The following is a 144179-nucleotide window of genomic DNA, read 5'->3' on the forward strand; positions in this document are numbered from 1 at the left end:
ACAAGTAGATAATTAAGTTCTCTGCCTGTAAGGTGAGAGGACGCTTCAAAAGAAAAGCCTGGCTAGAAAGCACAACCTACCCAGTTCTGAGATAGATGCACTCAGTAAGGTAATATGCTTTTCAGTTCAGTGCCCACTAATTGTATCTATTTCAGATTTCTAGTTATCTTCCCCCCTCCAGTGGTTAACTAGCCTATTTTAATGGACTAAGTTTATCGTTGTTTTCATTCTACTTATCTCATTTTCACGGGGCGGGGCGGGGCGGGGCGGGGCAGAGGAAGCTGCTCTAGGGAAGTAAAGAAAGTAACGATATTATAAAACTGGTTAGGGTAAAAAGATAATTAGGTTATTGACAGAGTATCACTGCTGGGCTAGTGGACATTTGCATACTAGGAGGCAGAGTATTGCCAATGTGACTATTGCCAATCAAATGGCTACAGACTCATGCTATTTGTAATAATTGGGTAGTAATGAGTAATAGTAAATTGTGGTAGAAAAAACCCACACATATAAAAGGAATTAGCATTCAAGATGTCTTAATTTTGTGAAGAAAGTTCTGCTTTGAACACATTTCTGTTCCTAAATGTGATTTTCATGTACTATCAGCCATATTCTACAATGACTCTCACTTATTACAAAATATTTACTCTGATCATCAGCCAAAGAATAATACCCTACATTTAATGTCCTGGGAACACATTTAATTAAATATTCCCACCAGTTTATTATGACTACATTGACCATCTGGGGTGCTAAATATGCACACAGAGGAAAAATAGAGGAACCTTAAGACATGATCTTTAATTTGATCATCATTTGTTATGCTAGTACCGAGTGATTTATCTTCTCCACTATCTTCTGTTTAAGCCAAATGAGTATTACTTACAAGGCCCAAAGCATCTGAATTCTAAATCAAGCCAATTAGTTCAGCCAAATTATTTTTGTGACAAACATAAGAATTTGGCAGAAAGAGCTGTGTTATTTCCATAACTTCTCTAAATTGTAGTCTTCACAACCAGTTGCAGTGACTCAGGCAGGATTTCTGTTAGTCAGGAAAGTAACACAAGGCAGGATTCCTTTTCTGAAATATCAACACTACAGATTTTTTTAGATCCTTTTTTCCCCTTGCTGTCATCTTTTGCAAAGGTTGTGGCTTAAGATAAAGTCAGCACAGTGCAGGGATACCGATTCATGTGTTAACATGTGACGACACTTTGCAGAGTAGTCTATGGATCTGTTTGAAGGATGATTAAGGGTTAGACGACTTGAGGTGTTACAGTGTACACATTTCATGTTCACAAATCAAAAACTCAGAACTACACTATAGAAGACAACCATCTAACATACGCTACAGTTAAGTGATGACCTATCCAAAAAAAAAAGCACCTGCACATATAAACTAATTCTACCATGTCTTTAGATCCCAGTTGACCAGTCTCACCTTCACATTTAACTGGACAAAAGAAAGGTCTAACAAAAATGTATGGAACAAATGAAGCAGACAACCAAGTAGACAGTCGCCATTATAACCTGTAACCTATCTGATCCACTTAAAAGAGTTCAGTCTGCTACTTAAACCGCAGTTAGGAATTGTGTTGACCCAGACTAGACTAATGAAATCTGGGCTCTAACACACTGTGATACAGGTTTTAATTTTTACACCATAGCACTTGCCTCTCCAAAAGCAGTGACAGTGATGAGAGTTCCCCATCTCTTCCCAGAGAGGCAGAGCAGCAAATTAGGTCTCTCAGGGAACAACTGCAAGAGGGAAGGAAGAAGCCCATATTACTGAGCACCCAATGGAGCTGCTTAGCTTGTGAGGCAGTCTCACTGCACCTCATTGCATGTAGGACCGCTGCTCGCCTACTGCCAAGCAAGGCATGCCGCAGCGGGGAACCTCCACTCCCTGCTCAGATCAGCAGGGGACTTTGCCCCTAACAAACCACTGCATTAGACTAGCTACACATCTGGGTAATCGCTGCCTTTTTTTTCTTCTTAATTTTTTTGGTGTTTCTCAATCTGTTAACCTTGAGTGTCCAGGTTATGACAAAGGCTAAGGGCAATAAAGCTGGCACAAAGACATGTTCTGTGATCTGATTTTGTCACAAAACAGTATTCCAAGTTAGTTAAATACAGATTAAATCTAGCACTCACCATGGGTTGCTAATTTCAAATAAACTCAAAGGTGTAAGTAAATGAACAATGTTACAAAAAATAACAGAATTTTGTTTTAAAAAAGTTCCTTATGCTCCATCAGCCCCATATGTTTTTCTCTTAATCTAGCCCATTTGAGCTGATGTGGTCTTCAACTCCATCCCTGAGTGCTCTTGACTTCGCAAGATGCATTGGTAGCAGCCTTTCTGCAGTTCCTACAGTTCTGTCTTTCACACTGAGGTTACCTTACTCACCTGGAAAAATAACACAAAGCCTTTACTTTTCTTGTGCTGAATTACTGATCTGAAAGTAGGGAAAGAGAAAACTGATTGCAAACTGAAACAACACTGGATTAATGCAGAAAATTGCCAAAACATACCAGCCGGTGGGAGAGAGGAAGCCTTACAGAACAAAGCTTCACTCAGTGCCTTAGTAAGGTATGGCTGAAACAACTCAAGAATAAAGCAATAAATACAGTGAAATGCAGTCAGTATTGTTGCTGCCATTTTCCTCTGCATATTAGAAGACAAAGAAGAAACACAATCTGTCTTGGAAACTATGGGTGAAAGATATAAATACCACATAAGTGCTAGAGAAATGTTTCAAAAATTCAGTACTCCAAAGCCAGAGTATATCTGAACAAGTCAATGATGTTAAACATCCCAGTCTGCCAGATATTCCAGATTCACAAACCTGTATTTTCAAACTCTAGAGCAATCACTAAGGACAGAGGTCAGTGGAAATGGTCAGCTTTCAGCAAAGTCCCAAGTCCTATTTCTGAACAGGAGCAGATGTACCTGAAGTTCATGCTGACATAGAACGTTATGGTTAGACTTCACCTATGTTTTTCATGCAGAGGAGTAAAAGCATCCACTATTTCTAACTTTCTGTGTAGGCTTCCAAGATTATGGGCTATACCCAAAGGAGTAAACAGCAGCAGCTGGGCAGGGAGTGGGAGGGAAGGATCAGAGTAGAGTTTGATTCAGCCATCCCCTACTCACTGACTCATGTACTGGTGCAGAAGAAACTGCTGTAATTTATTGCTGGTTGCAGTCAGTTAAAAGTTAACTCTGACACAGAAGAGCAAGAAAGACTCTCAAAGGAATGGTAAGACTGATATGCTTTCCCTGCTTTTAAGCAATATTTTTTGGATCAAGTATGTTTTCTGTGCCTGTCTTTTGAGACACCTAAATGAAAACTTAGGAGGCTTGGGGGCTTTCCATTTGCCTGTAAATTACTTCCCAGCATTCTTGTTGCACTTTAGAAGGAAATCAACTATTAACGTGCTGCTTTTTTTAATTAAAAAAGGCCCAGCAACAATAAAACAGCTGAAAGTCACATTTCCATCAGCAGTGACATGTTCTTGTAGCCTTGCTATATACATCTATTCAGTGGCAGTTTCATCACAACTGAACTTTATAGGGTAATTACCATCCCTATATTAGAGCTTAATTATCAGGAGGCTTATTAAGCTTAAATTTTCTCTAACTATTTGGCCAAAAGAACTACAGTGAACATTTTATTCCACCTATTCATTACTTAAACAGCAGTCACACAGTATGTGCAAGTGCTAAGAGAGAATAGCAGAAGTATCTGTACAGAAAACCAAATTTCATCCTTATTTCTCACAATATATCATGTTCAGTTCTTGAAAAGCTTCCATGAAACATAGCTACCATTTGCAAGTGACCATGTCCTTATTACAGGTGCTGTGATATTATTTTACAACTTTCCCACAGTGTTATGATTCATATGCAATGTATTTTCTCCCCAGTTTCAACATCCATCAATTACTGAAACTAGATTCCGTTTAACCAATCAAATATATTAAAGCAATAAAAGGAAACTTCTCATTTCAAACTCTTATTGAATGAAAAAAAAACCCAACCCCAGAACATTCTGAATATGACAAACCCAAAGTTTTAAAGACCTTTTAAAAAAGATTGTTAAGACTACTTTGCAAAAGAAATCATTTGGCAAACTAATGTGAATTCATTAAATACTGCCTACCAAAATTATTCAAACCATATTGAAACATGTTTTGAGTACTTTAAATGTGTAAAAGAAGATTTGTGTATATCATAACAGCCATCTTCTAAACTCTTCATACTCCCCATCCTCATGGGATCACTGAGAGCCTTGTAGTTTCCCCTTAGACTATGCTCCCGTCTTTATCTTACCATCTATCTTTCTCTCAAAACACTGATTTTTTTTAATGCCCATCCATGCTTTACATGAAGACCTATGTTTAAATCATGTTTCCAGAACCCCTAGTGTGATTTCAAAAGCTTACAGACATACTCTGTGGGTCAATGCTGAGGCTGAGATGTGACATCTGATTTTCTAATTTAATTGGAGTATTTAAATCAACGTTGTGCACATCTATACATTCACAAATTGCTATAGTCCAGAAACTGAACTTCAATTTTGCTTTCTTTTCCCCAAATAAATCCATAAACTTCTACTAATTCAGTAAAGACCAGTTTATCTTGGTTCTATCTTTTAGTCTTGTCACACTCAAGAGACTGCCTTTTGCTATTTGTTAAAACGTTTAGACATTTTGCTGAAAATCTGTTGTGAGCTGCATCACTACAAGCAGCCCTTGGGGTTCTCTAGATAAATGGAAACACTCTCCTCCATGTCTGCTGAGTGAGTATTGCTATTTTGCTTAGCATTCATCTGAAACTTGGAAGTTAATTATTTTTACAATACTTCAAAAGTAATCACTTGTTCCTAATCGCCTTTTTTTTTGAAAACAAAAAAGTCATTAGAATTGAGGAAAAATGTTTGATATTAAACCTGTTATGCTTTAAAAGTCAGAAACTGAATAAAAGTTTGAACTGTCCCTACACTATTCAAGTGAGAAGAAGAAATTGGTGAGAATCATATTGGAGGCAAAGCAATCCATTTACAATCAACCACAAAGTCCTGTTTATATTAACAAAGAAAAAGTCAGATCACTGAAGCATTCCCATAGCTAACATTTCCTGCCCTCAAAGATACCCTTCAAGCTCACTCATTCTTTCCATCTGTGTTACATCCTTTGAAGGGCAAAGTATTACCTCTTGCTATTGTGACTGGGGTACAGATACACACTTAGAAGCAAATGTTATTCATGCATTTGTTTCTATAAAAAAACTAAGTAACTTCCTACAGCTATCCCAACTAAATATTGGCAATTAAATCCACCTGTCCACAACAAATTCAGCCTACCTACAGCAAAATTCAATTCATTGATACAGGTGTTACTTTTTTTTTTCTCCTTTCATTCCTCTGGCTCCTGTATCCTTTTTAATTTGAGCCATCATGCTGGTGCCAGTGCTGCAAAGCAGGCCTGGCACAACAAGTTTCAGATGTACAGTTCTTCAAACACTATATGGCATACGGGAGCATGACGATGCAGCAGAGGAAGAACTGTGCAGGGCTGTAACCAGGTCCCTAGGTAATAAAGAGATACTATTACCAGAGAAAGTGGTCCCACGGTGGTAAATAAATAAATGCACACAATAAAGGCCCACAAGCATGACTAACTTTCGTATTTACTGCAGAGAACAGAGAGGGGCAGAGCATGTAAATTCATGCACCTTTTATCTGTTGAAGAAACAGAAAACATCCTCACCAGTCAGAAGGTCAAATAATATCCTCATTCCCAATTTCCTTTCAGGCAGCCAGGATCACTCTGCCTCCCAGCCCTTTTCCTCTTACCTCACCACTACTTTCCCAACTCTCTTTCACATTACAAACAGCTACTAAGCAACAGGAGGTTTGCAGAGAATGAGTCATTCTCATGTGGCTGATAGGCTGAGTGCTGGATGGAGATTCAGTAACCGGACAATGCACAGCCCCAGAATCATTTTGCTTCCAGATAACCAACATGATCACTCAATGCAGCAGAATTTAATAAACGATAAGTGCTTTAAAAGGATACAGTTATAAGTCATGCCTTGTAATTCTCACAGATAGATGGGTTAGCCTAGAAAGATGACTGCTATATGTTAGATGCACACTTGACACATGGCATTAAGCATTCCATATCAATAAGGTTATTCTCTTAACTAGCTAATAATTAAATTACATTTTATGTAAATGGTAATATGAAATCCTTGGGCTTTGGACTGACAGTGAAAATTCTGGGAACTAAGAAAAAGGGAAGCAGGGCATAATGATGCAGGGTCAGTCAATTCCCAATGTAAGCAACAGATTTTGACATAACTGGGAGTGTTTCTGGCAGGAGACATCCTTTTAACTGAGGCTCTACTTTTTTATTTTTTTCCCCTAACAAAATAATGGAAAAAAAAAATTTATCTGCAAGAGGCCTCAGGAGTTCATCTTGACCATTCCCTTATCTCCAGGCACGACTGACTGCTACTTCAGATGAGAAACAGGTTTGTCAGCCTCAGCCTTGTCTGGTTTTTCCTCCAACGATACTTGTATCAGACATTTTGATGGTTCATTTAGCACTTCTAACTCAAGCAAAGCTCCAAGGGCACTAGACATAGACATTAATCCTTATAAGTGTGCTTTGCAATATTTAGTCTTAGGGTCCCTAAGTGAGGACTGGCCAAAGCATATCTGTAGCATAGGTCCCTCAATCATGAATCAGCTGAGGGACTAGAATATCTAGAAAAGAAAGAGTTGTGAATATGAGGAAACTTGATGCCTGCACGAAAACCTTAACAGCAAGCTCTATGTTTTATCCATGAAGTCCTAGAGTGGCTGAACATCTATAGATCAATTCAGTACAGGAAATGAACAGAAATTATTTTCCTTGCTAAGTTTGGTAGAAAACACACTGACTCTGGAGGAAATGTCTATGAAATCTTTTGCAAAATAAATTTTAACCTGTGAAGGGACCAGTTCAAATCAAAGTGGAGTTCTCTCATTTCCTGTTCTCTTTAAAACCAGGTTGATTCTGTTTCCTAGTCTTAATTAGAACTGGCTAACTTCCTAAAAAAATTAATAATATAAAAACATTAAAATTTGCAGTACCTGCTGTCTGTGAATATTTAAATTAATTAACTGAGACAAATATTATCAGAAATATAAACTACAGTGTTATTGGGAAAACAGATTTTGAAGCCAAATTCCAGTGTTCAAACTGAGGAGAAAATTACAGAATTAATCCAGCCTAAATGAACATTTCAGATTTTTCCATCAGATTTCAAGTAAAAACTACTAACAGCTTGTGAGTAATCCACTGAATAACAATTCTCAGAGATTAGTTTTGATCAATTTTTCAAAAAAATTTGTTATATGCTCGGACTTCTCATAGGCATTTCCAAATTGAAAAGTCAAAGAAATAATAAAGTCTGAATTATAGATTCACTGCAAAATCATAAAAGTTACTAGTGCAAGACTTTGTTATGCAGGTTATCTAAGAGAGAATGAAGTAATTCCACATACATGTATGCATGAATATATCTGTGTGTGCATCTGTGTGTGTGCATGTGTGTTATGTATGTATCTCAAAACCTCAAAACCAGTGACCATTAGAGCTCAGGGACAAGATGCTAGTGATTAGATTATTCTCCAATCTAGCAAACAAAACCTTAATGTCTTAAGATCAGTAGGTTATCAATTCAAATGTTTAAATGAAGGCTAGATTCCAAATAAAAAACCTGAACAACAAACCAATCCTTACTGTAATTCAAACAAACTTGTAATGGCTTAAAAAAGTAAACTGTGAAATAATATAGCTACACGACACAAGAATTCAGAATTTAATGGTGTTTGGCCTTAGTCTGTGTTTCAAGCTGCAGTTCATTTGAAAAAAAAACCCAACCTCTATTTGAATTAATTCAATTTTTATCTGTAACTGCTCAATCAAATTTAGGATCAAGTATACGTTTGGCAGTTACGCTAATCTCGCCACACTGCTACATCCATGCTACTCTGAGCTTCTCTTACTGACTTTTCCTCAGCTGGCAACAATCATTTGGGCCTCATCTCTTCCTAGCTGCTAATTTCCCAACAGCTTTTAAGAATTTGTGTGGATGAGGTCTTTACAGCTATATCAAGTTTAGCAGAACAGTAGAGAGGCAATCACAGACTGCATTTCCTTAGAAAGGCAGGCCAAAGTCTGTACCATTTAAAAGCCTTGCATGTAGACACCTCTCTTTAGCCTCTACTTTCGCTACTGTTATTCAAACATGCTATGCCTCAGTCATGTCAGTGGCTCTCCAGTAGAGGAACACATTGTTCATTTTACGTAGAAGTGGTATAACAAATGAGCAGGCAATCATTCAGCTTTCAAAGGACGTTGCTGCTTTTCTTCTTTTCTTCTGCTTTCAGTCACTCAACTGCCCTGAATGAAATAAGAACATGAAAAACATAGGGTGTTTTGAAAGTACAAATAAAAGCATCCACCACAAATATTCTATTGATTTCAGTTCAGAATAAAATTTAAAATACTTTTTGCCTGAAAATCCACATATATGGCCAGTGAATAATAACATGTAGGCCAAACCGATTGCCATTAAGAAAAATTCTGCTGGAACAGCATGACAGAACAGTTCCATTCTAAATACTCAAAGTACTTTGAATCTTCTTATAAAAGTCAATTCCAACAGGCTTCTGTCTCTACCACAGACTTATATTGCAAAACAGTAGTTGAAGAATGTTTTATTGTACTCACCTACATTACTTATTAACCATTCTCATGCGATCAGTTTGATGATAGATTTTAACGGTCATTTGGGATTTATTTTCTAACATCTCTTTCAAAAGTGTACACATGGGGGTACAAATAAAGACATGTACTTACACCAACTGGTTAACACAATCTATATTTAGTTTCTGTAACTTAGCATTTAACAAGCCACCATAACTTACTGTCTCTCAACTTTATGCATATCATTCACTATTCTACTTTTTTTTCCTTTTGTTTTTAAAATATTTCAAGCATTTTTTAAATCCTAGGGAAAAAAGTGGATAGCTATTAGAAAGCTGAAAAAGAGATATTGTGGCTTCAGAGTTACTTTTCTTTGTGGCAGCTGAAGACCTGCCTCAGAATTTATACAGCAAACATACCAACATTCAAGCAGTATTATGAAGAGCTTTGTAATTTCTTAAGTCAGAGTAACTGATGTGAGAAAAAAGAATCTGACAGAACAGAAAGAAACTGGGGAGAGCAAAAGAACCCTGAGCAATAAATTACTTGTAACATCATTTCTCCAGTTGCATCCTCCACAAACTCTCCAGTGGAAAACAGAGGGGGAGAACTAGTGAGGCTTCATTTCATTGTTACCTATATGCAGCACCCCAAAATTATAATTTCTTTAGACAGTAGTTCAAAGTTAACCTAGCCGCAGGTCCACACTAACTTAACTGCACAACAGACTTCCCAGCAAGGCAAATGCAGAAGCTACAGATGGATAGCTGTACTACCTGGTATGTGCTGTGCAGTGAGATACAGGCTCCTTAATGAAGAAACCTACACATAACTGAAACAAATAGCCTCTGGAGGTAGACCTCTACAGAAAACCCATAGCAGAAGAAAAACCTACGTAGATGTTTAAGAGCTTCTAATTGGGTGAAAGACTCTTAATAGGTAACACAGGCCTTTTGTGACAAGTTAAGAGGTTTATAGAAGAGTAAGTTAATTAAAAAAATCAGTTCAAGATTTCCTTTAAATTTTATGTGTTACTGCCTGCTGGAGACTGATCTCTAAATTGAACAAATCTTTCTAAATTATTTATTACAATGAGTATTGGCTACGAAATCCACACCTTATTCAGTGCTTGAGTATTTTACTGCATTTCTCCTATTACATTCATGATACAGACAGCCCACATGCATTTCGACCCATGGTTCATTTACTATTAGGGGCAAACCCTGATCCTCAGGCTTGGCTGTTATTTTTTGTAACTTGTGAATGTCTAACCAAAACCTCTTAAAATAGCTATTGCAGGATGAACAGTTCTCTACAGTAAGATTCCTAGTATTGTTTCCATTTGTAATCTTTGCAAATATTTACCTCCCATTCAATTAGGCACGAATTCTGAACAGTGAGACACCCTGACTCACAGCATCTACAATGCGGATACCTCCCTTATCTTTCTTGTTTGTTTAGCTTGCTAGCTTATAGGAACAGGGAGCATCTCTTGCAATATTTGTACAGAATCAAGTAGAGCAGAGACTCTGAACTCTACTGTAATACCAAACACTAACAGTTTTAATGTGGATCTGTTGTTCCTTTCAAGCAAACATGGAAATTAAAGTAACACCCAAAGCTCTATCTCAGCCACACTAATCCTGTGAAAGCAATGACTCACCTAGTAATGGCTTTCCATAAATTAGGCAGTTAAAAATGGGTAGGAAGCATGAAACCATTAACACCTCCTGTAGTGTAAATTCTCTCACTGCATGTGAAGAAAATCCATGGCAGTAAAAACAAGAGATGAAGGTGTCAGCACCCATCCTGTTCAGATATGTTCTTATTAATTCAAATTTTCCTCCTTTGGAATGTATGGTTTTAGAATGAATCATTCTCTATTTCCTTTTTCAAATGAAAACTGAAGTTTTGTGCCTCACTAATTCCATATGTTTTCTTCCCAGCTATTAAAAGAGAAGAAATTAATATGGCTAATTGCACATGCTGCCAGCATCATCACATAGTAGTACCCTACTGTAGCAGTGTTTTGCATGTTACCATCTTCCATACATCAGCACTGAAATGGGAATGATTGGTGGTAAAATTCGTGATGTCAAAAGAAAAGCCATGCATAGCTTTGAGAAACAGAAAGAGATGGACGAGAAGGAGACACTGCACTTTTGTACCCATGAATGGTCTTTGGGAGTAGCACTCCCTTTTACTGCACTGAGCAGGCCGATTGCTCTGGACCTGACAGAACAGCATGTACCAAAAGGGCACCACTGTGATTACCTCTCTGTAGACATGGAACATGATAAAATAAAGGTTGAAAACTTAAATTTCAGGACCAGTATCTAAACGTGGCTGCTGAACTAAGATGGGTGGTAAAACCAAACCAAACCAAACACCAAACAAAACTCCTTTTTTCAGCATCCTGATTTATTGCTTTTGAACGAATTAAGGCATTTGCTAATTATGAGGTTCTAGGCTACTAGCCCTTATATACACAAATCTGTATAGGCCCAGAATGTAACTGGTAAGCAGCAATTGCTGCAGAGTTTGGTTAAGCTCCACAACTCCAAATATCTGTTTTAGATACTAAAAACAAAAGATAGAACTGTGGTGCTAGACATGACATAAAGTGTACAATGTTCTCATGACACAGAAAGGACTGTAACAGACCCCTTCTCCTAGAAAAGGTGGGAGAAGCATGAGCCTCATACTCAGAGATGACAAAGACCTCACAGTATAACAGTTCTTGGCATATTGCGTAAGTCACACAATGGCAGCTGTCTTTTGATTACTGCTTCTAAATTTTGTTGGCATCCTATTGTCAAGAATTCTGAATGTCAAATATTCAGGTCAAGGTCTCCTATCTTCTCATTTCTAGATAGGTGCAGTAATAACATTTCTGATCAAAACCATTTGTTCTATCCAACGCAGTCTTGCTGCATCTATTTCTCATCAATTTTTGTTTCTCTGGTCTGTACCTCACCAAACTGAATAAGATCTTAAGAGAATAGAGAACAGAAGTGTTTTGGTATTAATTTTGTACTCATGTTACTCTACTCCTTCTGGACTATGCACCCACTGGAATCTATTCCTTTACATAACTTTCTCGTCATGGGGACAGACAAGAGAGACTACTGCTCTTGCAGCTGCTGTAAAACAAGGGGGAAAAAATTCTAGTTTAAAGTGAAGTTTTAACAAAAAGAAAGGCTTACAATTTTATTTTTAATCAAGTTAAATATATTTAACTTGAAGTTGCCTGTGAGCTGGAAGCAACACAGTTCCTGTATCAGTTCAGCCACTTCTGAAGTTAAAAAAAAAATAAATCACACAATAGAGGAGCACACACAAAGCACAGGCAATATTATTAACAAGGAGAGAGGTCTGGGAGACTAGGAACTAGCAGGGCCTTAATTGCTCCCTCACCCCATCTGGTAGCAACACCTCTCTCATAGCATAGTCCCAGGCAAGACACTGCACTTCTAAATACACTCCAGTATTGATCATCAGATCATCAATACAAAGGTGTCCCACATACGCAAACTTTCCTTGCCTCCAGTCACTATACAAATTATCTGCCTTTTTCAAAATAAACTTCTGTAGACAGAAAGACAAGAGGGGCTGGTTGTTTCTTAAGAACTGTGAAAAGGCAAATGAGAAACTGACCCAAGATAGAGGGCGAGCGGGTGCTGCTAAGAAGGGCAGGCAACAAACACTGGGTTCTCACTCAATGTAGACATCACTGTCAATCCAGGAAATAACCAGCAGGTTTGTAAAGATGCAACTGCTCAAGCATATAGAGAAATAAACCAGAGGGGCAAACAACAACACCTGCAGATAGTTCTGGGTGGCTGAGTGTCTCTCAGCAGATCCAACACTTACTTTGTAATTAGTGCAGATGAACCTCCTGGTGCATGTAAAGCACTGGCACAAGTTCCCTGGACTTCAGCTTTGTGGTAAGACTCGAGGAAGGACGGGTGACTCAATGGAGAAGTGAGGTGTGGCTTCTGCTCTGCCACCGAAACCCAGCACAGCCTTGGACAAAGTCACCTGATCCCAGCTTCTTGAGAGGCATTTCAAATGTCTGATTCTCACTGATATGTATGCCACTGAGAGCGAGATCTTCAAGGATCTTTGTGCCTTAGCTGTAGTTCTCTGTTTCTATTTCTGCACGATTGTGAGGCATCAAACACTGCAGCAATGAAGAAGGCACACAGATACCTATAGCAGTACAGGTGACCTTTGTTAACAATAATCTGAACAAAAATTTTTCCAGAGTTCTTCACCCATGAGCATCTCCTAGCTCACCAAAAGGGTTTCTGCCTCTTTTTTCTTTGACAAACTCCAGATATTTTTGACCCCAGCAAGACCTAATCAGACTATTAAAGTGACTTTAAGAGTTATTACATCAGTCTTGGCATCAGTCTGAGAGGGTCTGGTTCCACTACACAGTACATTAGGCTGTAGTCACCAGCACAGAGCACTGCAATAGAGCAGGAATTCAGGACTGCAACTCCAAGGCTACCTCGACACTGCATAAGTGGAGGCTGTGCCAGGCATGAGGAAAGAAATCCCTATTACAGCTAATAGCCCTTTAGCTACCACATCTAATCTCAAGTACTTAGCTAAGCCATCTAACTACCCTTTACCTCCAACAAAAAACCCACTCCTTCCTATTTCCCTCTTTTATGTTTGAACCTACTATTTTCTCCAAGTATTTTTTTTTTTATCTTGTCATAATCCATTAACTTCATGTGCTTTGATCTTTCCATAGGGAATTTATTTTTCTCTCTTCAAAGATCTTTTCTAGTGAGAATATATTTTCCCCGGTCTGTAGCTTCTGTTCCCTTCACATACCACAGCATGACTGCCTTTTTTTTTTTTTTTTTTTTTTTTTTTAAATTTATGAACATTTAAGAAATCAAATTAGAAGCAAGCCAGGAACAAGATGTGGCCTTTGATGAAAAATCTAAAAGACAGACATTGTGCACACACTGCTGGAGCAAATTCACTCCACAAAAGGTTTTGCAACGCAGAGTAGTTAAGAGGAGTGCAAAGATAGTCAAAAGTAGTCAGAGTTAGTCATGGGTGAGTCAAAGGCGAGAAAAGAGGCAAAAAAGAAAGAGCAAGGCAGAGATCGTTATGTTTTACCCCAGTAAAAGATTTTACGTGAGCCTCACTGGACCAGAACATCTTTCCTTCTACCAGCATCATGCTATTACAACCTGTTGCTCCTCTATTTCGCTCACCACTTAACTGGTACTTACTATCATATGTATGACCAAACATCAGGCACACTTGCAGGGGCTACAGACAGCCATGACTAGTAGAAGCCACCACTCTGAAGCCACCTTCCCAGCCAAACAGTGAGTAAGGACTGTTGAAGCCTGTTTTATTTCCTAGTACTTTGAGACAAGAAACGTTCAGAAGAAGACAGAAATCTTAACTTCTTTTAAAATGTCAATTTCTGGAGCACTGTGATGCAGACAATCCCACACTAACTTGATTCTGTGAAACAAATTTGGAAGACATTAGCAAAGGGAAGACATTCATTAAAGCTCTAGGACAATCATAAGTATGTAAGAGAACTATGTAAATCATTTTTACTCACTTATGCTACTCAATTTAAACCAGGATGTTCCATCTTCTCTCTTAATTCCCATTAACAGTTGCTAATTCTGAAGGAAAAGAAAAAATCCATAAAATATGGCTATAGCTGTCTCAGTTTTCTAAGAAGATTTTAATTCTTCTTTGGTTCATTTGTTAATGTTTATATGGTGTGAATGTGTGCAGTGCTGAGGTTGCCAGTACTACTGTCTTTGAGACCCAGAGTGGTATTTTCATAGAATCATAGAATAGTTTGGGTTGGATGTGACCTTTAAAGGTCACCTAGTCCAACTCCCCTGCAGTGAGCAGGGTCATCTTTAGCTAGATCAGGTTGCTCAGAGTCCCATCCAGCCTGACCCAGGCATGGGGCTTCTACCACTTGGTTTTAGCCTATTAAAACCATTATCCTAATTAAAATTCACCATTTGTTCCCCCACTTAAAAAAGCTCTGTCTTACAGACAGGTGTTTCTGGAGGGAAATCTCTCACCCCTCTCTCGAAGGGTTTTCAACCTTATGCATTCCCTTGAACTTTCAAATCGCTGCCTGCTTCTCTGATCCATGTTGCCCTGTCCTGGTGTACCAGATGTGAGAGACCAAGGTCTACAGGCCACTTACACATTTCTCTTGATTTCAGCCAATTGTATGTGACTAATACAGGACTACTACTGTACTCCAAGAATCAGTCTTCTTTACTTACATGTATACTAGAGACTGGGCACAAGAAGGAATGAGAAAGATGCTGGATGCATCCTCTTCTAGCTAGAATGCTATTATATACAGTCCACAACGTTCAGCTTTTATGAACAGGGCTAGTTCCTGTGCAGTCAATAGCCACACACTGTCCTCTACAGACACTTGACTTAAAATAGTTACTATTTTGTTGTCATTAAACTTGCTATAAAGGATACCTCCACGTTGAGAAGATAAGCATCAACAACACATCCTGTGTAAAGCCAAGTACTGCTGGGAAGAAAGGACTACTCTTCAAAGCTAGATTGCCTAAACAGGGACAACAGCCCATCTCAGTGGACTGGAGATGAGGCCCCAAAAATGAGAGGCTGAATTCCAACATTTTATTTTGTCAAACAATTCCATTTTTAGATAGTCAAAAATAAACAAAACAAATTGCCTATCCTAAAACAAAGTATCTAATGCACACACATGCAAAAAATACCAGCCTCTCAGGATTTTATTTCTGAAGACACAGCAAAACACTGAGTTGTCAAATAGAACACGCTTTGCATCATAACACTCATATGCAGAATAGCTCTTGCACAGCATCATGGAACCATCTAAATTGGGCATTTGCACAAAGTGGCTGTCATTAAAAACACTGGCAATTTGAAAAAAAATCTGCATCCTCCTAGGCAGAGGTGTTTGTTCCTGTGCTGAAGATCTTCTCACCTAGAAATCTCACACTTCTCATGGAGTATGAATACCTTCTCTCATACTGTTTGTAAGGTCAGCTTACTTGTCTTTTCGATCTCTGAGTTAAGCATCCTGAACATTTATCTGAATATGCCCAATAGCAAGTTCTATAAAAAACCTATTTTACTCTGAAATACAAAATACACTACTGGGAAAGTAAAGGCTTCTCAAGAACAACCCTATTTCAGTTATGGCAGTAACTACAAGGTATTCCCAGTTCAAATTACTTGTGCAGAGGTTTAGTAATTAAACTAAAAGTCCTTGAGTCTTTTTCTTTTCTTTTCTTTTTTTTAAGGGGAAGGAGAGCCAACTACAATATCTTCCCTTTGTTCCACTTTGAAGACAGGAGGACAGAGACAGCACTAATTTTCTTCTCTGTGCAGTAGCAAGGCGGTATGATGTCTAACGTAGCAGCAGGTTGTGCATCCCAGTCTACCCTTGTGTCCTCTTCATTCAGTCTCCCTGTAGCTACAGTAAAAACTAAGCAGAAGCAATCACTTCCACCCCAAAGATATGAGATCCCCGATTCAGCCCTGCCATAGGGCTCACTGACAGACATGGATCAGCAGTAGAAGCAATGGTATTGCCCAAGTAATAATTCCTGCATGAATACTACATGGGGAGATTTATCATGCTGCTTCATTTTTAGCAGGGCAGAGTATTTCTTCTTCAGTGCACTCCCAGTGTACATGTTCAGTATAAAGCCAGTCAGCCTTTGTCCAAAAAGCTCTTTAACTGGAAACAGGGAAAAGATGGCTTACCATGACCATCCCTCTACCTCTGCATGTACATAGCAAGAATACCTAGAGTTCTACTAGCTAATTTGGGAGTTTGGGAGGGAGAAAGCTTTGCTTAAAATTTCAAGTCTCCATCACGAGGCACGATTGGGCTGTTCAGTCTGTTCAGAGGTCGCACCATCTCTCACGTGCCTAGTTTTTTTGCAAATGTGGAGGCATCCATGATGCTGCTGTTTGAGATGTGAGATTAAAGTAAAAGAAGCCTTCTTCATCCTGACAGTTCTCATTTTTCTGTACTGCTCCTGAGAGGGATTTACAAGGTTGGAGCTTGGCAGGACAGAAAATGCACAGGCATTTTGGAAATTAAAAAGTTCTATTTGACATTAGAAAGAGTCAAGGCCCTCACCTTAACTACTCACATATTCTAAACTATTTTTCTTCTGACCTCAGCCTACAACCAGTCTTTTGTTATGAAAGAATGAAGCTGAGTTTGCCTAATTTATTCTCTCAAAGTGACAGCCAAGAAGAATAAACACAGATTATTCTACTTTGACTAAATTAAAGGAAATTGTAGCTCAGAGCAGAGGGATTCCCAATACAAGGGAATTACTGCAATCCTGTCTCCTGTCACAACTGAGAGCCTGTTTGATATGTTTCTGCTGTTAGAGCCCCAAAGCACAGGCTACTATCCCAGTACAGATTACAAGGAAGGCCATTTCCACGGGAAGTTAAGCTAGGAGCCCTCTGTCATTTCGAGCTATAGTTGATGCTTGCTGGCTGGTGAATCTATGATCAATCTGTAATCAAGCAACTTCAGGAAGGGAAAAGTCTCAAATACAGGTGGACAAGTCACATTCACCAGTGGGAAGCTGTGGGAAAAAGCAGATTTCAAGATAGACCATCTGCAGGTTAACAAGAGACCACAGTGAAAACAACAGAAAATGGTATTCAGTATATGAGTCACTGATGAATACACCTGGCTGCCGGAGAACGTTATGTGACTGTGCTGTCAAGAGACTGGATGTTGGCTTGGTGCAGCAAGCTGCAAGTGTAAACACCTATATTTGTCTCCTCTTTCTCATACACTCACCAGGTTGCTATCTCCTACCTGTTACTCACAATACTTCCCTGCCACCCTTCAAATAACAGGGATTTCTCATTTTTTATCTAAATCCCAGATGACAATTTTTTTAGAGACGTGAAGAAATCTTTATCAAGTACCTTCCTCTGCTACTTACATGCATAATGCCACAAGCAACCTGCACAATCAGTTTCAAAGTAAAACAAAGATTATAGAAATATACATAAGCCTTTGAGAAAAACCCTTTCAGCTAGAGGGGTTTCACAAATGGCTGCATATATCCAAACACTGAAGCACAACTGCTCTGGTCCAGGCTGGGGCAACAGCTGCTTTCGCTGTAAACCAGATTCAGTCCTACAGAAAAAGCAACGCTAGAACAAACCCAGAGACAAGCAGCATCACCAAAGTAGTAAAAAAAAATTTTAAAAAAGGGCATTTTAAAATGAAATTAACATTTGGCTACTCACTGGTTATGTTTTTTAAGTTTTTTCAAGTGTTTTACAATATTTGAGGAAGTATGTTATGTAATGCTTAATTTGCTGAGAGTTACCTTCTGAACTATATTTTTGCCACTTCAGTGTTTTCCTTCTAGTTATGCAACACTACTGCAGCATCCTAGAGTGAAAGTACCTTCCTTGTACAGAATGATTTAGCTCTGACCTGAGCCTGATCTAGAGCCAGTAGCCATGTTGCCTCTGAGGATGTTGGATTTAACTTCCTAAACACATATGACCTCTTGGACTTCCCTTTGCTGAGCAGCACCTAATCTTCTAAGGGACTTCAATACTAGAACCATTCAGTGCAATCAAACTTAAAAGTTTCTGGAGTTCTTTTACTTGCTCCGAAAACTACAGATTCCTCCAAGGCTACAGCAAGCTACTTGGAAATCTTGGTACCTCTTGTTCACGGACAGTGCACAGGAACGAATGTGTTTGAGAGAACAACTCTGGTCTTCTCTCTGGGTACAATGCTCCCTTCCCCAGGCTGCAGGTTCCCTCTTAATTTACACTAGCTGATTTGTTAAGCTCTTTCCTCAGCCCAAATATAGAGACTGTTTGTTTCTATAATTGTCATGTTTTAGTCTAAGTCAAAGTGCCCTGTTTCTGTATGTCAAGTTTCACCATCCAGACTGCTCATGAAATAGGAAGGGCTGGGAGAGGGCGCTCAGGACTGAAAACAGGCTTTCTTTCTATGAACAACTAACAACTATGTAGGAGTCAGCCACAAGAAAAATATCAACTTGCATAGTTCGTAACTGGCTTTGCCAGGTGGGGGTTAAGCAAGAAAAGAACCTGTCAGCTGTGACTTCTGTTAGGAGATCATTCTACTGCTAAAATATTTGTTTCTGCACAGAATTTAAAATCAAATCCACTCATTCTCCCATGGAGTTAACTGCATAAAACTGATTGTCACAACAAGGGCAATGAACATGCTAATGCAACAGTCTTTGCTTTAACATTGCTGCTGCAGCCATACATCAGTTATGAAGATGGACTACAAGAGACCATGTTGCTTCATATACATGAAGCAATTGAGAACTGACGTGAAAAAATGCGCAGGTCAATGTCAACATGCCAAGACACACGGGGCATATTCTGCCTTTCCATTCCCTTCTAGTCTCCCTAAAACATTCAATGCGAGGAGAAAAGCACCAAAATGTTAAGTGGCTTGAACTATTTTTATATTTATATCATCTAGTAAACAAAGTTGCTGAAAAATGTCACTGTGTGATCTTCATGTATGTGTGGGAGACAATATCAAAGCTGTCACAGAATGACTGTACAGCTCCTTGCTGGAAAGAACGAGGAAAACATTTCAGAAGCAGACTTATAGCCTGGTGGGATCTCTGCTAAACACTTGGGATATCCAGACTGTCAATTGCTTCCAGGAAGATAACTGCTGATTCATCCTGGCAGTACCCACTCTCAAGCTGAGGTCTCCCCGGATCCCAATCAGCAGAAAGGCTCTCAACCACAGCATGGACACCAGCTCAGAGGATTCTGCCTTGAAATTCTCAGGTAAGCTGATGGGCTATAGGTCATCATCAAATCTCAGTCAGCTTTTTAAGTGTAGGAAACAACCAGATACCCAAAAACTTCTGGAAGGACTGTTTTGTCACTCAGTGTACTTGTGACAGAAAACGAACAAAGCTGTATTTGTACACAACTGTCCCTTGCAAATATGAGTACCCAGCCAGAACCAGTCCTAGCAAATCAGGCTTGCAGCATCCATCACTCTCACCCTATACAAGGGATGCATTCTGCCAGAGAGTTGTTGGTGCTCAATCTGATGCCTATTCAGGAATTTTTTGCATTTTCACCAATAGACAAGTCCAATTATCTTGTGGTAACTGTTTTGCAAGATTTGATCCCACTCAGGATGTTCGGCAGCACAAAGTGCCATGCCAATCAGTTTAGTGGCTCAGCGACAGCGCGAAGCGCTCCATGCCTTTCAGGGTTAGACGACAACTTTGGTTTTGCTGCTACTGATTAAAGATCTTTGTTTCTTAGCTTCCCTTCCCCTTTCCCCATCTGAATTGTCATCATGGGTGACAGCTGTTGCATGTGGCTATTGTCCCTGAATATACTGGACACACATAAAGGAAAAAGAAGGGGGAACCATTCTCTATCAGAGCTGAAGTTTAGGAAGCTTTCCCACAGATCAACCTAAAAGAGTATGTGAGAGAGAGAAGGAGGAAGAGAAATTTGTGTGCCTCTTTCAGTGTTGTTCAGGATCACTGAGAGCAATAAGAAATGCCTGGTTTTAGAATTCCCCTCTAAACTCCAAAACAGCATACAAAACACTATCCCATGTGACAGTCTGTGCCAACAGCTGGTGGATAACAGATCAGGTTTATGCTTTCAAGCAGCAGTGCCCTCTGCCTTACTGCAGCGCACTATAATTAAGGCCCTGAGTAGGGCCAGATTCACTAGCATGATACAGAGGAGCTATTTTTGTATGTGAATTCAAATGAACAAATGTAATTTCTAACCATTAACCTGCTGAAGTAGATAACAAGTGGGTTTAGGGATAATTAATGCTTTTCATAGTTTCTAGGAAAGCTTTACCAGGACCCATATATTTCTAAAATGCTGGCAAATTGCCTGAGTCAGGACCTCAGTTTCTAAAAGGGCAGCTAGTGCATTATAACACCCGCCGCCTCCCAGAGCCAGCACCCCAGCATCTCTGTGAGTGCAGAGGAGACGCAGAGAGGCCTGTGGAGCCAATTCCCAAGTCCTTTCCTTCACAGATCCACACTTGCTCTTGTATAGGCAACCATGTTTCAGTAGAGCCGAGTACTTTGGGTGCATTGCTCACTTGGAAAGTTCAGAGATTGATTCCAGCAAGAACTGCAGTCCACAAGGCTCACTGGGAAAGATAGCTCCTTGCCTTCTCCAGAGGTACATGAAATCTAGACTGAAGAAGGAGATCTGGAGAGGCAGGGAAGATGCTGGGCTAAGGATCTGTCCTGCTTCTGATAGCCCAAAAGCAACAGGTCCTGATACCAGCATGGATATAAGGAGTGCTCTCTGCCTAGCATGCCCAAAGAGCTCCTGTACAGCTCCACAGATGGAAGCAGCTATGCCCGAAAGCAACACAGTCCTTTGTGCCAATTCAAAGCCACCATCTTACTAGATAAACCAGGGATTAAACCCACCACTTCCAGAAGTTACGAACTGAGCGGCAAAAGCTACAGCTCTGTAGCAGTGGCTCAACTCCTGTCTTCTTGGTCAGCACATCACTCCTTGGCAACCTTGCCTACTACCTTCCTTTCTCTTCCAGTCAGCTGCATGTGACAGGGAGATATGCTTCTCCTCTGTTATGGATCTGGACACCCTAACTTGATATAAGCACATATGATTTTATTATAATAAGGGGGGTTTTATTTTAAAATAAAATAAAAACTGAACCACTGAGACAGCATTTACAGGGGAACAGAATGATAGCTTTTTCCAAACTACCAAGCTATTGCAAGACATGGTGTAGAGAGATGGGAGCAAACACCAAGCTGGAGAAGATTGCACTGAATATGAAAGATGAGAAAACTCACTTGCAGAGAACCTGGGTTTTGTTCTGTGGGAGGAATATGAACTTTTGCATTCGAGCCAAATTTAATAATGCATTCCAGTAATCTGCCTTTTCTTTTTTTTTCTTCTCTCTGAACTCCCACATTTCCTCCCTTCCTGAATATCGTGAAAATAATACCAAGCTATTGCAGATGAAAAGTCAAAATCTTGAATGTTTGGGAAACAGCCAAATACTAGTTTAATTAACTTGAACATACTTCATTTTGACTGACCTTTTCAAACAGAATCACAGAAGTGCTGAGCTTGGAAGGAACCTCTGGAAATCATCTAGTCAAATCCTCTGCTCAAAGCAGGGCCCACTAGATAAAGCTGCTTAGGACACCATCCAGTCAGATTTTTTAAGACCTTCAAAAGCATCTCTCCTGAACTCATGCACTACTGTCCTTTAAGAAGTTATTTAAAAACAAATTTTGCAACTTTATTTCAAAGAATGCAAAGAAGTCTTTTGATAATTTTGTAACATAACCCATTTTCCCACAATTGGAATGGGAAATAAGAAAACCCTTTTCCCTCCAATGACTGCATTTTTAATACTGTTCAATTTTTCAATTTAATTTTCCAACTAAAATTTTTAAAGTTCAATATAAAATTCCCATCTGGATCTGGTGTGAGCATCTTGAAAGAAAAATCAGCATCTATCCAGTACCAGGCACTAACGACAGTTCAGTACAACACTTATCACTGTGTATTTCCTCTCTTCAACTCTTTTGTAGACCACATAAGGAGTTTTGTAAACTCTGTGGACACTTCCTTTCCTACTTAGACTCCAGCATAAGGACTGAAAGAGTTAAACCCCTGACAATCCCTAAGACCTCACTGTGATACATAAAAGCTTTGCTTGCATTTTTCCTGAGTTTTTCTTCCCCTGCAAGGATGGTTTTAGCTATTTGCTTAGCAGAGTTGATAAATACATAACATCTCCCCTGACATCAAAAAGACAAAGCTCCAGATACCAAGGAGACATTAAGGAGTCATGAAGGAGACAAAGCTATCTACACATGCCAGATGTTCAGGAGAGCCTAGCAAACATCTACACGACTGCTTGTTACAAGAGGTTGCATCAGAAAAAGGGCCCTGGCTTGTGCTCAAGGAGGATTCAACTAGAGGACAGTGTGAGGAAGACTGTGAAGGATCACCGGAGGGTAAAAAGACTCTAACCCGAAATTTACTGCACATGCTTGGACTATGTAAATGAATTCCGGGAACTCGTCACCATAAGACTGCCCTTCTCAGGAAATCTGATGAATATGTATGATTTTTTTGGAATATAAACTGATGTGTTTTGCTAGCCCGTTGGAGCACTCATGGTGGAAGTATTCCCAGTGCTGCCCAGCACTGCAGTAAAGAATGCCTGCTTAATAAAATCCTGTTGTTATTTAGTTTTCATCTCGGAATCCTTACCCAGCCACACCTAGCCTCCCACCTCAGTGAAGAGTGTTAGAAAGCAAAGGGGTTTGGAAACTCCAAATTTTGTATCGGGATACCATTCGATGAAGTGGGACATGTCACAACCTCTGGTGTATTCCCACCACTCATCAGTTCTGTTTCAGTCTCCAGCTTCTTGCAAAGGCTCTCTCAATTCTGCATGGTATTAACATGTTTCATAACAATAAAAATTCCAGCGAAGTTCACAGTACTGACTCCTCACAAACTGTCAGCTATTTGGTGCTTCCAAAACACAAGGATACTACAGGTCTGATGTATAAATACATGGTGACAGCACTTGATTCCAATACATTTACCGGTTTATATTTAGAGAACACGGCAACAGTTGAGAATGTACTTTTAAAAACAAAGCAAAACAAACAAAAAACCCAACATTGTCCCCACAATTCCTGAAACAATGTGGTTTTGATCTTCTAAAAGGTCATCACATGAGAATCTCTATTTTCTAGAAGGGCTCTCCTTCGACCCTGTGATACTGAGTCCAGCAGGTGTAAGTTAATACCTGATAAATTACAATTTCCTTCTCATTTACTCTGAAATAGAAATACTTTCATTTTTCTGCATATTTCTCATTATTTTTTGCATCTGAAGAGATCAAGGAACTTGATGGGGTAATTCCGATCATTTGGTCAGGAACTTCCATTCTAATTATTTCAACCAGTACAGAAGCTACAATATAATTGCAACTGACAAAACACTTACTTGCAAAGTACAGACAGATCTATTTCAATGAGTTACTACTTCACACAGAAAAACATAAGGTTGTTGTAACTGAGTAGATAAAAAAAAAAAAAAACCCACAAAACACCTTGCAATCATTTGCTGGTTGTTCAGTGGATAATGGAACAGAGTTTAGAGGACTCAAGTACAGACATCAGGAAAAAAGGAATTGCATCATTAAAAAACACCAGTCTAGTTAATTGCTGGTAATGGCTACAAATAATGACAGTAGAGAGTACTGATTGACGTAGGTAAGAGGATATTCTCTAAGTCAGAATTGCCTAAAATAAGCAGTTCAGTCAATTCGTACTTATTTGAGACAATTTGTACTGCCGCTTCTCGGCACAGTAAACATCTGGCTAAAGCTGTCAGTGAGACTCTTCCATGCATTCTGCATCCCGCAAACGGTGGCAGAAGGGCAGCAGAAGGAAGGGGAGAAGGCGGTTCGTACATTGCTCTCCTTTCTTCAGCCAGGCCTGTTCACCCTGGGAGCATTCTGTACACACACACACATGCACACTAACATGGGTTTGCCTGGTGCTTCGCAGCCTAATTATTGTTTTTTTCAGGAAGACATTAATTATGTAAATAGCATCTAAAAAGGGGAAATGCTCCTTTGGCAGACCCTTTCAGCTTCCACTACAGCCACTTACAGTGTCCTGTAAGTCACTGCACAGCTGCAACTATCTATGCAAAATGCCTGGAAGTCAACAGGAACAAGTTATGGCCGATGCATTATAGAATGAAAAACTGCTAAGCCACAAGGAAAGGTACCACCGAACTAAATATGTTTGGGTTTCATCTACCTCATATTAGCCTGTTTTGAAGTATCTTCATTCACTTTGTGCTTGTCACATATAATTCCCAGTTGCTCCCATTCTAGGATTATTTTCTTCACTGAGGGTCCTCAACACAGCATTCAGTTTGATCTCTACACTTTCAAACATGATGCCACAAAACTGCAACTCACAGGAAGCAAACAATTAACAGAACACATCTGTCGATGTCTCAAAGCAGCAGACTAAACAACAGTTCCTATTCATAAAGCCCTCACTTCAAGGCTTTCACTCAGAGCTGTGAGCCTTAGAACCAGCAAACAAGGGTCAGAATAGAACCATGCTGAAAATGGGGTCCTTTCCCCTTCTCGGAATCCCCTTCTCATGTACACAGTCCCACTCCACTGAGTATAGCCTGGTTATTTTCACTATACGCTCCATTACACCCCTTAAATGAGAGGAACAACCCACTCCTTCATAGCTATGCTTGTGTGAACCAATACTACAAGACCCTCAAACCATTGGTCCCTCTGGCTGACTAGGCAGGCGAAAAATTTCAGAAAATGCAAAGACTGAATCTAGCTTCTCGGGGTCTGAGGCAACTGGCCACCAGGTGGAAAACCCTGGAGAGCTCCAATGGACTCCAATCTTCCTGCCACCTTCAGAGCTCTTTTGGAACATATTTCTAAGCGAACTCAGACACTTACCAGCATGAAACAGCTGCACCACTGTTTACCCCCCCACTTCATGCTGGTTATGCTTTCCTAGGACATGCACTAGCTGCATGTGCTTCTGTAAGCCACTAAACTCCCTAAAAGCAGTGTGGATCAGTATTGTGTAGAGAACAGTACTAAACCAGTTTGTCTCTGCTGATCAGTACACGAGAAGGGCAGGGTAGGGAGATTTTGCAGAGTTTCATAAAATCATGCCCACAAAAGGAGGGCCAAGTATGGCCCTACTAACAGCAGGAGACCATAGCCATGCCATTCTTTTCAGAGAAACTGAACAGACATTCAACCAGAACAGAATCCTGACAATGGGTAGAACCACTTTAATCCCATCCGTCCCCTCCAGGATGTACTCCTTGCTGTTCCAAAACAGGCAGAAGGATTTTATTTTCTTTTAGAAAGCTCTAACTGCTACCCAAGGAATGAGACACAGGGCAGCAATTCTGCCCCAGGGAGAGCCAGGTGCTTGGCTTTCCTGCTTGTCTCACAAAAGTTGCACCCTGCAATAGAGCACATTTGTACTGTGTTAATGCAATCAAAGGCACCCTGCTGTCTGGTCACTGACCTATCTGTAAACAACAGATGGCATGATGCCATGAGCTTCTATTATATATAATTACCTATTGAGATGTGACCATTGTAAAAGAAACAAAGCTGTTTTCTTCACCTGCTGTTGTCGTCTATTTTCCAGAGAGAAACAAAGCCTATAAGCGCCACAGCTTTGAGTGTCACCTTCTTCTCATCTCCCTTCACTGCTCCTCATGTCTCCTCCAAACAAGTGTGTTCTCCCTTACACCTGGAACAATCTTCCCAGCTGCACTGGCATGGTCCAACCCTCCTCTGTTCTTGCTTTAGATCTTTTTATACCCTTCTCCTTTCATTCAACCTTTTTATGTCACAGGTTCCTCTCCTCTGCCTGCACAAAGGTGAAAGATGTCTGTTACCTGAATATATCTTATCTGCCCTGGATTGTACTCACTGCGATAGAGACAGATTCCTACCTGATGTAAATCAGTGCAGCTCTGCTGGGGTGACACACAAGCATGGATCACAGAGAAATGGTGAATAAGGAACATTGTTCTCTGATTCACAATACAAGAGTAAGATCAGACAGAACCTGGTATCTGCTAGCTCAAAACCAACAGGAAGCAGCTTTCACACCCTGCCTGGTCCAGCTGTGGAGCCCCTTGCCACAGGACACTGCAAATGGAGCAGCTGAACACCTTCTTGAAAGGACAACAAAACCCACAGGCAGTCACAAAATACAAAGAACTCTCCTCAGGTTCAGACACTCTCTGAGCCTTAGATCGCTAAAAAACTTGGAGAATGCCTGGGAATACCACTGCATACCCACTGTTTTCTCGTACTCTTCCCTGAGCACTCCCTGCAAGCTGCTTTAGGGGACAGCACACCAGGCTAGATGGAGCTGCCGTTTGACCCAGTGAAGGAGCTCTTTATTGACAGTAGTTCACACCAGCTGAAGATGACAGAGCATCACGTCTCACACGCATGTCTATCGAGGCACATGAGAAGAGACCATGTTTGCAATATGCTGCAGGTGTATCAGCAGAAGTCACCTCTACAGAGTATTTGGTACTTACTAGCAATTACCTTTTATAGCCCAGTGAACTACAACTCTAGCTGCTGCTACAAGCCAGCAGCTAATACACATTTATCTCTGTTGTTCATCAGTAATTCAGAAGCTACTGGGACATGATATTCAAGCACATGTTAAAAAAAAAAAGTCTTCATTACAATATCTAGCAATGAAACAGAAGCCAACTGACACTGCCAGTGACAAGCTGTTTATTTGTCTTGGCTTTGTTTTGATTATCAAACTGAAAGTCTATATTGCCAAAATTCACAAAAACGGTTTTCCCTCTTTCTTCTGTCAGAAGTCTGATGCAAGTTCCCTACTGAAAACATATGACTGAGTTATATTATCATCACCCTTTCTGTTTTATTTACAAATGCTCTCATGAACACCTATACACACCAAGACTGAAATATATACAGGTTAAGTTAAATGTTATCCGAGTTATTGCTTTGTGTCTGAACAGCTTAGTATAATACTGCAGCACCAAACTCTTGGATTAATCACTGAAGAACAGCTCACATCAAATACTTATATTTGTATGTCATCATCTGGCTCTTGACATAAACACAACTAGGGAACAGACACAACGAACTCGCTTTCGCTAGATGGAGTTCAGTGTTTACGTAAGGAATCTTCTTTCAGATAGCAATTTTTTTGAGTTCCAAAGAGTTCCTTGCTTTGGAAACATTTTAAACAACACAGACAAAAGCTAATTGTCCAAGATATCATACAGGAAACTGCACAAAAGAAAAAAGCCAACATTTTAAAATGTGTGACTGTAGACTCTATTCTGAAAACCCCTCATGAACAACTGGTTATTGGAAATGTTTTAAAAGCAATTTAATCACAAATTGCCAGGACTATTTCCACTCCTCATCTTGTCTGAATCAATCAAGTTCCAGTTCCTCCAAGACCACCCAATACCAGCAGGTATTTAGTCCCATACACCACATATGAGTAACAGGTTGTTCTAGACATCTTCTCTGGCTGTCCCTTAGGCGTCACTGGGAATGGGCAATGAACCAAGACGATAGTAAAATGATGCATATAGCTACCTGAATTCTTTTGTGAATGAACAGAGTCTGATCAATTCCTACTTACCTCAGCACACCTCTGGTTTCAGAACTGACTTTGGGGGTTTCATCGCTGACTAGCAGAGAATGTTAATGCTTTCATTAATGCTGAGTGTAAAGACTTGGAAGAGATATTTGAAGAGATGCAAACATGAAAGAACAGATTATTATCAAGTGCTGCTGACAGGAAGCCGTTAGTACCAGAGATGGTGAGGCTGAACTGATCAGACAGCTAGTATCTGAGAGAGAACATTTCATTGAACAGTGACAATACAGTGACAATACACAGGACCCATTGGTTGTGGATCAGCAGCAGAGTGACTCAGGCTATCGAACAATCCTGACTTGAACCTGTTGAGGATCTTGGCCCAGCGTTTCCTTTTGAGTATTATTCCGAGTTAGAAACGTGTCAATAATCTTCTCCACTGCTGCCTGGCAGCTGGATAAACAGCACTGAGAACCCCATCTAAGGTTAATACTGCCACAGGTTAATGGCAGTAGCAGATAGATAAGACTTTGATGCTGCTTGCTACAGACCGGCTGGCTGAATGGCACATGCCGAGCCCCATGCCCTGGAAATCCTTCACCAGAGCCTGCAACTGCACGGGTGCCATCCACAGGGGCTACGGCGGCTTCAGACATTTTATTGCCGTTTCCATCCTCCACCCCGCTCACCATGCTGCACAGCGCCCGGACACCAAACCGACGCCGGGTCGCAAAAGTTAATCCCCCCTCGGCTGCCGAAGCAACAGGGTAACACCCAGCTCCTTCTCCTAAATCTGCCGAGCATCTCTCCTGCCCCCACGGCGCTGCCAACTTCCCGAGCGCCCTCCTCTGAGGGGCAGGGGCAGCGTGCGGGGACAGGGGCGGGCGGCCCCGGCTGCGGGGCTGGGCCGGGCCGGGCGCCCCGGTACTCACATGGCGCAGCCGCGCGGGTGCCGAGGGGCTCGGGGTCCACCGCCTCCCTCTCCGGCAAAGATGGCTTTCTGGCTCCGCTCCTGCTGCAAGCAGTCTCCTACTGTTGTAGGCACTGTTGCTGAGATAGGAGGGGTCGGCACCGGCTACTGAGCATGCCTGTGCCTCACATCACGGCGTAGGAGGTAGAGGCAAGGCACAGAGGTACCCCTCCCCACCCCCTGGCCAGGCAGGAGAAAGTCCTAGAGCGACTAACGCAAAGGGAGCCTCCCGCTCCTGCTCGCATCCCGCCCCCTCCCCGTGCTGAGCAGGAAAGGTCTCGCTGGGGTGTGGCTACCAGAGCTGGGCTCATTGCAGCCAGGAGGCCTGGGGGTTATTCGGATGAAAACCTTTGTGTGCTTCTTTAACCACCTTCTTTCTCCCTCTCCTCCCTAGAAAGAAAAAAGGCAGGCAAAACAAAGAAGAAAATCACGAGAGGCATTGCAGTTCAGTCTGTGGTCATGGGTGAGTACCTGCAAACGACAAAAAGCAGGTCGTCAAGATTGTAATTCCCACCCATAGAGCAAAACCAGAGGCAGGTAAGCCACTAAATCAACCATTGCTTCTTAAATGATTGTATCTCTCAGATGAATTACAGCATTACCAAGTCTCTATGCTGCTGGCTTTGACTTCTTGCACCCTTCACCCCGCACTCAACCTAGGTCCAGGCATCCAATCTCTGCCTCAAATCCCCTTAATTAACATTCTTGTGCACACCCCCCACACCTGTACAGAACAAAACTTCTGAAGCAGAACATGCTCCTTTGCCCTTAACCAAGGCCATTACATACTCTAAACAGAGACGAAGGAAGAACAAAGTCCACACAGTCAGTTTTTCAAGAAGTGGGAACTTAACATTGCTGTCCCTAATGATACCCTGTTCCATTTTACTTATAAAAAGTTACTCCACCAGTCACTACCTTCACTGACCTTCCATCAATTTCAGTGACAGCTAGCACAAACCTTTAAAACCAGGTGTCTACCCAAGTAAGGCAAGGGCTTAACCAGAACACAAGAGGAGCTTTTTGTAAGTATCTAGACCTCAGATCTTAGGGTGCCTGTTGCAGATAAAGTACATCAGTGTCATCAGATCAAATCTGTATTTTCTGTATATGCAAGCCAAAGAAAAGGCAAGTTGTTCCTCAAAGCAACAGGCAAAGGTACAGGGCCTAGGGGTGAGCAACACCTGAGTCCCCATTTCTACACTTGATCTCAATCAGCTGAGTATTTTCACAAAGAAAGTAACCAGGGAATGTGACCACACCCACAGCAGTGGTACACAGCCCAGACATTAGGACACTTATTTCATAAATCCAGGCTCAGATACTATCACAGCCTGATTCAGATGCAGGCCATGGCTATCAGCTCTGAAGGGTAACCAGCCCCTTGGGAACACCTCAGAGCAACTTAGTCACAGGAACCTCTCTTCGCTGCCTGAGAGATTCGCTGTGTTAAAGACTCGTCATATGTACTGCCACTGGAGGGCGATTCTGTCTCTTCTACTGAAGGTAATTATTTGCATGAATAAATAAGTATCACTTAGAGCAGCGCTTTGAGCCTTAGTTTTCTACAGTTGACCACATCACTAAGGGCTTGCTCACATATTGCACTCATAACAGCCTGGCCTTGGGAAACTTTTCCTGGTGGAAGTAAAAAACACTTCAAACTGGATTTTCCCTATGAAAAGCTGGAGTTTCAACCAATTGTCATGCCCTGATGACAATCTAAGATTCCTGACTAGCTTTAAGCTTCATCCATCCACAGACCACTTAGCTCAGCGCTTCTCATGTGGAATTCCTCCATAACTCTTTCCTCCCGAGGACAGTTTATTTTTCAGATATCCTAGACAAAAACATGTTTATATTATACCCCACAGCATACAGCCACACGAACACCCACATGTCAACTTAAGCCCAATATTGGGACCACCTGCTACCAGGTAGATTATCATCTTAGTCCTCAAATCCAAACCACATTTGAACACTGAGGAAGTGAAGAGTCATGCATGGCTAGGGTGGCCAGGAGCTCCTGGGACAGAAGAACCCACTACCTAAACCTTCCTGCCCTTGCTATGCTGTTACTTCATGTCCTTAGTACGTGGAGGGTGGAACTATTGATGCTAGACCAAAGCTCATAACTCAAAAAAATTCCTGTAAAACCCCAAATTCCACGTGAAACAGTTTTAATACACAAACTATCCAGAGCACATAATACAGTGTTTATGCTGACTTCATGACAGCTTTATCCTGATTGAAAGAGAACAGAAAATACCCACACAAGCATAAAGACAGACAGACACTGCCTGCTTTAGCAAAATTGTGTCAGTACAGGGATAATGCTTCAGTCATCGTGAACATAGTGCAGAATGAGCTTAAGCTACATCGGTGCACCACACCGTATGGCCACAGCTTTGATCTGATACGGGAGAGCTCTCAAAACTAAATAAAACAACATCACTGGACTATGGCCTTACTTGCTAAAGAAGAATTTCCTACCAGCTGATGAAGGCATCACCATTCAAATCCAAGAAGGCTTATGATCCTGAAGAAAATCCACAGCTAAACTGGGGGACGTTTTCCTTTAGCCCTACATTCCCTTGAGACTGCAGCTTGCCATTAAAGAGTACCGAAGCCTTTGGTGTAAGAAGAGATGCAGAGACACCCTGTGGTGGCAAAAATAAAATAACATGATCAGAATTAGTTAACTTAAATTTCATAATTAAGACACAGAACTGGATCAGAAAAGCTGCATGCTGGGGACACAGGGAAATCCTTCCCAAGAAATCATGTAATTTCCTCTCTCCAGACCTCCTTTCCTGCCTGGCATCTTTTGCGCTGTGTATTTGCATGACAGCCCCTGCCACAAAGATTTTACCTCTTGTTCTGTTTGGTTCTTTTACCCCAGGGGACACAGCTGGGTCAGGACTGCCGTGTAGTGATGCAATTGGAGGAATGGCTGCGGAAATGCTCCATTTCTGGAAAACAGTTTCCTGCATCTTTAGCCTGCCAGACGTGGGTAGAGAAAACCATCAGTTTCATTTGTAAATTGTTGTGGTGGGTTTTGTTTGTTTATTTGTTTGGATTTTTACCCCATCCATAATCACACTTTGTACTGAAATCGTATTTATAGATGTAAAGGCAGTTACAGAGGCACCAATAGACTGCTCAGGTAGTCCAGGAATGAAAGCAGTCAACAGCAAGCATGAGTGCAAATCAGTTTTGACATCTGAAATCTTGCAGGTACTAGACCTTGCTTATAATTAACTAGAGACAACCTACAGGTACAATACTGAGGTTCCTGAAAATGCTATCCACTGCTGTTACATGATCTTCATCTGAAGCAAACATATTTTCTCCCACATCTACAAGTAGGATTCCCGTTTTAAAGAGTCACTATGTCATTTACAGGTTTACGGACTATATCACATAATAAAGTAAATCTCAGGACTAGCCACAGTAACACTATTATTGGTTGCTTTGGCTCATGAAACAAAAACCCCCTATTGCTGCTGCTAAATAAGAAAGGTGATGGCAATTAATCGATATAATCAAATTATATTGAAAGCCATAGCAGTCAAGTTTCACAAGATTTAAGCAGAGTAGAAAAGCAAGACGAAAAAATAAATTATTTAAGTACTGGGTTTTCAAATCTTCTGATCTGGCAACGCATTTAAACATAGTTAAAGTATAAGAGGAATTCCTCCCACATCATTAGAATTAATTACACCAGAAACCAAACATAGCCAGACAACTTCAGCTTTAAGAGAAGAGAAATTAAATACCATACAACATACATCAAAAGTACATTAAAAAAAAAAAAGTAACTAAAGGCTTTAGAAAAGACCCCTTCTGTGTTTGTCACCTATTTCCACATACTTACATCTGTACTTTCAATATTACGTTTTCCTCTCGATCTTTTAGACAAGTGGAATTAGTACTGAAAGATCCTGCTGTGAGAAGCCTTTGAAGCTCACTTCTCAGAGGTAACAGACTCCTGCCTCCCCAGTTGATGATTTTATTAGCCATAGATTGGCCTGTTCTGCAGAGCTTCACCTCAGCACCACTGTATGCCTAAAATGGGCCTTCAACTTGCAGATTGTTTTGTCATAAATTAAAACTGAAGGGAAGTCTATAATTAATTATGAGGTGTATCATTGTTTCATTCACAATTTTTATTCATTCCTTAATAGCATAATAATTCTTTAGTGACCGATTCCTTTTACAGGTCAATGAACTGTTTGTAATTTTCTTTCATAAACAGTATTTTCTGTCATTTCTGTGGGAGAACCAGGTCCAACTTACCTAGGTTCTGTCAAAAAACTGTGTCTCAATCAATACCAAACATGAGCAGTGTCACTCTTTGTTCCTTCAAGGTATTCATAGTTTCTTGCTAACGTATGTCAGCATGTAATTTTGGTAAATAATTATAACACAATGAAAAACTGTTTCAGAGTGTGATCCTGCAAAGCATTTGCACAGCAAGTCCCTACTACCTGTGTACATCCTCCTGTAAGAACTGCCTGAGGATGACTGTCCTTAAAAGGCTGGTTTGGTGGGGAGGGGGGACACACAGCAGGGGAAGAGATGAACAGTTGAATTCAGAAAGGTGCATAGTTCAAAATGGTTGTCAGTCTTGTTTTTAAGACTACAAACTTTGTGTGACTTGTTTTAGATGATTTGTGGAAAATATTTTGAACAGGTAGGAACAGACAAGCGCTTCCAGTCATTAGGAAGGGGGTGAACGTGACCCTCCAAGTCAACAACCAAACGTTAATGTAATTACAAAGTATCAAATGTAGAGCAGAGAGACTAATTCAATCAGAGAGGCCAAAGGGATAATTCTCGGGCACAAAGCAACACAGTGCGGAAATGCAGACTAATCAACTGCTTTATCAAAAGAAAAAGGAAACAATTCCCAAGTCTTAACTAAAATCCCCAGTTGGTTCTTCATCTTTTCAGGGTTCTGGTTTTTGCTTTACAGCGTTTGTTCCATCTCACATTTGTTTCTCTGCTTCTGTTCTCTGTGCAAAACTGTCTCACTGGCTCCTGGTTCTTTGCTTGTATCAAACGAGCCGCCTCCTCTCTTGGTTTTCAGCAACTAGCCCAATTATGAGAGAGCGCATGTAGAGGGAAATATTCATTATATTTAATGTCCAAGCCCAGTTTCCATAATTAAGTGGAATAGCGGTTGAGTAAGAATATCCAGAGTCGCCTTGTGTCTGCAGGATTTTTCAAAGCAGGTATTTGCTCCGTCTGACGGAAAGCAGCTGCTCGCTGATCTCAACTAAGCCTTCTGTGTAACCAGGACACTTACGGGTTTGTAGAGTAAAAGACCCAGACTTCACCAGGTGCAACACAGTACAGGAGAGACTTTCGAAAAGCTACTCAGACCTCTGCTTTCATCTAAGCAGGTGCTGTTGTTATGACAGATAAAATGAGCTGGCACAAAGGAAAGAAGGAACTCATGGAAGAAGGCATAGGAGATGGGAAGCACAGCCGAAAAAAGCGAGAGCGACTATTTAAGAAGAGATTTTCTGGATTGAGCCTCTTTGGGTCTCCTAAGAATAAACTGTAAGTACACCCAAGGTTATATTTTCTATATATTTTTAACTGAGAAATTTTCTAAGTATTTCCACAGCACGTTTCAAAGAGCCACAGAGACCTTTGTAACCACTGCTGTTTTAACTATTTCACAAACAAGGAAACAGTCACAGGCTAATCAAACAACCTTAAAACTAGCAAGTCACTGGCAGGAAGCAGGTATGAAATTAAGGTCTCCAAACCTTGTGTGTCTGCACGTTTATCTTCTAACCATTTCCCTATGCTTCCTCCGACCCAGCAAGAGAGATCTGGAGGGGCAGCACCTCTATTCCTCTGTGTACATACAAGCACTGCCAGTTGCAGCAACCCAGAACATTGTTTCTAGGACTAACATTGCTGCACCAATATCCCCAGCTCCAGAGTGTAACAGACAGCGGTGAAGTATGGGCAGCAGCCAAAATCACTGCTCAAAGTCAGTGCTACTGAGTTTCTTGTATCAGAGCATAATAATGGCTTATGTTCCTATAATAGTGCCTTTCTGCTTAGTACTATTCAGATAGAAAGAAGGAAAAAAAAAACAACAAACCAGACAAGCAATGTAAAACTATTCCTTTTTTAACTAGAGTAAGCAAAGAGGCAAAAATGAGTCTGAGCTTACTGCTTTGTGCATGTATTAGCTTTGAGTTATCATCATCATTCTTACAGGATTTGGAATTCTCTTCTTGGGTCTTTGTACTTGATACTGTTCTTCCTTAACATGCAGTAAACTTAGCATATGCATCACGCTAAAAATCGGGGCAGTTTCCAAAAAGTGTCTTTTCTCATCCATTACAAGAGCTGTTTTCTATACAGATCTCCTAAAAAGAGTCTGTCTTTGATAATTATCATGAAATTACCGTCTTAGCAGGAAGTGCATGCAAGTCTCAGCAATTACTCAGCTAACTACATTAAGCTTGATAGCCACAGCAACTGGTTACAAGCTCAACATAAGACTAAAATACACTAGCCAGAAATGATTCTGAGAGCCAGATTCTTCTCTTGGACTGATCCAGTTCCAGAACCACTAATACCAAGGGCTTTGCGATTTATCTTGCTGCACTGCTGAGCAACTGGACTGGAAACACAGTCAAACATCCAAGGAGTTAGCGAATTACAGCTGTGAATTTTCTTCATTGTCCATAATTTCACCGAAGCATGCATTCAGGAGGCAGACAAGTGCAATTCAAGCAGTAAAATTGTGCTTTCCAGGCCTCAACCTCTACTTTTAAGTGATGAATACAGATATTCCCCAGCTGGACTTAAAAAAACCCCTGAAACAGTAACATAACATCCTCCTCCCATGGTACCCTCACATTAATGGAGACTATTCAGATTTCACTGGATGTATTTCTACAGACACATTGCAGGGCAGTGGTTTTTTAAAAATATTCAAGTCATCAGGGCCTACAGAATCTTCACAGTGGTGTAGCCAAATCAGGTCATCTCTACAGTTCAGCACCAATTTGTGAGCTCCTGTAAGGAATTATGTAGGTTGGCATCTTGATTTCGAAGTACTATTTTATATAAAATATAATGGTATGTAATTCAATCAAGAGTGCTTTTCTTTCAGCCCTTCCATCTCTATTCAAGGACAGTGCAATCTATTATCTACCAGCCAGCATAACTGTTAGTGCATGCAAGTGGAAAAAAAAGTAGGCATAGGTGATACCTACTAGGTCAGAAGCCTGTAATTTATAGAGCTGTATGAAATTTGTCTTCGTGCAACACAAGGCTCGTGCCACTATCACCCACAGGAAAGCTGCGTATTAAAGAACTGAGTAGCAAGCTACTACCTAGTTAGTTGGCTTATGATTTTTTTTTTTATGTTTTGGTTTAAACGGTGACAATCCTTTTACTAATTCTACATTCTAAAACTAATGACTTGTCACTGCCATCACAGCACCAGAGCTAGACTCTCCTTTTTCTGTCCATTCCTGTTTTCTGCAGGTGACCACACATTGCACCTGCTCCTGGCATGCCACAGGAAGGGCTCATAAATCACACACTAATTGCTTCTGCTGGTCTCATTCATCTAGGAAGTGTACAGGTAAACATGTCACCTTTCTTTCCAACTGTTCTAGCCCTCAGGGAAGAAATCAGCCTTTTGAAGACAAGAGGAGAGGTTTACACAGGAAAGGTTCCAAAAAGCTGAAGCCAGCACGGGAAGAAGTATGTTCTTTAAGGCAGCCGCATTCTGGGAAAATGTGTCCGAGATGCGAGATCCTCGTCTGCCAGAAGTGTGAGACCCTGCATTCAGCAAGCAGCTTCATTGCCCACAGCCTGCTCGATCACTACGACAGAGGAGGAGACACTGGCTCTAGTACATTGATTGCAGAAAGGCAAATACGTAGATGTGCCTTGTTGGTACCTGACGACATCCAAAACGCTAACACTTGGGTCCATTCAGGCTGACCGGACCTTTGGTCTGTGCAATCTGCATGCGGCATCAGCAGTCACAATCACACTGTAGTTCATGCTTACTGTATGTAGCAGATGCACATTCTCTAATTTAAGCAGCATAAACTCTGCAAACAAAGACTTGTAAGTAGGAGCTTAAAGTTTCTCAGCTATTAAGAACAGGGAATCATTTCAGAATTTCAAAGAGTTTTCTTTTTCCTCTCAAGGAAACAAGACTATCCCATTGAGCTGCAAAAGAGAAAGTGAATATTAAATGCAGAACCACTGGGTGCATTATACTTCTTTGTGATGCCTAGGTATGTTTCAGTGTTGTTTGTCATCTGGAATATTAAACTCTTTATTTATTTCTAAATTAACTAGCATGGGTGTGCAATTTGATGGGGGAAGGAGGCTTCTAAAGGCTATCCCGGCCACAAAAAATTGCAGATCACATTCAAACTCTCTTCTAGAAGTTCTGAACTTTTACAGACTTTCAACTCCTAACTTATGACCCAGCACCTCTCCTTAAAAGGAGCAATGATTATTGCAACTCACGAAGTGTTTAAGCCTTCTTTCAATTTACAATCTGTGTAGCACAGCACCAAATAAAACCGTATTCAAAGCTTAAGCATACCAGCGGAACCCACACCTCAAGGTGTCCGTCCCCATTCCCTTCACAGTGCATGGAAGGACTTGCCCAGCAACGATCAGGAGAGCAGCACGGTGACTAGCCAACACACAGTGGCAGGTGGTGGGTGGCATGAAGGTCCAGGCATGCACGAGAGTATCTACCTTTATGGAATTCATAAACACAGGCTAAGAGCAGAAGCAGCCTCTGGAGCAGGCTAGCCCCAGCATAGCAGCAGGCACCTTTTCCTCTCATGCCAGCTGGCACAACTCTATAGCCAGGGTGAATTCCATTGCCATTTAGCCTGCCTAAACAGACTTCACCTCACGCAGCCATTAAGGGTTCTTTTATTTAGCCAAGCAGACAGAACACAGGCTGGGAAGTTTGGCCCATCACTCCTCTTCCTAAGTTCCCAAGCCACTAGTCCACAGGGGAAAGGAGATTCTGTCCTTCCAGCTCCCCTTTTGGAGCTGTTCCATTTTTGTTCCAATGAATGTTTGGTAAGGGGACTGGAATCCAGATTTCTTTTCCTGTCCCTTGGGAGTACTTCAGCTGAGCTATGTCATCCATTTTTGTGTGGTTTTTATTTTTTTTTTGCCTCCTATGGAAAACAGTTTCAACAGGAGGAATTCAGAGCCATGTACACAACATTCCCACACTCCAGAGCACCCTGATCAATACTGCTCAGCTCCCTTTGTGAAATGTCAAACGAACACTCAGTCTTTACAGAACGAGTTGCTTTGCCCGCATTGTACAGGCAGTCAGATCACAAACGCACGTCCAGAGAATGCTCACAGGGCAAAGCCCATGAGGCAAGATATGCAGCAGGAAACCTTAGGCAGGAATCACAAATAGGAATGAACCACTATTGGGTTCCACACCTCTGCCCAGACTTTAGTGGTTCTGGGCATTCCCAGCAAGTGCCCAGACTTCCTGCCCAAATGTAGGCTGCAAAAGCCAAATCTTAGACCTTACGAACATCCTCACACTACAAGGACTGTAATCCCTCAGAAACCACGTTTCCATGGTGCTTAATTGTCGCTTCCCCTCATGTGCTTCATAAAAGCCAAAAGCTGCCTGGCAAATCAGAATTAACATTTTACATTTCTCTGACTGCTATTCTTAAACTGTAATCCTTCACAGGTTTCCCAAGAATAAGCCATGCCATTACTGAAGAAATACGTATTCATCCCCATCCCTCTTCATCAAGCAATCCTAGGGGAAACTTCTCCAGATCATCACATGACAAAAAGCAAGGTGAGAGAGCAAAAGAAAGGGTGAAGTTCTAGCTCACTGCTCACAGCTGCATTACTTTAAACCTGACAGTCCAATACAGTAAAACCTGTTAAAATAGGTAACATAGTTGAGCCAGCTTGGAAAGGCATCCAAGTAACAGTAGCATGCAAACCCAGCTCATTAATGGAAAAAGCTTTCTCTTCTCTTCACTTCACCAGCAGTTAATGCTATTTTGCTATGCCGTTTGAAAAACAGCTAGTAATATGAGCAGGGTAAATAAATTTCCTGGTCAGGAGTGGCAGAAGCACATACCCTCTTCTTGAGCAGTCATGAAGTCACGCTTGGAAAGACTAACTCCCAAGATTTTTATTATGCATTGAGGTAGCACAAGCAGCATGGTACTCAAGTTTCTCGGTAGCACTAGCTGTTAAAATGAGCGCATCCTTCTGATATTTGCTACTGAAATCTGCTTCAGAGATATGCCTGGTACTGCGCATTCCTGAGACACCATTTGTTCCTTCTGCGCGCTCAGGTGTATATGAAAAAGTCCCTGATGTCCCCATGGAAACATCAGAAAATACAGCTCTGGTGATTCCCCAGCCCCTAAACTAACAGATATTTAGCTGTGCTCCCCGAGTGAGTGACCCATGTGGGCATGAGGCTACGCATCCTGTTCCCACAGGAGATGTCAGAGGAAGCTTCCACATCCACGCCATCTACCTAAGTTTGCTAAGGAAAGGCAAAGCTAGTGTTCTGAACCAACATGCTAAAATATGAAAGACCAGCAGTTCCTATGTCCATTTAATCACGTGAGCTTTCATGATTGTGAACTTACTATGGCTGATTTGCAAAGATATTCCAGTTACAGGGATAACTTCACTATTAACTGTATGCCCAGACTGTATCAACCAGCAGTCAGTGGCAGACAGATGTGCCTCAAACAGAACAGTTTTGCACTGGAAACAGTCAGTGTGGAACTGCAGTCAGGCAATAAACCCCTGCCTTGGGCTTAGTCTGACTTTCATCTCATGAGCCGAGCCAGAATGAGGGACATTTCTCTATTAAAAAAAACCCACAGCCACACATAAACTGTGAGGTCCAACGGCAATGCAGCACTGCCATCTCCTATGGCAGCACCCACAAAAACTTCCTTTCCACTAAGACAGCTCTGCTCCCTCACCTCTCTGCATTATGCCAGACAAGTCATTTTAAAAATTATTTTAAGAAAGCTTGTGAAAAACTGGAATGCATTACATGAGGATTTCAGTTTTAGATTTTAAAGCCAGCTAAAACACATAATTATATTAATACAACATATTGTGAAAGAATAGTAATAGAAATACTGATTACACACTTAAGATTTAGGCTTGAAATAATTCCTAAAGAATAAAGCTGTGATCATAGCCTCACATATCAATTATTAAGAGTCTGTACTATTTCATTATCTGATTTCAATAGCTCTAGGAAATTAAAGAGGACTATTGGACTCTCTTATACTAAATATACAAATAGGTTCTATCAAAGGCATCCGCTAGAATATGAGTGACTTATCAACACACCACTGTCAATAAAACCAATACAAGCATGAAAGGGGAAGGTGAGGGCCAAATCCACGGGAGCTCCTTCCTTGGAAATCAAATACAGGACCAGTAGGAGTATAAAAGCAGCAGTTGTCACTATTTGTCACAATCAAATGACACAAGGGAAAGAAAGCAAACCCACCAAGCAATCATGCAGTCAAAAGAAAAGCGCAACAAATTTGTGCAATATACACACTACAAATACCCAATTTCACCTGCTGTTTTTAAACCAGTCTAGTTATCTTTCACTCCTGTCAGATACAACAAAGGCCTGGAGAAGCACAGTTAAAGAAAAGTCATTTTTCCAGTGGAAACGTGCAGACCAGCTTAGAAGTAGACTTGGAGAAAAGTAATTAACATGAGACCATCTGAACTGAAGGTGTTTCACTCCAAAGTCATAGCTTACATTTCTTTTCTCTACAGCTGCATAAAGCTACATCCTTTCCAAAGCTTCAATGTTTGAAAATGTTATCTTTCTACTCACTATTACAAACAAAATCTTTAAACTTTCATATTATAATCTGATCATTTGATGACTTCTGAATTCTGCAAATGGTCTAAAACAATATATCAGAAGAAAAAAAAAAAAGGCAATCCCACTCAGCCCAAAATCACCCTACCATTTTAAACAGTATAGCTGGATATTGGGAGGCAAGTACCGAAACAATCAATGGACTGATCTGACAACTCCAGTATTCTCCTCTCTTGGATCACAAAATATGGAAGACAGATTGTTTCTCTCCTACTTTTCACAAAGCAGATCATTTATTTATTTATTTTCTGAATGAAAATCCGTATGCCACAAGCTGTAGCATGGATGATGGACACCCAGGGAAAGTGGTGATCTAGTTACTAATACAGTTCAGCAAACCAGTACTCCACTCAAAACGTCACATGAAAGTATCACAACGTTAACCGTGGTGACCTTATAAACACTGCTTCGTGTCAGGTTCCTCCCCCGAGAGGTCAACCTGGAAAAGCACTCTTGCGAGATGCGCTTATCTTCTCAGCTATCTGAAGACCAAGTAAGTTCAATTTAGATGAGGAAAATGCATCGGTTTCTTTTGCTGCCAAACGTGAAAATACACCATTTAACAAGTCTCTAATTTTCCCTGTTCTTGCTAATAAATTGCCAAGAGTAGACGTAGCAAAGGTAGTCAACCGAACCTCGTACACCCTATTCAAGGGCTGTTAACTGATACAAATACTGAGCAGAAACAGTATTTTCTAATCATCTGTAAATACTTGCCACCTCGAAGATGATCATGGGGAGATCACATCGCCTATCTCAAGCACTTTTATAATCTGCATTAAAGTCACATCCAAAGAAATAAATCTCAAAACACAGAACATCTTTACCCCATGCAGCGTCCCTGTGGCAAGACAGGGAAGGTGTTTCTGCCATCTAGAAGTCAACACTACTTCTTCCACTGTTGCAGATGGGAACCTACAGCACAGATTCGAATGACTTGTTCAAAGTCTCACAAGTCTGGGGTGGAACATGGAACTGACCTGCTGCCTTAGCTACGGATATAGAGAGGCCCTCACGCTCCCTCTATGACACACCTTGCACCCAGCCCCAAGCAGGCACAGTGAACTTACCAACTGAACCTTTCCCAGAACTCAATGACTCCCTCAACAAGACGGCATACCAGAGATGTCTGAGCGCTCTGTCTCACAGAAAAACATAACGTGCCAAGAATGGTTACTTATGCAAATTTATATGCTATGAATTAGCTGAGGATGAAATTACTTTCAGAGTTGCCACCTGCAAAGTAGTTTCTTTTTACCCTTCCATCTGCTTTAAAAATAAATACAATTTCAAAAGGAGGACATGGTACACTTTAAATGCTACTGTTATTAAAAGAACAAAACAGAAAAAACCCTCTACAAACCACTTGTTACATTTACAATATTCTAGAAACAGAAGTCTTCGCAGGCAAATTAGCCCAAAAGGTGATGACAAGAGAATCAAACCAATACCTAAAACGCTATCCTGGCTCCAGATAAGTTCTTGACCTTTAGAAGGAACAACAAAACCCAAAACAAAACCAACAAAAAATAAATCACTCTCAACAAAGTAAAACCACCTTTAATTAAATTCCTACATAAAACAACATTTCTACGCAAAACAACTGTTTAGTCAGAAAGTAAATATAAATGCTTAATTCTCTTTCAAATGTCAACCAGAATTGAGAGCTACCAGTGTTCCTTGGAGAACAAGCAGTAGTTAAATTCTATCTTGCCAACTTTCAGAAACAGTATGTAACATCTTTTAACCAGCAGTTCCCTATTGCACGTAACAAAGTTGCTCTCCATTTAAGCACCTAAAAGCCTGGTACCTCACTAAATAAATTAAAACAAATCCAGTTTCTTCAGCGACCATCTTCAATGTATAGATCTTGGCAAAGCAACATTACTGCAAGTTTGTAATAAATACAGGAAGAAAAAATTAATGACTTCTCATTTTATGGAATGATCTTTTCCCATAAACACTTGTTTTTCCAAACATTTGGGGTTTTTGGTATGTATGCTCTAAAGTCACTATATGCATTCTATTTAATGAAAATTTTCCATACGTAAGTCAGTACATCCACATGGCACAACTAATCAGCAACAAGAATTTCAATGCAAGCCTGTAAGGAGCTTCTTACTGAACCTGAAATAAATGTGCCCCTTCAGGAGTTGAAAACAAAGCCCCAGAGGGCAAATGGGAGACCATTACCAAGGAGGGGTTCTCAGACACGTTTGGAATCACCTAACTTTCCTCTTACTGAGGGGCTTTTTTCGTGTGTGTTATGTCCGAGGAACAAAACTGTGCAACCCTGAACATCTGGACGCTGCATCACTTTCAAAGGTCTCTCCCCCCCACCCCCCACCCCTTGCCCCTCCCCATCTTACAAGTATCTACTCTTCTTTGGGCAGCAGTAGAAGATATTAAGCAGCTCCCTGTTGTACGATACTGTGGTTGCTATTTACAGCAGAATTAATGCATCTGTGTCAGTAGGGCAGAGTTCATACAAAAAATATACACAGTACGGTCATTTTTAGCCAGATTAGGATATAAAAAAAGAGATTTACTCTTCAAGTCCCAACTTTAAACAAAGAACTGTTCTGTCAGAGGTCTTCAAACCTCCTGAGTATATTAGAGTACATCACCCTAACGTATAAAAACAAATATTTACACTTCCATAAAGTACCAAAGAATTTTTAAAAATGCCTAGTAGCTCTCAGCGTGCAAAGTCAGCAGGAACTGATTATCCACAATGTTCACTATTTGTAGAGACAGTCTTGGAATCAAGCGTTCAGAAGCAGAGTGCAAAAGACTCAGGAATTATTTCAGCCCATTTCTTTTTGTTGTTGGTTTGTTTCTTTCTTACTTAGAATAAGTTCTGTTGGTCCATGCTACAGATCCCCTTTGAAAACACTTTTCAAGATAACATCCAGCTTAGTGCAAACGCAAAAATCTTCTAGGATCTGTAATCTTTTCGAACAGTGTGTGCCATCCAGTTCACTTTAGTAGTCCAACTCTCCCGGAGAGCTTCATCAAACTTTTGCTTAAATTGTTTTAGTGCTTCTTCCTCACTCTTCCCTAAGGCGAGAGAGTCCTAAGAGGACAGGAAAACAAGTACTGTTAGGAGTTTTAAAAAACACAGTTAAAGGCCTCCTTCACCTTTCAATAAAAACCACATTCTGGTTTTTTCTGTTTTGACACTTTTTCACCTATTATTCATCGAGCAATGTATCAGTGGTATTTTCTGGGTTTAAAGAGAAAGCTAAAGAAGAATTAAGCAAATAACTTCCACCTTTACAGGTCTATGGCTTGTGCATGAGCCAAGACATAAAAGATCCCTGAAACAGCTGCATTTAAGATGCAGGGATGCTGACCCCATCACAGAATGGTCGAGAGGAACATATATTCACAGTTTCCTTTGACTGCTAGGACTGACCACAGACCTTGTTCTATAGAGCTGAAAAAGAAAGCTTTGAGAACTACATGGAAACCTTGAGAGAAACATAGTCATCTTGGAATCAAAATTCACATACTGGAAAAATGCCAAGTCCTGCTGAGCTGTAAATCTTATGTTACCTTGAGATACTGGATGTCCTTGACAGAGGTTAGCTCTGGAAGCCCTGCAGTTAACATCAGTGCAAAGAGTGTAATAAATAGGTTTCCGTGTTTTCGCAGAATCAAGTATGCTTCTTCACAATACTGGCGGAACCTTCGTGTTCAAGCACAAAGCACATGCAACAAAGACAACACAGGAGAACTTACACAGTTGACAAATATATGTAACTATTTCCAAAAGTTATTATCTGGTCTAATACATATAGCGTAGGAACACAGTAACAGAAAGGACAGAGACATCTACAGAACCTCCAATGCATTCCCACAAAAATATGCCGTGCCTCTCCAACAAGCCCCTAAAACATCGGTGCAAAAGACCAAAAGCTTTAAAAAACCCCCACTGTTCTTGAGAAAGAGCAATAAAAATGCCAAAGGTAATGCCAGTGTCTCACCTCCCCGAGAATGCGTTAGGTGAAACGTCCTGATGACCCTATATAGTGGAGCTACAGTGGAAAAACAAAAGCTCTGTAGCAGTCCTACCAATCCAGCCTGTCTCTGGAAGGCAATTCCTTCCTGAAAACATGGTCACAACTGAACCGACTGCCAGATCTGGCACAAAGAACCCTCATGCAGACACTTTAGAGCTTGCTCAATGTCCCCAAATGCGCCACTGCCCAGTGCCTCATCTGTGAATTTGCACAGGAAAGGGAAGAACCTTTCAGACTAAGACGACAAGTTATACCTCAAAGAATAAATTCTCTTGAGGCATTTTTCCAGTGAAAGTGGAATCCTACTGCTGTTCAAAGGACTCCATATTCCACAGCTCTTGCAACGGCAGTCACTTAATAGCCTTTACTTCATCATGGTTTTAAAAATGGAGCTACAGGGTGATTTCCTTACTCTCCAGGAGAGACACGGATCACTGGCAGTTGTTTTCTGTCCTCCAAAGACACATTACAAATACATGCACAGCTTCTACCAGAAGCAGACATAAGACTTATCAAGCCATACCTCAGTACTTAATTTCGTATCTCTGTCAGTAAGTTCTTCCTGTGAAAACTGACAGCAAAGTGAGAGCAAAGCATTCAGAATGCCCCGCCTGTCAACTGGCGAGAATGATACAGAAGGGAAAAGAAAAAAAACGCCTCAACAGGTAGGATCGCAGAGGGTAGTCTCCCCTTGTCATGTGCTTTCATGTCCCATTGTAGCTCTCTAATCCAAGATGGTAAGGGGCATGCAAAAGTGTTGGATTAAGAGCACGTGGCTCTACATGCCTAAGCATCTCAGTAAGGCCAGGAGTGATTAGCACACTGAATGTCCACTGACGGACAGAAAGGGCAGAAGGGAGCCTGCTTCTAAGTCTAGGGCTTCATCTCGCTTGACCAATAGTCTGGACTCCCCCTCTAGTGCCCAGTGGTGCTGACGGTAAAAAAAAAGAAAAAAAAAAAAAAGAAAAAAAAAAAAGATGAGCCCAGAAGAATCTACCATCTCCTGCTGGAGAAAACAAAAAGGAACTTGTGTCTTTCCACTGCAGAGCTGCAGTTTCTGACGCATAAAGTAACTTGCATATGTATTCTAGCTCAGGTAGAGGAGTAGATAGTATTGTAAATGCATGTTAGCACACTTCCACACAAGTACAAATGAGCAAACCAAACCCAGATAGGTTCCTGGTGTGCTGGAAATTATCACCAGAGATCATCTCAGTTACAAAAGGAAGAGATGAAAATAATACTCACCGACCAAATTTTTCAGTGTTCCCTGTTTTTCCTTGTTGAATAACATGAATGAAATCATAGGTGAGTATGAAAGGTACCCGTTCCCTTTTAATTCCAAACTTGGACTTGAAGTTCCCAAGAATATGGCCAAAATCTATATGAAAGAGCTAAAAAAAACAGAAGTGAGAATTCATTTCTCCAGTGAAGTATTTAACTTTTCTAGCATCTCTACAGGATGCTGGTATCAAGAACAGTTAACTCCTAATGCTGCTCTCCACAGCCCATGGTTTCAAGACTTTGGGAGTACTTAGTTTTAAAACGTTTCAAGATTTATTCATAGCAATAATACACACGCTCTTATGAGCTACCACCACTTACAAGTCAGCGTGCAAAAGATTATCTCAGGTTTAAGCTTCTGATGTCTGCCAACAGACATCTTGTTAGTAATATCAGATAGAAAAATGAGCCTGTGAGGAGCCCATGAGGCTCAACATCATCATACGCAAGGGCTTCCTACACAGGCAGGAGCAAAGCTAGTAGAACTTAATGTCAAGGAAACTGTGGCAGTTCTTCCATTTTAGAACCAAAGATGAGGGCATTTCAGATTTCTTCTAGTAGGTAAAAGCTTAAAAGAATACTGCAAAAGTCTACAAAACTCCCACTTTTATAATCCTTGCTAGTTTTATAGGCAGAATAATTTAAATAAAATCAGACAAGTTGCAGTAGAAAGTAAGAATTAAACAGGAAAACACATTTCTGAGTTTACCTAGGTTCTAGGTTCTGAGACTTATAGTCACAGTATTATCTGGTACCGAGTTCCACACTGAAAATTTCTGCAGAAGTGGGATGTAGAGACTAACTTCAGGAAAACTACACTGCTCAAAACTGCAATTCATGTCTTTTTAAGGACAGTCTTTGGCCAGACACTCTAAGACCGCTTTTATTCAATGAATCTGAAGCATTAACAGGCCTTTTGGATGTTCTGAAAAAGTTCTACAGAACACCCTCACTTGATACAGAATTGCTTACTCACAGGCAGTGGTCAGTCCTTCCACTAGTCTTACATCTCCTTTCTTTGAAGCTCTCTTCAGTTCTCAGTAAAGCAAAGACATCAGTTCTAATGAGTAGATTTAAATTTACCAAGACACTGAAGAAATTGAAAGTTCTCAGAATAATTCTTGCATAACAGCAATACTGTAGTTACTCTGCCTACAGAAGAGATTTTTACCTGACCATTTTTTCTGACCATGATATTGTCACTGTGTCTGTCACCAATCCCCAAGACGTAAGTAGCTACACAGTAGCCAGCACAAGACAGAGTAAATTCTTCAATGGCTCGATCCAAGTCATCTCTACAACCACAAAGACAAACAACATTAGCACATACTACTGGTAATTCATGTCAGGATTTTTGCTTGTTTAAACTAGAAGCCTAACATAAGGATGCTGTAACACTAGACTTATTTGAGAGAAAATACTGTAAAAAGTAGCAACAGAGAGTATGAGAAATGCAAATATTATGAAACGCAACAACATCAACACTTGAGAATCGTGTAGTTTTCTTAGGTTTGCGTGTTTGTTTTGTCAAATCTCATGTAACTTAACAACACACACCAAAAATGCTGCAAATGCCAGAAATTTCAGCTGGATCATTGTCTGAATTCCAAGGGCACCATGAATCTAAGTCAAATCAATTTGACATACTAGAAAAACGAGTAGTAACAAACCTGCCAGAAGAGCCACACGTTCCTCAATACTGAAACAGAAACTTACACAAATTTTGTAGCTTAAACTATAATGAGAAAATAACTGTAGAAATTACCCTAAATTGTATTCCTTCAGCCAGTTTAAGAGAGCATCTTTGTTGAAGGCAGCAGCAGCAGCAACATTGCTACTATTTAACTGAATGTCAGCAATGGTTTCTGAACTAGAAACAGCCTCAATAAGGCCAGAGTGATCTCCAGTTGCCAAACAGCCATACGGCAATATCCTGAAACAAAACACAGATTCCTGTTAAAACCAGAAACAGTAAGAACGCTTCTTTGACGTATCAGTATTTTGAGCAGGCTGAATACGAGTGCTAACTTGAACATTAAACTCTCAAAGGTTAGCATCGAGATATTGCTTGCAAAGTTAAAATACCAGCAATTAATTTAAAACATTAATTTTTCCTATTACATACACATACGTAAAAAAATAAATTACAAGCAACCCTAATTTCTCCCTTTTACTAGGGAACACAATTACTTGTAATTTTATAGGAGAAACCATAGAGGGAGCCCTTTGTTTTCGTTTGTTAATTTACTGGCTAAACAGACAGTAAGTTACACTCACGTTCATGCTAGACTGAATCATTTGTGTAAACAGAAAGAGGATCTTATCCTTTTCCCCCCATTCTTCCTGTTTCAACTAAAAATGCTAGAAAAGCTTTTAAATATAAACATTAGAAAAGCTTTTAAATATAAACATGAAAGAATGTTTTCCAACTGATTTTAAGTATAGAAACATAATGAAAAACAGGAGTACCTCTTTTAACCCACCTGAATATGTAAGAATATTCCTGGACATGAATGCCCAGTGAAAATATCTACAAGAATATCATCGCATTAAATTAAGACACAGTTAAAGATATGAATCAAGAAGAGTTATGTCCAAACAAATAAGTATTTTTCCAAATCATCTCCTCACTCCAGATGCTTAAAATGCTAAACAGAATGGCAACTTTAATGGGAGCTCAATGTATGCAACGGAGACTTAGAGCAAACTCTTCAAAGGCACTGCATCGCAAATCGAGGTGTCTACTCCCGTGCTAGGCATCACAGGTCAAGAATTACCTCAATTCTGGTTGTGGATCCATGTATAGAAGAATGGATGCCTGCCCAAATCTAACTGCAGTACGATTGACTAGCACTCACTACCTTACAAAACTGTATAAAAAACTGCAGGACATATTAAAATGTGTATGTGTGTGTGTGTATGTATATATATAATTTTTTATATATATATTAAAAAAAAGAAAAAGCACTGGTGGTGGAGTTGTCATCAGTATTTGTATAAAACAGCTATTAAGTTTGATTGCTACAAAGCAGAACCACATCTCTTAACTGACACAGCCTATTATCCCAAGTCATAGAAGAAAAAGAAATAAAATTCCAGATTAAATTACTTGGAACTTTTTGGCATAATAGCTATTAGATAACCGAGCAGTTTCTCTGCCTCAGTGATAACACACAACTGAAGTGGCACAGGTATTAGTAACTATACAGTTAGGGATTCTTCTCTACTAGCAACATGGTGAACTGAAAACCAGATTCAACAGGGTATCTAGAGAACACTCAACTTCAAAACAACAATAACAAAAAGGTGCAGATTTGGAACCTTCTCCCCATTTCTATTTCCCAATTAAACACCCCAACTCTGTAGACCAGCGGGTTCTCACAATGAACAGAAGTGCATCTGTAGTTACTGAACACGACCATTCATGATGCAAGGAAGCACTGCCCATCCTTATCACGACACAACAAATGTAAGCCAAATATTGCCAGGTTAAAGTGCACGCTGGCCTTCTTCCATGGCATTTCAACCCACCCTACTCGAGCTTAACTGGGCACGTGTCCAACAACTTCCCCTTCAAAAGCAAGCAATGATGAAAGCCTTCAGCCCCTTGAGGGCTGTGCGCTTACAACTGGAGGAAATAACATCCTTGTCAGAGAGACAGTTCGACAGAAGTCAAGTTAAGGACAAATCCTCTGGGCCTTTTCCATCTCATCCTGGTCTTTCTGACTTCAACATCTGTCAGCAGGATATGCTCTCTGCTTTTTAATGCCAGTAAAGACCACAGACAGATCAATGCAGCAATCCTGGGCAGGCAGGACAGAAAATTTTCTTCTTCACTCCATTTAATACTGTTTTTTATTTCAAGAGTTTAATTCTCCAAAGCAGTATCTTTCCAAATACATACCCAAGTTCTGGTAATTTATCAACACGTTCTCTGTAACATCAGGTCTAATGGTTTAAAAATAACAATCTTTAGACTTGTAGCAAACACATTTTTTCAGTATATTTGTGAACTCCGATTTCATTCATACACAGCCGCTTAACATCAGACTTCACATATGGTAAAGGAGGTGAAAATGAAAACTCACTATAAATAGGCAGCGAAATGAAAAAGTAGTTTGGACAACTCCCTCCATCTGTCAAAAAAGTAACCAAGTACTAAATACTTTTATGGCCATTATGACCACAGCAAAGGTCACTCAACATTGATCAAACTCCTCAAATTTAGGATTTTCTGTTGCTCTGTTACTTCACTAATTTCTCCCTTAACACAATTTCAGGGCTGTAATACAGGTAAAGCAATGGAAATACTTTTTGATGCCAGCATTACTCTCCTAAAAGGTGCAACACTGCAGACCCTGCAGCACGCTGGGGAAGACAGCTGTTAAGCTCCTCTGCTGTGACATTTGTAATATTTAAACATGTCTCATAGAAATAATAGAAAGTTATGCAAACTGCTATTGAGTACGCCCATACACATCACTTCAGACATAGAATTTTTTAAACAAAATAATTTGAAGACTTGTAACTTCTCAGGGGGTTTGAACCTCCAAAAGTCTCATTTTGTCACTCTGGAGATGCAATCTCAACATAAATACTGTTTAACTTACAAAGTTTGTTCCATAATTGCCCATATTTGAAGTACAAGAAACAACTGGAGATAAACTACAGAAAGAACTGAGGAAGTCTGGCTGCATTACTAATGTCTTACGTCAACTATTTCCTTCTTAATTTTCAGGTAATAGTTTGCCTTAGAAATGAATAGGTATGGGGATTAATTAAAGAACATGCTTTTTTTGGTTTTCTCATTTCTCTCTGGTACTTGACTAACATCTAAGGTAAGCTGACTCTGAGCCAGAATTCTCTAAATGACAGAGCAGTGCTCGTCCGGGGTGATGATCTTTGCTGTCTAATGGCTGGGTCTACTGAGAAGCAGATGCAACCTACACGTGAAGTTTACTCAGCTCCACAGTCCATCCAGTGACAGCCCAGGATGAAGGGCCACTGGAGTACACTGTTTCATCCTCCCACATACACACATTTACTTTTCTGATACAAACCCTGGTCTTAGGGTATTTAGTCAGAACGCACACACGTGAACCTAGACAACAAAACACACCACATGTGACAGAGGCCAGTTTACTCATGCAACAAATTAGTTGACAGTTAAACAAACAAACCAACCGACCTTTCTCCTTCTTCAGCTCTGGAAATCTCAAACCCAATATATATTTGGTGTTCCTCTCCAGAGCTGAGAAATCCCACTGGGAACACTGCGCTTGCTTTAGACACAGACTGGTCTAAGATTTCATTTGAAATCACTAGTAAATAACTGACTGCAGACTGCAGTGCAATTATAAGGAAACCAATCCTATTCCAACTCATCGTGGTTGCCATTTGATCCATGCTTCATAGAAGCTGTACAATTTGCCTGTGGCAAGATATTACTGAACGGAAGAGAGAGGCAAACAGGAAGTGCTTCTGCTCTCACACTTGTGAAACAAGTGAGAAGCCCTGCTTTAGTTGAATGGAGTTATCAGACTTTCTGTTGCAGAAAAAAGTTGAAAACCAAAATCTGCTATGCATTCACAACAGGAAAAAGGGAAGCAACAGCTTAAGTGAAACCAAAGCTTCAAAGGATGATTCAGGGCAAGAAGAAAAGACTCCACTCATTGGTATGGATGCATGAAGTTGTATTTTTCAGGAAAGCAGATCTATTTAACTGCTACTTTTTTGCCTGACACCATGTCTTGTACCCAAGCAAAAAGAAGCAAGCCAGCAAGTCCCAACTCATGAACAAGGCAACAGAACTCACTGCCACTGCTGTTAACGCACAGATTTTGGAGTTGCCTCTTCTTGAGAGGGATATAGACTGTAAACATGGAGATCACAAAGTCTTACTCTCTTAGCTGCATCTCATGCTCCGGGCATTTCAAGTGCTGCTTTGTCCAATTCTCTCTTCAATTAAGGCCATTTCAAAGCTTTCCTTTGGCAACTACCTGGTTAATCTCTCTTTGATAAGACACAGAATTGTAACCCTGCCTCAATCCCAGAATTTTATTTTATAATCAGAACTATGAGAGGATGAATGGAAGGAAAATGCTCCCAGCTAAGTAAATAAATGGAAGGGGCCAATTATAGAACTTCAATTCTCACTAGGAACTTCCCCTTTCTACTTTTTTTTTTTCTTCTAAGAGTTCTAAGAAAAATCTTGGACATCAGAGCCACTTTTTGGTTCTTCTTTGTTGAGTTTAAAAAAACGCCTTAGTCAGGAAAAGCATACTTGATGACTCCTAATCACTATCCCTGTTTGCTAGGCAAAGTGTGTGGCCCAGGCTGAAACCACAAATTAAGCTTCTGGAAAGGCAGCAACCAAAAAATGCTTCATCAGGGATTCCACAGCTGCCAGAGGTTGTCCTTGCCCCTAAATGCCGGACCAGTCTCCTCACATTCTATTTATAATGACATAAATTATCTAGTTTCCTCAAAGCAGCATTCAACTTAACACACACCCAGCCACCTCATCGTGAACATACACTTCCAGAAACAATTTATTATTCACATTCCCCTTATCCCACCCTTCACTCAAAGGAATCTTTCTATAAGCAGCATAAGTAACAAGTTTATAATTTTATTTATCTGTGTGGGCTGATGTTAGTGCCTTACAAAGCTCCCACTATTATGCTTGAACCACAAAAAATTTTAAATGAGCTCAAAGAATCCAAATGTAGTATATCAAGTAATATTTGAAAAAGTACTTCTAGCCTTATAACAACACTTAAAAATTAAACACAAAGGATTGCAGCTCTTTCACAGGCATGCAAAATTGAATTTATGGCCCCCAAATGGTTTACAACAACATGACCGTATCTTCTTCAGAACCATTTTTCTAAAAAGATGTTCGAATTTGAGAATTAGATTAGCTAAAACTGGTGCGCAGATTTGGCTGGAAAAGTTCCCCATGTACTAGAGGGTTATATGATAACATTGAACAATGCCTGATACTGTTTCTCTTTGGAATACTCTAGTATTCCTACAAAGAAGTCATGTTTATCTTAGCAAGCATATGAAGGTAAGAAAGCTGCTTTGCAAAAGACTTTGGAAGATAAGAAGATATTTCTGGTCCGAAAAATGGTTTTCTGACATAGTGTTCCAAATAGTGTTTTATCAAGAAAAGAATGCCAAGCGGGACTTCAGAATGTCCACTGAAGATGTTCACAATGACTGTAAGTCTGTGTGTAAACAGCGATAAGTGGACTACTCACAGGAAGAAGAAAAAGCAACTGCTACAAAAAAATAGTTGAGCTCATTGCTACTTATGCAACCGACTAAAAAGTGTCTAGCTTACATGGGAGGAGATATCGCCCTAGACACTTGACTAATGAACTAATAAATGAAAATCCCACAACCCTCCCCATCACTCTGAAACAAGTTTTCCAAATGCTGCAAACTCCTGCACTCATGGTAACTTGGAAAGGTTTATTACTTCGGGAGAAGTGGCTTTGCAGAAGCAGCAGAGCAAATGAGAAGACTCTGCTCAAACAGAGTATTTCTGCCCTACCAGAATACTTGAATTATGAGTTTTCATTTCTACTGTATGCATACAACCTCACAAAACCAAGGAAGCAGAAATAGAAGTTTTAGCATGAAATACAGGTTAGTTCAATACCATAAAAACCTCTTTAGTACTTTAGTACAAATGTACTAGGACATTATGCTTTTTCTCTGTTGATTTTATAATGTCTAGGTTCGAACTACTTAATTGAAATGGCATTGAAAAGTGAAATTTTAAGGAAGCTGAAACATAATTTTTTTTCCCAATATAGTAGTGGTTTTAAATAGATCACCTTTCCTGTCAACCTCATCTTACCATAGAATCTTGTCTTACTCTTGAATGACTATCTGCTATTTATCATGATTCAAAAATACAACTGAAGACCTGCAGTAACTGAGATCAGCAGGTGGTAAGCATAAAACAGATGGAAGTATTTTTTTCTTACATACATACTTAAATAAAAAGTCTCTCACTGCAGGATGCTACAAAGCTAAGAACATAAAAATCCCTGTATAGACTCCAGCGATAATCCACTTGTCATCAACCTCCAGGCAGAGTATGCAGTTGCCCACCCATCCAGACCGTAACACCCTAACTGGAGAGGCAAGGATATGACAGAAGTTGGACTCAAAAGCCTTCCTAAAGTCAAGGTAAGGACATCCACTACTCTTTTCCCTCCCTCAAAGGAGGCAATCTGATTTGTCAGGCATGGTTTACTCTTGGTAAATCCATAGTGACTGTTCCAAATCATCATAATTTTCTTTGTGCAGCAGCACTCCTAGAGGAGAAGCACAAGGGACTAATTTCTCCTCTCCAAAGACCCTCAACTTCATGAAGGCTCTTATGTAGTTAATACAAGATGGACGTTCCTCTGTCAAAACTTTGTAGGAAATAGATCGCAGTATAAAATTTATTTGAACAGTAATACATTCATTTGTGGCCAAGGCAGCACAAACCATACGTGTCCTTAAGAAATAAGAAAATATTAAGAACCACCTGTATTCATGCATTCCACAATTCTGGTAATTTTCAACCAGATAGTAAGATTCTATTACAAAGAATCTCAAGCCTCCTAACTCCCCAGCCCCCAAACTACCAGTACTTAAAACTGACTAATATCTAGAGAGGGTTTTGTCTATTAGTTCTACCTATTAGAGAATCTTGATAGTCTATTCCAGATGTGATCCTCAGCAGCTAAAGTTTGGCCAGCAGATCTGTGTTCCACATTTGTACCTCACATGCATGTGTGTATTGGAACTTGAGAGCCGCAATTCCCATAATCACTAAGTCCCCATTTTTGCATACGCCTGGAAAATCAGTGACCATTAAAAGGTAAATTTGTTACATGAGGAGCTTATGAAATGCCTCCCAACCTCATAAAATTCCTTTTATCTAGACGATTGTCAAAGGATGAAAACAGTGGCCTACATAAAGAGAACAGTGGAATTTATAATCAGCATGGCAACTTTGATAAATGACAAGAGATATGATGCACCAAGAGTATCCTGCTTGATAATAAACAGAAATTCCAAAGTTTCACTTTTTCCATTCTTTCTTTTCACGGCTAAATTATTTTGTAACGTGGGCCATGTAGGCAATGAAATGCAAAGAGAAGCCATCTAATTAGTTAAGGTAACTGCCTTCTATAGCCTGTTCAGTTCACCTTGGCTATGACAACTGAACCCTTTGGGCATTGATATAGATGTTTGGAAAGGGGACAGTAGGGAAGGTATTTAAAAAACAGGAAAGCTTTACTGCTAAAAGTGGACTCTCCAACCAAATAAACTAGCCCTCAAGAGATCCTTACCGGAGATCCAGACCAGCTTCTTTCCAAAGTATGTCCATCAAACGCAAAATCTGGAGCGTCAACATGTCCTGTCGGAGATCTGTAACAAAAGATTGAAATTGCTCCTTCCATTTCTCAGTATGTCATAGGCAAAATTTCTAATGTTTATAAGGCCTTCAGAAAAAGATATCCAAAAATCCTCATCAAGCCTACAGGCTAAAGTAGTATTAACCATAATTATATCATCACGGTTGATACTGTCTATACTTTGAGACCCAGCCAGAAGATGATGCTTCATTTGTTTAGCGATGTTAGAGTAAACCAGGTTTATATTATGGCGAAGCAGAGCAACATAGCTTAAGTGCAAGCACAGAAATGAAGACGGAAAAGGAAATTTCAATTTTTTAGCATTGCCTACCATCCCCATTTTTAAAGATGATGCCCACAAGATCTCCTCCAAACATTTTATTGTTGTATACTATCCACAGAGGCTTCATTTTAGAATCCATATATCTACACTTCTCCACACTAGAAGAAAATACAACAAAAGTTTTAATCAAGTAAGAATAATTAAACTGAAAAGGTCTAAACATTCTTCAAAATACAACAGAACACGCAGGCTTCCAGTTCACAAGCATCTAAATGTTATCTCGGCTTTCATTCTGCTACTGTGCTAGGAGTGCTTACGAAGTTATGAACACATCTGTTATAGATGGAATGTATTAGATACCGTGATTGGCACATACACATCTAATGCTTAAATTAAGCACCTGCGTTTTCAGAGAAAACCATTTTCTTTATGTCCTTTCCCATCAATTTTTAGACTTTATATTTAAGTGCTGTTAAAAGTTTTAACGGCTTTTGTGCTTATTGTTACAAACAGAAGCCAGGAATGAGTCTAATACACTTCTAGGCTTACACTTAAATATATTTAGCTATGGTAATGCACTGACTAAGAGAGTGGATCACAAAAATCATCCAACTTAACCAATATCTCAACCTCGGGAATATTCCCAACAGACCTTCTCTCATTACAGAAAAAGCTCCCTGTGACAGCGTATCCCTGAACAATACAGCCGAAGGCATTTAACAAACGTTTGCATTTCTGCTTTACTGTTTTTTGTGCAAAAGATACAGTGACATTTTATTCACTCGTTGGTAACTTACTGTAGTTCTGAAAGTATAACAGAAGGATTCAGAGGAGACTGGAGGTCAGAAAGTGCTTCCCTGTAAGCATTTTGTTTCAAACACGTATGCATTGCATCTTTTCCTTTTGCTTTGCTTTGTTTCATGGCATTCAGCTTAATTAGACTATTTAAAGTCTTCATTTTATTAAGGGCTTCCACCTGAAAGAGATATTTTATCTTTAAAAGTTATTGTTCTGATTTTACATAATACAACGCAAAATCCCATTTCAAAACAAAACAAAGTATTAAGCAATTCTACAATGTTTTAAAAATTGAAATAATAGATGGCAATTAAGGTGGCATCCCTGAAAAAATGAGAACAGTCTTTTCTAAGTCACTCATGTCCCAGAAATCCCACTTTCATAAGTAAAAATAGACAGTGATCTTCAAAATACAACTTTTGTCCACTAATTCAAAGCATGTAACGTAAGTGCCTCTATCCACACTGAAGTCAACAGAAATACAAGTGCTTCACACCTCTAACAATCAAACATTCCTTGAGATGAGCTATGGATGCAGATACTTCACTGTACACATTCAGTTAGTTGCAAACAATACGCTATGGCCGTATGACTACTCGCAGACAATTTTCACACACTTAACTCATTACAGAGCAGGGTCTTACACATTTGTTCATTAAAATCCTGCTGAAGTTAATCGTGAGGTAAAAGTTCTAATCAATTAAGGTGCTCCAAATCATACCACCTTAAAAATGTGTAAGGCAATTATTTGCAATCAATCAGGTGGGTTTAACCCCTTTTTTCCCCTTCTTCTGTTTTGGAAGTTTTCTACTGGTATGTAACTTCTAAGAAAACAAGTAAACTAGTGATGCAAATGTACATAACACTGACAGAGAAAAGCCCTTCGGTAACAAACCTAGATAGCATGTACAACAAATACAATTTCTACTTTGCATCTACATCTAAGCACCTTGTTAGCTGAATATAAAACAGTTGTTGCAACAATCAGCTGTATTTGCACTACCAACAGTTAACATGCTCAGTAATAGACATATTATTCTCTAGCAAACAGCATCAATTTAATAATTACAAAAGTTTATTTCTATACAAGGAAGCTTCAGTCTAACTTACAAGGTGCTGAGTCAAAACTTACCACTTCTACAGACAGAGTGAACCCTGTCAGGCAGGATGCTGTGGAAACTGTATGCAGTTTGATTATAAAACTGAGGCAATGGAGACCTGCCAGGTCAGCCATCTGTCAAAACCAAACACGCTCTGCTTTTCCACTATTCTAGGAGCTGTACAAACAACAGTGACAAGGGAACAAAATGGAACCTGTGCTGTACAAACAGGAACTTTTTGAAGTATTTCTACTTTGAATTTCTTCCGTGTTTGCAGAGTTGGGAATTTTTTTGCCCCCTCTTTGATTGTACTGACATTTGTTTCCTGTGAAGTGCACAAAAACTTTACTGACCTTAGGTCTATTGCTTAAAGCATTTCATCACCTAATCTTCTTATGGTTTTGACAATACTAACAAGCACACATGTGTAAGAGATGTTCTTTTCAATGTCCTGTGAACTGCAGTAAGAAAGGGCACAATAGTACGTTCCTGTTCCATAAAGCCTCTCAAGACAGAGTTTCAACGCAGACAGCATCAAAACTGTTAGAAACAATACTCATCAGACAAGTATCTACTGAGCCAGTCTTTGCAGCTTGATACAGCGAACACATTAATTCTAGACAGAGATAATTTGTGAAAGATTTTTATGGTTTCAATCTTAAATTAACTTGCTAAAACTGCATTAGAGACTTCAAACATGATCTGTGAATGTCTCAATGATCTGTTGATACACTTATTAGGGCATTTAAAAGCAAGCTTTTAGCTTTTTTTTTTTTTTTTTAAATGGCACATCTGTATTAACACTAAAATGAGTATTTGGTTTACTTCATCACCTCTATTTCCAGGGAGTACTATGTTATAGTACAACTCCAGGGGGTTTTGTATCACCTTTAAACAAAAGCCAAAGCTGCAGGAAGTAGCCCTAGAGTTATCTAGATAAAGTTTAGATAGAAAGGTAACAGTTTCTATTGAACAAGCTACCCTTACTGGGGAAAAAAGGTCACAAGTTTCCAGTGCACAGAAACCCTTCTTCAGTTAATAATTCAGAGAGTCCTACTGTTCTATCCAGAATATACACACACTGCTGAAAATCTCTCACGCATCTCAGAACACTACAAGAACAGCTCCCTACTGCCAAAGCCCCACAGCACCAGCTGCATTCTGTGCCAGGGAGGACTGTTCCATCAGCCATCTATCTAGCCCTTTCATTTCTCTGTCTCGCCCATGCTTCCTCCTCTTCCCCACTCCTCAACAGATGGACTTTGTCAAGGTAACCAATATCCCCCACAGGAGCAACGGAATAAGTATCTGAGTTACAAGCTACGACAAGTCAAGACTTAAAGGAGAAGGGAAGTCTATACCTGTTTAGCAAGCACTTTCATATGAGCAACACTCCCTCGGCAGTAAGCTTCAAGTATCAAACCAAACTGTACTGAAACAGCAGGTATGTGAACCTCTGACCTAACAGAAAGAAAAGCTCATCAGACCACAGCATTTACAGATTAGCAGTCTTCAAGTCATTAAAACAAAATAAATACAATTGATTTTAAAACAAACAAATAAAAAAAGAAAAAATACAACACCAAAACACCTCATGGTCATGTAGTTAAAATAAAAAGCCAGATTTCTCAAGAAATAACAGAACACTTTTGTGCTGAAGACTATGAGGCCTGGCTGGTTTCAATGTGTGCCACTTGTTCAAGGTCTAGGACTGTTCTGGAGGCAGAAGTGTTAAGGGGTAATGACTGGGTATTTGTTTTCAGGAAGCCCTTTTACTCAAGAAAGTACTGATAAGTCATAGAAGATGACATTGACAATCAGGGTAAACGTTAAACCACATGTTCTCAAATCTTTGTAACGGAAAAGCCAAAATTTGCCTGAGGGGAAACACTTTGAAACAAAACACTGAGCCTTATACCAGAGCCAATTATCCTCCAAAACATTTTAATGTAGTACTTGCTTGCTCCTTCTATTTAGAAATATTAAAATAAATTGTACTTTGAAGACAGAATCCACCTATAGCCCAGTCTGCAAGGTTTCCGCCATTCATGGAACTGCTCATCAGAAGTAGCAACGACACATAGAACTGCTTTTATCTTCTGCTAGACTCTCAACAATAATACAAATTTTTCTCAACTGTGAGGTATAAGTATTGTACTTTTACTGCACACACAGCCAAAACAAATGCTAAGGTTATATATAAACCTAATATCAGACAGAGCTGAATGCAGTTTGGAATACTCTCATCAAACAGCAGATTACAAACATCTGTAATATGTTTTTAATTATAGGCTTCCTTTGATCTATGAATGCCAAAGACAAAGAAACATAGAGAGGACTTGTAGGGGACTACAATAATAGTTCATTTAGAAAAAAACCCTCAAGAAATCATATTTGAAAGTCCGATCAGGCCCAATACTTTCATAAAGTTGTAAGGGAAAAAGTCCTACCTTAGATGCCAAAACAACATCTGTCCTATTCTCCTATTAGCGAGTGCTCTCTCTAACAGAAACCTGGAGAGTGCACAATCAAGAAAAGGTTCATACTTCAGGACTTGCACAAGCTGAAGAAGATACTGAGAGAGCTCTTCATCACTAGAATGAGGTACATAAAAGCAGTTAGTAACAGAGTAACTAGCTTAATGATAATCCAGAAATTCAGATGCAGATGACAAATCCAACGATGACAGCTTTGTTTCAACAGCAAGTGTCCCCCAGTCTTTCAGTCACATGGAGAAGGACAGTAATACATAACTCAGTGCGACTGCCAGACTGATCAACTGATCAGTTATACCTCTAACAGAGTCTTAAGGCCCTCAAACCTATAAGTAAAAACCCAGTGTTCTGTCATGGGCTTTTAGAAGATCAAGATCTCAGCCTGAGCGCTAGGTTAAGTATCTGCGAGATTAGTTATTTCAAGTTATTTCAGACTGGACATTGGCTCCCTTTGGCCACTCAACCTCTGACTGAGGAGCTGGACCTTTGGAAGCTCATAATGAACCACCGTAACCTAGCAGTGAGCTGCAGTAGGCACAGACAAGAACTGACAATAGTTGCACATACCTACCAAAGTCACTCTGCTTACAAAGAAAGGTATTCATGCCACTGAAAGCAATTCAGTTAAAGTGTCTAAGTTTTGACCTGTCAGTTAATAGGTGTTAATTTATTAAGATATACATACAAAGTGACCCATTTAGCCAAAATGTTTTGTGTATGTGGTTTGGTTTTTTTGTTTTTAAAAAACAACATGAATGTTTTTAGAGGGTAAGTACATCATCTTTGAGAAATCAAACAGTGCCCAAACTACTCCTGCTCCAGAAGTGCAAATTTAAGTATTTAGCCACAATTCATAAATATATCTTTGAAAAGCCTCTATGCTAATTAACTACTTCAAGTAATATTCTGTTATAATAAAAAGAATTTCAATTATTTTCTATGAAATCCTGTGTTCCCTCCCAAAAACCCCCTCTCACACTTGACAATTATGTTACTCTAGAAAAATACGAATGTTCCTTGACTTCTTACATTTGAGTATCTATTTCTTTTGTAAGAAAGACCTGCAGAATTCAAATTCTCTGCCTAAGATGGAAGGAAAAGAGTAGAAATTCTTCTGTCCATCACATCTGACGCAAATACTGAATTCTTTCATTCTCTCCATCTTACTCTGAAAAACTTCAGTAACTTGGTTAAAACTTTCAATTATGCTGTGTTGTGGGTTTTTTCACCTATTGTTTTTATTTCAGCTATTAAGATCATCTTTAGGCTTCAGTTTTAACCAGCTGCCTTCACCAGACCTTTTAAAGAAGTTGAAAATTGATTTCCGACACCCAACTGAACACAATTTTGCTTCAGAGCCAGAACTAAAAATTCTGGAAATAATTCCAGATGTAATAATTCAGTATTATTAGGATAGCCCAGCAGCTAAATTGCTTGTTTGCATTTGAAAGAAGTCAAATTATTCTTTACTCTTACCCCAAAAGTCTAGCCTTGGCCACTAAAAAAATTAATCATTAAACTATTCACCACAGAGAATTTAGAACTCAAGGACAGGAAATATTCAGTAGTGATGCAAATGATAACATTATACAAATCTTGCCCTAGGCTACAGTGGAGAGCAAAATTACATGTAATAAAGGAAGAACAGCAGAAAGCGAAGGCTACTGTGAGGAACAAACAAATCAGTAATTCTCTGGGGTTTTATTATATCCCACTGCTTATATTTCTATTAAGCGATACAGCCAATACCTGACACAGAGTGTGAGGTGGCTGGATGGCAGTTTTTATAGTAATTGACTGTTGTAATATTTTCTACCTTTGTTATTAAAAAGTTTTCATACTACTTTGCTCTCCCTTTGACCAAGAAAGGAGTGACCACACAACCCCTCTAGCACAAAAGTACACTTTTGTGTTCTTTTACCTACATGAAGAATAACAATCACTGAATACCAGACGCCAGAATAAGGAGGTGTTATTTAGCTGCCAGTGTGCTTTTATCTAGAAATCAGACTGCTCTATTTGGCCATCTATCCATAGCAGGCAGTGTGTTTAAATCTGCCCTCCTTAGGGTTTTTTAATGGGTTTTTGTTTTCCTATAAACAAACAGAATGCGGTTTTTCACCCCAGAAATCCTTGCATACTGAAGCAATAAAGTATACTCACCTCATTTGCTTTAAACAACCCACTGCATATTCTCTGACGTACTGGTCTGGATAATTGAAATCCAACAATTCTAATGCTTCTCTAGGCAGCAGCTTGGGCCATATCTGAAGGAGAGCCTGAAGCTGTTTTAAAAAGACTGCTATTAGGTTACAGGTAAAGTATCTATTTATTTAAAAAACAGATGCGTATAGCTGCCCATAAAAGCTTTTGTACTAGCTGAAGGCGGTTACAGACTGGTCTGGAGGCAGGATGCAGGGGGCAGAAGGAGAGAAATAATTCTGGGGAAATGGGTCTACTTCCAATTAAGTTTCTCACCCTTTAAAATGATCCAGTTTATTTTTTTTTGGCACCAGGTCTCATTTATACTTAGTCTGAAAAATCTGTTTCTTCACACACAGATACAACGCACAGTAAACAAAAACCAGGCAACCCCAGGTAGATATGTTTTGGAAACAGAGTTTCAATAAAATTTAGATACGAAAAATATCTATCCACCTCCACTGATGGAGCCTTCTCCTATGTGCACTGTGAATAATAATGAGCTTAAATTGCAAAAACAATGATTCAAGTTAGATATTGGGGGGAAAAAAAAAATTCCCAATACAGACGACAATGATGTGCTGGAAAAAAACCACAGAAGACACTAGTGTATTACTTTGGACTACCAAGAAGTACAACATCCAAAGGTCTCAAAATAAACTGGGTTTATTGCATTTTAATGAAGCTACCTGCTGAGAGTAAATTTTTAATAATACATATACAGTTATATGACTGAAGCAGTACACTACTACTCCAAACAAACAAGCCTGAATGTGTCTATGCAGTATACCAACTGCACAAGATTTTTATTCTCTGTAGGAACAAGTCGTCACTCACGATAAAAATACCCTTTCCTTCAAATCAGATAATACAAGTATTTAATATTTAAATAGCAACTTAAAAATCTGAATTATTAGGAAGATCTTATTTTCCTCCTGATTTAGTAACCCTTTTACACCAACAGTGAAAAATCTATTTCTACTATGTACCATAGCTTAACTAATGCTTCCAGTTCAAGTATGACAAACACGTATGAGTTCATAGTCTCAGCCTGCATGTAACAGGCATGTTCACAACCCTATTTAAACACCTAGGGGGGCAGATTCTGAACTGGTTCATCTGTGCAGTTGTGAAATTCAGAAGGCAAGAAAAGGACACAGACCAATCACAATGCAAAGCCAGTGGCCATGCTACCGTTCCAGGAGTATAGGAAAGAATTCATTAAACTGTTTTCATGAGCAAATACTGGTATGAACACATGCAAGATTCACAATGATATAAAGTAAAATCAAAGATTTTTAAAATACAGATGTCATAATCCCACAGAAACATACACACAAAAAATGCATTCAATCCACAGCCCAGTAAGGGTCGACATCACCAATCCTCATATCAGGAAGAGCTACAACCATCAACACTTACGTATCACGAATACTTGTACTGAAATTCTGAAAGAAATACTAACACTGAGCAGATACTTAATACCATAAAACAGATGTTGAAAACACAAGCAGCAGCTATGCTTGTCAGACACGTAGTAAGAGACTTCAAAACAAATCTATCACAACTTCTGGACAACCTACTTTAAATCAGGTGCAGAACCAACAAAAATATAGAAATATTTTGTTAATAATGAATGATCAAAATGAACGGGGAACCTGAAATACAGTCTGAAAAGATGAGTCAAATTGGCCTTACATGCCTCATATATCAGGCAATGAATTTTGAAAGTCATGGTTTATGGCACGTACATTAACTGTGAAGTTTATTTGAAGACACTTCGACGGCTGAAATTATTTCAGAGGTTATTAGAATGAGAAAACATTAAGTGATATGAGCTTAGAGGAAGTAAGATCTAAATGACTTGCGAAACAGGCAAGAAAATTCCCCAAACACCTACTGCTCAGTGAAAGTTTTGAGGCAGAATGTGAACAAAGAGAAGCGCAGCCCTGCTAGCTCCACATCACAGGTGCGCTGCACACTTCTTAGAAGGGCAGGTGAAAGACTATCAGAAGTCCTTGTTGCATCTGGACAAAAGAAACTTGCACCATGAAATGCCCTCATCTGCTCTGGCAACAGAAACAACAACTCTAGCAACTCTGAAGAACTTCCAAGTACATCTCATTCACAAAGAAATTTCACATTTCAAATTACGCGTTTCCAGTTCTTAAAATTTCTCTGCAGAACATCAAACATGTTAAAATGCTGCCCACAGGAAATACTGCATACTTCTCTCACATGGTGTGCGACTCCTTACAAGCTGTGAAAAAATTAGGAACTTCAGTTCTCAACAACAATCTAAGATTTAGAGAAAACTTGAGTTTGGCCTTGGTGTTATCAATACCTTTTCTATAAAGAAATAACCACAATTTCTTTCCTAACAAGACACATTTACTGTAAAAGACAATACAATTAAGCACAGGCCAGTATTTTTATCCAGTTATTTCACGTATTTCAAAAATTAGCTGTCCTTTCTCTAGTTCTCATTAATCATAGTGTCACTTTACTGAAAGTGGGTGGATTTTTTTTTTTAATAATGGCTAAGTTCTGCTTTGAGAACTGCAGATAAATACTGCCTGTGAATTCTGCTAACAAGTTCTGCCACCCTACTACTCTGCTGACGAGGGAGGAGGTTATGGCAAAAGTAAGGGCAAACAATTTCAGAATTCCTACAGTGCAACTATTCTACTAAAATATTGCAATACAATGAGAGCTTGGGTGAAACCTACATGGTAAACAATACAAGAAAACTGCTTTAACCCATGGTATGTAACTTTATGGACTACTGAACTAACAGATTAAAGACCATCTACAATCAAACATAACACTCCATTTCTAAAAAAACCTTACTACTTTTGGGCTGCATTAACAGAAACACAGACATAGCTATTTACTTAATTTTTCTTATAAACAGCTGGTGGTTGGTTATATTTTGGGTTGGGGCTTTTTTTTTTGGTTTTGTTTGTCTAGTTTTTTTAGTCTTAAGTGCCAAGACTTTTACTGCAATACTTACAGCTAGCAACAGGTATTAAAAAACTTCCAGTTCCATGGCATGCGTGTTGTAGCAGTACAAATATAGCAGCATACAGCCAGTACTGTATATATTTAGTTTTAATGGGAGGTAAATAATGAGTCCTGCTAATTTTGGAATTTGTAAAATTCACAAGGCTGTCTTGCCTTACCTGAAAAGGTAGGTCACTGGGAATACTTACATGTCTATATATTACAGAAATATTTGGCATTTTTAAGGACAAGATCTCATTTTCCAGGTAGATTGTTCTTGCTGCCAAAACCAGTATCAAAATACAAAGCCCACTACTGTCTATACATAAGCAAACATAAATATTACATTCCTTCCAGAAAACACAAGTAACAAACAAGATGATTATGTATTTTCAGTCGTCTGTTTAAATAAAATGTTTTATACAAACTTTTTAATATTCCAAAATTTAAAGGACTTTCAGAGCTGCCAGCTAATATCCATACTACAAATAACTTTTCAAAACACTGCTACCGAAGGCCACATTTCAAAGCCCCTCGCAAGCAATCAGAATGCTTTTTTCTTCACATATTTTAATGAGTAAACAAGTACCTGCTTATATTTCTACAGTTTGTATTTCCAGATAACTTTTAATAATGAACAATAAGTTCAGAAGCACACACTGGAATTACTAAGGAACAAAGGATCCTTGCATGTGAAAGAACACAAGTGAGCAAGGAATGTGGGTGCTCCATTTTGTCAGTGTAGTGTTCATGCACAGACAATGAGCTAGCATGAAATTCCATTTACGTTCACAGACCATATACATCTAGCTCGTAGGAAGGATGTAATTGAAAATAAACTCCACGCTGGATGTAAACTAAGATTCTGACTGACTGGATAATCACAAAAATCGCACGATGAATAGATGGAAGTCGAGTTTTCATGGAGTGGTTTCCTTTTCTTCCAAGAATACCTAGCTTGTAACAGACAAAGGTCAGAATACTAAGTTAGAAAAATTATACTATCAATCACAATCCTCCACAGAAAATGCTTTTTAGCTCAAACTTTTTAAGAAATTAAATAAAAAATTATAGTTCAAAATTCAAAAAATGAGACTCGTGGAAAGACATAAATATTATCTCAGTGTAACAGTCTGCAAGAAGTCGAGCATCATTTAAATGTGCTGTTCCATCAGGATAAGCAGATGAACAAAACAACGTCTGGGTTCACCCCTCAGAGCAAGTACGCGCTTGTTAACACTGGCCACACCTTCGTAGTTTTGCCCAACCTGCTCCATACATGATCAGACTGAAAAGTTTCAGTACAAATCCAGGGATCTGTTATTTTATTACTTTTAAGTCAGTCTATCAAGACAGAATAGTCTCACTATAAACTCATATGCTTTTTTCCTATATCAAGGTTCCACCTATTCCCAAAAAGCATCACAAGAGTTGGATTCTATTTGGGCAAATACAGAAAAGGCAGCCACACCAAATTCTTTACAGCATAGTGAAACAACCTTGCACATCTATACAGAAAAAAAATGATACAATTTTACATTTTCAGTAATCTTGGATCACAGCACCAGTCTTCAAGGCCTTAGTTACTTACAGGTACTTCAAAGAGACCCCATTTGGTCAAACAGTCAATACAATGAGAATGAAGTATTTTGTACCACTGGTGAGTATCACAATTCTGAAAAATCATCTGTGTGCCTGAATGAGATGTGGATTTTCATAGTCTCTGAGCAGTTTAACAGTTCTTATAAGAAGTTTTATTTCAGATCTTGATTTATATGCTTAAACCTCTTTTAATTTTTTTTTTTTTTTTTTTTTTTTTTTTTTTGTATTTTTAAAATAACCTTATAAAAATAAGTTCTTACTGTGAGAGTGGTCAAATGCTGTAGTATGTTGCGCAGAGAGATTGTGCAGTCTCCATCAGTGGAGATCCTCAAAACTCAGCTGGACACAGCCCTGCTCTAGCTGACTGTGCTTGAGCACAGGGGTTGGACTAGATGATCTCAAGGAGGTCCCTTCCAACCTAAACAATTCTGTGAAACTCCCTTCATTTAAGATCCAAGTTGAGCACAAGATTTAAAAATTAGCGTGTGCTTTTCTCATCATTCAGAGGACCTCTGAAATATGTTTCAGGTTTTGGTTTGGGTTTTTTTAAAACAATAGGTTCTTGCTTATGTGTCCAGGCCACAGAAAGTATACAACAAGCTTTTGTTTATACAACAGTACCATTCCAAGACATCTATGCTTGGGAAAGAAGCCCTATTTACTCATTATTTGACTCCAGCATTTTTCCCCACCATCACTGTCTTTTCCCTTACCTGAGCAACATCTTCAAGTTTGTTCCATTTTAAAGAGAGCAGCAGTTTTGGCAATGATTGTGGAAAATTTTCACGACAGTCATACCGCAAAGTCCAAATAAGATCCATTTCATTTTCACAGAGCTGAGATAAAGGATCTCTACCCATTATTTCTTTTAGCACAATATAAAACTTCTTACCACCTCGGCCCTAGAAAAATGAGAAATGTATAATGTTTTGATATATTCAGTAAGATTTTTAGCTCAAATACTAGAAATCCTACACCAGGAAGAACATCAGATAAAACTCATGAAACACAGAGGAATGACTAGTGTGACCTTCTTTCAGATTTTAGATTTCTTCAGCTATAAGAACTGTAACTAATAGATCAAAATCCAGTGTACATAAGTTTTGGAAAAAATAACTAAACTTTAAAGTTAATGACACTAGATGGCAATATTACTATTTTCCAGCTCTAACATGGAGAACTTTCATTTAGGTCGCATATATTTTCTCCTTTTGTTTTTTAAGTGAGCAAATTTAATAGATATACGTACAATTTATTTTTTAATTAAGAGCCAAAAAATACTTTTCCAACAATAATCAAAGGGAATTACATTCGCCAAGTATACAAACATGTATCTTTTTGTCTTCTAATCCAGACTTGTCTTTTCCAGACATTTGGCTCCATTTTATATTTCTGAAACATTAACATTAGAGCTGATTCTATAGACTGTATGAACGAGTCTTCACACTGGCTCAGCTAACACCTTCTGTCCCCAGCCATGCCCTTACGCAAACTGCAAGGGCAATGGTATCAGCACTCCATAAATTAATTGGAAACAAAAGGAACTGCTGCTTCTGGGTAAGAAGGCAGTAGTCAAAAGGAGTAAGTTAGTTCCAATACATATTTTGAAAAACAATACGGCAAGCTTTATTATCTTCACAAAGCTGAAGAAGTTTCTACATAACTTCAAGAGGCATGCCAAAGATCTTTACATTAACAGAAAATAAATTTTAAAAAAACAAGGGAAAAGTTTAAGAAACAGCATCTTATAGATCAATGACCATTTTTAAGAGTGCTTACTTGGAAAACATTTGACAATCAAGCAATAACCATACTTGATAAAACTGAGCAATTTTCCAGCAGTATTTTATGCAGCCTGGGAATGTTTTCCAGATTCAGATCTAATGCACATCTTAGCTGTGTTCCAAATCCATGCAGTACTAAAGCAATTGCGCTTTTTGACAAAAAAGAGTCAAGTCCAAACTTATTGGGAAAAGTGGATATATACCTTATAAAAGGCAGTTAACCAGTGAATTACATAAGAAAATAGAGCCAGTAGAACTGTTATTTGAGCAGCTGACTTTTTTATTTCTAGATTGATGAAGAAGATAAAAACAAAAAAACACCAGAAAATTAATTTTAAAATAGTCTTTAGCAGATGCTTACCGCCATTGCAGCATTGTCACTGCTTCTTGCAATCTCAGCTGCCTTTTCAAGTATCTGCAAAAAGATATTTTTTAATATGTTACTTTTAAAAACAAATCTGACTGCATTGGAAGATTAAGTATTACAGAAATGAAGCAGATCAGGAAATTTTGCTATCTTTTAGATAATTACACTAGTATGATTTTGTATATACACTGGTGTAACACGGACTTCTAAACTGTGTCCCTTTTCTAATATGCAGGACTACAGAGATCAGAAATAGAAGCAATCATGATTACCTCCATTTTTGTCCTTCTTCACCACTTCTGGGCTAAATAGTCTTCCCAATAGCACCTTTCTTTCTGTTTCTGTTTGCATTTCCTCCTTATTTTTCAGTACAGCAAACCAATTCCTTAACTCTGAATGCTTTCTCATCTCTACTCCTGCTGTTTTTGAGGGCACTGCTTCCATGAATCACCCACACTTCTAGCCCTCTGTTTCAGTGTGAATTCATAAACTTAGTCCTCTCACCATCCTCTCAGATCGTCCATATGATCTCAACCAGTGTTTCTAGTTATTTATCCAAATCTGGGATCTTCCCTTGTGTAAAGTCATGAGCCACCAGTTTCCAACACAAACTCATTTAATGATGAAGTGAACATTCCACCAACAAGCTCTCAGTACCAGCCAATATAGAGCAACCCAAAGGAACAAGGGCTGGTACTTTTGTTAACAGCAAAGCAACATTTCCCCAGAAGCTCAGCTCTGAGTTACTCTTGCTCCCTCCCCCCCCCTTTTTTTTGTCCATTTAAACACTCTATGTATTTTTTTAAGTTCATGTAATAAATCATGATGGGTAGTTAAGTATAGATGTAAACACAGTTCTTCAAACTACAGGCTGCACACTACTGCAACCAACAGAGATGAGTCAGAATGGTGACTGCCTAAGCTAATTACACCAGTTAAACTGGTCAGGTAGGTGTATCTACACTTGTCAGACGCTGCTGCTTTGAGGAACAATTGGTAAAATGAAATATCAATTAAAAAAGAAGTCTAAGGAACTACACCATCTTCTTTCCCTCAGAAGCCTGCCTCTCCCATCCCCCAGGAATATAACACCAACCCCACACACAGATTGAGCAAGACTTGTATTGTCTTTACTCACGGAATATGAGAAACAACAAGGGACTACAATAACCAGAGCATAAATACCCAGCAGCTAAAATCCTTAAAAAGGTATACTAACTTGTTTTATTTCTTTCCCTATATGAAATGCTTATTAATATGATGTAGTACATCTGCTACTCGGCTACAGTTTGTTTACATACTATGCATGAAAACATGCATAAACAAACCCACAATGTCCTAATTCTATGTTTGATGCTTGCCTCCTTGTGCTTTTTAAGAGTTCCTCTGTTCGCAAATTAACTTTGAAAGTTTCTGCAAGTCCAGCTTTGTTCAACTGAACTACAAGCCCCTCAGTGTGTCAGCAGCTCTGATCATTAATCAGCCCAATACATGGCTCCTACATCAGACGGCAGTTTTCTTATCTATTGTCACGGCACTTTTGCTCACTCAGCCCCCACCAGTCATTCACTCCAAGTGGACTGATGCTGTGATTGAAAAGATTAATCTATTTTTGAACATCACGTTTCTTAAAATAAAGATTTGGCATCTGATTCTCCATTTTCTTGGCAGAAACAAGCAACAACACTGGGAAAATGAGAAGAGGCTGTGCATCAAGCAAGCCTCATCTAGATAATTTTGAAAAACAGACTCTCAGCCAATATAATTCAAGAAGCTACAATGTTACTCCTGATTCAACTGGACCTTCACAAACAGAGTCTTTTAGAGCTTGGGTATCTTACTCTCTTTCCCAAGGGTGCAATTTCAGTATAGAAATGGACAGAAACTGAATGAATTATTGAAGAGCTCAGAGCTCCGGTTTTCCCAGGGATACCGCAAAACTGTTTCCTAACCCTAGGGAATGGCAAGTAGCAAAAGTTACAGAGAAAAAATAAGAACTGCTAAATTAAAAAACCACATTTTGTAGCACTTCCTCAAAGTTGAATGCTTTCAATGAATGTTTTATTACCAGTTCTGCAACTTTATAAAGATGCTCTGGGACATTACTCTGATATGCAGGATATTCAGGTACTGTTCAAGAAGGGGGAAAAGCCACAACAACAACAAAAAAAGCCAGCAGCCAAACAGAAGTTACAAGGGATGGTGAAGACCATCAGACACTACCTTAATGTCAATACATCAGGTAACTTGCTCAGTAAAACCTCTCATCCGTATTCAACGCAGCCTTTTAACACACTGAAACCTTGGTATCACAGGTAAAAATAAAAGAAACGCTAGAGCCAGAACAAGTATGCCATTACTTAAGAAACATACTTTTACATAACATGTCTAATATGCACAGAAAAGCAGCTTTTTTTTCTTTAGAAATTAAATACATATAGTGTAATGAACAAAAAACTTAAAAGAATTACAAATCAATCAATACCAAAACTGACTAAAATATGTCCAGTATGAAGAGTAAACTGGTCAATCATAATTAAGATGACAACTAGTCAGTACAGTTATAGCTCTTAAGGCATTTCCAATGCTGTTTTAATAAAAGAATGAGTACTGTGCCAACAAGGGGGGGTGGGGGGTGGGTAGGAAATCAACCTAAAGTCAAAACAAAACCTGATTTTGTTATTTGATTTCATTTTGATGAACCTTAAACCCAAAATCCCTCTTTAATCAAGCTGATAAAGCTTGGTGGTTTCTGTGTCTCTGTCCATGCCCCCTAAAGGCGCAAACCCCTCAAAAAAAACCCCAAAACAACCAAGGTTAGTTTTCTCCAAATGGTTACTAACTTTCCCAAAAACAAAATACAGGCTGCTAATGTATGTATGAGTTAAACCTTGTTTTTTCAATTTATCATTAACTGTCTAACACTTCTTTTATTATTTGTTTCCTCTTCTTAGCTTTATTTGCTGGTTTGCGAACAACTTGCTATCTAGCCTTCACACTACAGACATTCTAAATGTATATTCCAAACACACTCTTCCTTCCCAGACAGACATTCTTATCCGTATCTGTAGAAAACTGCAGGGCAACTCAAGTGGATTTAATTCAAGAGCTGACCTTGAGAAATCCATTTTCATACAGTATTAAGAGTCTATTTATCCTCAAAAGGATTTTAGCTCTTAGAGGAAAAAAGTGTCCTAAAGAGTGGGTAATGTACATTTGTACAAAGAAACAGATCTTCACAGATCACAAGCAAGCACAGTTTGAAGGCTTCCAGAACGGCAGGTAAGTTTAGCTTTTTTATAAGATCATCAATATGGGAAACTGATTATGCTTCTGACCCTCAAGAGACTACGTACAGAGTAATTTTAAAAGTATACATCTTCAAAACACTATCTGAAGACCCTAAAGTCAGAGCACTGGCACTCTCAAGCAGTGCCAGTTTAAAAAACTGCAGTATGTTAACTAAAAGGGAGGAAGTGGGGAACTCAGTGGAAAAGGCAGTGTTGAAAGGGAAGAATGTGTAAATAAGCTTATGTGCTTACACATAAGCATTCATGATTGCTCTTTATGTCACACCTTACCTTATCAAAGGGGGGGTAATTAATAGGCTGTTTTGAATACTCTTGAAATCTAATGTGCAAAGCTGTTGCATTTTCTGTGTAAGGGTTAGTCTGGACAGTTCCCATTGGATTCAACATTTCTTCAAGTTCATCTGAAACATCAGACAGAAGAATTAATATGAGAGGCCAGGCGTGCACTAGAAGTAAAATATCTGAAAGGCAAAGCCGCAGTAAGAAACTGCTTACTGTATACCATGGGCAGAAGCATGTTTTGCCGCACAGCACTTTTACTGCAGTGCACTGCATTTCCAGCATAAACTACTTACAGTCACAAAAGCTGGATCATCACCCAATGAGAAACCAATTTTCTCTTTCCAAAATAAACGTAATGAGCAAGGGAAGCGAGATATCCCTACACTGAACCAAATCCCAGTACAATCTGCAGCTTTGTAAACCAGTATACACACTGCCTCTGCATCAAATAGTATGAAAAAAAAGAGCGTTTTAAGCCAGATTTCTTTCAGCACTACAGCCAAGCTGATACCAGGTTTCTCAGGATGGGATGAAGAGTGACAGAGATTTCAGACACTCCTACTAATCCATCTGAGTATCTGAAAAAATTCTAAATCACGTTTTGATGACACAAATATGGTCACATACAATATAGCTTATCTATTTACTTTAGGATGCATAGCACAGGGAACCAAATGAAACGTAAACCGCATCTTAAAAACAGGTAACAGTAGATATAAACATGCATCTATTTTTATGTGATTTTTCTTCCCTAACAGACAAACTTTTACAATACTATTTCCAAGCAGATTCTTGCCCTTCCTCCTTCCTGATACACAATACTTTCAGGGAAGAGATTAAGACGATATATATATATATCCCCATATAAAAAATACAAGTAGTAAAGAGATAATGACAGGAGACTTGAACATGCATATACTAAATATTCTACTACTTAATACTACTCTTTAGTCATAGAAGTAATTAAAGCCCAAGTCTTAAAAGTTAAACTTCACCAGGAAATGATGACCAGGTGTGCAGTACCAGTTCTCCATTCTTCAACTGCCCTTTATAATCAAACACCATGGTATTTACCCAGGCTACAGGATAATGCTGTTAAAAGAAAGAATTTTCACACAGAAACTAAGATGCCAGCACACATTTCTATGCAGCAAGCACTACAATATAAGTAAAAGTGAGAGGCTTGTTACTTTTAAAATGGTGATACCTTTCAGAAAAGCATTTAAAACGCACACATAGTTTTCTGCACGTACTCCAGTACCACTGAGGACAGTAAGACTTAATTTTGAGGGTGTCCCTCTGCCAGTGTAAAATACACATATCCCTGAATGTGAGCCTTTCCCTGAATGTGAGCCTAGATGCTAATTTCTTCATCTTTTCCCAATCACAACTCATCTAGAGTTCCGAATTAAACTGATCTTTGAAAATACAATTCTTGAAACAGTCATTTGCCAACTGGCTTACAACCAAAATTTTCATGCCTTTTTCAGTGTCTGAGAAGTATGAAAAGCTCTTTTTGTACCAACATGTGCAATTCTTAATACATATGCTCGTTAATTTTTTTTTTTTCATTTTGCATTCTTGAAGCTGAAGTGAAGACAATGAAAGATTTCTGAATACTCATTTAAATATAATTCAGAGGTACACTCAAGAAAAACAGATGAAGTAAGTACCACTTTTCCTGCTTTCCTAATGGTTTGGTACTTGGAAGGATTCATTGCCTTGGTTGACTTTTTAGTTTTCATCTTATCCATCACAGCATAAATCGCAAAGCAGAGCCTTGCCATTCTTGGTAGATCGCAGACATTTATTTCAAACTCTAGTACTTCATTCCAAACGTGGTCACTTCTCCCAGATATTTCTGTGCTTACAACAGTTTTACAAAGGAGCTCTGTACCATGGAAAAGACCAGCCCTAACGTGAACCTGCAATAAAGAGATGAGAAATTTTCAGCTTGCCACAGAACCTATAGAACTCTGCATAGAATATTATACAGAACACACAGAGATGTATTTCATCAATATTTCTATCTTGAAAGAAATGAACCAAACAATTCCTGAGAACAATTTCTTTTGTTCTGTACTGAATTACTTATATTACCACACTAATAATAAGAACAACTGATTTGTAGTAACAAATACAATACATGAATATACAAATGCTTCTAACTTAACACAGGAGGAAGTTGTAGGAAACAAACAACTAAGCAGAATGAAAAAGATGAGACTAATTTTCTGAAAACAAATTCAAATCTCCAGGTAGAACCAATTCGTGCTTTTAATAGAGAAAAGTTTCAGGTTTTTTCAGCTTAAGAAAAAATTCATTTTTTACTTAAACTGTTTATAAAAATGTACAGAGGGAACACTGCTGACCCTGACATCAGAAATCATCATTATTACATATATTATAAATAACAACATCAACAACATACATCATTCCCAGGAATACTGCTTTCTCTTTAGCACCCAGAAACCAACAAAAACAGCTAGCCTGAACAATAAAAATAAGGAAAAGAAAATGAGAAGGGCAAGAAGAGAAAGAAGTTGGAGTTATTGGCACTGAAATTAAACACGTTACAGGTCAATACTAAGATGTGGCTTGGTTCTGCATTTCTGTTTCATAACATATGTACACAGAAAACTGCATGTTTCCAAGTATCCATACTTTTGGATAGTTTCAACGAAAATGACAAAGAGGTCTCCATTTTTGTTGCCTGAGCAAACAACAAAGAGAGATATGTCAACACCTTTCAGGTGACCTTCCAAAATAGCAATGTTTTAGAAAAAAAATGGAGAAAAAAAAACCCAAAGACAATTGAGAAGGAAAGAAAAAAAAAAAATAAGGAAGATTGAGAAGGAAAGAGAAAAAACTATGTATGTAATCCTGCGGTCAATACTAAAAAAATTCTCAGTGTTACAGTTAAATGAGTAAAAGGTGAACTGATGTTTCAGGTATGATTCTCAAACAACCGTCCCAACATTCCCTTTACGCTATCATAGTATTTCTGAGCACTGTAAGGAAAAGGCAGAGATGTTTAAAATTTGGTACAGGTTTTGGATAAAAAAAAAATAATTCACTGTTGAATTCCCAACTGACATAGCCAAGATCTGGTCTGGGAGAGAGCCTGTTTTTCCCTCCTCCAAAGAAAGAAGTGTGAGCAACATCAAAGCAGCCCCAATCTTGATATATCTTTTTTTGGCTACACCAACCACTACTCAGTACTAGGTACTCTATTTGTAACCTAGCTCAGATAAACTAGTCATTGGCAAACTGTAACACAGTTTAAATGAAGTCATGCTACAGAGCAGACCTGTCTTCAGTCCAGAACAATCCCCAGAGAAGGCACTAGTAGCACCAATAAGTCATCTCCAAATAACACCCATTCTGCCCATTCTGGACTTCTCTGAAACAAATGCTACAACTGATCAAGAGACTGCAGTCACAACACAGGCACTAGGCAGAGGTATTAGGTCTTGGAGAACACGCTGTTATGGGTTATACTCCTGCTTGATACAGGTGCTGTAGGACCATCCATTATTAAACTGACTCATTGACTTACACATATACAATCCCAATTGCATTTCCAAGCTTACAGTCAATCAGTTGTCAAAAAAGTTGTTTAGAAAACTACAGCGATACTCATAAAACCCACTACTACCTATTTCAGCATTTCACCACTGTGAACTACTGTGAGTTAAGAACAGCAACATGAACATCCATGAAACAGATCACATGAAAGTAATCTTACTTCAGGAAATCTAACTGTATACAGGCTACATGTGTGTGTACAGATCGAAATGTATATATACACATATACAACCAAAATTCTTGTTAATTACATTTACAGGTGGTTTTTATTTCTCTGTAATTAAAGATTGCAACTTTATATTCTTCAAAAAGGAAATACTGTGGCTGATGGCAGAGAGCTGATTAGAACTGGTTGGTTCATAACCTCCTTGAAACAATTCAACAGATGGTCCTCTGTTAATGCATTTGGAGATTCACTGTATGGTCAACTGAATTTATAATCAAGTTCCTTTGCTGATTTAAAGATATCTTACGGAAATACAATTATGTCTAGTGTATCATCTGCTTGTGCTTTAACACCAACAACAGTAAATAACCTAAAATCTGCCTGGTTTTGTTTTAAACCAGGTGTTTCAATTCATATTTGCATAATTTTGAATATTGTTATTTCACAGAATCACAGAATGTTAGGGTTGGAAGGGACCTTGAAAGATCATCTAGTCCAACACCCCTGCTGGAGCAGGACCACCTAGAGTAGGTCACACATGAACGCGTCCAGGTGGGTTTTGAATGTCTCCAGAGAAGGAGACCCCACACCCTCTCTGGGCAGCCTGTTCCAGTGCTCCGTCACCCTCACAGTGAAAAAAGTTTTTCCTTATGTTAATGTGGAACCTCCCACGCTCCAGCTTGCACCCGTTACCCCTTGTCCTGTCATTGGCCACCAACGAGAAGAGCCTGGCTCCATCATCTGATATTGCAACTTTACATGCCAGCACACACCCCTGACTTTTATTTTATTTTATTAATATAAAAAGCATAAGTGATCAAGTAAAATTTGGTAGTAACAAAGTACTGTATTGTTGGAACACATTGGTGGTTTGCTTGCCTTTCGGCTAGCTCCAATTCTACGATTTCCAGTCCTGTCACTGTAAGGGATTGGATCCTAGTTTTATCCTTTTCATTCTGGCACTCCCCTTTTACTAATGAAACTGTATGTACCAACAGTGCAGTCAAAGAGCAAGACAAAAAGAAAAGCAATTTCAAATGTCACGTATTTTGAAAATTTGGTGACAGCTGAATGAAGTCACTTATGCTCTAGGTGCAAACACTTCATACATCTCACATCAGTGGAGTGCTATCCATCTGCCAAATGTTTTGTTTCCTACTACAAACACTGCATTTATGAACCCTGTTGGTGGTTTCAGCAAAAATGGATGAACGCTGGCTTCAACCAAAGCACAATGAAACTAAAAGAACAATGGCACTGAATCAAACAGCCTTAGAATCGAGACTAGGAAACAAATACGTTCTTGATAGTGACAATTCCATAGTACTGTAGACAGCCAATGCAGGGAAACACACATGAGCTTGCAAAGTTACTACATGCATCCTCGTTCTTGGGTAACTACACGATTTTCAAGTTTTCCAAGACTAAAAAGCATTCAAAACACTAAATAAAATTTAGATAGTGTCCACAGGCACCAACACCAAAGAAGAATTGACAATTTTTTCTGTTTCTCCTCAAGCTTACAATCAACATATTTTCTTTTTCCTCTAAAAGTATACTGAAATTAACCAAAACTCGCTATCTGTAAGTTTGGAGGGAGGAAAAAAAAAAAAAAACACACACACAAAAAAAAAAACCAAAACCAACCAACAAACAAACAAAACAAACAACCACAAAAAAAAAACCCACACCAAACACCAACAACATGACAAAAAACCCAACTTGATAGCTATGTTGCTTCTGGAATTCACCTTCTCTTTTCTTTCAAAAAATTTAACAGTCTGTAAAGACTGAATGTAAAGTTAAGATGATGTTACAGCTAGCTAAATAATGGTTTAGACAAAGAGAAGAGAAACATCTCTTTTTTGCAGACATTCTTTTCCACAATCACAGTGTCTCAGGCAGTACAATTGTAATTATGGCTCATTTAGCTATACAGTAAAATGTAGTATTGCTAATATACAAGGAGGTTGTAGCAAAGGTTTTGAAAGAAAAAAATGCACTGATATCCTGAATAAAACATCAGAAAAGCAAACTTCACTGGCTAACTGAATTTATTCCTTATCGACATGACTGGCTACATAATTTATTGACTGCCAAACAAAATAAAGGAAACAAATGTTGTTCTGCCTCACAGGCAAGTGTCTTGTAAGGTCTTAAAGTAGTTGTGCAATAAATTCCCATGTGTTAACAACTTGTGGTCTGTAAAACAGTCAGTAGCCCAGTCATGTACATTTTTTACAGGAAGTGCTACTGCAGCTTTTTTTGTGCGTGTTAAGCATGTTTAGAAAATAAAAGACAGATTGTATAGCAGCACGCAGTCCATGCTTAGACACACACAGAATATATTCTGGACTACAAAAATATCTTATGTTCCATTGAAAAATGTTCAATATTTAACCTGCTTCTGTTTGTCAGATGTTTATGACAGTTTAGTTTGAATAAGCTTATCTAATGCCATTATCAGGACTTTACAGACACCATCTTAAAAAAAAAAAAAATTCAAGTACGACATGAACATTTGTGTCATACTGTCCATGATTACTGATAATGTTCCAATGCACATATCCAACTTCAGAGAATAAAGCAATACTTTAGTAATAAAGCAAGATTTTAACCAATGCTACCAATATAACTGTGAATTACTAAAAATGCTTACACTTTTGCTGAATTGAAATCTGTATATTCTTGAGTGAACATAGAAAATGATTAAACTGACGAACAGTCTTCTGATACTAGGCATAGTTACTTACTTTGGCATTTTCTTCTGTATTTAGTTTATTACCCTTTAACAGAATAATCTTGAAAGAGCTGGAAACATCCCATACACTCTGAGAGGGGAAAGAAAGATACATGTCCACTCTTAATTAACATAACATATTCAGACCTATTTTGTAAGCTAAGCATTTTAAGCAAAAATCATAAATACAAACTAAAAAAAGTACATTAAAAAATATAAATTTGCAACCTTAAAAAATAAATTTGTTATCATAACTACAAGAGCATACAAGACACCCTAGAGGGAAAAAAGTTAGAAAAAACACTCAGTTGAAAGGGGCAGGGGGTGGGGGTGAGAAAATACATTGAGCACTACCCGCTGACAACTCAGAATAATTCAAATTCATTGTTCATTTTGAACATACACAGAGCGTGTAACGGAGCAGTCTGTTCATATGTCTTAGAATGACAGCATGTAAAATATAACCGTGCTGTAAGGCCATAAGTTTAGCAATGAAGGAAGCACCATAGTAAAAGAAAAGCTAGATGTGTATTACAGTAAAAGTTGCCATCACTGAAGTGGCAACACCACGCAAGACATCTGGGCCAATACAAGAGCTCACAGACCACTACTGCCCAAGCTAGTGGAACCTACACATTGCATTGAAGCTGGAGAATCCAGGTTCTCCACAGTAACTTCTCCAGTTGCTGGTAACAGATTACCACCACCTCTTCTGGGTTATGATTAAAAGTAGAATCAATAGCAATGGAAAGGAGACAGTGTGGGGAGAAGGAAGATGGATGAGGTGAGGGAAGGTAAGAAGCTTCCAAAAGGCCTTGAGGTCTGCTATTTCTGATGCAAACCTTCTCAAAAGCAACAAGAGGCTCGAGTAGACCCAGGTGACCCACAGCAGTAGCAGCACAAATCCCAAGCACTGTGATTTATATTCCACAAGCCACTGTTCCTTTTGGGTATTAGATACTGTCTGTATCAACTTACAGTTGTTGTTCTTGTTTTTTTTGGTGGCAGAGGAAGAGGAAGGTTGGATGATTTTCGGTTTATGGCAGCTTCTATGGCAATCATCTCCTGCTCACACATTTTCTTTATGGTGCAACACTCAACTAGAGTCAGCTGAGGAAGAGTCCTGTTCATCACACAGTTGCGTATATACTAAAAGCCCAGGAAAACAATTGTTATCAGCTAGCAGACTATTTCTACGGCAACTTTCAGATCAAAGAAACAAGTAATATATTACAAAGATAAAAAGGAAATGGTGCGCATGAATTTTACAGCTGGAGAGGGCTGCAGATATCAGGAGGAAGTGTATTGCTGTTCAGCATAGCTGACCACCTAGTGGCACAGGAAGCAAGGTCAAATTTTGGCCAAGATGCCAGGGAACTGTTACACTAAGTTCCAAAGAGCTTTATGTACCTGAAACTGAATTAATGGGTGATCACCAAAAACATATTCTAGCCTTCCGCTAACTTGCAGCACATAATCAGCAGGATCAACTTCCTCATCTTCTTTTCCATGGATAGTCAAACGTTTTCGGATTGCCAGCTCATTCAGTTTGATGGGATTCATGTTAGGAGAGACCTGAAAACTAAATACATCCTAAAAAAACACAAACAGGAATACTGAATGTCAAACTTGTTGTAGTCAGACATACAAGGCTTCAATCGTAGCACACACAATAAAATAGATAAGAATACTTAACTGTTAAAAACAGTCTATTTTAACACTTACAGTCAATGTCTACATCTTCAGTGCAATCACAGTAACAGGCACCCTAAAAGCTGCAAAATGGTCAACTCCCAAACTTCTATAGTATCAGAAGTACTTCCAAGAACACAGAACTTTATCCAATTGATTCAGCAGTGCCTTAAAGACCGGATATTGATCTAGAAGCTTGTATTTTAGAATATTCATCAGGATATTTATCTAGAAGCTTGTATTTTAGAATGTGAATGCAGGAGACAATAAATCATGCATACATTTCAAGGTATTTAGCAGTACTAGAGGTGCTAGTTTTTCTTCTTTCTGGCCACTAGCAAGTTATCCTCTTTCTAGGTAACACTGTACCCAGAAGAAAGTAACAGCTTCCAGTAATAAATCAGAAGAAACTGTTAACGTGATTTATTTACAAAACCACCATCTTATTTGGAGGAATGCAGAAAAGAGGGGTAGCAGCCAATACCTGTATCATTCTGAATACAACATGAAAAGACTGCATTTTCAAAGAAAAATTGTAATTAAACCTTTAGAGACTATCCACATATTTCCAAAATATATGTAATTTTGATGCGTTTTAAAAAGCTACAGGTAAGAAGTTACTTTTTTTTTTAATTTAAAAATAAGGTTTAAATTCCTTTGAAGTTCCTAATGTAAAAGGTCTTCTGTGAAATCTTTCATCTCCTTTAATCTATGACATCATGCTCTGCACACACTTCTTTGCAAAGGTTGATTCGGCAAGTTCTGGTATTTTGTTCTGATTTATTTTTTTATTTACACACACTCCTGAAGCTGTAAGAATTCTAAAAGCAGTTATTTACAAATGTGAAGTGCTGTCTGGCTTACATTCTTCTGACTTGTGCTTTGTTTATATAGACATTTACTGGTAAGAAGCCAAGCTGCCCAAATGGAAAAATCTAACCCTGTAAAGGCAGGCAAAATTAATTGTTTATTTTCTCCGTTTCTGCATGGTTCACAACAGCTTCCCCGTTTCACAAAGCTGCCAAAAAGTGAAGGCTTTCTTCTCCTACCATAACTGGTAGTAGGTAGACAGGGAACGACACTTTTTCCTCCCAGTAAACTGGTGCTCAGTGACAGCTGCCTTACTTCCAAATTGTAGGTCTTTACACGTATGTCACAGAAATGGGGATCAGTCTCTTTCTCCTGCTCCAAAGACAAATAGGCAGCTTTTACAGCTCAGCCATGCATTCTAGACAAAAAGTATTTTAATATCCCTTTCTCTCAATCTTGTGGCATTCCTACTGAAAGAATACAGCAGTCCCCATACCTTCCTACTTAATTCTCCTGCGATGGTTCCAGTACTCAGCGCAAGTAGTAAAGTCTGGAACAGAGTTTATTGCTCTAAAAAGCAGCTCAGATCTGAACTGTTAATAGCTTTGAAGGTCAGAACTGGCAGCAGAAGCATCTGAAACATTTGAAATGTCAGCAGCCTAAGCTATTACAGTAGCAGGCAAATACATTCTGCACCAGCACAAACTTTTGCACTGCCTTTGTACTGTTATCATATGCATACACATACAATATTTTAATCAAAAGCTCACAAACACACAGATGTTCTCACTGCTGGACAACTACATGTCCTCTATTAAGCCAAAGAGGACCGGAAAAAGGTTTTGTCATAAAAACACCTATGCAACCAACATCAGCTAGTGTTACTGGTGACCAAATTTAGCATTCACCTCTGCATTTAGTGTTTCCAGAGTCATGTATGATTCCATCATTTTGGATTTTTAAAGTTAAAACCGATAGTATCAGAAATAATACGGTTTTGTAAATAAAAACCAGCTGAATCATTAGATAATCAGTATCTAGCACCTGGGCCAAAATGGACACCAAATATAGGCTGATATATTTACACACTTGTGAGATTTTAAGGTTTCCAATATTGATCCCTCACCGTTAACAAAAAAAAAAAAACCCACAGCGCAGAAATAAATAATGGGAATGCTGGACTCAAACAGAATCATAGCAACTTCAACATCAAAAAAATGAAGCTAAATTTTTTTAGGTGGAAGCTAACTAAAGGGGCTTGGTTTTTTAAAAATAAGCTATGGATTTGTTAGCTGAAACAAAAAAGGTAACTCTAAGTCTCAGCTAGTGTTTTGTCAATATGCATGCCTAGTGTAGGGAATACTAATTCCTCTTTTTTTAAATGTATTGCTCAACCTCAGTAGCAGATGAAAAATGTTCAACAATGAATCACACACAGAGAAACGAGTTGAATATGGTGCCTCCCAATTCACCAGCAATCCCAGAGCCTAAAATTGAACACTAGTGAAGCAACACAGTAACAGTTAGCCAAAAAAAGTCCTGACAACTTTGAACTATGTACATTTAAACAAACATAGAATACACAAGTTGTACATTTTGACTTTAGAAGCAGAACTGTAATTTGACTTTAGAAGTTCAGTTCACAACTGTAGGTTCGCATCCTCACTTTCTTTCAAAAGTGAAGGAACCTGGGGAAAGAATTTGTATTTTAAAGCAACCACCATAATGTTAGTATTCTATTTCATTTACATCCTTGATCAATCAGAGGCTAATTCAGATCAGGATCACGAACCATACATGAAATATGATGAACAACCATTCCTACCTGGCAGTTATCAAAATGAACAGCCACTACAAGATTTCCGCTATAGAGCTTATCTTGGAAGCTCTCTGGGATAACGGGTTCCTGTTCCGGTGGGTAAGTGTGCTTTAACCAGTCCATCCAAGAGAGACCCACAAGCGACTGAATCTTCTCCTCACTGATTCTCCGCATTTTAGCTCGGAAGTCATTCACTTCAGGATCTTGTAAGGCATCAAACTCATGGAGACCTGAAAGAATTCAAGAAAGCAGAAGAATACACATCTGTACAAACACTGCCCATCGATTTACCATCCCACTCAAACCTTTATTATCTTTAAGTTAAGATTACATAAGTGGCTTTCTGCAGCCATCTCATCCAAAATGAGTGTTCAAAAGTGATCTAGGTTCTACATTGTCCTGTACTAATGCTGACGTAGTTTAAAAGAATTTAAATACAGTAGACTTCCAAAGTTACCTGCACAATTCTCGCACAACCTGGCATGAGAGTTTAAACAGCAAGAATCAATGCCTCTCTTGAACACTATTAAATAAAAAAGCCTACCTCACCCTCAGCTCAAGATAGTTTGAAAGTATTAAGTCTCTCCTCTCAAGAGCAAATGCAAAAAAGGACAGCAAATGCATCGTAAAGACCATAGAGGGAATGAAGTGTTTGCAAACTCTTTTCTTTTTTTAATCCCATGGAAAGATGACAATCCTTTTTAGTTCGTTTAGAAGCATAAAAAGAATAGTGGGACCGTAAATAGAAACATTTATTCTTGATTTTTCCTTGTGATTAAAATCTTCTACTCAAGTCAAAATGACAGGACTGAAATTTCAACCAACCCAAGACTGATAAAGTTCCTTTTCCAAAGTATGTAAAGAGAGAATACACAGTGGAGAGTCCACAGAGCTGTGATTCTTCAGTACTCCAGGATATATAGGGCTTGCAAGTCTTTATTTCTTTCTTTCCTCCTGAACTTTGAAGGACATTGCCCAAATTATACAAAGCACTAAACACCTTTTGAGAACAAAACACTAAGTTTAGGAGCTTAGACAGGAATACAATTTTTCACTGCTAAGGTATAGAATAGGGGTTGCATAAGGAAGGATCTCGCACAGCTACAATAAGCAAAATATTCAGTCAAAGAATGTGAATCTCTCAGAATCTGTCTGAATGGTTAAATTGCCTGTTTCCATTGTCAGTTTTAACAAATAGGCAGACAGTGTACTGCTGAAACCTAAACAAAACCTGCAGTCTTTATAAAAGAGCTAACAATGGCTCATTGTTTTAAAGCAAGAGGTATGACCTCACACGACCCTGTCAATCTTGATTGTATAACCAAGCAGAGTAGATTTAAACGCTAAAAAATCTGAAATAACATTAAGAACAAGTTACTGTGAAATCTTTAAAAATAGCTCTTCATTGTTTGCTGAAAACCAGTGCCACAATTGAGAACAAAACCAAGAATCATATTGTTAAGCAGCTCAGAAATCACGTATAACAAAACCATAATAACTTCTGGTTCCTTCTGTGTATCCAGTTTGCTGTTAGGCTGCTCATGATACACATTACAGGGATTACCCTTTCCTTCATTTAGTAATAATATTATAGATTTCTCCCTCATCTAGTAAGATAAGATCTGCTCTTGATTGACACAGTAATACAATACAGTGCCAAAATACAATACAGACAGCAGCTTTCAACAACTTCCACATGTTTCATCTTGAACATTTAAATTCTTTTAAACTACATCAGTATTAGTTTAAGCAAGGGAAATTTTGTCAGAGAGTTACTTTTTAATATTTTTTTCAAATTTTTTCCACTGTTACCTGTCCAATTAAGACCTGATACAAAAAAAGTTTACCTCCATTTTTCAAAAGAAATTAAAAGTAATTACCTTTGCCTATAAGGACACCTATTTTGGAATCCAACTTTTCTCCTGGATCACAATTCCTCGTCACTAGTTTAAGGACAGGAAGAAAGGGTCTAACATCACAAAGTCTCCGTGTTTCATCCTCTAATTCTTCATGTACAGCAGTCTGATTCACGCATGAGAACATGTAAGAGTCCATCTCCATGAGGAGATGAAAGAGTGGATAGGCATGTGCCTGCTTCCATAACAGCTGCAAACGAAATAAATACAGAAATAACACAAAACAAGAAAGAATGGACATATCTTATGGCACTGAGGGTAACATTGATTTCCATTTATGTTCCCAAAAGAACATAAGACTAACACGTTTGCTTACTTGGTTCATTTTCATCCCTATATATCATCCTATATTTACTTTGTCTTGTTTGTAGTCTCTACCTTGAGGTTATTTTTAAGCAGCAACTTGTGTGCATAAATGTCCCAGGGGTAAAACACATGTGGGACAAGTACTACGAGGTGATGAGAGACGGGCAGCCCTAACCCTCATCCTGACGCTTATCCTGGGATTGACCCAATATCGTCCTATTTGCAGTAAAGTTGCAGGGCCATGGCTGTCACTACGGTAACAAAGTACTTACTGATTTTGGAGGCAGATGTTCTTGACACGGACCGGCAAACTGTCACTCTGCTTCATCCATTCCTACAGCTTCCTATCAAAATCCTTCTCCCTCAAGACACACCTCTACTTTCTTTTTCCAGTAGTTATTCTAATATACAGACAACACGTTCCTACTATGGAACTAATTCCTGAATAAAAACTTCCCTGTGGTCTGGAGAAGCTTAAAGTAAATTATTTGTAAATTCCTGGCAGGCCACCGAGACAGGCGAGTCGCCCACAGAACACTGAATATTTAAGTAGCAGATTACACCTTAAGTAACGCCATTGGATCAAACACATGTAATTTATCAAATCCTCAGAGGAAATCAAAATTGGAAGTAAAATGATCTATCCTGACCTAAATGCTATTCAAAATCTTTATCTGTGAGAATATTTTTGTCCTAATTTTAAAAGTTTATGTTTTATGGATTTGTTTCCGAAACAGGGGAACTGCAGAATCAATAACGCAATGGCAAAAACCTCTTCTCAAACAACTGAAGCTGAACTGAACATACCTGCATATACTTCATAGATTTGTACAATGAATTCTGCCTTGTAGAAATGTATTCCAGTATGTTTTGCCTAGCCGAGTGAGAGCTGAATCCAGCAGCTACCTTTGGTGTAGAGTGAAAATTCCAGTTTCAGAGGTATCAAAAGACTAAATCTATTATTGCCTCTGTGTTCTTCTCCAATAGCTAATGGTATTGATTAAACTTCTGTACCTCCCACACACACCCCTGCCCCTTAAGTTGTCTAACTTCAATTTCCAGCTACTGGTACTTATTATATCCCTTAATGATTGCAAAATTGATATAAAAAAAGCCATGAAGGCCCTGAAACTGACTTCTACTGAAAGCAGCCATTCACCATCACCCAAACTACAAGCCTGGTGGAATTATGAAGTCTACAGAAATGAAAAATTCTTCAGCCCTCAAATAATTGGCTATTTTTCTTCTTTTCCCTTATTTTCATCTTAACTGTTTCACATACAAGATAAACTCCTTATATTTGCTCTCAAGTCTTCTATTTATACATCCAAGGGTCCAGAAATTAGGGCTTGTCACAGGAAGGGGAACAAAGCAACTAATCCGGCATGCTGCCAAAGTCTTCATTATTGCTTTTGTTTTCACACACAGTGATTTCCCTGAAAGATGTCTGTAGCTATGATCAATACTCCTTTGCTTTGTGGATCAGCTAAATATCAACAGTACCCATTTATAGCATGTTAAGTTTCAATGTGTCACAACCATCCAGAAAACCAGACAGCTTAGTTCCAAGTCCCTTGTTGTCACATACTTCTTTTTTGAATTCTTTATCTGTTGAATCACTATTACTTATTCCATTAATTTACCCACCAACTAACCTGTAGTTGCCCAGGTTACCCTTTTACTAAAACCAACTATTTTTCCAGTCAGAATTATTTCAAGTGCTTGTTGATAGCACAAAACTTATTTCCCAGATCACTTCAATTTCTAGTGGCACTCTCATTTCTTCTAAAATATTAAATAGTCCCCTACATAAAAAAAAATACTTCAGCATCTAGAAAGTTTCAAATCAGGTGTACAATACATTATATGAAGCTACTACTAATATAATGAAAATAATTTCTATAAACAAGCAAATACTGTCAGACTGAATAGGAATGAAAAACCATGTACTTATTTACCAGGCAATGCAATGGAATGAGAAATCACTCTTCTTTATTTTCTTTTACAAGTTTATTATGCTTAAGGAGCAGATTACTTGGTGGTGTAATTCACTCACTACCTAATTCCACAGTAACTTGTCTAAATGCCCTTACATGGCCATTATCTGATGAAAGGTCAGTAGATTATGCTTTAGTATGTGTGGTTATTTCCTTACCTGCTCCCCTTCCTTTGATTTGAGTATTCCCTCACTTTTTAAGTGATGCCCTAACAAGGCACTTATACACAAGCTTTACGAAGTGGCATATGTAGTTTTTAAATCATCTATCTTTGCTGTCAATCAAAAGAAGCAGGAGCATCATCTGTGACTTCTATATCAAAAATCAAATTAGACACAGAGTCTCCTGTTTGCACATTGATCAAAGAAATGTTAAATCAATGCACAACATATTACCAATGTGTTAAAAACAGGTTTTGATGCAGCAATACAATATTAATATAGAGCTATTAGAATAATCTCTGCTGAAGTGTAACCATCAGCACAAGTATTTCCCGAACCTTGCCATCTGTCCAAAAACATTCTAAACCCCCAAATATACATCTTTATTAATCAATCTGCTATGCACGCGCCTTCGAGACATTATTTTTATTCCTACTCAAATTCATTAATTGATTTGCCAGAAGGCAGGTAAAAAAATCGGAAACAGCACTCATTCAAAACATAAGTTAACTTTTAAGTTAATTAACCATTTGGTATTACCTGTTTAATATGAGATATGGTGGCATCTCGAGGGACATCCAGGTTGATGTAGATTCCAGTGGGCAACAGGAAGTCCACAGATACTGAGCCATCAGCACCAATCTGTGAATCCACTGCCCAGATGTCAAGGCTGTCTGTCACGGCAGGAGGCATTATGAAATCTCAATAATATCATAACCACATGGCCTTAGGGGGAAAAAAAAATTAAAATTCAGTATATTTAACCTTCTATAACTAGACACATATTTTAACGTCTTCAGAAAGTTTACATAAGCCTGCTTGTACAGCTCAGCTTCCAAGTCTGGAGACTCAAATGCCGGTATTGCAAACACATAAGCATAGTTTTACTCATTAATTCCATTTAGTATAATGAAAACACTTGCCTGGTAAAGCACTATTGTTGAGATGTTTACATCATTGAGTAATAAGAGAAAAAATTAGAGGTTAGCTAAAACAAAGTTAGACATTCATTTTTGATTTTCTCCAGAACTATTTACCTGCATAAAATACAACCAAAGCAAACTTCTTGGACGAAGCATGGCAACATTTTGTATGAAAACACATGATCAATTTCCTAATTTTGTTCTTGCAAATTTCATGTTGTCCACAAATCTGGCCAGAGTGACATATTCAACTTGAAAGTCTATATTAATAGCAGGAAAATCATCTTCAGCTCTATTAGAAAGTGACATTTTCCTCAGAAGACATTTATCTCAATTCACTTTCACCCTCACAGAAAGATCACCTCCTACGAATTCAACCCACTGTGTAAACTACATCCACTGCAGGGTAGGGGGAAATCCTTTGTGTGATCTACTTCAATTCACTACACTGCCTTCCTGATTACTTGTCCTTCGTATTCCAAGACATTTTTATTTACTCTTCATGCTACCACTAGTTTTTCTGACCTTCCAAGTCTTACCTCTCTAAAGGTGCATTTTCCTTTCAATCATGATTCATTGAAGTATTTACCTTCCTCTACATCCAAACAATTCTCTTTAGTTGACTACGGACAGGAAGTGGCGTAAAACACTGTTGTAAAGCACTACTCCAATAAAGGCATGTTACCCCTACACCTTTCTAATTCTTGTTGGACATCACGAGATGTGGAAAATCACCATTTGTAAAAAAAATAAGCCAGCATGTGCAACTCCACTCTATTCCAGCTTCCCACTACTTTTATCACTCCTTCCCTTCTCTTCTAGATCCCTTCCCTGCTCTGAACTCGGGTCTGTTCTGCTTACCTGAAGGTATTTGCCCTATTAGAGCACCAGCAGAAAAAGCAGGATGTAACCAATACAGTGGGCTGCTGTTCTTTATACATCACAGAGCAGGTTTAAACAAGCTCATCAGCAAATGAAAAAAAAAAAAAAAAAAATAGCACAACAGCCTTCTGAAATCCAGTCACTACGGCTAACTACATTGCTAATAAGTTTGTTTGGCACACAATACTTCCCCCTTTGTTAAGTCACCAGGCAAAACCCATTATCAAAAGGTAATCCTTTCTACAGGTGCTAAGCATACAAAGGTATACCTAGATACAATACAAGATTGCTTAAATTGGTCATGCCATTGAATTACAGATAATTATCATGCTGTACAAACTTTCCAAACATATATGCGCTTACGAAAACAGCTTTTCAATCTCAAAGCACATTATTACTGTTTTTCTCCAAAACAAGCAACCAGGAAATCTTTTTATAACACACTATAGTTTAATCCACCACAAAACTCCAGGAGACCAACTACATCATAACAAAGGTGTTTCATTCCCCTCCCTCTCCAATTGATCTTTTTTCTTTCTAGAATAGCTTACTTTGGGAAAAGCGACATCACCAGCTACTAAATCCAAACTTTACAATATGCAGGAGTTAGCGCTTCATTTATAGCGGACTAAATTTGTTTGATACTCCTATTTCACAGAAATTCCATCTTTAAAATTGGTAGGCTTTTAAATGAAACAATTCATTGCCATATACATCATTGTCCTTAACTAACAACAGAAATGCAAAACCAGTACTGCATAAAGTCTCTTTGTAATCCCTCGCTTGATACAGACAGCTTGCAATGAAATAAACAAGCAAGCATAGGGGAAAGCTGAGCATGCCTACCATGGGTAATAGAATATGCCAGCAGCACAACAACCAAGTACTACAGAAGCATGGCTTTTTATTGACAAACAAGCTACTAATATTTTATACATATTATAAAGGTCTGTTCAGTGCTAACTTCTACTGAAGTACCATTTAAATCACCACTTTAAGATATTAGCAGTCCATCTCTGCCTCATTCCTCAGTACTGGTTTCTACCCCTCCAGTTACTGTAAATACATAAAATCGTTCATCTGACATTTGGAAAAATTCAGGAGATGAAAATCTCCAGCAGAGAAAGAGGGTTGGTTAGAAATAACTGAAATCTCCTAAAGCTTACCAGTCACCACTGGAATAGCATGTCCAAAACCCACATGGTGCCCAGCTAAATACTTAAAGCAGCTATTTGGTACCGCAGCTGTGCTACTATCAGCTTGCTGCCGGTTCAAAGCTGCTTTAGATACAACACACCTAGGTCTCACCCCTCTAACTGGCACGTAAATACACCGAATAATGAGACCCAAGTCCCTTAAAAAACTTTCCATTCAGCCTTAGCAAAGGAGGACCCACACAAGCACGACTGCTGCCAACACATTTTGTTACCACACTAAATACATGGATCACTTAGTATTTTGCTTGTACTAGATAAAAATACAGTAGAGTTTTCATTAAAGGGAAACAAAAAACCTCTAACTTTCAGAAAGCATAAATACTTACAGAAAAATATTTTTCCTCAATAGAAGGAACAATTAGGGAGCTCCTATCATCACAATTATCAAATAATAGTTTTCACCATCAGGTCTTCATTCCACAAAAACCACTACACCGGACAAGACTAAATCAAAATAAAAAGGAACTGGAGGTAGGGGTGTAGACCTGCTGAAAATAATAAATCAGGTATGAAAATATTTTACCTTAATTACCAGATGTTTACAGATCCATCCCTTCACTCATCAATGGGTGTGGGAAGTTTAGCACAGTGTATCATCTCTTAAATTGTCTGAAGGAAAGAAATAAATTTTAACCCCATCATGCAACACAGACTACACTATTAGAATAACACAGCATCTACCCAAAAACTCTACAGAAAATGTGTAGGTTCCTCCTCATCAATCAGTACACCTTTAACAAGCTACTATTTAAATGGGATATTATTTCTTTTCCTCCATCCAGCTACTTTTATCCAATAAAATCTTGGCTACAATTTTCTGCAAATTTAACTGACAACAGTAAGCACAGAAAAATAATCTGAATTATCTAAAACTGAAGATTTTTCATACTTGGATGCACACACAGTATATTTTCAGTTATTTTCTGTGGTGATCATAGTAAAATAAAGTGATGCTACTATTATAAAGCATTACTTTAACAGGTACAGCAGCAAGGAAAATATTAATCTGTTCTATGTAGTTATTTTGTTCATAACTTTATTTTAATTCAGCATAAGATCTTTTCTATTTTCATCCTCTTTCGAATGTTTTTCCACAACATTTGCAATTGTTGAAACCACTTTAGCACATCAACAAGAGTTTAAAATGATCAAAGAAGCAAGTCTTATAAATGCTGTTACATACCCTATAACCTAGACAACACAACACACATACTTATAAAGTTCTTGTAAGATACTTGTTCAGTATTACAGAATTCCACCACAGACATCAGAATCTCTTAAAATTCCATTTCCATTTTCAATTAAAAAGGGAAGAGCAATCATGCCAATCTGAGTGTGCTGGGAAACTATTCTTGCTTTCAGGCACTTACTTAATATTTCCTTCCTCAAGGAAAGAGGTCTTTTACAGTGTCTTTTACAGTCAGCACCCAGTTTCCACCAGTAGCTGACGAGACACGGGTCAAGAGAGAACAAGTATTTATATACCAACAATAACACTGATTGCCAACATAAGACTGCTGTGAGAATGAGTCATGGGCCAAACTGTAAGATGTGCGGTGGCACTAGTGACTAACTAACACCACATCTAGTAACTGAAACAGAGGCAGAAAGCCATCCGGACTGGGAGCAGTAACACCACAGACACTTTAAACAACTTCCAGCTAAAGGGAAAAAAAACAACAATCAAAATAATAAAAAGCTATTTCAGGCTGTTAACCTCACAGCTGTTCTTGCCTACTGTCATAGTAAAAAACACCTTCCCATACAAAAGAAGGAAGTAATTAAACCAGTACTCAATCTTGGTGACTCAAGTATCGAATCAATGATTATCTGAATTTAATAGCAGCAAAGCCTCCTATTAAAAAACAACAACTAAATGCTTTTCTAAGTCACAGATATGTAGTATTGATAGACAGCATTCAAACCTTCCCATGTAAAGTGTAAATTTTCTCTCAACTTTGACTTACACATTTCAGATTCATATATACACACACAATCTTAAAACCGCTCAATTTGTATTTTAATACACTAGCAGTTCTGAAAGAGCTGCTTAGACTAACGGAAAGAAATGGAACACAGATTAGTAGAACATCAGCAAAAACAGAAAAAGAGAAAGAAAATTTAACACTCATCTTTGTATTTATTTTTTTAATGTACATGAACAAGAAGCCCTAAACCCAAGAATTTCTCAAACCAAGAGAGCTGCCTGCGATTTTCCTATCTGTAAATCTGTACATCTGAAATGTGCACAAGCATTAAGACTGGACTGGAACAACGATCACTACAAGCTGTCAACATCTAGGTTGTAAGCCTCCGCACTGTGCCATAATACAGTTTTCACAATCCACTTCAGGTGAAGCTCTGCGATACAATGCCAGGTTCATTGATTGTATGAGGGGAATGCCTACACTCTCCTTCCACTCCGAAGCAGAATCTTCTCTTTTCAGCAGCAGCAGCAAGCCTCTAGATCGTGTCACAGTGCTTCAGGTAGGTATGGTTTCAAGATACAGTTTTACAACTGGCTAAAACGGATCGAAGAGCATACTGCCCTTTCTGTCAGCAAGGTCAGAGCACTGATCCAACTGAGATTTTACATTTTTCTCTTCTTTACAGTTAGTTTTCAATCAAAATAGCTTTCTAAGCAGGCACGCTGCATGAACACAGAAAGAAGGTGGTGGTAACACTTAGCTGGGAACAGGGCAGGACCATCCCTTCTGACAGCAGCACAGATTTTGAACAACTTAAGCAACATATGAAAGAACACTTTAATTTGTTTTCAACAGGGAGAAAGAATTGCCAAATAAAAGACAACTAAAATTCTAAATGCCTAAAGCAAAACGAATACTTCACACTAACACAGTTCCAGTTAGGTAAAACGGGAGGAAGGAATCTAGTGAGCCAGACAGTAAGTTACACAGATTTTCATCACTGATGTCTTCCATAAACATTCATTTGTCTTGAGATCACTTCACCATAGAAGTGATGTAAGCTATTTTTGTCTTCATTACGGATTCCTGCAGAGGGTGAGAATTTCCCTGTGAAATCAATGTGAAAGTTACAGAATTTCATTTTCTGTCTTTCCTCTGTACTGTGACCTTGATCACAAGAGAATCAGACATTTTAAGCAGGAGAGACCAGCCAACAGACCACAGTCCCTGAACAGCTACTGAGAACAGCTACGCGTTCCCAGGCACACGGTTCTTCGCTGTTGTTCTTGTTTTGTTGTGGGGTTTGGGGTGGGGGGTGTGTGTTCTGTTTTTCAAAGGACTTACCACCTCTAGGCAGACAGAAGAATTTGCTCTAGTGCTAACAGCCTTATTCCAGAAGCCAAGAGGCCTTGTAGTTTCCCAACAAAAGTATCTCAATATCTAACCAGAGACCACTAGGAAAGGAAAAAAAAAAAGAAAAAAAAGGAAAAAAACACACACACACACAAAAAGGGCTACCAGCAGTAGGCTGCTTCTTCACTGATTCCTAAAAGGGTTTCAGGAAAGTAAGCAAGCTACGTATGCGCTTCAGTGAATCCCAGCCAGTCATTTTTTTTCCCTAATCAAAACATGGAACTAGAACTATAGGTGCCTGGGCTATACAGCACAGGTACAAAAGCAGTCTGCAACAATAATGTAGGCAACACTTCCAGCATGTGTCAGCCACCAGCAGAACCACAGGAACATTACTCGATATCAGTTAACAAAACCTAGGCATTCAGAACATCGCCCCAAGAGTTACAAGATTTATCTTTTCAACTGAAGGATCAGTAAGGTTTCAGAAGCTGTGGTTCTAAGTTGGGGTTGTGTTCCCTTACTAAGCCATCCACTCTGAAACTAATCCCATTTACCTGAGAAGGCAGGCAAGACCAGTTTGTGGCAAACTCGATTCCATCGTGACTACTTCAGGACAGACACAACTGAAAGCCCAGGACCACCCAGCTGCAAAGGTTTCGCATCATTGCTGTAAAGGCTGGTGAATTCTGTTTTACCTGTGTTGAGTAGTTAACTTACTTATGCAAAGGAATTAAATCCAAGAGGTGCAAATATCTGACAAACCAGTGCTGACAAAGAAGGTATGAAGGACAAAATGAAGCATGGGAGATATTTCATAAGGTTATCCTGAAATTAAGAGCTGAACAAGAGCTTGCTCACAGAGAGCAAGACTGTCCGGAGGCACTGCAAAAAATTAAGACATGGAGTAACAATGCAGTGAACTTTCCTTTGAAAATCATTTATCATATCAGCAAAAGACTTAGACATTAAAAAGTACTCACAAATCCGCGTGGATTGTTATCAACAACCAACAATCTGCATCAGCTAAGTTCTTCTAAGACCAATGTTTTGAAGAATGAACCAATTATGAAATTTCACACTATGTCATTGAGTTAGAAATCTCCTTTACTTGGGAACTCACCTCAAATCCCCTAACAGAAAAATACACCTCAAGGGATGAGTGTTAAGAAAAGAACATCAATGCAACATTAAATCTATTATCCTGAAGCGTAATTAAAAAGAATACTAATAAAAGACAAGTAAAAGAATCTGCAAGAAAACTGATAAATCTAAACATAACGCAGTGTGAGAGGAAAATTCTGATGCCCTGTTATCTCTCATAGCATTTATTCTCCCGGGCTGCCTCACAGCACCAAGAAAATCTAGGCTTCAGACAATTCTTTAGCAGCGATATTGTACACCTGGAATAATGTCACCTATCTCTGAAATGTGGTCACAGCTCTCCCAGGATGAAACAAGTATGCTATCCCAAATAGATGGCAAAAAGTTGGGGCGGGGGGAATCACTTGTGTATGAAAAAGTCATTTTCCTTGAGAAATAAGTTTCTTTTACGCCACCTCTTCCAAACAAGGGGGCATTTTAAGGGCGCACAGGTATCCACAGCTCTTCAGGTTAAATACAAACCCAGATTTATTTTTCTTTTCATTAAAAACAAATATTTACATAAAGGACAAATACCAGAAACCAGCTTGTTTTGACTATATAAAAATCAAGTGCACTCTGCTTATCCAGATTTTTGCTTTATCTAGTAAGTTATTACAACTCTCAAGCACCACACTCAAGATGATCATCACTGTGATCAATACAGCTTTTTATTTACTGCTTGCTCTGTCATGTGGCAGTCAAGGGGCCACAAAAAAAAAAAAAAAAAAAAGAAGAAAGTCTTGCAGCAGTGAAGGCAGTTGAAAAGGACCATCCTACCCAGTTACACAAGAACAGTGTTTAAACAATGTCTTACTGTCCAGAACAGACTAGATGAAAATCTGACCACAGTAATTTTCTAGGAAATATCAGCAGCATATCACATAGTCTAAGTAGGAGAAACACTAAGCACTTACACAATATAATCATTGTAATTGTTTTTCTAACTACATAAACATCTAGTACTATAAAAAGATGAGCAAGCTATAAAGGAAATATTTGAGAACAAATAAGGGAAAAGAATCTAGCAGCAAAGGTGGAAAAGGAGTCACAACACGTGGGAAGGTTTATGTCCTATGAAACTCAGGAGGATTTTTAAAAAAAAAAAAAAAAATCGAAGGAAAAATTCCTCCTTCTTTATATTTGAAAGAATTCTGCTTTCTCCTGAAGACTCTGAAGTCAAATATATACATTAGAGCAGTGTGCCAGTTCACGGCTCTGTAGAACTATATCCTCTTCTGTTCCTAAAACCGTGGCAAATTCACAGCTGCTGCCACAGCCTACGAGCCTACAGGTCCAAGACAAGTGTTCTGCAGGTGACATGCCAGCAGCAGTTTCGGAGCGTTGCATGGGACTCCCGTTTTGCTGACTTCCACTGTATTTATACTGACTATAGCAGGATCACTTCAGGCAGCAGCTTGACTCTACTTAGTCACTTGTTCCTGCATGCAGTTTCAACCTCACCCGTAGCTCACTTTGAGGGCAGTCCAGAGTCGGAAGCAGCGCTGTTATGCTTTTCCTCTTTCTTGGCCGTCCCCCACCTCCCTAGCCACACAATGGAAAAACAATACGAACAAACATTACTAGTTTTCCATCAACTCAGGCAATGACCTGCCTCACCCGGTGACAAGCAGGCACCATATCTGAAGCGAGGGCAGGGTGAGAACACTGTTGTTACCCTCCAGCGGTAGTCACAGGGATTAAATTAGGTGTAATGTGGAACTGCAACCCAGGTTTTGTTTAAAGGTTTTATGTGACAACAGAAAGCACCTATGCTATGCAACCCATGTACTACCAAGAACTGCATTTTCTCTTCACTAGACCTCACAGTTGACATAGGACCAATAGTGACCCTCTTTTACAGGCAGGATCTAATACACCGACAATTAAAGTTTATTCTGTATGTTATTTCATACCACGCCACTGAAATTCCTATTTTGCCCTAAAGAGTGAACCCACTCAAGGTCCGGCCTTCTACAGCTGCATGGGTGAATTCAATCTAAACTGCTTATGAATTTTAAAAGTAAATAAAAACAACTTGGTTATAAATACAAATGCCTACATCAGCAAAGCTAAGATTTTTCCACTCCACGAATGTCACTGTTATCTATCTACAATAGCAACTATTTTAAGAATTCAAGACATCTACAGTGTAGCCTGAGAAGTTATTTTTAAAGATCATATGGTAATATAAATATTTCCCAGAGGTTTAGTTCAACTGCCACGTGAGCTGGCCCTATGGAATGGAAAATTTAGTGTCCATTTAGTCAGCATTCCTCCAGAAATCAGAATAAAAATATCACCATTTAGTTTTCTAAAAATATCTACGTATAGAAAAAATGAAAGGCCTTATTTAAATGTCATCCCCTCACAGTGCTCAGACTGGTACCAAGAGTGGTCTCTCAGCTATTCAAATCTAGACTGTCACTCTCCTTACGAAATATAGCTAATTTCCCACAAACAAAGAGAGTTTAATAGTTTTTTCCATGGTCCCCAATTATTTTGCCTGTTCATCTTTTGTAGCTTTAGTCCTCTGCTGTACCCATAGCATTACGCACTAAGTTTTAAAAACTGAAGCCAGGATTTTAAAACCACAATGAATGGAGTTTCTACTTTAATATTATCTCCTCTAAATAAAAGTCACCCAGTTTTCAAGAAATGTTGAGCACCTGAATTTGCAATTGGCTTCAACACGGCTTAGAGATATGAAAAAAATGCAAACATGTTAACCGGTTTCAAATTAAAACTTAATTTAATTTTAAGCAACTGGATTTGAACAGATAGTTAGATTATATTACCTCTGGTCATCCCTTCTTACGGAAATTATTCTATGATTCAATGAAAGTAAAATTTTAAAACTAGCTGTAAATGAGATTGTCTTCAAAACATTTTTCCTGCAAAACAAGTCTACAGGTAAAAACAACACTATTAAAATGGTACTCCAGGCCCAGAGAACTTATGAGAACTGGTTTGAACAATAAGGATAAAAGGAAATTCTTACTCTTCATTACTTTATACTCAGGCGAGTAAACAAAGTTCCTGCTTCCTCCAAATATTACTCCTGAGACACCAAACAAGTGAATAAAACTTAAGTCCCAGGCTTCTAACAGACTTAGGACAGTTCACAGGCAGCACCTCATTCACAATGAGGGCAAAATACAGAAGTAACGTAATAGCTTCTCACAGCTAATTCATGACTATCCTTTGCTCTATCTTGAAATCCCTATATAGACACATCAAAATACATATATATAAAACAAGGAGTTTGCGGCCGCCTTTTTGTACTGTACAGTTAAAGTGAGTTGCAGGGAGAAGAAAACCTCCTTTCACATTTAAATGCTACTCTCTGAAATTGTCTCTAGACGCATTTGATCACTAGATCACACTGAAGGTGGGGCCCCTGCAAGAAAACACTGCCTTTCAGCTCACAGGAATCCAGTTCTGCATTGTCAAGACAGGAGGGGACATAAAGAAATGGAAGAAAACAGCAGACTAGAAAGCACTGTCATGTAAGTAACAGTTAATCTGACACCTTGACCAACAGGAAGGTTAGCATGAGATGTCAGGATATGTGGAGTACTAGTATTAGAAAAAGTTTCCACTAAACATTTAAATGATGGGATGCTCACACGGATATTTTAAATGGACAAAAAAAAAAAAAAATCAAGCTTAACAAAAAAGGTGAATGGAGCTGGCACAAGGCAAGAAAGAAGACTAGACAGTCAGACTGAACGGGAATGGAGGAGAAAGAGCTGAACCTTAACCCAGGAGAACCTTAACCTAGAATAAAGATGTCATTTTAACACAGGTGAGTCAGACAGTTTCCTACAAAGCTGCGTAACTGCTTGTTGAAATAGCAGCAAACTGCTTGCTTGAAATAGCAGCAAGATGAGTGGTGGAGGAAGAGTGACAGTTTCTTCCAGCCCCAGGGCTGGCTTGCCACTTTATAGTTCTTAAGCTCATTTTTTAAAATGTAAGTAAAACTACAGCCTAAAGGTTTGGCTTTGTAACAGCCCAACCTATTACTCAAAAGACTATGTCATGCATCTGTCATGAATCTGAAAAGATGCATTAATAATCTGTATTTGTGCTTTTATTAATTTATTGTACGAAGTAAACTGGGTCCCTGTCCCCTCATTGCTATACAAGAACTCTTAATAGTATAACAAAAGACCCAAGAAATATTAAATCAATATTAGTTCTGCTTTCTAGTATTTTCTGGCCTGTTCTACTACTAGGAGTAATTACTTGTTCCACTGTCAACACAGAGGAAAGGAGGAATAAATAGTCCACTTACAAGACATTTAAATATATAAATGGTTAATATTTCCTCTCCTTTTCAATTGTACAAATGGATCTAGACCACCAAATCTCACCAGCAGCCAACTGTTTCTTTCAGCTATTAAAATGATATATCTCTAAATTACGAGCAAGATGACTTTTTACTAAAAAAAAAAAAAAAGACCAGAAATTGAGGTTTTCCTATATATAGATACCTCTTCACACAGGGACTAAAGGATTCATTGTTCAATTATTTCTGATATTTCAATCAAAACCTCCAGGAAAGAGGGTTATTCTCCAGCAGACAGACTGTACGTATCTAGAGAGAGAGGTAAAAAAGTGAAATAATTAAAAACAGGGGAAAATTAATTAGGAGTGAAATCTTCTCCTAAAAGGAGGGCACACAGACCAAAACACTTAAGCACACATAAGCAGACTTAACTCTCAGATATGGATACTAAAAGACAGAAAGATGCCCTTTAAGGGGAAAAAAAAAAAAAAACCCACATTAATTTACATGCTTCATCAGACTAGATACTCTTCCTGATTGGGTCAGTTTCTTACATAGAGCAATCTGGTCTGGATTTTTGCAGTTACATTTTCTTCCAACACCAGCTTCACTGTCACCCACTACACAGATTCAGAGGTGGCTGTTCACAGCCATCTGTTCTATGAACAGGACTGTTCAATGCTGAACAAGCACCAGAAGAAATCCAGCAACTCAAGCCTAATGCAAGTATTTAAATATACTTTATGTGTCTTTTTCATGACACTTACTTATAAAGACAACTTGAATGCAATGCCATTTGGTAGAAAAGAATAATCCTAAAAATTGCACAGAAGCACACAACCAATACTTTTGACATTAAGTTAATGGTAATAAAGCCAAAAGTAATCTGGCTATTCGTTAAAAGGGCCAAAGATAATTATCTAAGAATCACAGACTAATTTAGGCTGGGAGGGACCTCTGGGAGTCACCCGGTCCCAAGATTAGTTTTAACACTGAAGTTAAGCATGCTGCTTAGGAGTTTGCACAGTTCATCTTGAAAGTCTCCCCAGATTTAGGCTCCACAGTCTCCACAAGCAACCCGTTCCTGTGCTGAAACATCCTCACAGTGTGCGGTGGGTTGACCCTGGCCAAAATGCCAGGTGCCCACCAAAGCCACTCTATCACTCCCCCTCCTTAACTGGACAGGAGAGAGGAGAGGAAAAAAAAAAAAATAACAACAGGCTTGTGGGGTTGAGATAAGGACAAGGAGATCACTCAGCATTTACTGTCACAGGCAAAACAGACTCAACTGAAGGGAAATGTAATTTATTACCAATTAGCTCAGAGAGGAGTAATGAGAAATAAAACCAAATTTTAAAACACCTTCCCCCCACCCCTCCCCTCCTTTCCTGGGCATAACTTTAATCCAAATTTTCCTCCCTCCTCCCACCCCCCAGCGGCACAGGGGGGAAAACAGGGAATGGGGGTTAGGGTCAGTTCATCACTCTCTTGTTTTCTGCCGCTTCTTCCTCCTCAGGGGGAGGATTCCTCACACGTTTCCCCTGCTCCAGTGTGGGGTCCCCCTCACGAGAGAAAGTCCTCCATAACTTCTCCAGCGTGAGTCTTCCCACGGGTTCAGCCCTTCATGAACTGCTCCAGCGTGGGTCTCCTTCATGGTTTGCAGTCCTTCAGGAACCGACTGCTCCAGCGTGAGCCCCCCTCACGGGGTCACCGGCAGCAAACCTGCTCCAGTGTGGGCTTCTCTCTCTCCATGGGCCACAGGTCCTGTCAGAAGCCTGCTCCGGTGCAGGTTTCCCACGGGTTCACAGCTTCCTTCAGGTATCCACCTACTCCGGCGTGGGGGCCCTCCACGAGGTGTAGACAGTCATCTGCTCCACCGCCCATGGGCTGCAGGGGGACAGCCTGCTTCACCATGGTCTCCACCACAGGTTACAGGGGAATCGCTGCTCCGGCACCTGGAGCATCTCCTCCCCCTCCTTCTTCACTGACCTTGGTGTCTGCAGGTTTCTCTCACATATTCTCACTCCTCTCACTCACTGCAATTACTGCTGCACAACAACTTTTTCACTCTCTTAAATACGTTATTATAGAGGCAAAAAATGCTGTCGCTGATTGGCTCGGCCTTGGCCAGCGGCAGGTCCGTCTTAAAGCCGGCTGGCATTGGCTGTATCTGACATAGGGGAAACTTCTAGCAACTTCGTACAGAAGCCACCCCTGTAACCCCCCCGCTACCAAAACCTTGCCACGCAGACCACCACACAGTGACATTTTTTTTTTCCTTATGCTGACCCCGAAATTCTTTGGTTGCAAGTTGTGCATTCTGCCACTTGCACTCTGCCCTTCCCTCCAGCTCTCAAACATCTGGCCACGCCTGCTCTATAATCCTCCTTCCGGCGGCGGGACCTTCTTTTCACCGACTCCTGCGAAGGAAGGTCAGGCACACGCCGCCTCAAAGGTCACATCTGCAGCCCCTCAGTCACCGCAGCAGCAGCCCTCGCTGGGCCCTCTCCCGCCGGCGAGCCCCTCCCGCTCCCCAGGGCCCACAGCTGGGGGCGGGGTTCTGGAGGCCGCTGCGGCGCAGCCGAGTGGACGGAACGGCCGCTCCGCTCCCGCCCGGCAGCTCGCCGTGCCGCCGGGGCGAACCGCCAGCCCCCGCTGCCGGAGCCGGCAGCTGCTTTCAAGGCCTCCTTAGAACCTCACCTGGCTTTTCATCGGCCAATACAGACGCTGCTCACAGCTGAAGTCTGTACAAGCATACACAAACGTCCAGACGAAAACCAACAAAAAAGCGTTCACAAATACTTGCCCAGAAAGGAGAAATTAGAATCGATTTTAGGTTATAACGTCTGAATGTCCCTTAAAAAACGGAGGGGAGGGAGCAGGAAACACAAATTTACTGGCTATCGAACACACGAGCGAGTTTTGTGCCTGTATACAACGATTTAATGACTAAAGCTGTCTCCAGTGGACATTTTTCATTTAATCGTGTGGAAAGCTCACTTTCCACTTTATTGCCCATCTGCTCCAGCAACTCAATTACCGGAGTCAAGAATTAACTTGTCAAAGTAAGTGCGTAAGCAGCAAATAGGTATTACTTTTTATTTGGACATTGTGACAAGTGCCTGTATTTCTACTGTGCTGTCTATTAAGCCAGTAAAAGATAAATAACTTCATACAACAGTTTCTGAAAACTTCAGGGGTCAGAATTCAAGTACCAGTTGCTACATGTTCACCCAGCAATGACACAGAGCCTAGATCAGGAACTGATAACAAGATTACATGTGCTGACTTAAAATTGTAGCATTTGCTTCAAGTACTTACACAACTGGAACCAAAACACACATCGACCTCTTTAAATCCACACTTAATTGAAATTTTACAACAATTTACTTCCCGCCTTAAAAAAATAAATAAATAAATAAATAAATCTCAATCCAAACGTGCTATTCTGTGAGTTAAAAACACTTTGGGAAAAAAATCAAGTAGTAGAAATTAAGCTTGTCTGACTAGGTTTCACAGACATTTTTCTACCCAAATTACGACACCATGTGCACATCCCTTTTTAAAGGAGAAGCTAAGAGTCATTTCCTCTCGGCCATAAAGCAATATGACAAAATATACTTCTTGTAAACTAAAATTATTTTCCACCCCCTTTCAGTTCTAATGGCCACGTATTTTTAATTCCTAACTATGCATTCTAGTGTATTTCCAATGACTCCCACAGAATTACATTCACATAGCATGAGTAAAATCTACATCAGACAGGAAATGTAGAATTTTTCCCAGTTTCTAACCTCTACAAGAACATACTTAAACATCTTACAATCTGATGCAAACAAAGTGACAGAAAAATTATTACATTTCCCTCCTCAAGCAAGTGAAGCACACAGAAATTAAGAATTCTACTCTTATCAGTATATAAATGTTTAGGTATCTAATACCAAAAAAGTGCAATCCACAGTCCCTGAGTTAGGTAGCTAAGTCTTCTTACATCATAAATTAGACAAACAGGTCTCAGCCTAGAATTCACAAAAGCTAGAAGTTAACTAGAAGCAGTGAAGGAAAGACACATTCGAAATCCATAAATTGAAGACTTATGCTAGTTTGATCAATGATGGGACTGCAATACAAGACAAATACCAAAATAATGACAACAAAAATATCAAAGTCATGCAGAAAGTGCCAGGAGTGGAACGTTACAGCAAAAAAAAATGAGTTATAGTTTCAAATTTCCTGAAAGATACAGGCAGGGCTTTAACTTCTGCTAGCAAATCAAGAGCTATATGTAATTACATCTATACTAGGCCACTTCCTGCTGAAAACCATACTCAGAATACACAGGAACCAAGAGAAAAATCTAATCTGAAGCACATCTAAATTTCATAAGACACAATTACTTCCCAGATAGGAGGCACTTCAATAACAGTCCAAAAGAGTGGCCGTTACCAGCTGATCAACTAACACACTATTGACTTCACAAGGAAAAAAAAACAAACAAACAAAAAAAAGTAATACTTACTCCAGAGAACCTGTTCCTGTTTCAGTCTGACTGCGTAGCAAAGATACTTTTCTCACATAATTTTCTTACTATTACCCTTGTTTTCTTGGAAGGTTCCCCAAGATGACCTAGATGTGATCTAAAAAAGCAAAATACAACACAATGTAATTAACCAAATAAGAAAATCAGCAATTTATAGTTGGTTTAATAGCTCCATAGACTTTTTCTGCAGGAGTACCTAATTAACCACATATTTTCATTCTCTTTCAATACTACAGTACCATATCCATATTGCACAATCAAACAATTAAATGAATGTCAAATCCTCAAATGCACGGTTACCATAAAGAAAACTGGAAAGGAAAAAAATATGTAGATGATGTCATTTATTCTAACAATACAGGTATAATAATTAATTACATAGTCAAAAAGATTTTTAAGCAGCTACAAGTATTTTTAAATTTTTGTACACTTTATTTGGATCATATCAACAAACAACCATTGCAATTAAAGAAAAAAAAAAAAAAAAAAGAAAATAGAGTTGCCTTTACTCTCCTAACCACATCTTCTCTTTTACACTTGGCAGTAAACTGGATTTTGGGTTTTTTTTTTTTTAAAAAAAAAAAAAAAAAAGACTGCAGTGTCATCTGTAGTTCTATTGTGGAGAATTTGAGTCGATGATAAAAGTGATCCCATCTTCCTATTCATATTTCAACTTGTGAAACAGCAGGAGAAAGGTTCAGTAGGTGTCCTCTTACCAACAATCTGCAGATGTACAGAACAAAATATCTCCACAGAGCCAAGATACCATTTCCATTTAGCTCTACCTTGCAAATCAGGCTCTCAACAAGGCGAAATAAACAAAAAATATTTAAAAACCCCTTGAGAACAACATGGTGCTATCGGTTTGCACTGATATTATCTACAGGTTTGTAGGCCAAGCCACAAAACACAAGGCTCCTCCTCCCATAAACAATTCTTTTTCAAAACCACACCAAGCAGCCCACACTGTGCTTGTAGGAACTCAATGCAGTATAGCGATCAGAAACAAGGGTTGTCATTCTGTTCCATGCAGAGCAGAACCTCTCTAGGGATGAGCACGTAGAGCACTGTGAAGCAACTTCAATTTCTTCAGTGGCTTTGAGGGAAAATAGTTGCTGCCCCATCTGCTTAAGTCTGAAAAAGTTAAGTTACTGCTCCATGTGCAACCATTTGAAAACAACCTTGAGGCTTATAAAGGTACGAACTAGTGCAGAACTTCTCATGATTAAAGCCTAGGAGCCTACAGCAGCCAACAGCCAAAACCGAAGACTACAGAAAAATGAAGGCAGCCTTACAACTTAGAAATTGCAAGGGCAGAGGAACAGCTGTGATTAACAATGCTAGAGTATCAGTCTGGCATCGATGTTTTACAGACATGTCAATATTTGTGTTTATGGAGTCAGAAAAAAACAATCAATTACTAGTGGCAAGAAGGCAGGAGCTTGGGAGAGGGTGTGAAATGCATCATACTATAGATACAAGACAAACAGTCATTACTTCCAGAATTTCCACCCGAGGAAGCAGTATTTCATGATCTGTGGCCCCTCAAAGGGGGGACATTATATGTCTGAAGTACCATGCTGTCTTGATTTGAAAAGACAGGTGTCTGTGGAGGAAGGCAGGAGCCTCCCTTGAAATGGAAAGTGCAACCCCCTTCCCTCCAAATTATTATAATTTTGAAATTAACGGGCCTTCAGGCAAAGATATGGGGAATAGGAATAACAGTTCTTTACTAATATATATATATATATAACACAAGGCAGGGAAAAAACAAACAACCCACTGGTTTACACTGACAGAGTCAGGAATACAACCTGACACCCTGTTAGGGTGGCAGTAGCAGTCCGATAAGATGATGGCTGCAGTCCTCCTGAAGTGATGGATATAGTTCTGTGGAAGCAGCAATCAGGTAAAAGAGTCTGGTCTTCCTCCGAAGGTCCAGTGGTAGGTAGGTAGCTCTTGTCCTCTGGAACTCCAGTGGGGGGGAAAAAGCTCCTCTGGGAATCCAGTGGAAGAAAGGCGGCTAGGGTGTTCAAAATCTCCGTTTTTATTTGGCATGGACTGCTTGGCTCCTTCCCCCCCCTCCCCGGGCGGAGCATCTCACAATGGGATGGGGAGTCGTGAGGCAGTTCCTTGATGGGCCATTAACAGGAGATAGCCCAGGAGCGAGTTATCGATGGGTCAGGCGATAAGGCATTGTTGTGCCCAGTAACAGGAGATAGTCCAGAGGGGGGAGGCAGGGAGCACCACCCCACCTGGTCTCAACAGCTCCTGAAGATGGTAATAGAATATTTTTTTTCCCTTTTGGCACATTTTACACTGTAACCCAGGACACATGTCCTGGGGCAAAAGCAGGATGTTATTTTAACTAAAAACTGGATATCCCAGCCTTCTAGAGGTCTCTGGCTAACTAGTCACATGATGACAAATCAGATGGTTGGAGCCTAACACACCATTTTAATTTCATAGGAAACCTTGCATGGGAAACCTACCAGCACCAGCATAGCTAAGAATGGCTTTTTGAAATTGCATATATGCCACTGCCAGTATATATGATATAAAGTTACCCCAACAACAACGACTGTGTCCATAGAGGCTGGCAAACCACAGAGAAGCCTCCAAAATGGGGGAATCACAGGCAAAATGCACAATACTAGTTTTCTAGTATCAACACTAATACACCGGAAAAAACTGTGCCCTTATTCCTTCCCTATACTATACTATCTACTCACTTTATTAAGCTCCTATAACATGTAACACAGTGTTGTCAGATTTCTCGACTAAAGAGTGCATTAAAAAAAAAAAAAAAAAAAAAAAAAAAAAAGAAAACCAAACAAGGCCAGCACTTTGTGAAATAACTCAAGCACTGGAAGAGAAAGCAGGCAGTCATATTAGTGCTGCAACTTCTGCTCTGAGATGCCTTCTGTCTCATTCTTTCCTTTCTCGTCACACCCCATAGTGCAAACCATGACCTGGAAGAGTAGACAGCTGCTTGGCTCCCATCATGCTTCAAATCATTCCCATCTTAGACAGAGTCACTCCTGCACTGTATTAATCTCTAAGACACTGGCGAGGCAAGGAGAGCTAATGCTCCTCATGCCTTACTCACCTTTTGGTGGGAAACAAAAGAAACATGTATTAGCACAGATGCACTGGCATCCAATTTGCAGGCTAGGCGCATGCATAAAGCCCAGAAAATATCTAGGGTCCATAAATTGTACCCATTTAACAAGCCAGTACATTGTCAATAGCCCCTGCCACCGTTTATCCATTCCTGTGTCTCCACAGTCTCTTGCTTGCTAGCTTTCTGCTCGCTTCCCTACAGCTTTCTGTTCTTTTTTCCCCTATCCTTACAGCAGTTTACATCTCCACTGCAATTCAGACCTGACATTGACAACAGGCTTCCTGCTGGTCCTCTACAACCAACTCTACACTGAGGACGGCAAGGGGAATGGCTAGCCCCCCCAGACCTTAAAACATTCTGACACATACCAGCAAGCTACTCACTACTATAATCAAACATTAGAAACAAATCCTTCATTACAAGACGACAGCATGCAGCTTTATTTTTCTAGCTATCCAACCTTTCTCACTTTTTCAGACCAGCAGAACAGAGGTTACGAGAGATGGTTATCAGCATTACTGCAGATCACACCAGTGTCAACCCCTCGCATGCCAGTACACTTCCCACCTTCAAAGCACGAGTGGAAAATTTTTCAAAGGCTGGTGACTACATTACCCAACAGACCAAGGTACAACCTCTGCTGGCCTTCTAACCACTATAAACAGTTAGTGAGAACTCCCACTACATAAGAAACATGCAAGCATAATCTCTGGGAACAGAGTAAAGATCAGTGAGAGTTGAAGCAACTGCCTCAAGCAGTGAACACAAACAGGACTCTGATGAGCACACACTTTTTCCCCACTGCATGTCTCTGGGGAAGACAGAACTGTCACCTGGATGTTCCCAGCAGGGCTTCCTTCATGGGTCTCTGTTGACTGTGAGCTCAGCCAAAAACACAACACAAAACCACCCTGGGCACTTGCCTTTGGGTCTGCACCCATAACCCTTCCATAGAGAGTACCATCAGGGACCTAACAGAAATCCTATTCCATTTCAACTTGCAACTTCTGCATGAGAAGTCATATTTTGCAAAATAGTCGTTTTTGTGAATCCTTTCATTACACTGTTATTACATAGATACTCTTCTTATGCAAATCATAACTTGTTTAGAAAAAAACATTAACAATCTTATGAAATAATTTGGGAATAGTAAAACTGTGTGGTGGCAATCAAAATGTCTGTGACAATATAGTAAAACTTTCTACAGTTCTATAGCTACCCTTTATACTTCTTTATGTGCACAGAGACATGAATATATAACAAAAAGTTTTATACCACAAGGGATGAAAGGGGGAAAATGTACAAGAAACTTTTGCCTAAACCTCCTGCGTGGCGTGTAATGTAAACCAGAAACAATTATAATCAGAGAAGTTGGCCACTCACAAAGAAAGGGGGAAAAAAAAAAAAAAAACAAGACAAAAGAAAAATTCATTCATAAGCAATGTAAAATGCCACGCAGAAATTACTGGGTTAATTGTGACTCTATGGTCTTCTACTCTATAACAATTTCTAGACCCACTAGACAGGCTCCTCTGTGAATTCTGCCAGAGCACACAAAGAAACCATTTGTTAGAGAGGATACTCAGGGTTTGCTTGAGGATAAGGAACTCCAAGTGTATTGAATGACGTGATACAGCAGTTTCATAACCATCTCCCTCTCCGCAAGTAAACCTCTTCCTCTAGAAGAATGCACCAATGAAGGCATTGCGACCAGTGCCGAGAGCACTAGCAGATGTTCTGGACAGCGATATATAGAGAAATGTACAGCTCAGGTATTTTATAGCTTTTGATTCATATCTTCAGCTACCTCAAAGCTGTCCCATGCATTCCATTTCTCACAATAGCACTGAAGATTGGACAAGTGAATGTCAAGCCGAATTACCTACTGCAGCATCCACTCAGCAATGAAGAAATTCACCATTTCACCGAGTCTGAGGCAAGAAAAGGATTAACCATCAGTAAATACATCAAATATATTCAAATGAAAAAATACTGAGAAACTTAAAGCATCATTCTTTTCCCTCCTGCTTCAACAATAAAGGCACAAAATTCTTCAAGAACTTTCACTATCCGTAATTAGGCCATTAGAACTCAAGTTCAGGAATTAAAACAGTGAGAAAAAGAACTTGCACCAGTCCACATTTGGCTATATCCAACTTCCACATAGTGCACATCTTAGTGCAAATGCTGAAAACGCAAGTTAAAGCCTGAATCTGAAAAAACTGTCTCCTGTATACGGCGTAGTGTTCCATGCAGGGTGATCCAAACAGTGGAACTGTACATAAACATCATCCTAATTATTCAGTGCCCATGGCCTCTTCAGTGGCAGAGTCGAGTTTTGACCTTTTAAAGGTGGAACTTACTCTACACTAATATCAAAAGACAAACTATTTTACTGATAAAGAACAGCATACTGTTATACACACAGCAGTGTTCTTCTTTGTGTTCTACTTTCACAGGTGTTGGTGGTTGGTCAATAAACAATAATATACCTAAAAAAAGCCTCAACCTTTTCAGAAATGGGTCACTTTAAAATACAGAACACAATTGCTCTATGAAACCCATCTATCTTGCACAAAATCTTTTTAACCAAAACAAAACAGGCATATAGCTACAAGCTCTCATCATATAAAAATACCCACAGAAAATAAAAAACCAAACCAAACAAGCACAGGCAGAAACTGCAGAATACCAAGCTCTAAGCCAAATGAGTTGCAAAAAAGAGATCTATGTCAGAACTACAAGTCAGTTTACAGCTTTCCTTTTTCCTTAAGATGGACAAAACAAAAACTACATAGCATTTTCATGAATAACTAAAAAATGTGGGTCAGTGTTATTCTTTAAGCTAAATGGGTAACAGTTAGAAACATGATTTGAAGCTAAATTCAGTCATATGTCGTCATTAAGAGGAACTCAGTATCATAATTACATTAACCCAGTGGGTGATTCAGAGCAGGAGCTGTGTACTCAACTGCTATGAATCACCCACTAACAAAGCTATTTCACTCTACCCAGAGTTCCAGCCTCACTAAGCTATGGCTCACCTCTGTGAAATCCCCTTCGGTGTCTAACAGACTTCTTTAAAAGAAATTTATATTCACACAAGCACATGCTAACATGCTTTACAATAAATCAGATTTTTTTTTTTTTTTTAACTTGGTCACACATGCTGCTAAATTTCTTTCAGTTTAGAACTGTAAGACAACACAAAACAGATCTTGTAAGCTTTCATCAACTCTATTTTGAAAATACTGACCTCTAACAGGGTGTCAGTTACTGACATTTGAATTTAATTTCAGGGAGGGAATCCCTCTTTCACAGTGGTATATCCTGATGGTGCTCAGGGTTAAGTAACACAGTAATCCTCCTAACTCACTGTAGTTTAGAACTCAGTATGATTGAAGTTGAGAGGCAAATTACAATATTTTGTCCTCACAATAAAATCAACAGAAGAGCAAAAGACTTAGGGTTCTTAGTGGCACCGGAAAATGAAGGATCTTCAACTAAAAAAGTAAAGAACAGATACTTCTGGATGGCAAGGCATCACCTGCACAATTTAGGATCAACAAACAAAAAACATGAACAAAAATAATTTATTTTTATTTTCCCAGAATGATTCAACCATTTTTCTTCTGCTCTGCCACCTTCAAAAGAAATATCTCTGGGCAAAGCAGAAGGGGAACACATCTCTGTTAGTGAAGCTTAACAAAAAAATACTGTAGTAGATGGCAAATTTTTCCTCTGTTAGGCAACGAATCATACTCTGATTTGAGAGCAGTGTGCTGAAATCAAGATTCGCAAAGTCTCTCTAAGTGGGAGACCCTGCAAGTGCGCTCTGTATTAGAGAGGGCTTGGTGCCAGTGCTGATACCTGGTAACAATGACTGCAGAATACCAAAACATCCTAGGAGAGATTCTGGGCTGGAGAACGTACTAGGTCTAAGGGTACTCTATAGTTCAAAAAGCACAAAGTTCTAGGCTGCACATGACCATTTTATAAAAGCAGCAGTGTTTTTATGATTTCAGATGACTCACAAAGAAGTACTTAGATTTGCTTTACATTGATTCATAAACATGGAGCCAAATGAGCAACACTTTCCACCTCATTTCCAGATCCAATCCAGTACAGGGCACACATGATTACCCAACTCATTCAGTAGCTCCAAAGCTGGTGACCAAGAAATGAATAGCTTTCATTGAACAGACTCAGACATGTGAAGACATAAGTTCCCGCACCTCCTCCTAGAGACCACAGATCACTTACACCTCCAGACCAGCGCTGCAGGTTCACTAAATCTGCCTTACACAAGTGAAGAACTGGAAGAGGAGCACTGCTCTGTGACCACAACTTTAAGAAATCCATACCTGTATGTACACATACATGCACACACACAGTGTGAAGCTCAAAGTCTTGAGCTGAGCTAACTTAACCACTGAGCCTTTGTTTAGGCAGGTGCAACAAATCCACCACCTGCACAAGCCCTTGTGATATCTACAGAGATGTCTGCAAGAGTTAATGAACCACCAATCAACTGGTCTGCAATCACGGTGCACCCTCAGTAGTCATACTACTAAAATTCACCTTTCTGAATACTAAAATAGATTGCAAGCAATAATAATAATAAAAAAAATTGACCCTGCATGGATTTTCATTACATCTAAAGCAGTATTTGAAAACAGACATCTCTGAGAGCAGGGTCAGTAATTACCAGCAGCACAACAGTTCCTACACCCATGAGATGTCAGTGAAGCACTGGTCTTTTGGTCCTGTATCACACCACATTTATGCCCTATACTTTTGTTTTAAAACTACTTTTGAAGCTAAGTTAATTATTGGGCATAACATAGAACATAAGGACTTGCTAAGGAATAAAATCACCTCCACACCATCATTTTTTGATAAAGAAATCTTCTATTCATTTAATGAGCTCAAGGCCATTTTCAGACATTCTAAAGTTTATTAAGACCTTCTCCATGATTTCCCTCTGATTGGCTTAAACTCTGTAAGACTTAAGGTGCATAGCTCTCACTGAGTAGGCATTTCTTCCCAATTCAGGACACCTGAATATGGCCCTTATTGTTGGTGCATTTCCTACTCACTAGTGTGTCATACTGCAAAACACCCTAGTGGTTCCACCCAAAAATTACTAAATGAATAAATATTTACTTGCATTTTAAACAGAGAAATGAAACAGTGAGTCTTCATCCTGGTTCTGCAAAGATCTTATCACAGTTATTTAGTTACTTGAAACGTTATCAATAGGACTATTCCTGCTTTCTGTTTCTTGTGACCTCTTCAGTGTAGTCTATTTTCTTCATGACTTTCACATGCTGCTGTTTCACTTCCCATTACATTCTGTTAAATGCTTAATATGGTGAAACTATGCAAATTTACTTCTATTTTGTTCCCAAATTATGTTGTGTTGGGTGCATATTTAACTTTATATAAATGAGAACACATTAGCAGAGTCAAATAGCAAGACTAAACAATTTTTCAGTAATTGATTATGAGCCATTTGGTGACGCTACTTCCTACTCTGCTCCAGATACCAGTTTAAATGCTTTGTTCTTTGTGATTAAAACAAACTCCAAAACTCGGACTGCAAGAGATTATGAACAAACACAGCAGTGTCTAGCTAAGTGTACTTCAAAGACATGCTGCTGGGGTCCAACTCGCTGTTTGTTTCCAAATATTACCACATGATAAATATCAACAGTCCTTCACCACTAACATCAAGTACATAGTAAATACTGACTAAAAGTAATCACTAAGACTATTTCTTGTGCTGAAGAAGTAAAAATTCAAGCATCTAACAAATGCAGTTTACCTTCAGCTATATCCAACACTCAACAGTAAATCTATTAAGCTCTTTTAGGTAATGAAACACTGGGCATTTTAATTTGCTCTTGCTCTCTGCTTCCCTCTCTTTCAGGTAGTGAGAATTCTATTGCCTCATACTCCAGTGCTGAAAACCCAGGGTGTTATCAAAGGAGTTGCATCTAATATGCCAGTATGCACAAATTCAGGTTCTCGACGCGTATATGGAAACCCTCCAAGAACCTTAACTGTGTTACAAAACAGAGAGTATCACTAGGGGAACATGAACGCACGATGAGCAGAGCCTGAAAAAATCAAGGACAGCCAACCTCCTGCTTGTGTTAGCTGCTCAACAGCAAACCTGATATGCATCGAAAGGGGTGGGGAAAAACAGGCAAAACTGAACAGAAAACTAATAGCAAAGCCTGAACATCAGTTCGGGCTTTGGGTTCAATTCTTACGTTTCTTCTGAAACGTTGGAATGACAGAAACTTTAGAATATTCCTATTCCTTCTAGCTCTTACGTATTAATTTAAGATTGGCAGTATAATGGCAATGAGTGCACAGATTACAATACAGAAAGCATCTGGGAGTGATTTTGAGACCAAATTTTCTAATATAAAATTAAACAATCACACTCCCAGGTTCTAATATAATTGTTAATATCTATATTTATAGCAAAATTATCTTATCCCTTTAGTTAACTATTTTTTCTCCAATATAATAAAAGCTGCAATGCAAAATATATTGGTGGACTGTCTCCCTTAACACCTCTTTACACGTAAGTTCTATAACCTTCTTGATCATCTCGTACATCCATTATTTTACAAGAAAAAACATGTGGCTATCAAAGATTCTGTCTTCTTACAGCTTATAAATAATTCCTAGCATCACTAACATTTTTTTAAAAAACAAAATTCTGCTCCATATTAATAAACTTTATCAAGTTTCTTTATGAAAGTTACTACGTAACAAAACCAGGAATAACTCAACAAGTGTACCAGGCTCTGCTCGTGGAAGTTCGGTTGGGTTTCAGGTAGGTATTTTGAGGTAGGTTTGGGGCTTGGTGGGTTTTTTTGGTTGGTGTTTTTTTTTTTTTCCAGAAAATAAAAGTAAAAATATCAAGCATAATTTCAGCATGACAACTCATGATATTACATAACTTAAGAACCCTAAATTTGCACTACTCCCAGGCTAGAAACAGAAAAGGAAAAACACCAAACAAACAACAACACCCCACGCAACCACAACACCAAAAGACAACCCTCCTCTCATCAAATCAACAGCTCAAATCTGGATTTGGATCCAAAAGTCAGATATGAATAGTATTCATATGTTTTACATTGCTTTTAGACATACCTAAAATTATAGAACATTTGATGTCAAAAAAACCCCAACCAACCAAAACCCTCTATTTTGGTCAGCTTCAGTGCTCAGCGTAGTAGTTTAGACTATATGGCATTTTTCAGCTTCCTTCATTAATGAAAAGGTTTCAGTAGATTAAACAACTATCTTTTCTACAGGCTTATTTTGTTCAGAATTGTAAAAGCTTTTTGTGGCATCAGGAAATACTGCAGTGGGATATTTACTTCTATATCCTGAGATGGAACAGAGCCATTGCAGTACTAGAGCTGCAACTGCTCCTTTTCAGTGCACTGCCATGCAGATCTCCCTTAGCGAATTTCGCACCAAGAGTAGCAACAGCTATGACCCCGTGAGATACCAGCACTGGCAGAGCACAGAAATGCTTGGGGAATAAGCTTCCCCCGTAAAGAGAGCAACCTGCTTGGCCGTCTCTAACACAGGTGAACGTCTTCTCACCCTTAGCATTGGAGCTGCTATGGTGAATAGGACTGCTCTAACCAGATTAATTCTATATTCAGTATGATGACACTGCAAAGCAATTCCCGACACAGAGATGAACCATGAACAGCAACATGGAAAGAATTAAATACAACTGTCTTGACTTTCTGTGTAACATCGTGAAACTCCCAAGACTAAAGACGAACCTGACAAAGGCTGGACTGAAAATGGTATGTTCTCTGATATTTTCACAAGCAAGGTACAGAAGGACTGAGGAAAGGAGGCAGCAGAGTCATTCTGGAGAATGTCTTTATCCTCCCACTACCATTGAATTATGAGATCAATATTTACATCAGTTTCTGTCAATAGGCACCTAAAAGCTCTCTTTCCCTGATAAATGAGAAGGAGCTCCTCCTTACAGAGCAAACTACTAGAGAGACTTTCTTTTGACAACCACTTCACTATGTCAGATCAACTTTCTGTTCCAGAGTGTGTTGCTCCACCTCCAAACAACAGTAGCAGTAGCGTATACAAGGTATATAAACCTGGGCACATAGAGGAGCACTGGAGCAGCAGCATTTGTAGTTAAGAAAGCAATTTTCAAAATACACCATAAAATCAAACAAGTGACTCTTGAAATGAAAGCAAACACTTTCAAGTTTTCACACAAAACAATAATGGTTTGACCATGACAAAAATTTGTCACCACCACACTTGACATAAAACAGTGATTTACCAAGGGGTGCAAGTCTTGAGGAAAGACTCAAAAAACATTTGCCTTAACTCCTTTCAAATTCTAGCCCATGATCAATCAGAAAGAAAACAAAGCCCCTCTATAAGCCTATTTTACTTCTCACAAGTAAATCACAGAAAAAAAAAAATAGTACACCACAGAACAATAGAAAATTAAACAACACTTAACAGCATTTCATTTGCCACCACCCCCCAAGAAATCTTCCTTCAGGTTAAATGGGTCTGCTAATCACCAAAATGTAGAAGCTTACGCTGAAGATCTCAGCAATGTTGCCATTTCTGAAGACTCCTTCTTATCTAAGGGGTTTAACCAACCACATTGCCTTCAAGAAAACCACCATCACATAGGTAAAAACCCTTTATTACTCCACAAATAGAATTAAAAACCATAATAAAAGTAGCATGCTACCCTCCTGGTCAACAAGCTCCCATTAAATTAACAATGAAGAAGCAACTTTTGGCAACAAGAGGGTGGAAAAATTTCATAATGATTTGTGTATATTAGGTCTGGTTCTTTCAAGCTTTATCAGTATAGCACACAGAGCCTGCAAGTCTCACTCTCATGAGCCAATAAGCCCAGAAGATCAGTCTTAAGCAGTGATTTTAAGTATTTTAAGAATCAGCAAGCAGTGACAGGAAAGAGAAAAGGAGCCACCAAATGCAGAAGGCCTCTTTAAATCCTGTAGCTATGTGCAATAAAAGTTGGCAACTTATTGAAGTACAAATAAACCTGAAAATACAGCAATGTGATTTGTGAAATTCACATTAAAAAGTAAGTTGAGGACACCAAAATGATAAACTGCAGTGATAGACTAAGCCAAGAATTGCTCTGCCTTCTCATAAAATTTATCTAGAAGTTAACTGGAACAGGAACACTAACTCAGAGAAAAGAGATATAAATAGAAGGGGGTTAATCATTGAAATTTCTATTCCCATGACAACAATACACTAAAGATTCTAACTTTTTAATCTTTTAATATGATGCTTTAAAAATGTGTTAGCTGCTGTACTACAGTCTGCTTGTACCTACTTTTTATGACTAATTTCTCCTTTTTTTTAAAAAAAAAAACACAATAAAGGAGATGATCTTTCAACAAAAGCATTTTCACAAAGTATTTTCACAAATACTAGGCAAACTGAGGCTGCCCATCAGCTGAGATGATTCTATGTGGCCCCTTAAATGAATTTTTTTAAATGGAGCCACTTAAAAATACATTTACATTTTCCCCATCCCAATACAAAGCACAGAAAACTTATTTGCTGTTCATTTCAGCTACCATAGGTGCTACGAAGTATTTTTCAATTAAGTGTTTGCATTTATCCTAAAGTAGCATCTCACATACCTTAAAGCCCGTGACAGTTGACATTACATATGTTCAAGGACACAAACACGAGAAAAAAGTCTACCAAGACAAGTCACCGAAGAAAGAAAAAGGAACCACCCCATCCCCAACACACAGATGAAAACATGCCATGATAACTAAACTTCTCTAATCTCCAACAGCAGCCACCTGACACACTTGGAAACAAAATCTAATTATTACAGATCCCTAGCGAGTGCTTTACCCATGGTATTTCTCACCCAAGTAAATTAATGCTGAAGCTTGCAAGTTAAACAAAATGGAGTAAAGGAAAAAAATACAGGTAGAAAAGTTTTTTATTTAAAAAGTGGAAACATGTAAGAGCTTTTGTCATTTTGTGATGAATAGCAAATCAAACATAAAATGAGTTGTAATCCAGCATATTTGCAGCGACAGAAATTATGAAAACACTCAATATGCACATTCAATTTCGAAAGATATCGAGCTCCTGCAAATCTTGATGAAACTACTACAAATTCAGATGAGAAATGATGAGGAAAAGACTTGGCTGTAGTCTTAACATTACTTCTAACTTTTTAAGTTATGTCTTCACATTCTTGCAAATCTCGTTTTTACTGAAGAATTCAATTTCTACTAAATAACCTTTTCTTTTCATGCAGTACTTTTCTGCTTAATCACAGTAGTTCTCTTCATAGACTACATTTATTTACAGCACCCAAAGGAAGCAGAAATTACTAGTTATCAAAACAGACTACCATATAAAAATAAACAACTTTTATGTACTTGTTAGCTGAACTCTTAAGAACTTCAGCAGAACCACACTGAGTACAAAAAAAATGGTACCCTAACACTTAAAGCAAGAATTCAGTAAAGAAAAAGTTTTATTATTACTCAATTATAAAACAAAGTTAGACTTATGTTGAGCTTACTAAAATTTTCAACATACCTAGAGATCACCCAATTCAAGTGTAAATAAACATTTTTAATAAAAAATACGGTTTCCTTATATTACTACCACTAGTAGCAGACGCAGAACAGTACTTCCAAAGTGCTGGGGAAGTAAAACCAGTCCAATGAAAACTCACCGTTCCATACAGTTTAATACACATCTTAATAGTGGTACCTCTTTAAATAACATTTGAAATTTTGCAATAGTTTGTAATCATAATAAAGTTATTCTTCAAAGAAAAGTTAGTTATGAGATGGATGCAGATTATCAGTATATTAGAAAGTATTCCTTTTTAATAAAATATAAAAGGACTTTTGTCAAAAGCATTGTGTCTGTCTTACATGGATATTAAAACAAAGCTGAACAATATCAGCCTATTGAGAACAGATAATCAGTCTCTCCCTAATTTTATTATTAGCAGAAAGGAAAGTCTCTTTTTTTGCTAGCAAGACTCTTGTGCCAAGAATTAATGTACCATTTGCTGCTGACAATCTGCCAGACTAATGATGCTTTTCTTCACTCAAGAGGGCTCAGAAACTACCACTCACTTTGTAGTCAGCATTTATCACAGATTCCCAAATACAGTCCTCCCACAAAAAGAAAAAAAAAACCCTTCTCCACACACATACACACACCACTTCACACTTAAAATTATTACTACATGTAAATAATTGAAAATACTTTAGCAGACACAGATAAGTGTTCTTCATTTCCTGATACTATGGCTCAATCCTGATGTCATGCGCGTAAGAGTCCCATGAAACTTCCATTCAAACCTGACATAAGAAAACTGAAAGAATAAAATCATAGGATCGTTTAGGTTGGAAAAGCCCTTTAAGATCACCGAGTCCAACCATTAACACAGCACTGCCAAACCCACCAGTGCATCATGTCCCTAAGCACCAAATCTACAAGTCTTTTAAATACCTCCAGGGATGGGACTCAACCACTTCCCTGAGCAGCCTGTTCCAGTGCTTTACAACGCTCTCAGTGAAGAAATTTTTCCTAATATCCACTCTAAACCTCCCTTGGCACAATTTGAGGCTGTTTCCTCTCATCCTATCGCTTGTTACCTGGGAAAAAAAGAGACTGACATCTACCTCGCTACAACCTCCTTTCAGGTAGTTGTAAAACTACATTTCAAGTTTGATTTCCTACTAGGTTTGGACTCATTATGGGGTTTTTTTGTGGATTTCCGTAAGTTAGTAACAGAACTTACAATCTAATGTGTCTCATTAACATTTAGTCATTTCATATGCCTATATGGACTCCATAGACATATATGCACTATCTCTGTTTTACTGCTGTCTGTACACCAAGTACTAACCCTTCTTTGCCTAGAGGATCCCTGGTTACAACTTGGACAACCCTGCTTAAGTAACTTCACTAACATCCTGAACTGCATCCTTAGCAGGACATATAGATAACTAGATAGTAAATTCAGAGGTTATCCTCTGTATCAGCTGAAACAAAAGGAAGACAGCACCAAAGGCTACAAATACAAATACTCCAAGTCCACAATTTTCAGAACACCACACACAATGGAGAACCCCAAAGGCCTTGCCTCCCTTAGCAACACCCATTTCAGTCCAAAAAGGATATGGGGAGGAAAAAAAAAAAAAAAAAAACACACACCAACAAAACCACACAACATCCCAACGTCAGCAGGGAACAAACAATATTGCCAGCCATCTTCAAGCACTGAAACATACAGAATCCAAAAGCAGGCCTCCCAGCATCTCGATTTCTGCCACACCAACCCCCACATCTCCCTGGTGTACCTCTAGTCCCAGGTTGCTGAACCCTCACCGTAGCACTCCACTCATTTCCTAGCCTGGACCTCATCTGTGACTACTGGTTTCCTCCCCTCCCACAGCTGTCACCACAGAGTCCTTTCTTCTGCAGAGATTCCATTTTACAGAATATTGTATTTTGTAAATCGTAACTTACTTCTAATACACACCCTCACAACAGGACCCCACATGGCACAGTAAGGAACACTAGCCTACACCTCCAAGAACCTGCAGTCTAAAAAGACAAGATAGTTAACAGAGTGAAGTCTCACATATGGTTAACACACAGGTCCTTAACTTCTTGGGGGGCTGAAAGGGAAATAATGGGCAATCTGGGGAGAAGGAATAAGCCAAGAGTAGTAGATTTAATGATAGACCATGAGGAAAAAAGAGGGGAAAAAAAAAGAAACCACACAGAACACTGAAAGGTGGATGAAGGGGAAAAAAGTACAGACACAAGGGCCAAAATGCTCTTCAAAAACAGAGGAAGGAGTTGGAGGCGTGAAGCCAAACGGGAAGGGGATACAGCACCCAATACAATTTTTGAATAACATTTTATGTGCTTCTCTCTACCACATCAACTTTGTACCTAGCTTTGAGTTTCAACAACATTTACCTTGTTTACCTGGTTCTCCTCTGTGTGTATGTGTGTCCATAGTGGGGGGGGTGTGTGTATATACATGAACCACAGGCTGACAGCCGTCTGGGACACACAATACCAAATAGTAACACTCACATCACTGACAGAAAATCATCATACTCCAGCACTTGAAAGCAGTCTTTTTGGGGATTATTTGTAGCAACACAAACATAAGTAGTTTTTAAAATCAGGTATGCTTTATATTCTTCCATTAAGATTCTATACTCACGAACATCAAATTGTTAACTGAAAATAACAGCACATTTCAAAACACCATCTTTTATTCTTCAAAAATAAAACGATGCAACAATATCAAAATCCATCTCTCAAGCACCTTACTTACAAAAGATAAAAGAGGCATTGCTCAATAGATAGCTACCACAAATGCACTACAAATGTTACCAGTTATTCTATTGCCTAGAGATTTTTTACAGTACTCTCCAAACCATCTACCTACTCTGATTTGTAAACTGCTTCTAATACTCTGTAGCTGCATACAAGCACAAGTCTTCCGCATTAAACCTGTCACAAAACCACTGGACAGCAGGACTTCGAGACTCTTACAACATCAGGACCCCGCAGAACACCAGCTATTGCACAATCAACACAAAAGCTTTCACAAACAACTGACTATTCTTCTGCTTATTTTTTAAATATTTCATTGCTTTGATACCTTCTGTGCATTCAAACAAAAGATTTTCAGAAACACTGAAAATTAGAAAATGCTTCATAGCAATACTGTATCATATAACCAATATTAACCAAAACTAATATTCTTATTCTTACTGACAACAAACCACAAACATGCCTATGCCTTCCACAAAATATTATCCACCTCTACTATCCAAACAAGCTATTGCACACATGCTACCAGTTGATGCAAACTCAAAACTTACATCATCTAACTTATCTTTGAATCCTCCCATAGTTTTTTTTTTTTTTAATCCAGTGGGTATATGGTGCCTGGGGAGGACAGAAATGACCCAAAGCCAGAGCAAACAGGGCAAGCTCCTCATGGACTCCATATCACTTTAAAAGCTTCATCAGTTCAAAACTAACATGAACAAAAGCCCCTGCTTTCTGCTCTGGATACAAGGAATCCGGGAACAAAAGACACAAAAGCTATGAGTACCAAATTTATATTAAGTATATTTTGCATCAATAGAAAAGTCATAGCACTCATAATTCTTAGGCTCTTTTTAAAGTAACTACAAACAATATTTCTATATATGTAGATTTAGCTTCAAAGACACAAAACTACTCCTGATTTCCATTAGTTCACAATTTTGAGTCAACAATATCTAAGGTAAGAATCTGAATAATTGAAGTTCTCACAGCTGTCCCCCTCCTCCTTCCCCTCCCTTCCCCCCCTCCCCCTTTTTAATGCAACTGAAAAAGGATCTGGGGCATTTTCCCCCCATGGTCAACAGCGAAAGCTGAGAAGTGGAAGCAGCGGAAGATGGTACCCGAGGACAGTGTGTGTCCTCTGTTTGCATACAACCAAGTTTACAAAAGGCCGTATTCAGTAACAGGCTAGCAGTTAAACTTTGGCTACCTAAAACTGCCAAAACCAAAACAAATAAACAATGTGCATACCGCCCCCCCCCCCCCCAATTATCAGTGGAAGATGGTATAATTGCTCCAATCCTACTTCTCAAAGGAAGTTTTTTCTGACACATCGGTGTCACTATTTGTTGCTTTAATCTTCTGAAGCCAGTATGTAAATTCAATTATTTTGGTAGCTACATATCTACAAGCACTTGCAGCAACTCTTACATATGTAAATGGAACCACATTCTTGAATTTATTTCCACCACAGCCTGAGAGATAAAGATTTAACTATATAAATTTGACAGATTGTAAAACAGATTGGTCAAGGTTGCACAAAAACTAACTGGCACTTCAGGCGTTATACAGACACGTGTAACATTAACCTTGCAGAATCTCAGATTTGTGATTTTTGACAGAACCACCACTTTTTACCTGCTGTTAATTCTGGACCATAATACTACTGTAACTTTTAAAAATTCATTTAAAAAAACCTGTTACATTTCTAATGCAAGATGACTTTTACCACCAGATCTTCGTTATCAAAACAAAATACAGTGCAACTTCCACATGGTCAGTGACTGTGAGGACTATGAGCACTGCCACAAAACAAACTGTTTAATGCACTCAGGACACTAATACCGAATTCTTTTTAGCCCTCTGCGATTCAAAGTCCTCATATGCTGAGGCCAAAGAACTGAGATTCGAGATGTGATCTGTAACACCACGTGTGTCGGAGCTCCAAGGGTAGCAGTTTGAGTATGAACGCATAGTTACTAAAATAACCCAGACAAGCAAGCTTTTCTATGTAAACTGTGTAAACGATGCTTAGTTCCGATATTTCTCTCCTGGACTGCTTTCACAGAGACTGCCAGTTGTGAAAAAGGGTTAACTCCATAACTTAAGGGGCTGCTACTACCAAGCGTGGCAAGTCAGCAAGTCCACCTCAGACAGAAGCAGCCCCATGGACTTTGCATAAAACACAATGCCACATTCCACAGCCCAACAACCCACGTAATTATTTTCAGATAAGTTAACTGCTGGCAACTTTTACAGAACCAAGGGCAAAGCTGCCACGTGTATCTCTAGATCCACGAACAAGCACTTAAGCTACTTGAACTCTGTGCCTCTGGTCACTGAAACACAATACCAGCTTTCTAGCTAAGCAGCCAAATCACTGCACGCATTTCCACCCAGCTTCTAAACGCTAATGGTATTTTTCCTGCACCCCTCTCGTGTATATATAGCATTCTGACAGCTTGTGTTTTTACTGGATTTTGTTTTCAAATTTCACATTTGCGAAATAGAGCATATGGCCGACATACACAAACTTCAAAAAAAGCGTGCAACATTTCACAAGCCTACTGACTGACTCTATGTTCAACTTCCAAGAAATGGAATGGAGCAGTGGAGTACCAAAATCAGGGAGAAGAGGCAGAATACTTCTCTCTTTACCATATCACAAGAATCAAAGAAACTTTTTTTTTTTAAGGCAGCTTTCCTACAATAGAGTTTGGAGTTCTGCCAAAAGTCTATAGACAATTGGAGAACTAGCAAATTTATGACATCAGATATTCCAAGGAAGTGAAACCTGACATAACAGAAGTGATCGTTATTCAAGAAAAACAAACTTTTAGGTAGACATCAACTAAAACATTTTAGAACTATGTATGGAGGAAGATCCTTTTTAAAAAAAAAAATTAAATATGGTTCATTACAGGCTGAAACTCCACCCAAACAGGTTTCCCAGTCAATCCACAACAAAACATTCCTGATATTACCGATTTCCCTGATACTCTTTTTAAAAAAAGCTACCAAAGAGTTTTTGTTCAATAACACTTTTCTTTCTCTCATTCTTCTGAAAAGCACTGCTTGCTGGCACGAAACTTCTGAAGCCTGGAAAATCACCACCAGTCTCAACTGAAGCTTCTAGATTGACATTTCCAAGTGACCTCCTGATCAATTCCCCAACCACCTTAACACATTCCGCCAGACCTCGCAACCCTTGGACAAGGGTATGGATAGTCAATGCTTCTTCATATGCAATTCTCCTAAAAACAAGTGTATTACAAAGTTTCATTTCACCTTTTAATTAACCTTTGAAGCCTTACAGTGTGGGAGTCTAGCTAATACTGCATACCACAGGCCGGTCAAATTTCTAAGACACCTTTCACATACTCTTGTAACTCTGAACCCTAAACTACAGTCCTGAAAGCATAAATAACACATTACTGGGCCTTCCAGCAATGCCCAACTTCAGAAACTTCCTAAGCCTGAATGACGTTCAGTAGCAACAGCAGCATTGACTTAGAGAGTGCATAACGCTTACTTTGGTTACAGCTGTCAATTCCAAACTAACAAAACTCATCAACGTATCTGGTGACAAGGGAAGTCTGTAGATGCAGAAAGTTCTGGCAAAAAAAAACCCTAAGCTTTCTTGCTTTTGGAAGGTACCCAGCATCAGTCTGTGAGCACACATGCGCTGGAGCTAGACAAACCAGCGATTCTGGCATGAAAGGTTTCCGTTTCTCTTTCAGGAACTCCTAGGGACTAATGAAGATTTATTCCCCCCGTGCACAGAAACAGGTCCTCATCTGCGGAAGAGTTTAGTCGGCCCTTAAGAAAGTACATGATGACAGCGCACTGCCAACGCGGCCGCTGCGCACTCCTCGCTCCGGGCTGCACGAAGAAGGGGCGTCTGACGGGGAACACATGTCACAAGCACCGCTTTGCCGCCCAAGCTCCTGCGGTTCAGAAGGAAAACAGCTCTCAGAAACGTCGCTGAAAACAGCCGAGAGTACCGACCCATTCGAACGTCACGTAGAAGTCACGCAGCAATGCCCAGGAGCTCCCAGCTGTGGGGGAACACGGCAGGATCACGCGGCACAGGGCGAAGACCGAGCCTGCCCGGCGAAACCTCACGGAAGAGTCGGCGCCCAACACCTGGCGACCGCCCAGCCCCCTCCGAGCGCCGCGGCCGGGCCGCACAGGCTCCGCCGCTCGCCCGCCGCTCCCCAGCGGCCCCGAGCACGAGGCCGCCGCACCGGGGCCGTAACGGGGGCCGCCGCCTGCGCCCGGCACGCGGAGCCCGAAGACCGCACCGGTCCCCCAGCGAGCGCGCCGGCGTCGCGGCGCGTCTCGGCCCGGCTGCACAACGACCCGCCGGGCCGAGGGCGCGGGACGCGCGCGAGCCACTTGTTGCGGCGGCCGTTACCGCCGCGCGCTCTTGCGCAACGCCCGCTCGCGGCGCGGCAACGCACAAAGGCGGCCCCACCGAGGGGGCCAGTGACCGGCGCGAGACCGCCGCCGCCCGCCCCGCTGACAAGCGGCCGCAGCCTGCTGAAACCCTTCCCCGCGCCGCCGAGAGGGCAGAGCCTCCCGCCCCGTTGAGCAATTACCGTGTCGCAACGGGCAGCAGCCGAGAAGTGCTCTCTTCCTGCGGAGCTCGGCGCCGCGGGGAGAGACCGAAACAAGCCAGCGGTGGCGGCCGAAGGGGAAGCCCCGCCGCACTCCCCCACCGCCACGGAGACCCACCCGCGGGTGCCCCGCCGGCCCGGCCCGTCCCTCTCAAGAGTACGGCACGCACCCCGCGGCACAGCCAGCTCGGGCCACCCGAGGCTCCCCGCCCTCCGACGCACACCCACCTGCTCGCTCGGGCAGCGGCCGCCGCCGCCTCCTGCACCGCCCCCAGCCCAGCGCGGCGGCGCTGGCGCTAGCGGGGAGCCTGCTCCCTCACGCCGCCGCTGCCTCCTCCGCGGGCACGGAAGGGGTGCCGGGGGTTACCTAGGCGATAGCTTCGCCCGCGGGCCCCGCCCCGCCCCTCGGCGCGGGTCGCCAACCCGGGCGCAGCTTTCGGTATCAAACCGCGGGCGGCGGCCAATGGCGCAGCGTGTCCCCGCCCCTCCTGGGTGCTCCCGGGTGCGTATTCCCGTGAGGGCCGGACGCGGCCGCGGGGCGGCGGCCAGGGGCCCCCCCCGGCCCTGCCCCGGCGGCGAGAGGGAGCCGCCCGCCCCCCCGGGGCGCGCCAGACCGGCGTCCCGCTTCGGGCCGGGCCGGGCCGGGGCTCCGCCGTGAGGGCCGGGTCGCGGAACCCCCCGCGAAAACGCCATCTGCGAGCTGCACATCCCCATCCGCCGCCTCCCCGCCCCGCTCTTCTACAACTCGTGTCGTTACCCCCCGCCTGTTTGGCACTCCCCGACTGCTTTTCCCGAGGCGCCCCGGGAACCTGCCGGGGCGCAGGGCGTAGGCGCCCGTGCACCCCTCCCTGCGGCCGGCCTCCAAAACCACGGCCGCGCTGTAGCGGACTGAAAGCGGCAGTAATCGGTGTTCGCACTGAAAAGGGCTTAGAGAGCAGCTTTCCCGAAGTGGCTTTTGGAAATCAGCAGGGAAGACCTCATTATAGCAGCTTATTGCCGTGCCAGTGACTTCCGTGATACATCCTCCTTTTAAGAGCCTTGGTGCTGTTAGGAATAATTGCATTGAAACTAGTACGTATAAAAAAAGAGGTGGTTTTCTAAGGCTTAAGAGAAGCAGTCAAAGAAAAACAAGGTAGAATGTAACCAGTAATGAAACAACTTTTGCATGCGGCTAGCCCCGTCCCCACCCACCGAAATCAGCAGTTACACTCCTACTGCCTTTAATGAAAACAGGGCGAGGCATAGCATATCCTAGTCCACATTCAAAAAGCGTATGATCATATTAAGCACATTTTAACATCCCTATGCTAATAATCACACTGTATTATTGGTCTTGTGTATTTCTCTCTGTTCATTTTCCCAGTTATTCCAGTTTTGAAAATAGAAAGATGGGACAGATTTACGTCCTCATCAACCTCACTTACCAATTCTCAAAGTACTAAAACTTCATTAAACTTGGATTAGAAAACATCTAGGGGATGTTTAGTTATTTCTTCCAAAGAAACAAACCAACCACAACATGAATTGACTGGAAATTTATGGGAAGGACAATGATCTCCCAACTTATTTCAGCAAATGGGATTTTTGCATGAACAGTGAGCATGCAATGCCAACGTCTAGGCAAATCTCCGTGGAAGGGCAGAAGCTCATGAGAAACCTTGCCTACCGTGTGTCACCTGCCTTCACAGCCCGTCTGTTGTATCAACTGTTCCCCTTCCTGCTTTTAACCAGTTCTTTTAAGGCCGATCAGTACTACAGCAGGGAGCATCATTTCTGAACATCATGCTGCTTCATACCACAGGAGTGTGGTAACTTCACCTGACTTCTCTTCTTCCTGGAGAAAAAAAAAAAAAACACAATAGATTTCAAATGAAAGTAAGTGGTTTATCAGACAAGCATACAGATCATACAAAGACAGCATCGTCTCCATGGATCATGTCCTATATAATGAAGTTTAGTTCAGCACATTGAGCAACTTGTCTCTTCTGTTTAAAGTTTACATTGCTACTGAATCATATTTCTGAAAAATAAGGTATTATTGAAATCCAGTAGTGCAAAAAGTCCCAGATATGTAACTTTTCAAACCATTCTAATACTTGTGGTTTTGACATTAAATATTCCAAATACCAGGTTTTCAAACCCTGGCTCGCTACTTGGCCTCACTGATGACAAATGGTTTTCTGCCTGGAAAGGCTAGATAACGTTTTTTAGAAAACAGCTATTTACTCTGGATCTTGCAACATTAGGTTGTTGTTCTACAGGATCCAGTGCAGTCTTTGTAAAGTGTAAGTCAACTATGATGTGAGTGATTGACTAGACTGAGCAGAGGGCTACAATCCAGAAACTTCAAAATCTGTTTACTGCACTGCCATCTTTTCAATTCGATAATGCCGCCCTGAAGGGTCTGTCATGCATAAAGCCCCAAGCACTTAAAAATTGTCTTGTATAGATAATTCCTGCTGTATCTATAAATAGACTTCAACGAAATCTGCCCGTACAGAGGTTTTCTGTAGGGTTGTAATCCCTGACTTCAAATTTCCTTTCCATTTTGTGTTTTAATGCCTCCCAATACAACATCAGTATTTAAGCAGTAGGAGTTAAAAAGATCTCAATCAGTAGTTATCAACATATTTCAGTTTATAGTTGATCAACTTGCATGATATTCATGTTCTTGTCACACACAGAATTGTTACGGACAGTGTGTGCAATAGGGATAAGGAACTTGTCTTGAAACATCTTAAAGAAACGTTTTTATACTCTACATGGCAGTGAAAAAAAACAGACTTTAAATGTAATTTAAATTTTCAATTTCCTTAACTTTAGATTCTCTTCCCACCCCCCTTCACAAACAACAAATGTTCTATTATTCTCCCCCCCCCCCCCCCCCCCCCCCCGGCTATTGTTACATGTGTTCTCAGTATAACAAAAGGGGTTTGTCTAAAAAGGCTGTATCTGAGTCATGTCTTTGCATGTGAAACAGCTGTACACCTAAGGCACATTCTTGGTCACTTGAAAATGTGTCATTATCAGCATTCTGGGCTTACATTATTTTAGCCCTGTGTCACTGCAGTGATCAGAAGAAAGGAACTAAGGCACAAGTAGTCTGTGTATCTGCAGACATCACAGAATTGTGGCAGCAGACCTGGACAGAGGGAGAAAGCAAATGCAAGTGGAAATGCCACTTGAAGGATGCTTGGCCTAAAGCAGAAAAATTTTATTTGAAAAAAATTCAAGTTAGGAAATCTAAAGGACAATGATCCGGAACACAGCTGAATACTGGGCAGGAGATCTGAATACTGGGCAGGAGATGCTTAGAAATTATTTATTACAAAACTTAAATTCTCGTAGCAACTTGCTGGAGCCTGATACTGTGATACAACGGCAACATTAGAAACCAAATCAGCTTTGTATAGTTAATGCTCAGGAACGGTTTGTGGTGAGTACAGAATAACATGAGAATCTCATATGAGTATTTCTTTTCTTAAAAAAATGAAAAAAAAGATATATTCAGAACTGTGTGAGCAATGGCTGAGAGAATAACAGTCATTCTACATCGCACAGTCATTCCTTTGTCACCATGCTGCCTACTGTCATCCAAATAAATATCTTGTGTATGAAAAACAACATGACAGTTTCCTAAGTAGTCACTAGAGGAAAGCCAGTTTGGATTATAACATTTGTAAAATAACTTATCTGGAATTAACAAATCTTTCATCTCCCACTTTAAGTCCCTCCTTCATCTACACTAGAAAAAAAATGTCCACTGTTGCCTAAGGTAGTAGGTTGTTACCATCTAGGGGACAGAATCTCTCATTAGTCACCTAAATTTAAGAGGTGTTTGATAAGCAAGCGAATAATTTTGGCGTGACTGTTTCAATAGCATTTAGAAAATATAACTCACAAGAACTAGGTTTAACTGTCAAAGTCTAGATTTAATCTCCTAAAAAGGAAACACTAAGAGATTCCCAAGGAATTTTGTATGTTAAAAGTACGTTTACTAAGTCTATACATGATTTCGTGCACTAGGTTAGTAGTACTAACACAGCACATATAAATGATATGATAGAGAAGATAGAGTATGTGGATAGCATGAGCCTGTAACAGTCTTGGCTGATAAATAAAAGCTGCCCTGCTGCTTTCCCCATCTCTGCAGATGTTAGACCAATCTGTGAAATCAAAGCTGGCCATTGGCATTAGAGCCTCTCAGGGTGCACCGATAAAGTGCTAACGGCATGGTGAAAAACTCAGCACAACATGCTAGCTCATTTCGTAAGCATAACATTCCCTCAAAGATGTTCTGCACAATACATTGGTCTCTTCCTGCACTTGCACCAGCGAGTGTGTCTATAATAAGCTTCTCTTTGTTTCTCACACTGACTCTAGTGAAGGAGGAGGCAGCAGCAAATAATGGACTGAGTGACTGCAAATGCAGATGTCAGACAAAACGGATGCTGAGTTTGGCTAATGAAGCTAGAGCCTACAGCAAGAACAAGCAGTTTTTAATAGCGATTAGCTAAACCAAGTTATTTAATATGTGTAAAATTCCATGGAAAAGTTCTCTGAGAACTTAGAGCATATGTACAGGACCCAGAGAGGCAAACTGCTCTGTTATCTACAGCAGTGCCTCAAATAGCCAGCAACACTAATACCCAAATATTCAGCATCCTGGCACTTCGCTGTTCTGTTCCCCCTACTGAATTAGGTGTCTGAGGCCTCTCATTTTAAAATTTTAAGCCTAACTTAAATGACATAAAGCCACTTGAAATAGAGGGCGTCTTCCTCAACTTCCCTGACCTCCCCCGGCTGCTGCAACACACCAGAAGTACCAGCATGTCAGCTGATGCACCCGTCAGGGCAGACAGAGCCCTGCTGTGAATGAGTGGGCTCAGCTCCTTCCCCTTTTTCCCCTCTCAGGCAAGCTGCGTGAGCTGGCGTGCAGTAGCATGTCCAAGCTGGAGAGAGGCCTTAACCCACCAAAGCTCTCCCTCTGGAGCACTGGCTTCACTTGTGATCCCACAGAGCACAACTGCTTCTCTCGGGCTCCCTAAATCTGGGCCATGGACTGGGGGAATTGGAAAGGAGAGTCCCTTTCTACTGAGGCTGCAAGCATGCCAGTACAAGTTGGGAGCTGAACCCTCCTACCCTACCCTGTAAATCCCCACCTAGAAGGCACATAGTCATACTGCTTCCAAATCACAGAAACTCCAGGATCAGGAGCTCTTAGGCAGATACTTTTAAATGGTGGCATTGTTGATCAATTTATGCCCATTCTATTGTAATAAGGCAGCATTTTTTTATATCACTTACTTGTAGAGAAACTGGTTGAAAGTACTCTGTTGTCACTAATTCTATACTATAGCAAATGTATAGGTAGTTGCTTATATTCTGCATCTGCTCATGTAAAACTGAGGTTTCTGGGTATGGCCACACTTTACAAGACGGCTTGCTTATGAGGTATGTGGACATCCATCTTGAATCACTCAGTGAAGATCTAAAAGATTGCTCAGAATTAGGAAGAGTGAGGTCTTTACTAAGATCGACAACACCCTGAAGTGGCCATCTGACTTTGCTGCTACATTCTCTCTTTATATCTAAGTATCTCTACATACTATTTCATTGTTCCAGTTTCCTAACACAGATTTTGCAAAAATCGTTCCATTCATCCATACAAAACAACTTCTTTCATCAAAAGTATCTTGAATAGCTAGTGCCTAATAGAACCAGGACTTCTGTCCACATGTAATCTTGCACACCACACAGGCAAGTCTCCCACCAGCTATTATCTCCTCTGACCACTTTATGGGTCTGACCTCTCACCCAATATTGATATAATTGTAATAAAAAGCAGTACTGGATTGTTAGAATTGCCAGTTTTTACATGAGGCACTGAGGAGTTCCCTTGTGTTATTTCTGCTGACTTTTCTAATCAAATGTAAAGATCCCATGACACATTTTGACAAAAAGTAGGGCACAGCCAGCTTGTTTATTCTTTTACTAAAAATAGGCTTCAATGTCCAGCAGGTTGTAATGTGTTAGATAGCACTTCAAATGTAATAGCTGCTGTACCTGCCTCGATACAGCTGTATTACCAACTCATCTTTGCAATCAATGCTAACTATGAAAATCAAACATCAGGCATCATAATTAGCTTAATAGTTCCATTTTGCTAAAATGCTTACTAGGATTAGACTGTCCAACAATTGAAAAGGCAGTAAAATACCTTCTCATCCTTACAGAAGGAGTTTCTGACACCCTTCTAAGCACAGCACAGCATGTTTTACAACTCTTGGGTTAATGGTATATTACTATTCTCAGCCAGAGGCAAAGTCTAGGAAGAGATTCATTATAGGAACTGGAATACAAATGGTTTAAGGAAACCAGTATCTCTCCAACCTTCTTTACATATTTATTTTCTAGCTGGTCTTTTTGTTAAGGCTATTCTGATAACAGAACGATGTAACAACTGTGAAAATGAATAATGATCATGAATACTATTGAGTCCATCATACTTTTTAATGACTACAGATATGAAAAACGCTATATTATTTCTTAATTTGGTCTTGCAGAAAACTTTCAATGCTGTTTTGTCACGTACGCTTAGAGAAGCTCATTGTCCAGTCACAATGGTGTAAGTCAGGGTTAGTAAGACTTCATTTTGTGTAGAACTGCTATAAAAGAGAAAACAGAGCCTTTAGCCCCTACATTACACTGATGCAGCCACAATTTGAGTCAAACACATTTACTGACCTGCAGTACGCAGTGAACATCACTACTGAATTTGGTCATGTGCCATTTGTGAACCATAAAAGACTTGCTCAAAACCAAATCTTTCTTTATCTCACGCAAGTTATATGTCATGTGCAAATGAAAGAAAGAGATAAAGGTGATATATTACTGCTACCATAAAACACGGGTACTGCATTAACATTTCACTAGCTCATGGGCTTTAATCTCATTGATTATTACATACTACTAGAAAGCCAGTACACCTGTATCTATCTATACCTACATATCAGGGAAAACTGAAAAAGTTCATGTGAAATTTTAAAAATCCGTAAGCACAAAAAAAACCCCCAAACACTACATGCAACAGCATTACTCTAAAAATATCAATTCTTAGCTACAAATGGACTGCTATTTTGAATCCCTATTTAAAAATCTCAGATTTTAACTTCTTCCCTCTGGTGAATGTTTTACAATTTTAATACTACTTATGAGTTTCTATTTTTAAAAGGACTATCAAAAATACATATATCTATCAGACAGGCATTCAAAAGACACAGATTTCTTATTAAGGATGTCTCAAGTGTCTAGAAACCTCTCTAATGCTAATTCATGAGCACCTAATCATATCAATGTTTCTCTTGCACAACCAATGCAGGAGAGATTCTGGGAATACTCCTAAAATGCCAGTACATCTTTCAAAGCAATACTCCACACAACCTTTTGTTACTAGACAATCCAGTCATCCTGAATCACAAAGACTCATGTTATTTCTAGGAATTACATTTTAGACAGTTTCTTCGAGCTACATATGCATCATCTTCATTTTTAGTCCTCAATAGCTAACATTACTAAATCTGGCTAGACGCCACTAAAAAAAAAAAAAAAAAAAAAAAAAAAAAAAAAGACTGTTGTGGCATAAGAGGAGCAGTGTATTATTATTACTTCCAAAACTAACAAATTCAGCCTGCCCTTACTATTTTGGAAAATCCAGGCTTTGTGCTAAATCTCTCTTTACAACAATGTTTCCAGGTATTGATTAACCATATCAAAATACATGTGTTTCACCCACTCTGTGTGGCAATCTATCACAACAAGTCTGAAAGCTTCATTTATATGACTCATATGCCTTTAGATTAAACAACTATGCAAATAATGCCAAGTCTCTATCACAGCTTTGTCAGAGAAACAAATCATTGACCAGGTGAATCACGGAATTACTGTCTGTGTGGATGCTAAGTAAACACAAAGGGAACCAGAGACATGCCAGCTTAACTTCACGCTTCCCAATCTATTTCTCCTTCCCATCTCCTTCCCCATGAGATTGCCAACATGAGCCGATGAACTCCTCTTGCCTTTTTCTCAAGTCACAGCCCATTTGGCTGCAGTTCAGAAAGTCCTTTAGACACATCAGGAAAACTGAAGCACATGCTTAAGTGGTTTGCTCAGGAGCAAGCACTTGCTGCATATGCCTCTGATAAGCAAAGTGGGGTTTCATTTTCAATGTAAGTGCATCCATTTAAATAGCTCCACCATTTAGTGTGTAGCTCTTCTGCTTGGAGGGGGCTTATAAGGTGCTTTTGTTGCAGTTCTGCTCTGCAATGAAGAAAGACTGACAGGGTATCACTGCTCAGAGAAGGGCTATCCATCTGGACAAGGTTAGGTCACCTTTACAAAAGAACACATTCCAACGGTTCATAAAAATGTGGCTGGAGAGCATTTCTTTTTATTCCTGGAATGTAACTCATTGCCAAAGAAGGTAGCTATGCTCAGGAAAATATTCCATCGGGAGCAAACAAATTCTTCTGCAAAGCCATTCCTCTCTGCTCCACCCCAGCTGACATTACACAAGTTGAATAATGCATGTCAAGGTATTGAGTAACATGTAAACATTTCCAGTAAATGTTTCTGGTGCAGGCCTTGGCTTAACTGGTATTGCTTCCCTCTGTGATAATGGTAAAACAACTTCCTCAGTTCTTCTGCACCTAAAGCTTAATATTAATGAAGCATTTCCTACCAATCATTGACGGGAATCTTCCTCTTCCCCTACCTCCCAATATAGATTTTAAAAGCCTTGAAAACTTACCCAATGAAGCCTTACTCAGAGATGTCCTTCTCTGAAAGTCTCTGATTTGCCTTATAGCCTATGCAATGGGTAACTAGATGTCCCAAAATGATTACAGTTCTGGTAATACATTTAAGGACAAATGACAAATTCCAATCAGAAACAAGATGGGTTCTTCTCATACTACCGAGGATGTTTTAGACGAACTCCTGGCTTCCCATCATGAATTGTGCAACAATATCTGCCCCCCCAATTTTGGGATTATGTATTTTCATATATTTTCTTCCCAAGGGTGTGAGAGCACAGTGTTAGGAAGCCACAGTCCTTTTCTCTGTGGTAGAGGAAATCCCCTTGGAATTTAGTATTGCTTTAGACATGCAAACTGTTTGCACAGTATATGCCAGTAACTCCTTTTCCTTTACTGTCTATGACACTCCACAACAGGGACAAATGCAATTCTGAGCCAACTAACCAAAAGGGACATGCTTAAAAGCTAAAACATCACTGGGATGAAGATGGACTCTCGAATTACCTCCATGAGACTGAGAACCATTAGTCCCAAAGGAGAACTGCCCAACAAAATTTCTGGGATTTTCCACTGGAATTTGTGCTTTCCCAAAGGGTTTTGTGTAAGAGAGACTGACCTAGGGTCAGGTATCTGAGGAACTCCCAGGAAACAACACCAACTTCCACTCAGAAAAGTGCAAAAACTGCAAATAGAGCTGTTAAGTAGGAAGGCAGTCATGCATGTTCTGTAACTTTTCCCACAAATAAATTATTCCTTTTAATGTCTGTTAGCTGCACAGGGCTGAGGGGCGAGTTGGATTGTTCTCCTTTGCATACATGAACCGTTTTCCTGGCAATCAAACTTGCAGCCCAGCTGAGGACATAACACTGGCAGTGCTGAACATTACTTGGAAGTAAGGGTCTCACTGATCCTGAAAAATCTTTCTCAGTACACAAAGACACTCAAAAAAGGAAAAAAAGCTCAACTGATCCTCCAAGCTGAAAGTATGGCAAACTACCACTGGGGTTTAATGTGGTTTTGATAGGAGTTCATTAGCAATGGCGCACATGGAGTCTTCTGGCATAACAAGACATAAGAACATCCAAAGAACAGGAGATTAATAACGTGTTTGGATGTTTACTGATTGTTTGGCTCCAATACAACTCTTTGGAAGACTGTCTTAAAGTGAAATTAGTTTCCCTGGGCTTCATTATTGAGTCACAACAAGACTGCTCCCAGAGACAAACTGCAATTAGTAAGAAATACGCTCCTCTTCGGGCAATATATGGAACGCAGAAATACTAGAGAACAACCTCCTCCAAGCCCCCTCTTTCCCCCTGCTTACAGCAGCAGCCTTTTTTGCCTGATGTCCCACATCTGGATGAGAAGTAATGGGTTAGCGGTACTGAGTATCATAGCTCCCAACCCCAAGGCCAACAGCTCTTAGAGGTACTGCAGTTATCATACAGAGGTGGAAAGCCTACTATCAGTGACTATCCAAAGAAAATAAAGCACAGGGAAACAGAAATTATAGCCACCATGGCAAAATCAAATCACAATCAACATGAAAACTGTTGTGCACACCTCAGTAACTCATGGGGGCCTATTTTTATGTCTGGGCTGATCAGGACAGGCACAAAGCCAAAACCATGCCAGAAAAAGCCTGTCCTGCTCAGAAAATTGTTTCCAGCAATGCAGTAATGAGTTAATGATTGCATTACAGCTATCACAGGAATGCCAGTGCTCTGTAAGGAGTATTGGGAAGAAAGGGTTTTGAATGCTACTTCCCTGCTGCTTTTAGCTCCCCCACAGAAGAGGAACTAGTGGAAAGACCAAACCATCCGCAGACACCTTTGAAGAAAGCTTTGGCTAGCCACTGCTGCTTTCCTAAGAAAGAGTAACTCATTGCATTCTTAATTCTTCTTTAGACTGCGAAATAATCTTTTTTGGTGAAAAACTAACAAAACTACTGATTTCCAGACTTCTAAGAATGTTACTGCCAGGGCTAAGTGGACTCTCATAAAGACCAGTGGCTTCTAGACTTTTCAAGAAATTATATTCAACTGAAAAGAAGTTTATTTTCAGTCAGGGCACTGAGGGCACCAAAGCTCAGATATAAACTCCCTATACAGGGAAGAATGTGATGCCAGCAAAATAAATGTATTTGCACTTTCCTGTTTCCCCTCCACACCCACCACCACCTGCAAACAAGAAGCGTGTCCCCCAGCTCTTGCCTGGAGATGTCTCCACAGGGCCCCAGGGAAGAGGCAGGTGTCTACCACAGCCTCTGCATGGGATAGAGCAGGACACGGTCCTGCAGACAGAGAAGAGGAGCTTTCCTGAAGGGCTTATTGGGGTGCACATTGCACACACATATAGATGTATATAATCCACACCTCCCTGCAACTTCACAGCAACTTGGCCTTCTGCCTTTCAATACGTGCAAGAAATGACAGACCTCAGCCTGACATCCACCATAATCTTGCTGTCATAAAGCAGCATCTGGCAGGACTACAGCAGCCCCTGCGCAGCAGCGCAGCCTCCTAGTGCTCTGCCTGAGTCCTGTATACCACGTACCACCGGGGAGCTGGGAGCGGACTCATTATCTGGCAGATAACAATGACTGCGGAAGGCCAAGACTGGATGTTAATGACAGCCCATACACATTTGGCACATGGAAATGTTTACATACCTGTCCACTCATAGATCTGTATCCTTACTACTGTACACTAACAGAGCTTCGAGCAGAGCGCTTTGGCAAGCCTATTTCAGCTGCAGTGATCCAAATCTTAAACTGCAGTGAGCTGCTAAAGCAAAGCAGTGATGTAATGCCATTAAATAAGAGTACGCTGCCCTTAACTATCCCATGCAAATCCAACAGCATTTCTAATGCTACCATCCAACTAGTATAAACACAGAATCATTTAATCTGAAACTTCAAACACATCCTCACCTTGTCAGTAAACTATATTTAAAATTTCTTTTGCCAAGTACAACTTCCAGTTAGGGTCAATCAATTATAGAGTGGACTAGAGAGGTGTTTCACAACAGCAAAAAGTATTTGCTCTCATGCACTTTAAAAATGCCATCTTTGTTCCCAAGCACCATTAACAACAAATGGATCAATACCTAGAACAGCCACAGTAAAGAAAAAGAAATCTTCTCCACACTGTAGTGAAAAAGAAGTGAAATACCACCTGTAAACTTAAAAACCATCCTATGCCAATTTCTTCATATAACATATCCAAAATAATCTCTTAAAACATGCTAATTTAACATTAGTGCTTTCCTTTAATAACTTAACTTAAAAATGTATACTTAACCTTTAAAGCTTGACTCTAATGCTAAATATTCCTTTAAGAAAAAGTCTTGAGTAAAGTACTAGAGAGCTGCGTACCTCATCTCTTCTAATCTTAGTCACATCTCAAACTATCATTTTTCACAGATATATGTTATAAAGAAATACACATAGATATGGAAAATGAGGTCCTGTTACAGCGTGTCAGATTTTCTGTTAAAGAATATACCATTACACTTTGTGGCTTAATCATTTAATGCAAAACTAAGAATTGATAATGCTCAGCAAAATTATTGTTTTCCATAAACATACCTTGAAAAACTGAGTATGATTTCCTTTTGTTGTTTTATCTCTGTCCCCCATGATGACAGCTGAGGGAATAGACAGACAGTTCTACAGTGGATTGGCCATACGAACTCTCTTTAAAAACTGATTATTTCAATTTGTTAGAGATCAGGTGATAACCTTTCCCAAAAGATGAAAAAATCTGAACAGACCCTAATTAGTATCTGATAAAGAAGTGGGGCTGTTATACTGTGTAAACCCTGAATTGGAACAATAATGTAGGGACACTCAACAAAAGATGCTTTGACTTTCTCATTACAGTGGTAACAACTCTTTTGGGGGCCTGCCCCTTCCAGCAAAGCTGAATACTGTAATACTGGTTTTCCACACCCTGCTAAGATATACCTGAAAGGCACTGCTGTAGTGTAGTTTAAAAGGACAAACGCTGTCCCATGCTACACATTTTGCCTGAAACAAAGCATTTTGAAATAAATCCTTCTGGGCAAACTCTGAATAAATCACACCTCCGGTAACATATCATTCAAGCACACATACTCAAGCACATGCAAGTTTTACCGCATACTGGGTGCACCTGTGGCATTGCCTGCAGACTATCTATAACCTCAGCTATCACAACATTGGCTCCTATCAGTCTTTACACTAAAAATGAGTTATCTCCTCTACCTGCATTTCGTACTGGTGAGAATATGTTGTTGCAGCTGATACACATGAGCGATTCACTCAGTAGCAAACAACTAATCTGCATATTAGCAAAGTGCTTTGTGCTTAGCAAACGATGGCACACAAATGCATTAGGATTAGATTTAAGGCTACTAAAGTCAGAAGACTACAAATGAATGCCTGCATAGCAAGTTTACTGACAGTTCTGCATTCCTGTGGTTACTTCATTCAAGTTCTTTGATAGATACTGAGATACTGAGTATCCTAATTAGCAATCTGCCTTTTTAATGCACAGAAAGTCACAATTTGTTTCGCACTCTGGGTCTGTAGTGATCGATTCCACGTCCCCACACATGTAACCTTACACACGCGAGCAGTCCTGCAGAGTTCAACCGTCTTTCCAAACCAGTCTGTGCTCAGCGCGTGCCAGGTTCTGTGCATTTTGCCCTTTTCCAATTTATCCCATTTGTTTATAGCCTTTCCATCTAATTGACCACAATTTTCCAAGGTTTCAGATTCACCTTTTTCCTTTCAGTTTTTCCTACCCCATGTACATTATAATGATATTAAGGGGAAATTTATTAAAGAACTAGCCTAACTCAATTTCTTTCCACTGTGGTTCCCCAAACTGGCTGGCTGAGTGTGACCTTTTCAAAGGTATTTGGCAGAGGCGTGTCATTTGTCAAGTTATTTTTCCAATTTTTGTCCGTCTGAGTTTTAAAATCAGTATCGAACAATTTTTGTTACACCAGATCAAAAAAAGCTCTCTAGCTGAGCTGACATCTTTTAGTCTAACGCCTTAAAACTGCATGAGACAAATTAAGCACACGGTGGAAAAAACACATAAAAGTCTGGTTTGTGGCCAAAATTCCAACCTGACACAGAACAGGAGGGGGAGAAAAATTGCATCTTTGAACAGTATTTCCCAAGTGTTTCTTAAGAATTATTGTCTGTCTTAATCTCAAATCAACATTAGTCTCAAATCAACAATACTATATCTGGGCTGGATAAGATCTGTTTAAAATATACCAAGACGACACCTCATTCTGCTGCCCTGCCATCTCCAATAAGTTATGTGCCCACAGCACATGCAGACCAAGCTGCCTGTTCCTTACAGCTTTTATTAATCACCGGATGCTAGGGTGAAATCAGGAGACCAGTTCAAATATCTTCTTACAGTTGCTTCTAAATTGTAACTATTTTAAATCAGTGAGTATGACAGGTCAGAGAGAGGAACAAAGAGTTTTATTCATGGAAAACCTTACCAGCCTTCAAAGCAAGTCATATGAGAGATATACGAATACATATATTTTTATAGCTTGTGCCTAAATTAGAAACAAGATTAAAAATCTCAATGTCCCTCATTAACTCCTTCCCTTCTCTCCACATTCTCCTGTTCATTTTGGACAATACACTGTCCCCTTTATTTTTTTTCCTCCTCTTATCCCTTCTTGTCCCTTGTCTCTCCACTCTTCCCATCCTACTGCATCTTGACTTCATGTTTACTTGCAACCACATGTTGGCTTCAGAGATGCAATGCACCAAGTTCTGGCATTTTGGAAATCTGTCAATTCCTAGCTATGAAAAGAGCTTTCCATCTTGCCTCCCCCAGACAAGCCATTAATAAAAAGCCCAGGAGGAAAAGAAAAAGCAAACAGCAAAACCTAAGATTGCTTAAAATTATGGTGTTAGCTGTCCTGAGTGTTCCCAGTTTAAAGCAAAGTGATCAAATTACACTGGTAGAAGCCAGTAACAGATGCAGCTTAAACGGTCTAGGATTTTTTTATTATTTCAGTCCTAGGAAGCACACAGAAATCATAACTACACAACTGTGCCAGAGATCCCAAGTGACAGGGCTGCCTTCTCAGGGCGTATCTGAGCTCATCAGCATTGCTGCAGGTTCTGGCTCAGTTATTTTATTTTAACCAACCTGCCTATGCCACCCTGTAACTGCCTCAAAATAACTGTAGTACCAGAATATTCAATAATGGGACTTACACTTGCTTGTATTTTAGAAGTGAAGAAAACAAGAACATCCCATGTATGCCATGTGTTTCTGTTACTACAGTGTGGTTTCACAAATCTGTAGAGCTTCACAAACTACTTTTGGTCTGCAAGCTGAGCACCAGCAGTGCGCAGCACCTCTGCCACTGCCTGCTGCCTGAGAAGCAGACTGTCTCCGTGAGGCTCAGGCTAGCAAAGGCAGACAGACACCTGACCTTTGGGCAGAACCACGTGGGAAGAGTCTTTTTTCTGGTTCACTTATCACCATGACATGTTTCAGAAAACAAGCCCAGCATATGTCCCTGCTGCTTCACTTTGCAGGCATCTCATCTGTCTGTTAGGTCCTGTTTCGGATCAGAAGGCTTTGGCCAGCACCGTCTCCTTTATATGTTATGTCCTCACCCCGCTATGAAAGGCAGACAGTCGTACAGGAACCACTACCAGCTCCTTCAGCTTCCTCAGACATTGGTACAGCAATTGTGGTTCTGACAGGGCATCTCTGGGGGACGAGGACAAGTGGTGCACGTGCACCCAAATGTCAATATTCAAACCAAATGGTACCATGCATCCAATGATATCCCAACAAAATTAGTACAAAGCCAGAATATAGCTCTCCTAAGCGAGCCATGTTCAAATATACTTCACAACCAGATAAGAAATACGCCGATTTAATGCAGTAGACAAGAATGAGAAAAATTGTCAGAGGCAAAATTCACTAGGAAAAAGGCCATTTCCTCACACTCTGAGTTCTGGAACCAGACCAAGCTAACGGAGAGAGGCAGAAGTGCTAGCCATTCAACCAGCTGAACAAGGGAGGAAAGAAAAAAAGAAAAGAAAAAAAAAAGAAAGAAAACTAATGAAAATGTTTCCCCACGAATACTTAGGGCCATCCAAACCAGGTACCTATGTTAGAAACCACTTCTGTGCACGTGCTGAATTGAAGTTTTGAAGTCAAACGGGGCAGTCGTTTTCTGCGGTGTCGTAAAATACAGATGGGGACTTTCGACTTGGAAAGAAGAGAGAATGCGCGTGAAAGGGAAACTTCTAGCTGGATGAAAAACTCTGGCTACAAGGACAACAACCTCTAAAAGAGGAAAAAAAGGAAGCCAAATCAGCTACTTGGATTTACATCCACATAACAGAACAGAACTGAAACCGGACAGCTAGGTATCTAAATGGTACCAACTGCTTTATTGGCAGGTATGAACAAGTTTACAGCCTCAGAAGATTGCGATCTCCCTTGCCATACAGGAAAGGAAAATTGTTTCTTTTAGAGGAACTCAGAGAGTTACTCAATGCTAATTAATCTTCTAAACCAGGAAATCCCTGCCAACACAGGTGGAACTATAATATGCTGGCTGTGCAGCTGGGGAACATGAAAAATGGGATTTCCATGTTCCCATCTCACTCACCAAAACCACAGCACAAATACTATAAGTAAAACATGCGGCTGAAAAATCTGAAAAAGAGAAAGCAAGTAAAAAAATTGAAAGGAGGACTATAAAAATCACTTGGGTCATTCATAAGAAAGTTCCCTACAGTATTAACTAAGGTTGGAGCCCTTCTGAGGAAGCTACCATCACTCTGAGAGCTCAGTTATAGGGCAAAGGAAATTAATCTCAATCTGTATTTTAGGAAACAAAGTCAAGAGGACACTTTGCTGACTTCTGAGCTACACGTACTCCTGAAGGAGCCCTGTAATGTGTTGTGACAACACCAGCTTCTCTCAGGCCATCTCTTCGTTCTCTATAATTGTTATCTTTAAATACACTTTACACTGTTACTTGGACCACATCACAAAAGACGAATGACAGGATTTTGCCATTGAAATGTTACTTAAGTTAAAAGTCAAGGCAAGAAATAGACATTCCTTTTTAATATTTACTTGTCTGAAGCATTCTAATTGCAGACACATGTAGAAAATAAGGAGTTAAGCAGTTATTTACATTGGTACACATTTCTGTCTATCTAATTGGAAGCAAAAAGACTTAGGGACATGTGGAGATGACACATATCATCACTGGTTGTAGGGTATGCCCTGCATTCTGCGCTCTGAGCACTAAGGCTGTATTTAAGTTCAGTTAGGATAAACAATATTTTTCATGACTGCTTATTTCAAGTTTCACAAAGCCGTCTGTATCAAAAGAACAATGCAGGGCAGATTTCAGTGGAACTAAAAAAAAAATTGTGTCTACAATGAAAACAACTAACACAAATAGCAGCACCAAAGCTTTGTTTAGACTAAGGAAAGTTCAGTAAGTGACCGATAAAAGAGCTGTAAGGGTAGGTATACTGAAAGGTATGTTTCATCAGAAGAGTAGTGCGCTCATAAAACAACCTGGGTACTTCTAACCATATGAAGTGACCCTCACTCATCTGATGCCCCAAAACAAGCGAGTAACTAAACCAAGAACAGATTAATTTCCTTTAACTACAGATAGACCATCACCATACTTGCCCACTGAGGGAAAAGACACATATATTTAGTATTAATAAATATAACACGGGGGGGCACGGCTTGCTTTTTTTCTTTCCTACAGATACACACAAGTAGCTCTCTATTTAGTCTATTTAGACTATTAGAAGACTAACTTTTCCCATACTTACATAGCAGTTGGTATAATAGATAGGTATTTACGTTATTATGTTATTTTCTCATAAATTTATCTTTCATTGCTCCATTTTCAAAAGCCATTAAACCCATGGGACACTTTAGTAGTCAATAGAGTATGGTACTGCACAGCAAACGCATGCTGGATATTACCTGAATACAGGCAATGGGGGCAGTGAAAGGAGTAAGATTACATAGTTCATCTCTTTCATTTCAACCTGAATACTAGTTCCAGCAAGAAACTAGTATATATTCACCAAAACAAACATCCATCAAAGCCACAAAAGCAATTTAATGCTTACACATATGCTGACAATACTACGTGAGTAACCCGACAAAGGAGGCTGTAGGTAGATCAGAAGTGCAAGCTGGTCCAAAATGCACACATCCTCTTCACCAACATTAAGTCCATTTGCAGTCTGGCCTCTGTGCTTCAGGCTGCTACACTCAACAATTTTCCTCCTTGCCATATTGGTGAGGGAAGGTGTTTAATTGAAGGAGAAGACAAAAATTATCCTGTGTTGTAACAGACATGTTCTTCCTCTTAAGATAGATTGGTGAGACACAGAATTTAATGTAAGGAAACCACAATGTTGAGATAACATCATGATGTTTTGCTTTCTCCAAGACAAAATGAAAGCCCTGGTTTTGGTCACTATGTTAAGTAAGAAGGAAATTGTACTTTAAATAACAAGCTATCCTAAATTCCTGGCAAATTACAAGGGTTAGGTCAGCTTTAAAAGGAATTTGTATCAGCTGGAAGAGGGCATTTATGTGAAAGATTAATAGTAATGAAACCAACCTCTCCAAAAAGCAGAAGTAACGCTCGTTGAATCTATCATCACCTGCAAGACTGGTTATGTTAATAATCCTTCACTTTATGCCAAGCAGACTGAAAATAATGAATAGTTCACAAACAACCTTCCCACAGAAGCTTCAGTGCCAATGTTGTTTTGACTGA

At 39.5% G+C, this 144179-nt stretch overlaps 1 protein-coding gene across 2 annotated transcripts; it reads right to left on the reverse strand.

The window, feature by feature from the left end:
- Positions 1 to 43881: 43881 nt before the first annotated feature.
- On the reverse strand, positions 43882 to 88795 carry PIK3CB (phosphatidylinositol-4,5-bisphosphate 3-kinase catalytic subunit beta). Of its 2 annotated transcripts, XM_009958016.2 has the most exons (22): positions 88643 to 88795; positions 85603 to 85828; positions 83729 to 83952; positions 80812 to 80994; positions 80380 to 80550; positions 79415 to 79492; positions 74581 to 74832; positions 73903 to 73999; positions 72896 to 73026; positions 69309 to 69362; positions 67877 to 68065; positions 62520 to 62641; positions 60312 to 60455; positions 59223 to 59322; positions 56761 to 56939; positions 56012 to 56121; positions 55615 to 55693; positions 48018 to 48185; positions 47424 to 47547; positions 46217 to 46362; positions 44502 to 44634; positions 43882 to 44019 (listed from the first exon to the last, which is right to left on the reverse strand). In XM_009958016.2, the coding sequence occupies exons 1-22, from the start codon at positions 88793 to 88795 to the stop codon at positions 43882 to 43884; spliced, it is 3201 nt and encodes a 1066-aa protein (XP_009956318.1). The 2 variants fall into 2 exon arrangements, with proteins under 2 accessions (XP_009956318.1, XP_086323875.1); XM_086467749.1 differs by lacking the exon at positions 69309 to 69362.
- Between the last annotated feature and the right edge of the window lie 55384 nt (positions 88796 to 144179).

Source organism: Leptosomus discolor, chromosome 7 (genome assembly GCF_034619465.1).
Source record: "Leptosomus discolor isolate bLepDis1 chromosome 7, bLepDis1.hap2, whole genome shotgun sequence".
NCBI classification, from domain to species: Eukaryota; Metazoa; Chordata; class Aves; order Leptosomiformes; family Leptosomidae; genus Leptosomus; species Leptosomus discolor.

Excerpts from the sequence above, each read along its gene's own strand:
- PIK3CB (XM_009958016.2), bottom strand. The coding sequence starts at position 88,795 with ATGCCTCCTGCCGTGACAGACAGCCTTGACATCTGGGCAGTGGATTCA. Across the intron at positions 60,456-62,519 it reads GGTTGTTTAAAGCAAATGAG|TGATGAAGAGCTCTCTCAGT; the intron begins GTGAGTATACTT and ends ACCTCATTCTAG. Across the intron at positions 46,363-47,423 it reads TGGTCAGAAAAAATGGTCAG|CTCTTTCATATAGATTTTGG; the intron begins GTAAAAATCTCT and ends TGTTTTTTTTAG.